The sequence below is a fragment of the Carex rostrata genome, chromosome 7, assembly GCF_964058835.1.
Source record: "Carex rostrata chromosome 7, lpCarRost1.2, whole genome shotgun sequence".
In the NCBI taxonomy this organism is placed as follows: Eukaryota; Viridiplantae; Streptophyta; class Magnoliopsida; order Poales; family Cyperaceae; genus Carex; species Carex rostrata.
This window is the reverse complement of record NC_135924.1, coordinates 13,421,390-13,537,681: the sequence shown is the minus strand read 5'-3', so window position 1 is coordinate 13,537,681 and position 116,292 is coordinate 13,421,390. Positions and strand designations below refer to the sequence as shown.

The window sequence follows — 116,292 nt, the reverse complement described above, 5'->3', positions numbered from 1 at the left end:
CAAAATATTTCTATTTCCTTTTCTATTTTTCTTCTCTCTTTCTCTTTTATTTTTCTTTTCCTTTCTTTCTCTGTTTTTATTTTTTAACCGAGTCATATGAAGATGGAAACAAATTAAAAGGGTGTTAAGGAGATGAATGCCTTAGTGCCACGTTGGTTTTTATATTTTTCTTTTAAGTTTTATGTTTTAACATTTAAACCTTGTAATTTTTTTAATATTACAAAGAAGTACAAAATAATTAAAAATGCATATTTTTATTTTTCTTTTCCTTTCTTTCTCTGTTTTTATTTTTTAACCGAGTCATATGAAGATGGAAACAAATTAAAAGGGTGTTAAGGAGATGAATGCCTTAGTGCCACGTTGGTTTTTATATTTTTCTTTTAAGTTTTATGTTTTAACATTTAAACCTTGTAATTTTTTTAATATTACAAATAAGTACAAAATAATTAAAAATGCATATCAGGTGTTACACTGGTACTGGCCACTTTTTAATTCTCATTAATCACTGTGTTTAACAATACCTACTGCTTCCTCGCGAGTAATAAGGATTTTAATAGTTATTTAGTTATAATATTTCCTTTTTGGTCAACATGGAAATTGATCCAGCAATTAATATTTCCTTTACCGAATTAACATTGGTCAATAATTACCATTGATTTGTACACTTATATGTATTCATATCAATCAATTTGACGATTGACGCTCCTCATCGTATTCAGCCTTCTCGTTGTCGCAATGGTTAGTGCTGAATTTTTTTTAGCTCCCATTTCATATATAAAAAAAAAACGAAGTTGGCACAATTTTTAGAAAAAAAATTCAGTTTTATCAGGAATGCAGCTATTAGCTGCGTCGCACCTCTGGATAGGCATTCGGGCAAAATAATTGCATCCCTGGTTATTTAATTCTGAGATCTCTGTTTTGTTGCAAGTTATTTATGTTGGACTACTTATGTGAATTAAAGTTGCAAAATTATTGATTAAACAAAAATAAAAAATTCGGTTGATTTGGTAATGCTATTACACAAAAAGAAATATTTATTGACATTTTGAAGAACTCCTTTCCCAATAGACGAAATACGCTTACTAGGGGAAGAAATCATTAAACAATTGAGAATCAATCCGAAGACTTTTTTGTCTTTTTCCTTTTGAGGTTGAAAACCGCCAGTCCGGGGGATGCCACTACGGATCGTGTTTTCATGTTTCAATTGGTCTGTAATCAAGAATAAGGCTGGTCAAATGGAACGAAATCAGGAGTCAAACGTCAAGTGACAGACAAAAGAAACACATACCGCTACATAAAAAGAAACAGAAAACTCTTCTCTCAGTCTACCGACTACCGCCAACAAAAAACTTGAGATAGCATTACGTCTTTCCAGTTTCCACGCAAACAAAAAACTCACACCTTAATTTTTTTTTTTTATGAGATAGCATACGTCTTTCCACGCCTACAAAAAACTTGAATCCTGACTGAATCAGTCAGGTATTCAAAAAAAAAAAAAAAAACTTGCATAAAGAAATCAGCAGTCAGACGCCAAGTTACAGAGAAAAACACAGACGGGGAAAGAAAATGTAACACGGAATCACACACAAATCATTGTCTTTCCCGCACCAGGACGGTAACCCCACCCACCAGGACGGTAACCCTACCCAGGCTTAACCTTTCAAACAAAAGCAGGTTATAAAACCCCCTCCAAATATTGCTCATGAGTTTCTAATTAAGAGCAGCGAACGCTTGCCATTGTCAGACTAGTTCCCTACTTATTACATCTTTCTCTGCTCTCAAGCCGCAATAAAGCTTCATCGAACCCAGCTACAGCTCTCTTCGATTAGAACTCAGCAGATAGTATCATAGTACCCTATTCCTCAATGGGGCAAGTCACTGAGGAAACGATCCACCAATTCTCCGCTTCAATTGAACAAGGTACGTACGTTGTAAAACTTCTCAATGTTTCATCTTCTAGCAAGTATTTCATTTTGTCTCTTTTAATGTAACATTAAATGTTAATCATTCTTCAATAGTTAATACGGAATGAAGACCAGTTGTATATATATTTTTGTCATCCGATATTGTAGATGTGCATCAAGTTTTGTCTTGGCAACAGATGGTAGCACCACTTCAGTTGGCACGCAAACACAACGTAGAGGCCTATAATACTCAGCTGAGCTCAGACCCTCCAACCCAAGACCACGTAGGGCTCACAATAGGCTCGCTAGTCTCACATTCTGAAACCCAAGAAACCCCATCAGTAACGGATCCTAGTTCTTTGGGCCTCCAACTCAAAGTGGGCCTTCAAATCGGCCTTTCGAGTCACTCTAATAACCAAATTACTCGGATATTTGATCTTACCTTAGGCAAAAATCGATCAAACACAATTTACCGGTTGAGGTTTCTCGCTTTCTTTAACTTTGTCTTCCACGTAATAGCCTCTGTCCCCTATCTCATTGAATTCCTTCCCGGAGTCCATGTAACGGCCTATCTGGTAAGTCTTTTTTTTTTTTTTTTTTTTTTTTTTTTTTTTTTTTTTCGCCTACGGGCTTGAATCAAAAAAAAAAAAAAAAAAGTCTTTTTTTTTTTCTTTTTTTTTTTAATTTCTTTGGGTGTCCCTTCATACGTACTTTTTGTTTAATTCACCTCACTATTTCTATTATTATTATTAACAACTTTAAGATTTAATCTTGTCATTTCAATAGGTTATGTTCATAATAACTGTGGGAGCTCCAATTGTTGTCGCGGTGATTAGTGTTTTGGTCAGCTATTGGCCTGTATCTGATATAGGCTCTGACGAGCGGACCAATTGGATCACAGGATTATTGGTGGCAAATTTTTTTACGTTTGGTGGTCGTCTAGCTTTTAATTCGGTACCTACACAAATAACTGGAAACTAATACGTCAAAAGAGCTGTTAAGAGGATTTTGAATATTTATTCACAGTTTGTGTTCGTATATTTGATTGCTAGCTTGTTTCTTTGGGTCTATGTTAAATTCATGATGGTGGTACCGAGATGGGTACTAACTCCCTTTCTTCGTTCTTCTTATTCGGCTGAGATTGGTATGAAAGAAAAGGGGCGCTTTGGTATATCGGATCAGCTGAGACCAAAGGGTTTTTGGTTTATCACTGTATTGAGTTTTTTTTTTTTTTTTATTGGTTTTGTTATAGAGAGTTTGTGAATTATTCGTGCTTGCTGTAAAACTTGTATGCATCAACTGTTATAGCACATTAACTGTTGCTTTTATTCTATCATTGATTTTATTTTATATGCATCATTAAAGAGCTTAAGATTGTTTTTCCTATATCATATTTAAGGACCATCATAAAAAATTGATTTCTTAGATTATACTATTTCTAAATTAAAGAATTATCTTAGAAAATAATCAAAAATGAAAATGTCACACCCCAAACCAGGAATCCTAGAATAGAATATGATCAACCTCACCTCATGCTTAATTAATCATTAAGCACGCAAGACTAATATATACCGAATAATAAAAATAGCAATGGAAGCAAAAAATATAGTGTCAAACATCAGTCACATATCACATAAATAAACATAAATATAAGTCATACAATATGATCCGTGTCGGATCCAAAATAACATCAACTAGTGAAGGGGATACATGATCTATCGAACCCGTATATATAAAACAGGAAATACGGAACTCGTAAACCTCATCAAATCCTAACTCTAACTAATCAAGCGGTGTGGCCATCGAGGACAGCTCCTGACAACTCCTGCTGCGGATTGCCAGATGCTGTACCTAAAACCCACAAAACAACTTGTGAGTGAGCGACAAATCGCCCAGTATATGACCCAGAATTATCCCCTCAGGAATCCTCTACGGTGAAAACACTTTTATTTATAAATCGCATTCAGTTATGAAATATAAATTTAAAATATGCACAAGTGTGAACCTATATCAATATCTAATAGAATTTACAACACTTTTAATTAATGCCATGATGCAGTTAATCTATTATGCCAACATGCAAAATAAATCCAAAATCAAAGTACAATATCGGATAGAAATCAAGTCGAAATCCAGTACTCCTAGCACTATGTGCCCCAAATATAATAAATATAATACGGATCAAGTAAATCACCCCGTGCCGTGCCAATAGGATCAAAAGATGCAAATAATATAATCCAAGAAATGTTATCATAGGCGCAATGATACACGTTGCCTAGTGACATCGAGCATTGCCCACAAGTTATACAACACACTAGCCGATGGTTATATCAAAATCCAGTGTGTTATCTCGCCTAAAGATTCATCACCCAAACATATAAAATAGGAGAAACCATACAGTGCAAGTCGTAAAATTGTTAATCTCTTACCTCATGAGCAGGAGAGAACTCTACCGTCCGGCCAGACCAATAGGATCAGCATCAAAGCTCGCCGGCCTTATGCACTGCACATCATTCCACAAGGCCCGCATTGGGCCTTTGGAACTTCCGTTCTAGGCAAAGTAGCTCCTAATGTAGGGAAGGAATAAATCCCGAATCGTTCGTGCCTTAGGGCTCGCATCCGGCCCGCACGTAATGGTAAAATGAATCGAAAAAGATATATAATCAAAGTTTATACATATAATATAAATCCTAAGACCATCCGAGAATCAAGTGACGCTCAGGTCAGTGGCTGTCGGGCCGTCCTATGCCAAGTGACACCAAGACGGAACGAAGTCACTCGGTCCTGCTCAGCTCTCACTAATGCATGCATATGCACGTAATATAATAATAATATATTGTCTTCCACGAGAAAGAGACAACTAATAACTTAATATTCTAATAGTATATATATAATATTAGTTAATTACTCTACTCCTAAAATACAGTAAATTCGAGTTTTTCAAGGGTTATATAATTCTATCTACAGTGCAGAAAGTATAAACATGCTCTACAGTTTTAATGCATCTGCTTAAAATAAAGTGCATATGTCAGGTCAGATGGATCGACTGGTAAGAGTACGCCCACGAAAAGAATAATTCAGATATCCCACACCTGAATGGCTGAAGACGTGACAGCTAACCCTCAGCAAAATCAACGGGATCCGTGTATGCTCCAAACTGCGTGTCAGCTGGATCAGTCCATGATAAGCTGAAGTTGTATCTATTGAAACCTAGGGTTTGTTATGTAAATTAAGCCAAGTTTTGATTAAATTAGGTTTAATTAGGTTAGAAATGTCCAAAAGTTCAAGTTACTGCCCTAGTTATGTTTGTTCTACAGGTAATCAAGTGTTTGGAACTTAACGCAGCAAAACGGGTGAGTTAGCACGAAGATTGGAGGTTCTAACAACATGCATTGCGGCCCGGAATGGATCCTTTGAGGCCCACAACCAAGCAAGCCAGAACCAAGCAAGTCAGAGCATTTCTGCACCTTTATTGCGGCTCGCAAGGACCTTTATTGCGGTCCACAAGGACTTTTATTGCGGCCCGCAAAGACAGCATTTTCCGAACCTTTATTGCGGCCCGCAATGACCTCTCCAAAATTCTTCTGCGCAGTCTAATTAACTGCCTCCATGCATTGCGGTCCGCAATGAATGTATTGCGGCCCACAATTAGGTCGGTTCAGAGCCCGAATTTGCTATTTTTGGTTGGTTATTTCTAGGTTTTAAAGGGGGGGTATAAATAGGAACCTGTAGAACAGATTGAGTACGTTTTTTTAGGCAGAATTTCTGATTTTAAACAAGGAAAAGCAAAGGGAAAGCAAGAAGAGAGAAGGAGGAAGAAGAGAACACCATTAATCAACCGGTTTTATTATTTTCTTTCCTTTGGAACTCTTTTATTCTTTTGATTTGTGCTTTAGCCATGACTGGCTAAAGACTTTTCTAGGGTTGATTAGGATTGTACTTGAAACTTTTGTTATGATTTAGTTGATTTTATTTTATATATTATTGTTCTTTGTTATGATTTATTCTTTATTTTAATTGATTGTGAAGACTTAATCGAAATCACATGAAACCCTAGGATTTGGTATTTGCAATTGAGAAATTGAATATTAGGTCTAGACCATAAGGAATAGAGTATTTGATAGGCTAAGTACCGAGAGGTGACGCTTGTCTTATACGGGCTTCACCCAATAGTTTAGAAAATTGTGCCAAGTACCGAGAGGTGAAAGATAGTTTTCTAGATCAATTGGGACAGTAAGAACTTAATGACTTTAGATTAGGGTAGCCAAGTACCGAGATGTGACGTTTATTCTAATTTAAAGATGGTATTAATATAGAGATATCCCTTTGTACCTACAACACCCAACTGTGCCTTCATAACTAAAAGAACAAATTTAATAAACCAATTAGTCATAACACCAGTGGATAGGAACCCTAAGAAACCCTAATTTCTCATTCTTGTTAAAAACCGAATTTCGCCTTAAGACTTTAGTTTAATTTAATTTAATCGCAATCAAACCAACCAATTGAACAAACAAAAACCTCTTTACTTTCTTTTACTTTCTTTTACTAAATTAAATTGTTAGGTTAGACTTAGATATTCCGACTTGTCCCTGTGGAGACGATCCCTAAGTACTACTCGACAAGGTTGTACACTTGCAACCGAATTGAGCGTAAATTAGGATTTATTACTTGTATTGTAATAATCTACATCAGTCCACAGATCAGACTCGTACTAAATCTGTTGATCTGAAATTACATGATTATAACTAATTAAGATCTACTCTAAATTATTCTAACTATCGTCCCCAATTAATGTGTAAGTTAAATTCTTGATTTTTTCGATTTTATAAAAATTACCCCTTAAGTCAGTCTGACTAAACTAGTTAGTCAAATATTAATTATTTACTTTGATCTAAATTAATCTAATTTAATTCTAAAATAATTTATATTTTTAATAAACTACCACTGGTACCAGCACTTCGCAAGTCAGCACAACAACACAACACAGCCAAGCAACAAGCCAGGCCAGCAAAACAAAAAGACAAGGCAACAGATCAGAGGCGAAGCACACAGCCAGCAAAACACACAAGCACACATGCACATATGCACATATACCAAACAGAACAGCACACCAGAAACAAAGAAAAGGCAACAGGTCAGAGGCAATCACACAGCCAGCAAAACAGAACAAGGCAAGGCGCAAACAAGCACACACAAGCCTCAAGTCAGCACCGTTTGCTGAGAAAATAAACAACCCGAGCAAAGGTGTATTTAGCTAAACAATCCGACAAGCCAAAAATCCGATCAAATTAGACGAGGTAACTCGGAAAAATTACCCGATTAGAGCTAGCACAAGAGAGAGAGAGGAAAGAAAGACGGTCGGTTCCAAGGACACAATCTTCTAGCCTCACGGCCGTCGGAATGAAGCATCGAGTCAGTTCAGCAAGCACCAGAATAGCGTGCCAGCACCATAACAGAAGGCAAGCAAGCCAGAGCAGCAAGCAACCCAGAACAATAGAAAAGAGGGGAAAGAGAGGGGTTCTCAGCACATGAGCGAAAATCCAGAGCCCAAGACCAACAAGAGAGAGAAAATGTTACAAATACTCAAGGAGAAGAGAGAAACGCCCCAAACCGTACCATTTTCTGCCATGGACAAGTCCCGCGTCAAATTCGAATTCAATACGGACGACCTCCTCCATTCCCTTCTCCAAGAAGCAACGAAGAGAGAGAGATAGATCGAGTGGGACCGCGGGTCAGTGAGAGAGATAGGAGAAATCGTGCAACGAGCTTCAAGCTCAATTACTAGAAACAATCAGAAAGAAGAGAGCTTGAGACAAATTGAACACTAATTTGGGATAAAAGCGAGGTTATGACAAGAAACCATCGCAGCGAAATGCAAACAGCAATTCCACTATTTTATTGATCAAAATCTGCATACAGCTCCACAGAGGAGTTAGCCTTATATAGACGATGCGAATAGTAAGAAAAAGTAAACAAAAGAGTTACTGAAAAGATAAGATTTATTCTCCGTTTGTCATGTCAGCAGCGAGAGCTGATTTGGCTTAACCGACTCTATCAACTTCTGAATCCTGTCACGAACGGTTCGCTGATTCCTCGTCTCTGTTTTCTTCTCCATTTTCCTTTCGGTACTGTTCTAGTGGGGTCCAATTGACAGCCTCAACTACTTTTAGCGCCTGTTGTTCCTCTAACTCACTCTGGGACCCATCGTCAGTGTGTATCTCTTTAATAAACACCTGACCGTCTTTACTGACCCTTTTGCCCTTCAATTCATCTTCCTCCTTTGAACCACTCAACTCAACGGTAACCCCGAAATTAGCTTCCTCTCGTTGCAAATCGCGTGTGTGGGGTGCGCCAAACAGAGACAGAAGAGAGACGGGGAGGCTATGCCTTCTTGCGCGAAACAGAGAAGAAGAACAAAGAGAGGGAGGGGGTCTGGCGGACCCGAAATAGGCATCTAATTTGGTTAAATTCAAATTTTCAACTTTAATTCAAGCTTCAAGATTCGTGCAAGCTTAAAGTCTAAACTCTAAGGCCATGTTTGGTTGTGGAGTAAGAGGTGGAGTAAACCCCTTACTCCACGCTTAAGAAGCCAAACGAGGAGTAACATAGGCGGCTTAAGATAGAGTAAGATTTGAGCTAAATCGGAGTAACTTACACCACCTAGAGAGGTAGTTTAGCTTACTCCACCAAACATGATTAACTTACTCCGATTTAGCTTGGAGTAAGAAATTTAATCCGGTTTAACTTTACTCCACAACCAAACATGACGTAAAGGTTAAAACAATTGAACGGATTAGAGTATTTGGGCGGACCCGAACTCAAAATTTGATTTGGTTAATTCCAATTCTTTAATATAAAATAAGCCTTGAGATTGGTGTTAGATGAAAAATGAACGATTGACATTTTCCAAAAGAAACAAATCTATTATATATATATAATCTTGGTGGGAGTTTGCTACAGTACATCTACAGTGATAGCTACAGTAAGACTGAAAAATGGAGCCCATCTAACTACACAAGGTTGACACGTGGGGCTCGCAGAATAATTTTTAAATTTTTCTCTCTACTAAAAGGTAACAGGTGGACCCATAGCATATAATTTTTTAATTTTCCTCCCTCCATTTATTTTACCCTAGATCTCTCTGGATCTTTCCTCTTCCACCGTCTTTCCTTTTTTTTTTTTTTTTTCCTCTTTCCTTCAATCCTCTTCAATTTTCCTTTCCACTCTTAATCGCTACCTCGGAGCAGATCTGCCTACGTAAAACCTTCCCTTCTTCGCCTGAAACTTAGTCGTCCTTTTTCCCTGTCTGTTTTTCTTGAAGCTACCGGAGGCTCTTCTATTGACCCATAATTGCAGCACCAAAGGAAATGATTCTAATGGCGCAATTGACAGTGGAGCCGAACACGGGTCAGATAATTGAGAGAGCACAATAGGCTTCTCTACAACGGTGTGTTTGAGCTTTATAGGTACATTTTTCTTCTTCTTATTTATAGAATTTACTTCTTCTTTTGTTTTTATTATTTCTTTCTCTCTATTACAAAAAATTGATGATTTTTTTTTTTTTACTTTACATAGTAAATGCTCATAGCACCACCATAGCAGGAAAAATGTGCAACCTTCTGTCATATACTTTCTTTTGGGGTACATCATTGGTGACATTAATTTGCAATTGAAGTACCCAATTGAAGTATTTGATGGTTTATATTGTGCCCACAGTTTGCATACCAATTGTTGCTAATTTAATATCCCAATTGATGATAATTGATACATCATTTACAGAACAGTCATTAGAACTTGGGAAATTTGCATCTTTCTTGCTTTTGTTTTTGTTAGTGATGTAATACCTTTTTACTACATGTTACTAAATTGATTAATGTTTCATGTATTTCTTTACTTATTTTTCTAATATGAATAAATTAAATCTCTGGATTAGGTTTCTATGGAATTTACCAGAGAGGTCCCAAACACTTGGGGTTGTTTTGTTTTCAATGATCTACAAAATTGAATTGTACAATCGTGCACTGTTATCGAAAATTGAATTGTACAATCGTGCACTGTTATTGACTATTTTTTTCTGAATATCTGCAATATCTATGTTTCAAGAGAACTTCACAAATCCCTTTAATAAACCAAATTACAGCTCAGACTTCAATAAGGGGTTGGCCACCCCCATGCTTCGTCTCTGGTCACAGTTTTATATTCTTCAATTTGAGAAGTTCATTGAATTGACCAATCTGGACTGTAAGGTATATTATTAGGGTTTGTGACTTTGTAACTGATTATAATAGTTAATATGATTCTAGGGTTTAAGATTATGTAAATGTTCTGACATTTCGTTCATGGAATTAGAGCAGATAGTAAACCAAACAAAGCAATGAATTAATGAACAGCCCGTTGAGCAGATATACGCTGTAGATCTCAACATTAAGCTCATTCCCTTTGAATATCAAGATGTCATCATGAATTTGTTTTTTTCAATCTCATGTGGCATCTTTTGATACTTGAAAGTGTTTTTTTTCTATGCGAAGGTTCACTTTTGAAGATGTATCTGCACATAATCAAGCGAAAGACTGGACAAAGCATCGATGTGGTCCTGCTTTGAGTTCCATGCACTTTCACTTTTTATAAGTTTCCATTCAACAACTTGGTTTATAAAAGGGAATTGAATGCCGAACCGAGGTCCAAATTACCTTCAATTGTGATAAATTCTCCCAAATCAGTGATCGCTATCGCCATGAGGTACTGAAATCTTCTCCCAAATTTTATGATGCCTATTTAATTTTAATTATGATCATTTTTATCACCTCTTCACAACCTATTTGTTGATCTTTTGGCAATTTTTTATTAACTTACCTCTTTCAACAATTTGTACCTATCTCAATGATTTAATCAAGAGGATGTGAAAATTTGTTCATGCAATCTTTTCACTTCCAAATTTTTTCAAGCATAAGTAGATGAGTAAAAGCTGTCAATTTATGATTTCTAAATTTTGGGGATTTACAATCCAAAATGGCTTTGCTGCCATTAGTAGGCTCATATTTGTTAACATTGTCAAATAAAATATTTCCGGTGGTGTGTGCAAAAGTCAGACAAAGGGGATCAGAGAATAGTAAGGATAAAGGAAGAGAATCGTGAAGGAAGACATGATTATTGTTGATGTTTTGGTGCAATCCAGAGGTAGACTACCTGAGTGTCAGGTAATAAAATTAGTGTGTAAAAGAAAAATTTTGAGACAGTACTTTTAAGCTTTTGTTATTGTTTACATAAAGTACCTACTTTCTTAAGGAAGAAGCAATTACCAATTGGAAATTTACTATGAAGTGGCAAAGGACTATCACTTTGTCCTTATTTTACAGCAACAACCTTCAGCAAACTCCAAATTGGGTTCCTAATTGTCGCTTCATATTTAGAACGCGTTATGTTTAGGGAAGTTCATTATGATCAGTTCCATAAACATTAATTAGCACCATTGCGTTGATGTTTAGGCATTATAACTTTCGATTGAAATATTCATATCATGTTTAACAAGTTAAATGATTTATTTTGTTCATTACTGCAGAAAGTATCGGATGCACACGGGGCTGCAAAAGATGGTGCATATGTGACACATGCATTGTTCCCCAAACAATAATGGTCCTGTTTCTTAGCTACTTTTACTGGTACTTCAATCTTTTTAATTTTCTATGCTTCTTTTATTGTAGATTTGATATATGAGTCATGCCATTAAGCTTTAATATTGGTCATTCTTAGTCCCATATTTTATTCTCAATGCTGCAATTTAAAAACACAAGAGTTTTTGTTATTTTCTTCTTTAAAACTACAACTAAGTTTGTTCAAATCCAACCTACCAGCCAAATAATAAATGCTACTCAACTTGGCCTGATACTGTTGTGTTGATTCTAGGTCTAATGATATCTTATCAAAATATTGGTGAGAAGTTTGAAAGGTCTTCAAATTGGTGAGTTGACTGGTAGCTGATTAACATTATGATAAGCGAAGAACTGTAAAATTCTCATTTTGTTTAACAAAAATAAAAATTAAATTTGGTTAACAATCAGGGTGGCATTATTTTCATTAAAACCAAAATTAGGCAGGTATGAATCGACCAAGCAACCAAGGCAGTACATTTTTGTGATGTCAGATACTCATCTAGGTGGCCTCAACCTATTTGAGTCACGTTGACACCATAATTATGTTAACACTGTCAAATTAGTACAACTAATCAACAGAAGCTGAAAATAAAAATAGTCCGACAAAGTGATCGCTGGGTACACTTCAACCTGTTTTATCGGTACTTAGGCCTCACCAGAAATCTGGTATATTCCTTTCCTTTTCCAATGAAACAATTTGGATGGAGGTTTAGTGACTTTGTAAATATTGTTTCCAATTCAATTTAAGCCCCTCTGATCAGTATTTTTGAATACTAAAAGGGTTAATGGGTTTCTTTTCAGATGGGGGTCAGGTAGCCCGTTTGGTGTTTGCTCATTTCTGGGTCACTGATTCATGCCTGTTACAGTTAAAGCTATTGAATATAGAGCTCCATTTAAGGTGCTCAGCCTTGCAGGTTCAGTTGCCGATGCTCTTCAAATTTAAAGTGAAATTTTGGAAGCAAACCTTCAAAGCTGGCGGCATATGTGACATTTTATGAGGCCGGAGTCTGTTAGAATGAAGACTGTTTATTTAGATTGGGTCAGTCTTTTCATTCACTATACATTTTTTTAAATCAAACATCAGTTAAATAAAATAACATATAAATATTCTCTTTCACACCAAAAAAATCACACTACTTAGTTTAACTTATACTTGCAGCTCCGGGCAACAATCAAAGCCTCCAGCAACAACTGAGAAAAAAGATTTAAGGAAGCAGCTCTTCTCGGAACAATCATAACACAAAAAAACACGATCAAGGTAAAAAGTTCCTGCATCTAACACAAACTTCAATACCAAGATAATTTCCAAAAAAAATGGACAAATTCTCAGGTGGTTCACAGTTGATATTCGTAAAATTTCTTTATAGTAAATTATTACCTGCAGTCCACTACATTAAAAAAATTACATCTAGACACATGAGTTTTGCAAATCATAAGTTACAGAAAATCACGTACCTGTTGAAATTCACCTTCCTTGCACAATACATCCATAATAGTGCCACAAAACTCAGGTTTAGTTCACTGTCGAGGGTTAATTAACTTAGTTAGCTAATTGAGGTTCAGTTGGCTGACTGCTACCAAACAGAACATGAAATCATATAGTAACTGGTATAATGGATATAACAACTTTTGTATTGACAATTTGCTCTATAATTAGAGTTCAGGAAAGAGATTTCAAGTACATAAGCTCAGGTACCTGCAATCAATATGTCATCTTTTAAAGTTATCCATGACGACCACTGCACATGCTAACTAAATTGCATCAGCTGCTAATGTAAGCATATATAATCACTGCACATGCTAACTAATTGCGAAAACAAATTTGACTGGCAGGAATTGGATTTACTTATTTGCTTTAATAGTTTGATATGCAAGAGTGTGTATGGTGAGACTTGGGGGAAGAAATGGGAATCTGCCACAAGAACTAACTGGATGGATTCACATCCTAAATCCCCCTTGAAGAAATACGATCTGTGTGTTTGTGTGACAGGAGGTATATTATATAACTCTTAGCCTTTTCATTTTCAACATCTTTTAGTTATTTCCAATTATGTTTGCTGACCTCACAATAGTAAGTCAAGCCTTAGATACTGGTTGAATCCTATCTGAGTTTAAACCCCACTTTTTTGCTTGTCTTTCTTGGTTTTTGTGTGTGTTGTATTTCACAACCTAACAGCCATTGGTGCTGTGCCAGTCAGGGTACAATAATGGTCTGTCACTGACATGTCTCGGCATTGAATGAAATTGCAACCTGACAAGATCCTATTCCAATAGGAGTTTGGGTAATAAATTATTATTTATTTTATTTACTTTTCTTTGTTATGACTTATGACTTATGAGGTTTCAGAGGCAGTTAAGAGTAATTGAGCTCAAGAATCATCTGCAGGTTCCAATTCCTATTTTCATGGTATCTTTTATATGTGAGCTCACTGGAAGTCTGATGCTTCAACTTCTGGTATGTTATTTACTACATTATTGGTATTTCAATATTAATGATCAAATTACTTTTACCAAACTATACCTCTAACAATTTTTTAGTGCCTATGCAGACAATGGTGCTGCTTCATTTGTTGTTGACCAAAGCACAGACCACACTGAGTCACATGTTAATAGGTTGGAGAAAACACTTGGAACCATTTTGATAAACAATGTAAAAAAAAAAAAAGTGTTTAGAATTTAATGTTTACTTATCTTACATAGACAACAACTTTATACTATATTTCTGAATGTACGCTAATATTTTCAGTTGTACTGGTTTTTCTATGCCTTTGCATTATCATTTGAACCTTCAACATTGCTTTTCTTCTATATATAGTCCCTTTATATAAAATTTGTATATAGTTTTGCCTCTACTCAAATGCTACCGCCGAAGCAAAGCGAGGCTCATTGCTAGTATACATAGATGTATATGGCGTGAATTCATTCCGACGGGAAGCCAAAGGAAATATTATAAAAATTTGTTTATTAAATATTAAGTTTTGCAATTAAATTCACAAAATATTCAAAATATTTTGTAAAAATATTATAAAAATTTTAACAGGTCCCGAATCATATTATAAAAATTTGTTTATTCAAAATATTCACAATTATCGGTTCAACAGGTCCCGAACCGTCCGATTAATATATTGTTTAGATTTAACGGATTTGATAGTGCGCATTCATTTATAAAAATCAATCAATCGGACGGTTCGAACGCTTATCAGATCGGTGTTGGTCTGATAAGCATTCGACTTTTGGAGAAATCTAGATGGGAAATTATTTATTGTAATAACCAACCCCGGCCCTGACCCAGGGCAGCCAGGGCAACGGCCCCGGGCCCCAAAATCCAATGGGGCCCCAAAAAAATTGTATATGTTAAAAATCATAGAATAAAAAACCGGATCAAACTGGCTTAATCAAGCGATTCTTCACCGATTCTTGACGTTTGGAGCCGGTTTGGAGATGATTCTCATGATTTGAAGCAATTTTTTAGGAGAAGTGAAGTGTTACGACTTACCACCCACGTCCGATTTGGGGGAGAAATTTGCAATTTTGACTGGGTTAAAATGCTGATTGGAGAAGAAGGGTTCTCGGACTGTTCGGTCAAGTGCGGGGTAGAAAAACATTAGAAAGAATGACGCTGTAGGTGCGCCCAAATTATTAATATGCGACTTACATCGCAGTACTAGAGAAATCAATACATAAGAAATGGAGACAATCCATGCTATATTTGAAGAGGTCGCTAGTCAACTAAGACGAAATGAAGACAAGCTTACTATCTCGTTAATTTTTATTAAAAAAATGAAGACAATCCATGCGGTGAAGTTTGTCATTTTTATTAAAATTGGTTTGAAATTAATTTTAACTTATTGAACACTAAAAGAAAAATAATAATTTCAGCAATAATGTCTCATATTAATTAATTATTTATTTTACCTAATTTTTCTATTATTTTAGTGAAAAACAAGTTTCTGCTAATAAAATATGAGTTTCCGATCTGATTTGGCCGATTAGAGATTTGTTTGTTGAGAATGGTCTTATTAGAAATTCTAATATTAATTATTCTAAAGATAAATACAATAAGAGTTCTCCACATATTATTTTGGTAAAAAAAATAGTTCAAAAAATGTCCAAAATTTGCTCCCGCCCTGGGTCCCAAAATCTTCAGGACCGGCCCTGGTAATAACAAGGGCATTAATTAGTTGGATGGTTTGACCTCTAATCTTTATTCAAAAAAAAAAAAAAAAAAATTAGTGAACGAGTTAACTCGAGTGGAGAAGACAATACCGAGTTGATAACTGTACTCATGCTCAACTCGTTAAATGTTCGAGTTGATTCGTGCTTATTAAATGACTTGTTAAGAAATCAAGTCTATAAGCAGTTTTGAATTTTATTTTGAGTTTTTTGTTTCACAACTAGACAAATTGATAAGTGATAGCTAATTCGTCCAATAAAAAATATTAACATACTGATATGCCAGTTGTACAATTTTTTTAATAAAAAAATCACCTGTCAAAAGTTTTGAAAAGTAAACTTATTGGCACCCCTACCAGTTAAATAAAAATAAAATTTGGATGGATAAAAATTTTACGATTTTTCTCTGCATAGAAAAATGGAGGTACTATTTCTATTTTTTATCAATAAAAAGTCTCTATTAACCAGTGGGGCCCACGTCACCTGGTCAATTAATCAAACAAGTTAAAGAGTTTGTACGTCAGGCGTGGCGTCACTGTTGGGTAAAGATTTGTGCAACGCTGATTTGACTTTATGCAACGCACCAATCGTATATATTATTATTTTGTTATACTGCTCTTGCGCTGTATGAAGTTAAATTAGCTCTGTCAATATTTTACTCACTGTTCCTCTTTTTTTAAACTCCCTTTCGTCTTTCTCATTTGAGATTCTCTGCTCGCCACTTATCTATTTAAGCTTCACTTGTAAACGAAAAAGAAAACATTTAACCATGGCACTTGCTCTGACAGGATCCCTTCTTCGACCAAGATACCAGCCTCTAGTTCCGTCCCGCTCTGGCCGGAACGAACTGAGCGCTGCTCGATTCCGGCTTGTTGTCGTGGCCGGTACGGGCTCCGCTCGGGAGAGGAGGCCACAGAACGTGGAAGGGAACTTCTTCGTTGGTGAGAAGAGCAAAATCTCTCTCTCTTTTGTCTTTGTATTACGGTTTAGCTTTTTATCAAACAAGTGGTGTGCCAGTGCCATCTTATATCTGTGTTTAATTAATTGTTTGCAGATCATACATGTATCGATTGTGACACTTGTCGATGGATGGCTCCTGTATGTACTTTTCTCTCATTTTTATCAAGAAAAATGTGTGATTTTTTTCAGACATTCAAATTGATTTTATGTTTCTTATTTTTTAGGATGTATTTGCAAGGATTGATGGGATGTCGGCTGTAACTAAGCAACCAGCTTCAAAAGATGAAAATGTTAAGGGTTTGCAGGTTAATGGACTAATGAAGCGATGATTGAAATCTCTTATATATTCTAATTTCTAAAGAAGATTCTGTTTTTGAATTTTTAATTTGTCTTGTGCAGGCTTTACTTTCTTGTCCAACAAATTCAATTCGTACTGAAAAGCCAATGAAGGAGGTAGTCGAGGTGAACAAGATGTTCCCTCTGCCTATCGACGAAATTGACATTCCTGTGTGTTTGTACTTTCTACTACTTGATTCTCATTTTAGAAATTAAAGATATTTTTTCAACTTAGTTTAAATTTAATTATTTATTTTCAGGGGGTTTATCACTGTGGTTACCACTCTGAGAAATCTTATGGGGCAACATCATACTTTATTTCTCACCCTGAAGGAAACATAATGGTGGACTGGTAAGTGCTAATTAAACTTTCAAACTGTCAAAAGCAAAGAAACTAAATACATTTTAAAATATCTAATTTTGTCATTTATATTCCAGTCCGAAATACAAAGAGATATTGGCTCGCCAGATCGATATGCTTGGTGGGGTCCGCTACCTGTTCCTGACTCATAAGTATGATCAAATGAAGAAATTAATTAATTGTGATCTTTAGACAGCTTTCCTAATGACTGAAATTCAAATTAAGTATGACCAGACCAAATTTATTATGTCAGGGATGATATAGGAGAGCATGACAAGTGGGCCAGGCGGTTTAAATGTGATAGGATTATGCATGTAGGAGATGTAAGTTCTTTTTCCTTTTTCTTTATCATACATTTATAAGATGGCAATCTTTGTTCTTACTTGATCTCAGTTTGCTTCTTGGTATGGAACAATTTTCTTTGATTTTATGAAATTGATGATGAATATTTTAATTCATTTCAAGCAGGTGGACTATAGAACTGAAGATGTAGAGAGAAAGCTGCATGGAAATGGTCCATGGACCATTGGATCCGACTTTGAGCTTGTCCATACACCAGGCCATACCGAAGTAAGGCCAATTTTCATTACACAAGGAGTAAATTAGGTGTGTTTTCTACTTTTCTCAAATGATACTGCACATGGAAATACTTAAAAGTTTCGCTGTATGTTGTTCTTCAATTATTTTGTGCAGGGTTCAGTATGTTTGTATTATAGAGCAATGAAGGTTTTATTCACAGGAGACCATCTTTACAGATCAAGCGAAACCGGCAAGCTCGACATTTCTATTAGGTACAACCAACAATCGGGTAAGGAATCAGTTAATAATTCATTTGCCTGGTCTACATTTGTTGAAAGATTTAAAATGTAATTGTTTTGATCTTCTTTTTTTATCTCATTTTGTATGAATTGAGTACAGTCAGCCTACAACTGGATAGTGTGAAGAAGTTATTAGACTTTGATTTCAACTGGATTCTCCCTGGTAAGCTCACTTCTCTCGCCACAATGAATTATTCATTTCAAAGAGTGGGTATAAAAAATTAAAAGTATTTTAAAAGGTTTAAATAATAAATTAGTAATTATATACATGCAAATGGTACACTAAACATTAGGAGCTCTTTACTCTACTCAAAAATATTTTTTAATTTTTTTACAGGTCATGGCAGAAGAATAAGATTCAAAGACAATTATGAAAAGAATTCAGCTATAGAGGCTTTTTTGGCTACCAAAGAGCATTTACATGATAATTCTAATAACAGGAATAAGGAGCCTTTGTTTGCCTAGGCTGAAACAGCTCTGTGCACTTGTATAATACATGCCTACATGATAAATAGTACAATGAATACCTGAGACTGAGAGTACCTAATTGGCGGAAAGAAAGGAAGTATCTAATTGGCGTGTGCTAATTTAGAAGCTGGTACCATGTAATTTATAGAAAGGAAATGAATAAAATGAATGTCTTACTATTTCATTGTGTGTTTTGTAGTTTGTACATACACAAAAATGACTATATATATGCTAAGATAAATACCTAACAATTTGTCTAACACTCAACTACATTTGACCAGTCTCTAACAGCCTTTTGACTGTTTTGCGGGGAACTTTTGACAGCAAACTTAGCTGCTTCAGGTCGAATCTCAGTATTTTGGTAGGCTCGATCGCCTTTGCATCCAGACAAAGAACCAACACCAAATTAATAACATGTAGAGGAGAGGGTCATTGGGGGCAAATAATTTGCCAATGGGCCACAAGTGAAAAGAGCAAGATTTTGGGCCAGGTCGGCCCAGAACAGAGAGAGCTTTCTTTCAGAACTTCCATTCTACCGTGAGTTCTTCGACTGAGGCTCCCGCTGAAGCTCAGGTGATTAAAAAAATTTTGAACTAATTTTTACTGTTTATATGAAAAAAAAAAATTTGATCCGAGTAAATTTTTTTTTTCTCACATGAACAGTAACATTCACTCTTCTGTTGAACAGGGCCTAATTAATTTTTTTTCTCACGGGCATAGAGGCAACCGAATAGGCCCTAAATGAGAAAACATGGTGCAAATAGGATTCGATCAAGGCAAAGGTAAAAGCCAGATCAAAAATGACAATTGCGGTGTACGATACGGATTGAGTGAAAATATTTTTATATCCAAACCCATTATGCTAGTAAAATGAAATTATTTATACCTATATAGCCGATAAATTAACAAAGAAAAAATATTATATATATATATATAGTATTGAGGAGGGATCCGATTACACATTTTTTTGGTGACACCGAATTACACTCTCTATTTTCAAAGTTTTTAAAGACCAAATAGTCGATCCAAACCGTTCAACTTGTTGGATATGTTAAAATGCGCTTGCAAATCAAATGTTACATTTTTTGGAAATTTTTTACTATTTATTAAGTATTTAACAAAATCGCTATATTTAGACCGTTAAATTTTTGTACCCATCTTAATAAATAGTAAAAAAATTCAGAAAAATGTAAAATTTGATATGAAACACATTTTAACATATCCAACAATTTGAACGGTTTGGATCGACTATTTGGACTTTGTAAACATAGGGTGTAATTCGGTGTCACCAAAAAAAGGGTGTAATTGGATCCCTCCTCATATATATATATATATAGAGAGAGAGAGAGAGAGAGAGAGAGAGAGAGAGATGGGCTATGGTGCATTGCAATGCATGGAGGGGTTTGTGCATTGGACCATAAATCTAAAATTCAAAATCCAAATGACCGATCCAAACCGTTCATCTTGTTCTCCATATTAATATGTGCTTGGAGACCAAATTTTATATTTTTCTGAATTTTGTTTACTATTTATTAAGTATTTTACAAAATTGTTGATCCAACGGTGACTTAACAAAACAGTAAAATCAACAGCCACCGTTGGATCAACAATTTTGTAAAATACTTAATAAATAGTAAAAAAATTCAGAAAAATGTAAAATTTGGTCTCCAAGCACATATTAATATGGAGAACAAGATGAACGATTTGGATTTTGAATTTTAGATTTATGGTCCAATGCACAAACCCCTCTATGCATTGCAATGCACCATAGCCCATCTCTCTCTCTCTCTCTCTCTCTCTCTTTATATATATATATATATATATTATCGAATACGATACAGGTTAGATAAACGGATAAAAGAGTACCATTGACACTTCTATTTGTACTTACAATTAAATAATTTTTAAAATAAGAAAAACAAAGAAAAATGAATATTGCCATAGAGTGGAGCAATTAATTTGTATAGTTGTAAAGCAATGAATTAATGAATGCAACTAATTTGCCTTATGAAAAATTAAAAATGTATAACGTCATAAAAGTTTTTAAGCTTTCTCATGAAAATTTCAATAAAGGAATTGAAAAATGGATGAAAATAAATAAATTTAGAATTATAATATATATTTTGTTCATGGATAGAACTATAATATATCATATTATGTCTCATCTGAATACGAAGTGATCTTATATGTATTTTTATTCATTAATCTAATGAGAAAAAAGTTTAACCATGCTCAAACTTCGATGAGCCAACAAAAAAGAACATTATTCATGGCATCCATCACTATTCTCATTTAAGTGTAGTTTACAATTCTAGAAATAACTAAAAAAAAAAAAAGAATTGAAGCAATAAATAACTACATGACTTTTGGTATAAGCTAACCATTGTCACCCCAAACTCAAGAAGATTATAAATGGTACATATCAGCTAGCCCACTTGCACACACTCGTACCGGGACCTGACCAGTTAAACATCAAAAATCATAATCGAACAATATTCATTTTGGAAGCGGGGGGCGTTTCGATGATGATCATACTAAGTTTCGTTTCATGAGCAGCTAAACCGTGCGATCTTTGCAGTAAGATCGTGCTGGATCTCAATTTACTGCGAAATATTTTATTCATAGAAATTATAAAATTCGGATGTACAGAAATAGAAAGAGTAGCTCGTTTGGATACATTGAGTAATTTTTTTCATAAAACATAATTAAAAAAATTAATGTTACGGAACCAATATGATTACTTTTTTTTTTCAAAAATCATAAGGACCGTGGGGTTCCCACGGTCTCAATTTTTTTTTTTTTTAAAAAGACACAAATTTTTTCCAGACCGTGGAGTTCCCACGGTCTCAATTTTTTATTTATTTTTTATTTATAAAACAGAATTTTTTAAATTTTTTTTATTTTTTGTATTAAAATATTAGAAATGTTGAATATATTTCTTTGAAAATAGATGAAACACGATATAATTTGATTTATTAGAAAGACTGCAATAAATAACACGGATCAATATTTTTCAGGTCGGGTTTTTCGCTGCTGTAAGAAAAATTAATATATTTCTTTATGTGGTATTAGAAAAAAATAAAAATGCTTAGATTCTGAGTTATTGATCCCGGTTCAAAAGTCACTTCTAGGTAATTCAGAAAATATTGTGATCCTTCTAGGACATTTAATTTATAAAAAGTTATATCTATTTTGAGAATTCTTTTTGAATAACAATCATTAAATAACTTAAAAGTTTTTATTTTTTTCAAAAATAGATACAACTTTTCATAAATTAAATGTACTAGAAGGATCACAATATTTTTTGGATTACCTAGAAGTGACTTTTGAACCGGGATCAATAACTCAGAATCTAAGCATTTTTATTTTTTTTCTAATAACACATAAAGAAATATATTAATTTTTCTTACATCCGCGAAAAACCCGACCTGAAAAATATTGATCCGAGTTATTTATTGCAGTCTTTCTAATAAATCAAATTATATTGTGTTTCATCTATTTTCAAAGAAATATATTCAACATTTCTAATATTTTAATACAAAAAATAAAAAAAATATGTTTTATAAAAAAAAAAAAAATTGAGACCGTGGGAACCCCACGGTCTTTATGGTTTTTGAAAAAAAAAGTAATCATATTGTTTCCGTAACATTAATTTTGTTAATTATGGTTTATGAAAAAAATTATACATTGAGACTGATCCATAGTTTTTTTTTTTTTTTTTTTTGAACTGTGGCAGTGGGAAAAAGAAAAATTTACAAATTGGACTCAATGATTTTGATCCATAAAGGACTGATTTTCTGTGACACAAAATCCTCTTTAACCATTGATTTTCTACTAATACATAGTGTTTTGTGCCGCAGAAAATCAACTTCTTTATGAATCGGAATCATTGAGTGAGATTGATAAATTTTCTAATTGATTTTCTGCGGCACAAAACTCTCTGTACCTATAGTTTCAGAGGATTTTGCGTCACATAAAATCAACTATTATAGATCAGACTCATTGAATGAATCCGACTAATTGAGTCCGATTTATAAACAAATTTCAAAAAACTGAAAAAAAATATAAATCAGGCTTAATGAGTTGAATCTTACTGTATTCGATAATAATGAGGTACTCTTTCAATTTCTCTGCGTACAAATTTTGTAATTTACATGAATAAAAAATTTCCGATTGACTGACCTCTCCGATAAAGCTTCGTCAGCAGCGATTGAGATCATCTGCTCTTCAGTCGCGAGTCGCGACTCGCCGGTGTGAACGGAATAACAATTCTCTGAGATAATTCATATTTTGCGTGACATTTTGGAAAATCTTAACCGTTCAAATACGTTCTGCACGAATATTCAAGCTCGAATAATACCATCCCCCAGCGAAATCCCCAAATAGGCACCGTACATGTCAGTCACGCAAAAGTTGAGATACCTCAGAGGATACGCACTCGTGTGAACGTTGATCGTATCAGTGATGGATATTTGGATTCCATTTGGCTTAACAGGTGTTTGCAGATAACTATTCATCTCCAAACTTTTTCCATGTTTGAATGCAGACCGTCCGATCAAATCCGACCCGAGGTTAAATGCACAGTATTGCTGTAATAATCGTGCCAAAACCGATCGGACAGTTCAGATAAAAAAATAATAATAATAAACAAGTCCAGTGGGGCCCACGTCAGTGGTCGATTAGTCAAAAAAGTAAACTTGTCCCCAGCTAATCTTTCTCAAATACGATCCTCTCTCTGCTCGCCGCTTATATATATATATTTCAGCTTCACTTGTAAACGAAGAAGAAAACATTTAACCATGGCACTTGCTTTCACAGGATCTCTTCTTCGACCAAGATACCAGCCTCTGGTTCCGTCCCGCTCTGGCCGGAACGAGCGGAACGCTGCTCGATTCCGGCTTGTTGTCGCGGCCGGTACCGGCTCCGCTCGGGAGAGGAGACCGCAGAATGTGGAAGGGAATTTCTTCGTTGGTGAGAAGAACACAATCTCTCTTTTCTCTTTGTATTACTGTTTGGCTTTTTATCAAACAAGTGGTGTGCCATCTTATATCTGTGTTTAATTAATTGTTTGCAGATCATAAATGTATCGATTGTGACACTTGTCGATGGATGGCTCCTGTATGTACTTTTCTCTCATTTTTATCAAGAGAATTGTTTCTAGAAATTCAAATTGATACGTGTTTCTTATTTTTAGGACTTCTTTGCAAGGATTGATAAAATGTCAGCTGTAACAAAGCAACCGGCTTCAAAGGATGAAAATATCAAGGCTTTGCAGGTTAATTGTCTCCTTTAGTTGGACTAAAGAAGAGATGATTGAAATCTCTTACTTTAATTGTAATTTCTAAAGCAAATTCTTTTTTTTTTCTAATTTGTTTTGTGCAGGCTTTACTTTCTTGTCCAACAAATTCAATTCATACTGAAAAGAAGATGAAAGAGGTAGCCGAGGTGAACAAGACATTTCCTCTGCCTATCGACGAAAGTGACATTCCTGTGTGTTTCTACTACTTGATTTTAATTTTTAAAAAATAAAAATATTTTTTCACCTAAGTTTAAATTTTAATTATTTATTTTCAGGGAGTTTATCACTGTGGTTACCACTCTGAGAAATCTTATGGGGCTGCACCATACTTTATTTCTCATCCTGAAGGAAACATAATGGTGGACGTGTATGTGCTAATTAAAATTTCAAATTGTCAAAAGCAAACGAACAAAATGCAATTTCATTTAATTTTTTCATTTATATTCCAGTCCGAAATACACAGAGATCTTGGCTCGCGAGATCGACATACTTGGTGGGGTCCGCTACCTGTTCCTGACTCATAAGTATGATCAAATAAGGAAAATTAATTGTGATTTTTAGACAGCTTTCCTAATTACTGAAATTCAAATTAAGTATGACCAGACCAAATTTTTTATGTCAGGGATGATATAGCAGAGCATGACAAGTGGGCCAGGCGGTTTAAATGTGAGAGGATTATGCATATAGGAGATGTAAGTACTTGTACCATTCCTTTATCGTACTACCATAAGATGGCAACTTTTGTTCTTACTTGATCTTATTTCGCTTCTTGGTATTGGCACTGCTACTATCATAAGATGGAACAATTTTCTCTGATTTTATGAAATAGATGATGAATTTTTGATTCAATTGAAACAGGTGGAATATAGAACTGAAGATGTAGAGAGAAAGCTGCATGGAGATGGTCCATGGACCATTGGTTCCGACTTTGAGCTTGTCCATACACCAGGCCATACCGAAGTAAGACCAGTTTTTATAACACAAGGAGGAAATTAAGTGTGTTTCCTCAAAAGATACAGCACATGCAAATACTTATTTTCACTGTATGTTTTTCTTGAATTATTCTGTGCAGGGTTCAGTGTGTTTGTATTATAAACCAATGAAGGTTTTAATCACAGGAGACCATCTCTGTCTATCAGGAGAAACCGGTGATCTCGACATGGGTCTTATTTACAACCAACAATCGGGTAAGAGATCAGTAAATAATTCATTTTGCATGAAATGTTTTGATCTTTGTTTTTTTAACTCATTTTGCATGAATTGAGTACAGTTAGCCTGCAACTGGATAGCGTGAGGAAGTTATTAGACCTGAATTTTAACTGGATTCTCCCTGGTAAGTTTGCTTCCCTATCACAATTCTTATTTCAAAAAGTGAGTATAAAAATTAGAAGTATTTAAAAATGTTTTAAGAACAAATTAGTAATTTATTTAAGAACTTTGTAGATGTCGAGGCGAATTATATGCAAATGGTACAAGCTATTTACACTACCCTTTAATTTTTTTTTTTCCTTTACAGGTCATGGCAGAAGAATAAGATTCAAAGACAATGATGAAAAGAATTCAGCTATAGAGGCTTTTTTGGCGACCCAAGAGCATTTACATGGTAATTCTAATACCAGAAACAAGGAGCCTTTGTTTGCCTAAGCTGAAACATGCCTACATGATAAATAGCGATGTTCAAATCCTGCCGGAATAAATTCTCTTTAGAGATGTAGGCATTAGCAGAAATATATTAGTAGTGCAAGCCTGCAGACGTGTGTGTGTGTGTGTGTGTGTGTGTGTGTGTGTGTTTTTCCTTTCTTTTCTTGTAGTTGTGTACAAATGGGAATGTCACTTCTTATGTTACTAAACTGGAAGTATGAGTGGAGATTGTAGTACAATCACCCGAGAATAATATGAAATTTAGCAATGTTTATTACTTCAGTGAAGGTACTAAACTTATGTGGTAATAATAATATTGATGTTAGCAGCACCATGGCATGAACTTTTATTTATCAACCTTGGAATATTGATTATATCTCGCCATATGTATTGTAGAAAGATTAGACAAAGAATACAATTTACAATGCAAACTGACGTAATAGGGTCAGCATTGTGTGCATTGTCCAAACAAAGGAGCATTGTGCCACAAATTAGGGACCTTAGGCCTGGAGTGGAGCTGCCTTCGTTTCTAGATTGAAGCATGGATTCGAACCAGATGGAGTTCATATAGAGTTCAGTCTGTGTATTCTTTTTTATTTTGAAAAGTCTAAATCAAATCAAATCAAATATAAAAACCAATGTAATTCAAGAATTCAACCAAACCGATTCATTTAAATTGAAAAATCAAACCATTTAATCCAAACTTTTTCGGTTTGGTTGAAAACCAAATAAACCGAACCCAACAAACATCCCCTATCACCAAGTCAGTCAGGCCTCTCTTTAATATTTGTGAGACTATTTCATACATAGATCCGTATCCTCCCAGGTACCTGACTCAAATTAAAACTGACGGGCCTAATTAATCATAGCCGGATCGAACTCAATTCGGTTCCTATGGAGACTGTAGGTGTAGGGGTTTGTTTGAGATTCGTGTCAGACTAAAATTACTGTATGATTGTAATTGTCGTCAGTCTTCGTACATGAGGGGATGTGAATTCTTCGTACATGAGGGACAGCCCCAAAACATTTCAGGTTATCCGCCACATCATCGAGCCTCAATATGTACTCCTGTTCAGTCAAGGCTGGAACAAATGAGAAAGCAGGGTGCAGATAGGATTCAATTAAGGAACAACCCTAAATTGTAATATTTTTTTATTGAAAGATCGGACAAGTAAAATAAGATATTAGAAAAAGAAAAGAAAAAAAAAAAGAGCCTGAAATTAACCCAAATATCGAACAGAGATTTTTTCGGAAAAACATTGAATCCAGCAAATATTGTAATGTAAGAGGTTTTAATAAGAAGATTGTCCTCTTTATTGTTGTTGATTCTTTAAGATTCAACTAATATAGGTTTTGATTTAGATATCATTTTCAAAATGTTTTTCAAAATAAGAATAATGAATATTGACATGGAGTATTAGTTTGTATAAACCTAAAGCAATGAATTAATGAATACAACATTGTACAACAAAGTAAATAATCAGATATAATTTGAAAAAATACATAACAATTTGATCACCGTCAATGACTAATTGATCAATTAATCAGTTTAAATGTACATTTTTTTAAAACACTATTACGGACCCAATTAAAACTAAAAAGATTGTAGGGGTACATGTCGTTAGCCCACTTGTACGTACAACCAGCAGCTAAACTCGTATAGTCGTATGGCAGCGGATGAGATTTGAGAGCCATCTGCTGTTCATTCTTCAGAGTTCAGTCGCTTCACTTGCTCTCTTTTACGGTGTGAACGTTGATCGGATCAGTACTTGATATTTGGATTCCATTTGATCACCGATTCTTCCGGGTTCAGACCCCAACAATAACTCAAGTTTGGATAGAACTATATCATATTAATATGTGTCTCATCTGAATATGAATATATATCTATTATATGACTTCTTCTTTTTTTGGTAATTAATCAATCTTTGCTGTAAGATCGTGCTGGATCTCGATTTGACTGACCTCTCCGATAAAGCTTCGTCAGCAGCGATCGATTGAGATCATCTGCTCTTCAGTCGCGACTCGCTTCACTTGCTCTCTTTTACGGTGTGAACGGAATTTTCTTATTCTCTAAGATAATCCTTATTTTGTGTTACTTTTTGGAAAATCTCAACCGTTCAAATACGTTCTGCACGAATATCAAAGCTCAAGTAATGCTGGCCCCTGCGCTATCCCCAAATAGGCACCGTACATGTCGGTCACGCAAAACTTGAGATACCTCAGAGGATACGCACTCGTGTGAACGGTTGATCGTATCAGTGATGGATATTTGGATTCCATTTGGCTTAACAGGTGTTTGCAGATAACTATTCATCTCCAAACTTTTTCCATGTTTGAATCCAGACCGTCCGATCAAATCCGACCCGAGGTTAAATGCACAGTATCGCTATAATAATCGTGTCAAAACCGATCGAACAGTTCAGATCTAAATTCAAAATTTAGTTTACTTTATAGGTTCTGATTTCAATTTCCTCGGCCTACAGTCCAGTGGGGCCCACGTCAGTGGTCGATTAGTCAAAAAAAGTAAACTTGGCGTTACTAATCCTCTCTCTGCTCGCCGCTTATATATATCTCAGGCTCTCAGCTTCACTTGTAAACGAAAAGGAAAACATTTAACCATGGCACTTGCTCTCACAGGATCTCTTCTTCGACCAAGATACCAGCCTCTCGTTCCGTCCCGCTCTGGCCGGAACGAACGGAACGCTTCTCGATTCCGGCTTGTTGTCGCGGCCGGTACCGGCTCCGCTCGGGAGAGGAGACCGCAGAATGTGGAAGGGAATTTCTTCGTTGGTGAGAAGAGCAAAATCTCTCTTTTCTCTTTGTATTACGGTTTGGCATTTTATCAAACAAGTGGTGTGCCATCTTTCTTATATCTGTGTTTTTAATTAATTGTTTGCAGATCATACATGTATAGATTGTGACACTTGTCGATGGATGGCTCCTGTATGTACTTTTCTCTCATTTTTATCAAGAGAATTGTTTCTAGAAATTCAAATTGATACGTGTTTCTTATTTTTAGGACTTCTTTGCAAGGATTGATAAAATGTCAGCTGTAACAAAGCAACCGGCTTCAAAGGATGAAAATATCAAGGCTTTGCAGGTTAATTGTCTCCTTTAGTTGGACTAAAGAAGAGATGATTGAAATCTCTTACTTTAATTGTAATTTCTAAAGCAAATTCTGTGTGTTTTTTTTATTTTTTATTTTTTAAATTTTTAAATTTTTAATTTGTTTTGTACAGGCTTTACTTTCTTGTCCAACAAATTCAATTCATACTGAAAAGAAGATGAAGGAGGTAGTCGAGGTGAACAAGACGTTTCCTCTGCCCATCGACGAAAGTGACATTCCTGTGTGTTTCTACTACTTGATTTTCATTTTTAAAAAATAAAAATATTTTTTCACCTTAGTTTAAATTTTAATTATTTATTTTCAGGGAGTTTATCACTGTGGTTACCACTCTGAGAAATCTTATGGGGCTGCACCATACTTTATTTCTCACCCCGAAGGAAACATAATGGTGGACGTGTAAGTGCTAATTAAAATTTCAAACTGTCAAAAGCAAACAAACAAAATGCAGTTTCATTTAATTTTTTCTTTTATGTTCCAGTCCGAAATACACAGAGATCTTGGCTCGCGAGATCGACAAACTTGGTGGGATCCGCTACCTGTTCCTGACTCATAAGTATGATTAAATAAGGAAATTAATTGTTACTTTTAGACAGCTTTCCTAATTACTGAAATTTAAATTAAGTATGACCAGACCAAATTTATTATGTCAGGGATGATATAGCAGAGCATGACAAGTGGGCCAAGCGGTTTAAATGTGAGAGGATTATGCATATAGGAGATGTAAGTACTTGTACCGTTCCTTTATCGTACTACCATAAGATGGCAACTTTTGTTCTTACTTGATCTTAATTCACTTTTTGGTATTGGCACTGTTACTACCTGCCTTATTAATACAATCCATACAACTTGGTATGGAACAATTTTCTCTAATTTTATGAAATAGATGATGAATTTTTGATTCAATTGAAACAGGTGGAATATAGAACTGAAGATGTAGAGAGAAAGCTGCATGGAGATGGTCCATGGACCATTGGTTCCGACTTTGAGCTTGTCCATACACCAGGTCATACCGATGTAAGACCAATTTTTATAACACAAGGAGGAAATTAAGTGTGTTTTCTCAAAAGATACAGCACATGCAAATACTTAAGTTTCACTGTATGTTGTTCTTGAATTATTTTGTGCAGGGTTCAGTGTGTTTGTATTATAGACCAATGAAGGTTTTATTCACAGGAGACCATCTCTGTCTATCAGGAGAAACCGGTGATCTTGACATGGTTCTTATTTACAACAAGCAATCAGGTAAGAGATCAGTAAATAATTTATCTGACTAGCCTACATTTGTTGAAAGTATTAAAACGCTATTGTTTTGATCTTTGTTTTTTAACTCATTTTGCATGAATTGAGTACAGATATCCTGCAACTAGATAGCGTGAGGAAGTTATTAGACCTGAATTTCAACTGGATTCTCCCTGGTAAGTTTGCTTCCTTATCACAATGTGCTATGCATATCAAAGAGTGAGTATATAAATTATAAGTATTTTAAAAGGTTTTAAGAACAATTTAGTAATTTATTTGAGAACTATGTAGATGTCGAGGCCAATTACACCAAAATGGTACAGTGTAAACATTACGAGCTCTTTACTCTACTAAAAAAATCTTTTTTAATATTTTTACAGGTCATGGCAGAAGAATAAGATTCAAAGACAATGATGAAAAGAATTCAGCTATAGAGGCTTATTTGGCGACCCAAGAGCATATACATGATAATTCTAATACCAGGAATAAGGAGCCTTTGCTTGCCTAAGCTGAAACAGCTCTGCGCACTTGTATAGACATGCCTACATGATAATAGCGATGTTCAAATCCTGCCGGAATAAATTTTTACAAGTTTTTTTTTTTCTTTTTCCGAGTTGTGTACAATTGGTAATGTCACTTCTGATGTTACAAAAATGGAAGTAGTTATGTGTGGAGATTGTAGTACAATTACCCGAGAATAATATGAAAATTAGCAATGTTTATTACTTCAGTGAAGGTACTAAACTTATGTGGTAATAATAACATTGATATTTGCAGCCCCATAGCATTAATTTTAATTTATCAACCTTGGAATATTGATTATATCTCGGATATTTGCATCCAAAAAACACAGAAGCATGCCAACAAGTCGCCATATGTATTGCAGAAAGATTAGACAAAGAATACAATTTACAATGCAAACTGACATAATAGTGTCAGAATTTTGTGCATTGTCCAAACAAAGGAGCATTGTGCCACAAATTAGGCACCTTAGGCCTGGAGACTGCCTTTGTTTATAGATTGAAGCACTTTGTATTATATCTTCTGATGGCATTTTGCTGACATCTAATTTCATGATATTGATTTATTTGTATATCCATTCTCTTGATCGCCCGCCCGATTCATCCATGTCTATGAAAATGCTTACAGCCTGTCAGAGCAGCAAATCTTAAAGAGGTCAGGACTATAACATTTTTTTCTGGCAAGTAATGAGTAATGTGTAACCTAGGTACCAGTAATTATATAATTCTATGGTGTGCCATTCCACAGCCATTTGAATCATAATTTTTTTTTATATCTTTAATGACACATGAAAAGAAACACACTCAAATAATAATCTTCACTGGCTCAATGCTCTTGATATTTACATTTACCAGACTGAAATAAGTCAAATTAAGAAAAATATATATACATTTAAGTCAGTGAAGGACATATTTTTCCTTCAGTAAGAAAACCCACACTTGTAAACAAAAAACCAAAAACAAAAAAAAGGATTACCAAGTATTTGCTTATTTATTTTATTTATTTTTAAGAGGATGTGTTATAATAATTATTTAGTGAGAAATAAATCATAAAATTAGTTAAAAAAAATTGAGAAATTACTTTTCCGATTCGAGGCCTCTCTTTCGTTTTTGCGAGACTACTTTGTACATGAGAGACAGCACCCCAACATTTCAGATTATTTGCCACATCATCGAGCCTCAATATGTACTCCTCTTCACTCAATGGAAATGATCTCTGCAACAAATGAGAAAGCATGGTGCAGTTAGGATTCAATTCAGGCAAATTTAAAGCTAGGCCAAAAATGGTAAGGTGTAATTTATCTTGTGGTCCAACAAAACAGAAAATATCCAAGAAAAAATGAAGCAATAAAAAATTAAGGGACTTTTGGGCAAAACTGACCATTGTCATCCAAATATCAAACATTGTAATAGTACATATCAGTTAACCCACTAGACACTGGACAAGTATCCTCTCCAATATTGTAAAAGATTCCCTTCAGTTTACGGTTTGAGATTAACTTTCAGGTGCTTTGGGATTCGGGCTATCGCAGAGAGCAGTATTTTTGGGCTTTGTGATTCGTGCCAAGTTAAAAAGAACGGTCCAGTTCTAAAAGATTCCCTATTACGGTACTGGGGAGGATCTGAATCCCTAGACACTAGCATAGTAACAAGACTCGCGATTTATTCGCGTTTAATTCCTTTTTTTTTTACTTTTCTGAACCGAACTCCGAATAAAACGCAAAAAACATATAATACGTTTTATTCGCGAATAAAACGCGAATCACGATTTATTCGCGAGAAAAACGCCCAAAAAAAAAATTTTGAATTTTTTTTTTTTGGAGATTTTTTTTTTTTTTTTGCTTCCTTATTGTACCGAATCATTACGGAATTATACCCGAATTTTTCGTTTGTCACTATGGACACTAGACACTAGTACCAAAAATATCCAAGACTGTCAAATAGCATTATATTTTTTTATGGGTCTGTATTACTCTCAGTGCAGAACAACCAATTTAGAGAGAATGAAAATATTTAACCCAACATAAATGAAAATTTACGAAGCATAAAAAATTACTTGTTCTCTGTACTTCCACATCACATTCATTGCTAGTAGGTTTCTTCCCATGAACTCCTGTTACCAATAGATACAAGGAATTACATGCCTAAAGCTCAAATTCAAATAGTTGAAGAAAAAATTTCAGCTTCAAGTTCCTTTCTTGAGAAATAAAGGGCAAATAGAAAATTGCAAACCAAATACTGCTGATCTACTAGTGCTGACTGGTACTGGTCTGACTAGCATCATACAAATTCCCGAAAATGAGCAATTTAAGTCAAGTAATTGCTCAATAAATCAATAATGTCATTGAACTTATATGAGACCAATTTGGTACCAATTACAAAGGAAATTTTTGCAGATAATCCTTGATATATCCCCAATTTTGTCAAAATATGGACAATTTGGAATTCAGAATGTTAATCCCTGGTTTGCCTAAATTTTTGGCCTATGAAAATGAAAGAAAGGTAAAACAAATATTAACCACCTTTCTTATAAGCTGAACATCATATGACCTTCCATATTTTTCCCTTATAAGATTAGCCAGATCTAAGCCGCTAAATTTTAAATCATCAGCTCCAACCATTCTCTCCAAGTCTTCTCGAGATATCCCATAATTAACCTAAAAGTGCAAACTACTAAAAGCTATTTCTATTTGCTTATTCAATTGAAATATCAGAAGCTATATATTGTCAATTAGCTATAATCAGAGAGATCGGTAGATATTTAATTTGAGAACATTTTTACCAGTATAACTAGCAACTAAATGAAAGCTAGGAAATTTTGCCCGCAATTGTGGCCATTATCCCTGATTTTGCCTAAATTTGGTTCCTTAATTTTCTAATTTAACTCTAATGTATAGAATTAGTCATCAATTTACCCACAGTAGTTGCACCAAAAAGTCATAAATTGGTACATTTTTACATCCATTTTTTTTCTCGACAATATACACCGACAATTCACTAATTCAACAAAACTAGCATGAAAAATGGAACCCTTTTACCTCTTCTTTGTCGGTTTTTTCCTGATCTTCATCTTCACCATCACTGGATCCTTCACCAGTAGATCCATTGCTTACTGCTCTTAGAAGGGGAACATCATACGGAGACTTCTGTTGAAGACTGACAAGTTTCCTCCCATTAGCAAAAGATGATCTAGGTAGACACAACAATCTCAGCTTATTTGATTGGCCTCCATAGGATCTTTTTTGTACTCGAATCGGTCGGCTAGTTGGATGACTCGGCAAAACACTTGTCATGCTCTCAGATTAAATAACAATTTCAGTTCTGTATTTGCAAAAAAAAAAAAAAAAAAAAAAATCCAGAAATCCATATAAAATAGGAGAAATGGAAGTGATAATAAATCTATGGACAGAAGTAAAAGCGCTAAATAAATCAACAGCAGAGGTGAAATCTCAACCTCTTGACAATAGCATAGAAATTGGAACGAAAACCTTCTTGCAATGACCCCCCTGGAAAGGGAGAATACCTTGTATTTTCAACAGTGAATGGAGACGAGCTTTGTTTTCTTTTAATTTTTTTGTGTGGTGGTAGAAATAAAATAGAGAGAAGGAGAGTTGTGGCTAGGAAGGAAAGTGTAAGAGACGAAACTAAATAAGAAAAAACAAGCCTAATTTATGGCGCCAAAAGCTTCAGTTGCGCACGGAGACTCGTTTGGTTGTTACTTCACTTGGTATCATAGTAATAAACGAATTATTTAGCGAGGTTAAAAATTTGTTATTCGAAAATAATTGAGATATAATTCAGTCAAAGTTCAGTCAACTGAATAATTTGACGTTCGGTTCGGCATCACAAAAAAAATGAATTATTCGAATTTAATTCACGAATCTTGTGACTGTTTGATACAATGGTACTAGCCTACTAGGTGTCAAATAAATAAATATTTCAGTGTACAATTAAACGTAAATAATAAGTTTATGCTCGTTTATCTAGATTAATAATTAATTACATTCGAGACCCCAAGAACCCCGTTATTTTTAGAAAAATAAATTCAACCTCATTAAATTTAAGGTTGATTGAGTCGGGTAAGATAAAGTAAATGATGAGCCCGACCCAACCGAGGTGGGAGTGGAACCAAACCGAACCTATGATTTCATTAGACCGGGTCGGGGCGGGCCAGCCTATCGGTCTGTTTTCCAATAATTGTCATTTTCCGGCCCTTGTTGAAAGAAAGCTTTTTATTTTCCCAAACAGAGAGTTTGATATTTTTTTTACTGTTGTGACGTGTGGGGTTCTTGAATTGAACAGTCAAAACAATCAAAATATCTGGGCCTTGTTCCCCGTGGTATTGTACAAGTCCAGTCTGTATAGTTCCTTGTTGTATTGTACAAGTCCAGTCTGTATAGCGTAGAGGGGATCAACTACAGAGTGAAGTAATTCTTGATCTGAACTTGGACAAAATTTTATCAATCCAATAATGTAACGAGGGAATAAGAATAATGTTTTTCCTTGTTACTTTTTATTTTTTATTTTTGTCATTTTATAATTCCAATTTCTTTGATTGGAAGTTTGAAGTACTGTTCATCTTCCAATAAAAAGTGAGCTTTCTGTGGGTGTTCGGTAGGGGCAGATTAAGCCTCCTTAGAGCTCCTTAGCATCCTAAGGAGTCTTAAGCTTGCCGAACAAGTGTTCCTTTATAAAGCTTAAAACTATTTTCTTAGTGCTCCTTTTGCCCTACTTTTTTAAGCTTGTCCAAGATTTCAAGCTTTGATTCTACATGGCTTAAGCACTTTTTCAAGCTTAAGGTATTCTTAAGAAAGTGATTCTTCAACTTTATTACCGAACACCCTCTCCTTAGTGCAGCTTAAATTTTAAGCTGGTGATCCTTGCCGAACACCCTCAGAGACAGCCTGTTCTATTTGTGCAATTGATTTCACCTTAATTGGCATTTAATTTGTCTTGTAATCCTTCTCCACATCCAATGAATAAAATAAAGTTTTAATTACATACAACATTTTATAATCCTACTGGATTTTGATGCTTGAATTATAAGAAACAGCTCCAGTTAGCCATGTGGAATTTTGAAAATTCAAGATTTCATCCTAAAGTTAGCACCATAGCAATTTCAATACTCTCCCAAATTAACAGTTTCAACTAACACTCCAAGGATGCAAAATCGAATATGTGACAAAATTAATCTAACTAATATGTGACACACAAGCAGCTTAAGAGCTTAGAACTTGCATTGAACTCTTCCAGCACAAAAATCATACTGAAATATTTGTGAGAAAGAAATCTGGTCAATTATTATCAGATTAAGAATCTCTTAGATCTATGCAGTTGGAGGGAAGAGTTTGGCATCCTGTGTCGTGTCAGTAATACCAGGAGGTAGCCAGTGCCACATGGCCATTTGTGGGTACGGGCCAAAATGGGTTGCGGGCTTGATACCCGGGGAGTGACCATTGATAGGGGTAAATGGAGGAGCTGAATGGGCAATTGTTGGATGAAATGCCATTGGATGAGGCATAAACCCTGTAGGAGGTGCTGTTGTCAGTACTTTCACTTGCTGTTCTAACATCTCCTTGTCGGCTTTTAGCCTCATCTTTTCATCTCTTAGTTCATTCTTTTCCACCTAGACATATGATTTCCATGTCAAATAAGGCAAAAGAAGCAACTGAATCTGAAAAGAGACAATTGGTGTACTAGTACTGAGCAAGTACTAGATACAATCAGGTTTGTGAATTCACCCAATATATTGATGAGGTATTGCAAATATGATAAAATCAGGTGCTATTTACACATTCTGTTAGAATAGACTGATTGGTCCCAGTGTTCACAGAAAAGAATGAACGATTAATTCTGGAAACAACAAATGGTACTGTACTGGTACCATCTTGTGTGGTAATTACCTTGAGATCTTTAATTGCCTCTTCAAGCTTTTCATTAGACTCTTTCATTTCTTGGGCTTCATTTCTGAGCTGCACCACTATACGTGCCGCATCACTGAGAAGTGTTGCTTTATCTGATTTAGGTGGTCGAGTCGGATCAAGGACAGTACTGAGCTCCACAAACCTACAATTGAATCAATTTGTGTGGTTTAGTTCATATATTCAATGGACTGAATGCCCTGGTCATACCTAAATGTCTCATGCATAGAAAATAAAAAATAAAGATGCAAACATCCTCCTCTTTCAGGTTATGCAGAATAATTTTTGGAATGCACACATATGATTCTGTGATAAAAAAGTGAGATTACCGCTCATTTAACTTGTCTCGTCTCATTTTCTCTCGACAAGCCTTAGATTTGGTTCCTGGGCCAGACTCATCCCTTGTCCTGAAAAATTAAATTACTAAATTCAAAAGTAATTACATGAAGAGTCCCCACTATAATTTTAACAAGATAAAGAAAAAACTGTTGTACAACTTTGAAGCTCGTAATAATCTTTGTAAATAACTATTTCTTATTAATATATTTGTTGGCTCTAAGCCAACCTTCCAAAAAAAAAAAAAAACTCATAACAATTGCTATTTGTAACAAGAATAACTCAGATAGCAGTCTGTTTCAGAGGAAAAAGGTAGAGAATCTCTTCAAACCTGAATTTGTCACAGAAAAGTTGTAGTTGGATCATTTTTTCCAAAAGAAAATCCTAATTGCAACTTTATTCTTAAATGACTAAGTTCCTTTTTTTCTGGCACCTAACAGGCATTTCTCAGGGGCAAATCTGAATCAAGTCAAGCCTAATGCAAACACTCCTCAACTTTCAAGTTTCAACTCAAGAAATCTGTACAATTCATGAAAAAAAAATCCAAAAAAATACAACTAAAAGCACCAAGTAAAGCATCGACTGCCTTTTCTTCTTCAATGTTCTTCATCTTTCTAAGATCTCATTTGTTCAAAATATTTTACTAAAATTATAGAAGTCTACTTTGACGGTTTGACCTACTACTTCAAAAAAAAAAAATTAAGAAAATGAAATTTACCTTTTCCTAGAGCAAGCTTGCTCCACACCACAAACTTCATTATAAGCCTCTTCAAATTCCACTCTGAAAATGAAAGGAAAAAATTTTACCCGAAATTCAACCTTTTTTTTCCAACAAACAAAATAATCGCACTATAACAAGAAGCAAAAAGTCCGATTGCAATACCCGATTGGACCTGTTCCACAAAATCCCTCAAGAGCACACCGCAAGTCGCCATCCAATCCTCCTTCATCGATCCAGTACTCATCCATCGCATTTTGTTCCATATCCAGATTTAGGGTTTTGATCTGACCAGATTTCGGGTAATGGCTAATTCCTTCGACTCCGAATTTGATATCAATCACTAAAACACTGAATCAAATCAATGGAGAAAAAGAGAAGTTGCACTTCGTTATCAGATCAGATAGAGAGCGATTTGGCAAGGGAAGGAGGTGGTGAGAGAATCTTTCTACCGAAGCGACAGCCAATGATAAAGAGAATACGCGCGGGATCGGAGATGTATGAGAGAGAGAAGGTACGGTTTCAAATAGGCTCGGACAAGTTATCTGAACCGTTGGATTGATAAGATTAACGGTGGAGATGAGCTTTTACAAGATTAGTTGTGATATGTAGGTCCGGTTGCGGCTATCGATGGAGGCACGGAAACCAATGACGTCGTCATCATGTGGTGGTGATTATATATGTACCATCTGTTTTCTACTATTTTCTACTAAATATTGATATTACTTTTTTGAGAAAAAATAATATCAATATTTTATACTAAATATTGATATTATGATATAGCAATGCCTAGCTATTTTTTCATCTCAAATAAATTTTAGCTCCAAGAATAGAGTGTGGCATAAAACTCGAACTTATGTATGTATGTGAGCATGTTTATTATAAGAATGATTATTGAGAAACCTTCTTGTTTTTTTTTTAATTTCTATTCAGTAGTTCATATTTATTTTGGTTAATGATTAATTGATTACTATTAACTAATTATGATGTTAACTCCAATTGATTGCACTACAAAAAAATAAGTTAATTTGAGTAGTTTCATGTGTCTCAAAATGAAGTTAAATCCTGGAAGCAATATTGTGTCTTAAAAAAAATGTTTTTTTTTTTCTATATTGGTATGTTGTATATAGAAAAGATTTATATGGAAAACATAATTTTCTTATTATAAGTCAATAAAAACATTGTTAGAATTATTATTTTTGAAGTAAAGAAATGGTTCAACTCTCTATTTTAATTTAGGTATATTATGTTTAGTTTTGGCAAAGTGAAAAGCAAGAGGTTTTTTTTTTTCACAAAATAGAGGTCCACGTGAAGTCAAACTCTTATTATCGCATAGTGAAAAGTGTGAACAAAACATATCAGATTAACTTTCAAACTGTTGAAAATAAACTACTCGAAAAGTGATATATTTGCATACAAAATTTATAAATTTTCAAAAAGATGACATCATCCATTTTGTGCCTCCATTTTTATAACTAAAACAACTTGAATTTTAAAACTTAAATATCAAAATAAAATTGTTAGATATAATTATTATAATTTTCTCTATAAACATGTAAAGAACATGGCATTTTGATTTTCTTTGTATTAGTATCAAGAGCTTATCAAAAATAAACCGAAGTGGATAAATTATGAACGTTGATTATTTAACTTATTAATTCATATAAAATCATAATACAGTCAAATACAACTGCTTTATTTTGATATATAAATTTTAGACTTTTTGTGATTAGAAAATTTTAAAAATGTAAGCATAATGGAGGAACAATAAATGGAAAAGCATTTAAACCCTTCTCTTTTCAAATTAATTCAGTACAAAGTAAAAAGGATAAAAAAAAAAAGTTTATAAGTTAATTTTAATGCATTCATTTTCATCATTATTTTGATCGCTTAACTTTATACTAAATTAATTTAAAATTTTATAAATTTTATATGCAAATGTATCACTTTTGAGTCGGATAAAAATTTTGTGTTAAGCTCACCAAGAAACTTAGTAAGCTCAAGAACACCCTAACTCTACTTATAATAAATAATGAAGTAATTAATACATCTACACTTATCTTTAAAGGCCTCAATCACGGAATGTGATCTATGGCTCCACAAAAAGTTTGTAGCTCGTGAATCGATTCGAGTTTGATTCGACAAAAGTTCGCAATTAATTTGATTCGAAATTAGTTCATTCTAAAATAAATCAAACCAATTCGGTTCGAATCTTATTCAAATCAAACTCAAACTAGATATAATTCGTTCAAAATTGATTCACAAACTATTTAGGTTCGAATCTCAAATAATGCAACTAATGGATTCAACCATCAATCTAAAATAATGCAGGAACCGAACTTATATCAGAGCTCAAAATTGTTAATATAATGGTAACTTATAATATAAAAATGTTTCAGCAGCGTAACAAATTAACAATGGAATAAGTTCCATCTGACTAGATCCATGCCGTGATTTTCATCAATCCAACAACATAAAAAGATAAGGGAATCTTGAGCTGGCCGGCTTGGTCCATAATCCATCAGTGTGAATTTGTAAAAGGTAAAAGGAAAACGTATGAATTTTGTTCCGCGAGAAGAAAACTAATGCATTAATTACCAAGATAACTAGGGTTGCCAAAAAAATTTGTAGTTCGTAATTCGATTGACTTTGATTCGAAAAATTTGTAGTTCGTAATTAATTCAATTCGAAATTAATTCATTCTGAAACAAATCAAACCAGTTCGGTTCGAATCTTATTTAAACTCAAACTCAAACTTGAGTAAGTTCGATTCGGTTGGAACATTAAATTTCACTAGTGTTGGTTAAGAACATTAAATTTCAGGTACATTATATGATATTTATAATATTATAGTTTTTATAACAGGTAAATTTCTAGGCAAAATGGATATATATAGTATCTTGAGTAGAACTAGGATGTTCTTAAGTTTATCAAGTCCCTTGGTTAACTCAAGTCTAAAACCTGTCAAATTATATGCAAATGACGAATCCAAGCGTTGAAACCTACCTTACGAGTGACGTGTCTACATGTAAAAAAAAAAAAATTTGCATAGAGTTAATCGGTCAAAAAAGTTCAAAAAATGAATGCATTAAATTAATTTATTAACCTTCTAATTTTGACCGCTTGACTTTATATATACTAAATTAATTCGAATAATTAAAATTTCACATGTACACACATCACTCGTAAGATAGGCGAGTTTCAACATTTCAAATTCATCATTTAAAACCGATTTGACGAATTTTAGACTTAAATTTATCAAAAAACTTGATGAACTTAAGAACACCCTAGTTCTACTCTAGTATCTTATAATATTTGAGTAGCAAATGCAAAATTTCTCTCCTTCTCAGTGTATAAATTCAATCTTTGATGATTGTTCTGGAATGTTCTACTAACAAAAATAAAATAGTTCATAGGATTCCTTCCCCCCCCCCCTATTATATTCTATAATCTATTGATGAATTGAAACCCGAATTTTTTATTAATAGAAATAAAAAAATATATATATCAAAATTCGAGAGTACTGTTGAGTTTTTTCGAAAAATAGGTAGGATGGGTCGTGTTAACCCGTCCCGGTTACTCCCTCATTAATCAAATTCGCACAAAAAAAAACCCGGACGGGTTTACAGGACCCGTCCCGAACTTAAAAAAAAAAAAAAAAAAAATCGGACGGGTTTACAAGACCCGTCCCAAACTTAAAAAAAAGTTTATGGTTTACATGATGTAGATGGTAAAATAAAAGTTTATGGTTACCTTAGGTGACCTAGACAAGCTCCTACGAGGGTCTCTCCCAGCCCCTTTACCATCTGCATAAACATAAATTATTGATTTTCATAAATAGAAAAGTATTTTCTCTAACTCAAGATATTTACTTTGCATATTATTATTTTTTTTTTTAAGTTCGGGACGGGTCTTGTAAACCCGTCCGGTTTTTTTTTTTTTTTTTTTTTAAGTTCGGGATGGGTCCTGTAAATCCGTCCGGGTTTTTTTTTTTTTTTTTTTTTTTTTTTGCGCGAATTTGATTAAGGAGGGAGTAACCGGGACGGGTTAATTAGACCCGTCCGGTGGAACGGATTAACACAACCCATCCTATCTATTTTTCGAAAAAACTCAACAGTACTCTCGAATTTCGATATTTTTTTTATTTTATTTCTATTAATAAAAAAATTCGGGAATTGAAACACTGTCCTTGGATACCTCGTACAATGATTCCAATCATTAATAAAACATAATTTAAAAAAAATCTGTACTGTAGATTGGAGAATCAAAGCTTTTGGAGCTTGTTGAAATTTTATATCCTTTGCCAGTTTATTCTACAAATATTTTTTATATGTATTTTTTTATGATATTTTTTGTTCTAATAAGAAATACTTCTTAATTAAAACCAATAAAATTGATGAAATTGTTTTTATAATATACACAAAAATAGAGAACTACTTTTGTTGTGGGCCTCTGTTGCTTTTTTAGTTTAAATTGATAGTAAAATATCAGTAAAATTCATAAAGGCGAATAGAAGTTATAATAATAAAATTCATGAGAATTAGAGTAGAACTAGGGTGTTCTTAAGTTCACCGCTTCTTGGTGAACTCAAGTCTAAAACCTGTTAAATCAGCTTCAAATGATGAATCTGAACAGTTGAAACCCGCCTATCTTACGAGTGATACGTCTACATGTAAAAATTTTAAACATTCGAATTAATTTAGTATAAAGTCAAGCAGTCAAAAAACATTTGAATTAATTGACCAATTGACTTTATACTAAATTAATTTGAATGTTTAAAATTTTCACTTGTAGATGCATCACTCGTAAGGTAGGCAGGTTTCAACAGTTCAGATTCATCATTTGAAACCAATTTGACATATTTTAGATTTGAGTTCACCAAAAAGCTTGGTCAACTTAAGAACACCCAAGTTAATTATATCCATTTCTCACCTAAAAGTTAACGCATTAATAGAAATTAATAGTTGGATAATAATTATCCAGAATTGATATTAATTGTTTCAATATCATCATGAAAAAAAAAATACTTCCTCAAATTAAAATTGCAAAACGCTGCTCTAAAAATTAAAAATTAAAAATAAATAAAGAGGAGGACGTGGAGGTTTGACCTTTATAATATTTTCAACTGAACGAGCATCATTGAATTTTTTTTATATGGAGGGATAGGTGAAGACAAAAATGTATTTGCTCTACCGATCCTGTGAATCAATGGAGCCATTTTATGATTCCTTCATACAACTTAATCACAAAAAACAATAACAAATAGCTCCACGGATCGGTGGAGACAAAAATATTTTTGTCTCCACCGATCCACAGCTGTTTTTTATAAAAACAATTCAATAGTGCTTGTTGAGTTGAAAACATTAAATTAAGTTTAATTAAAAAAAATCCTGACTTTTGAGCAATCAAATAATTAAAAAGCTTAAAAAGAAAATGCAATTGCATGACTCCACTGTTTTATCCTGGTACAGTGACGCAGTAAAATTGCGTAGGATATATGTTTGCTCGTTGACACCCATAATTGCATCCTGGTTTTTTCTTTTTCATTTTTCTATGAAAGGTATTGGGTTTGTTGAGTGGCGACCTCGTGTGATGAGGTCAGCCACCAAAAGAATTGAGCAAAAGAGGAATCATTGTGGGGACACTTTTTGGTGATCCTTTGTGGCTGAGAATTTTACAGTACACCATTTTTGGATGAATGTTAGCAACACATTTTGGACAGGATCCAAAGCTCTTTTTTGGAGAGATCTTTAGTGATGGCTGTATTTCAATTGATTTTTGGAACTTTTCAATCACTATTATTTCAATTATTTCCAACTCTTTGTATTTTTTTTTTTATCAATGTAAATTATAATCAATTTATTTGATGCATGTGAGTTGATATAATGCATGTATAACTTGTAGGGCTGTAAATGAGCCGAGTTTGAGCGAGTTACTTCTAACTCGAACTCAGCTCATTTAATAAACGATCGAGCCAACTCGAGTTGAAATGATAATAACGAGTTGTAGAGCCAACTCGAACTCAGCTCCTTATCAACTCGAGTTGGCTCACAACTCGTTTAACAAGTGATAGTATTACAACACAAGTTCAAATTAACTCAGCTCGTTATCAACTCGAGTTGGCCCACAACTCGTTTAACCAGTAATAGTATTGCAACACAAGTTCAAATATATCTTGCACGAATCTCAAAGCATAAATAACAATCTAAAGATTCAGGCTTGATTATTTTGGGATTTATTATGACCAATAATACTATGTAACTTTATGTAACTCGAGTTATAAATGAGCGAGTTGGGGCCAACTCGAACTCAGCTCATTTATTAAACGAGTTGGCCAACTCGAGTTGTAAATGAGCTGAGTTAAACAAGCTGTAAATGAGCGAGTTATGAGTTTTAACTTTTTTGCCCAGTCCTAATAACTTGAGAATAGTTTATTCTTTTTATAATGAAGATGTCATATAAAAATATTTAAATTTGTATAATGTATAAAAAATTTAGTAAATTTTATTAATTATATTCAATAAATAATTGTCTTTTACTATACAAAAAAAATTGGGAATAATTCAGAGAGGTGGTGAAAAAGGATAATGCTAATATAATATGGATGCTATTCTCAGGCACTATTTTTTTCATATTTTTTTATATTTAAAATTAAATTAAATTAAAATGCTTGATTCTCATCTTTATCACAGAAAAAATACAAATATTTTTTAAAAATAATTATAATGATTTAATAGTAAAAAGATTCGTGAAATTGTACGTTTGCATCACCTTTTCAAATGAATAGATGTATTAAATAGATTTCTGAATTCTCACAAACTTAATGATTTTAAAGATAAAAATCAAATTACACCTGTATTAATATTATTCACAGAACTTGATTACTTTATTAAAATTTCGTAATTTTAATATATTTTTGTGCGTTATAACAAACTGAATTATTTTTCAGTTATTCTCATATTATATATTTGAATTACAAATTCTAGATCTGGTCAAATTATTTTTTGAATTATAAATTTATCTCATGTAATACCACAAGAGATAAAATACTTCCAGCTGAATCAATATATTTTCGGAACCTTATTTAAAATATAAAAAATCCCCTTGAAAATTTGGTACAAACTTGAGTTGAACAGTCCGAATTTGATAAGAATTAGGTTGTGCTCCAATTAGAGGTACGCGGAGAGAGGAAGGAAGAAATATTGTGCAGAGGAGAGTCTCATCTCAGACCGCAGCTGTCCAGTAATTTATCCTGCTTCAGAAGAGGTGAACGACAGAAAACGTGGAGGTGAAGGTTTACTGTTCGAAAGGTAAAACGGAGTCGCAAGGTGTTGATTTTTGAGAAATTTATCACCATCAAATCGGAATGTAAAAACACTGTTCTGAGGTAAGACTACTTCCAATCTGTTCCTTCCCTTTTCTTTAATGAAAAATTTACCTCTCAGTTCTTTACTCTTAATGAGGAATTTACCCTTCGAATCTGGGAAAAGTATCATCTGCGGAGTTTTTCCGTGCGGTGCTGTGCGGCGCTTTTGATCTGATCCATTCATTTCGAATCGGACGGACCAGATCAGATCTTGCCTGAATTTAAAAAAAAAACTCAAAATTTGGTGAACCCTTAATCCAGTCCGTCCGATCCGAAACGAACGGACCAGATTAAAAGCGCCGCACAGCACCGCACGGAAAAACTCCGCAGAGGATAGCGTTTCTCGAATCTGGAGCACAGCCTGAGATACCTACCTTACCTCATTGGAATTGCCTTTGAGCAACTCAAAGGTCACATGAAGTTTCACTCAAAGAGTCCTATTTATCGGAGCCATTGAAAGTGCAAGCATTTTACAAGTACAGTATTTAGTAGTAGTGACTAGCGCCAAAAGGGGTGAAAGTGAAAGCCACGCTAAGGAAATTAAAGGAGCACTTTCTCAAAACAAATGGAAGGAAACATCTCCACGAAAAGTAAAATGTGTGAAAAAAATCTCATATCCTATTCTTATACTAGACCACTAGGAGTTGAAATTCCCCTAATCACTCAGGAGACATATAGATTTACTTTCAAAGGATTGGAATAAAATTTGTTCTGCTCAAAAGTTCACCAGATGTTTTCTTTTCTTTTTTTCTTTTTTGCTAATGACAGGGTAAACCCACAAAAATTGGAGTGCATATCCTCTGAGATATCTCAGTGCGTGCGTTGCCTATTCGAGAATCTGTATCACCTCAGGCACCTGATGAGGTGCAAGTTAGAAATCCAAACCATTCTTTAACATGGCACGGATCTCAAAGCATACTCCCTTCGGTCTCAATGGACACCGGATTGAATTTGATCCGGTTGAGATTAATCTGGGCTGTTCATTTTGTTAAATTTTAACTCAGGTATCTAAGGGGACACGAGCTCCTATTCGGTGGATAGTGCCAGTATTATTTATGCTTTGAGATTCGTGCAAAACGTATTTGAATAGTTGATATTTTATAGAAAAACATGCACACACTGAGATATCTTAGAGGATGCCAATTCCAATAACTGAAGTTCGAATCCTCTCCATTACCTCATGGTTTTAGTTTGAATCTGAACCGTTCGATTAGAATTCGGATCTGCCAAACTCCGTAATGCACAAAACTCTTTAAGATTCATGTCAGTACTAGAGGTGCTATCGGGTCGGGTCGGGTCCGGGTACTATTATATTTGGACCCGGACCCTAAAAGTGTTCGAGTCCAAATTTCGATCCATATACTTATTTGTTTCAAATCGGGTCGGGTCCGGATCCGGATACCTATCTACCCGTAGATATTTCGGGTCCAGTCTTTCGGTTCCGGGTAGATAGATACCCGTAACTTGTTTGTGGATTATCGGGTCCGGTTCGGATACGGGGCGGTTCCGGATCCAGAGCGGGTATAGGTCACAACTCCAAAGTATTCGAGAAATTATTTACATTTAAATATAATTATAATTTCTTAAACATCTCATATAATAAATCATTACAATATAAATTAAAAACTACTGCAAAATAAAAATTATACCATTAATCATGTTTATAAATAATAAAATATATCATGCTACATAGCAAAATAAAAATAATAACTCTAAATTATTAGTTGGTTGTTGGTTGTTTGGAGTACTCATGGTGTAACAAAAAATATTGAATTCAGTTTTTTGTTAATAGCTTTTGAATTCAGGAGAATGGAAGAGATATAATTTTTAGAAAGTAAAATATTAGAGATGATGATTTTTTTTTCTATAATTCAAAAAAAATATATGAATTGAATGTAATAGAAGAAAAAAAGGTATAAAATAAGCTGGTTATGGAAGAATAAATTTGACAATCATGTGTCATGTGTCAAGTGTCACATGTGTATAATATAGAACAAAAATTAAAGGGCGTAATTAAAGGGCTAGTTAAGGATGTAATTAAAGGGTAGTGTAAAACAGTAGCATAAATTTGGTTAAGTTTTATCAAATTATAGCTCAGCTGAAATATATTATCTAACACAAAAACTTGATGCAGAGTTATTAATATATATTTTATCGGGTATTTATACGGGTATCGGTTTGGGTCCAGTTATGGGTCGGATAATTAAATGATACCCATATCCTACCCATTACAGTATCGGTTCCTGTTCGGATCCAGATCGGATATTAAATTATTAATTTTGTATCCATACCCATAATTTAATTGGTTATATTTTTTAAACCATACCCTATCCAAATTAATTGGATCCGGATAATCGGGTAAAAGTAGCACCTCTAGTCAGTACCTTACATATTGAATTCCAAAAACTTTTAAATAACCAAAAGGACTACATATTGGATTTTTTTTTTTGAATGATATATTGGGATTTTCTTTTGCAGGAAGGGGGTATATGACAGAAATCGGATTAAATTTGACCGTTTGATCCATATTGAGATTTACATGAAAAATTAAAATTATAAATCTTCTCATGAATCTAAATTGTACACACGAATCTCAACATATTGAACAGCTCGGATTGGATATCATACCAAATTTGATCTGATGTCCATCGAATCCCTTTGCTTCCTATTATTTGTTTGCATATAACAATCATGGGGCTATTCATCAGTCATACCTAATAATACCATTAAAAAAATTTAGATCATTATATAATTTTTTTTAACCAGTTGCAACTTTATTTTCCCTTTTTTCCACACTGTAATAATGGAAAAGATATTTCCTTCGTAATACTATCCTAACCCTCAAAACATCAGATAAATTGCTCAAAACCATTTTTTAATCAGAGAAAGAAAAACCATATTATTCACACCACTGATCAAAGCTGCTTCTCTTTCCTTTTCATGCTACTGTAACCATCAACCATGACAACATATAGATGGCATAGCCATGGATGCTGATTCTTCCTAATCAGATCATTTCATTTCATTTCAATGTGCATGTGATTTAGAAAGATGAATAAAATTATTATTATTTTATACATGGAATAAATATTAAGCGATAACTTGTTAATTTGTGGTTGGGATTTCTGACAATGAAAAGGACAGGGAAAACAAGGTTTTTGGTTCCACAGTAAAATAAAAATTTCCATTAAGTTTATCTTGTTTTGATCTTATTTGTTTAACCTTGATTTTATAATGACGTAATAACTAATCTACTAGTTTAATTTCTAATTTGATTTTCATGATTGAATAATTTTCTGAGTTCTATTAATAACCTCTTGTTCTATCATCATTTTTATCGTCTCTTTGTAATCTAATTTCTAACGATTTAGGGTCTGTTTCAGAACAGAGGGGGAAAACCCTCATTAAATGAAAGGCAGGGAACAGCGATGGGGGTGGCCAACCCTCCGCACAATAAATTTACACTCCAAATCGGATGGTACAGATCTCGCCAAAACAAAGCTTAGCGCATTCCTCTCTTCTCCTCCACACAGTAGCACATACCCTCCGTTTCCTCTTCAATTCTCTCCTTCTGGAGCATGTGCGGATCCTCAGTCAGATACAATCTGGCGATGTCGTAACCTCCGCATAGTGTTTTCCTGTTCCCTTTCTTCCGCGTACCCTCTTCTAGAACTTAGCCTTATAAGAGTTTGATCGAGAAAAGAGAATCTTATAGTACCTTTTCGTTTTTTTTTTTTATTGTTAACAATTGTATTGATAAAATATGAAAATGTATTTACAACAGACGAAATTTAGTCCTCATCCTAGCACTATACAAAGGTATCCCTCTTGATACCTAACAACGTACAAGCAAAATTAAATTAGCTAGCAAAAATCGCATATATAGTACCTTTTGGTTACCAGTAGTAATACTGCTACCGTGCTACGGGGTACCACTAAAGAGAATTTGAGATTATAGTAAAAAGTAAATTACATTGAAAATAGTAGTTTCCAAGAAAGATCAGTTTTAATTATAGTTACTTAATTATTGATCTATATGCCTAAATCTTCAAATTCAAACATTTTTTTCCTCTGTACACTAATGATGTGCTCCACAGAGGGATAGAAGATTTTCATTAAAGGGAAGGAAGAGGAAAGCTCGAAAACGACGGGATGTCCACATCGTTTACTTGCTCCATAAGAGGAGAAATGGAGAGGGAGCGGAGGGAACGAGATACTATTCGGAGGGGAGAAGAGAGGTGCAGCATGTATTTTTGAAGAAATATGTCATCCCCGATTCAGGGTGTAGGATTTGTTAGCTTTTGAGAGCTCTCGACTTATCTATTTGACTAGATTTGCAAAACATATATAATTGCATTTTACAGTTTTCCTTTTGAGTATATGTGCAGGTTCATGATAAGTGAAGGACTAGTAATTACACATCAAGGATGAATTAATACACTGCAATATAATATCATGGATGTGGTAATTAAGGCACAAGACACTGGATAACAAAAGCATTAACTCAAGATTAATGATAACGTATATGTAAGATTGGTAAAATAAGCTTGAGATTGACCTAAGTGAGGCCTACCGTTGTCACGGTCCAGTGACCGTGATAACAGAATAAATAAATCATGTACAAATCCTGTGACACATAAAATAATTTTAGCGTCACCGAACACTAATCTTTCCAGAGGATTTCCGTGGTGGGAACCATTCTATCGTTATCAACAGTGACCACCGTTACACTCCAAACCACTCCGATTGACCTACCGTTGTGACGATCCCCTGTACCGTTACAACAGTCAGCACCACTTATTTCATTTTTATCAACTCTCTATAAATAGAAACTATACCAAGATTTGGAGTATCAATTTAGCCACCTCCAACTTCAATTTTTCGTATTTACATATCTAAAGAAAGCCGTTGTTGCTTGTGCACTCCAACTTCAATATATACAATCAATCTCAAGCTTATTCAATCAATAAATCAACTTCTAGAGTGATCCTGCATGATCGAATCATTTACTACTTCGAGCTTTATACTCATCTTGAAATCCTTGCGACTCGGATTGTCTTGTTAGGGTCGTGTGACTTCCCAGAAGAATTATAAAGGCTCACCAGTTCCACCTTGTACTCCTTTCTAATTGGGTGAAGAAAAGTGCGCCATCTAGAAGGTCGCGAGCCCTGGAGACGTAGGCGTTAGTGCCGAACTCCGTAAACAACTCTTGTGTCAAGTGTATCTAAACTCTACTATTTACTTTACATTTAGTTTATGACAAAGTTATTCTAGTTTTCGCCAAGAATAACTTATAGACACACTAGAATATTATTACTTAGACCAAAAATATAAAAATGCCTATTCACCCCCCCCCCCCCCCCCTCTAGGTACCTTTGGGACCAACAGGATTTACTGTTCGGAGGGGAAAGCCCTCGTTTCTCTTCCTCTCCATCCCTTCCTCTTCCTCTACAGACGGTGGTTCTAGAGCATACCCTAAAGAAAAAGAGAGAGAGAACACTGGCACAAGACAACATTGGTTGTATATAGCCCGAAACAGCTTCCATTTTTCCTTTGTATATTAATAAAATTGTGGAGTTGTGGTCATACAAGACGGGACTGCATTAGAAATAATGATATACGTGACAGACTTAGAGTAGCACCGATCAAAGAGAAGATCATCCAACATCGTTTGAGATGGTTTGAACATCTCCAACGGAGACCGCTTGAAGCACCGGTGCATACTGGAATTATAAGGCGTATCATAAACGAAAGAAGAGGTAGAGGTCAACCACGATTGACATGGGACGAAGTAGTAAAAAGGGACTTGAAGGAGTAGAATGTATTTAAGGAGTGGGCCTCGGATAGGAGTGCGCGGAAGCTAGCAATTCACGTATCAGAACCATGACCTAGTAGTAGTTAGGGATTATTTAGGGATAGTATTGTAGGTCTTAGATCATAAGATTAAGAATTTGGAATCAAGAATGTAAACTTAGGATTTTGACCACTACGATTAATAGGTTAGGTAAAATATAGTTAATATTAGTATTAGTATTATTACTATCACTATTACTTTCACTTTTATTTTATTATTTTTATTTTTATTACTACGTTATTACTACTTATCTTTATTTTATGATTGTGATTGGATTTCATTTCTAGCCTATCCCGACTTGTTTGGAACTAAAGACTTGGTTGTTGTTGTTGTTGTTATTATATTAATAAAATTGTGATTCTAGTACAAACACCATAAAAAAAAATCACAAATTATTGGAAAATTGGCATCTAGCTAACACAAACATGAATAAGTAACATAGATATTTAAATTTGCATCGATCTCGTGTATTGAAATTACAACACATTTATAATTAAAACAGTTATATTCAATTGAAAACAGAGGGATTAGTGGTGGCACTGCTAACTTGGACTTCAAGCACCTCCAGCTTGCGCTCTAGGACATCGAGCTTCTCATTTAAGGACGCTAATTTGCTCTTGGTCGTTGCCTCTACATAATACAAATTTTTTAAGAAATTATCAGGAGAAAATTAAAGGATATCAGTACTAAGCACAAGAAGTTGCATCTCTATCAAAAGAATAACAGTATGACACTACCAATTAGTTTCTGTAACACCAGATCTAACATATCTTGAGAATCATAGAAAGGAATGGAATGAGATACTAGAAAAGCAGAGAGGATTTAACGGATAATCTTAAAAAAATTCGTGAAAAGCAATGACAAGATTATATTTATCTTGAAAAGCAATGGCATGATTATCTTAGAAAATAACAAGATTCAGATAAAGATGAACTAGACTCATATATAGATAAAGATTAAAAAAATTATAGATAAAAATTCTAAATATTTTTCTAGATAAAATTTTATCTAAATAGATCAGAATGCAAAAAAAAAAATTATAAAATTATTATATTCTGGAATTTGGTGTCACAGCCTTAACTAAAGCTATTTCGCTAATAGAGCCCCCAAGGAGCAAAAGAGATCCAGCTGGTACCAGACCAAAACAACTCAAGATGCTAAAAACCGATTAGTAATATCTGGATTGTTATCTTGACTCTCACAAGGGAATTCCAACTCAGATTTTAATGCACTGGACAAAGTTTTACCAGTATAAGTTCAATTCCAGTGAATCCCACCCAGTATAATCTGAATTCATATCACCTAAGGTAATAGAATATTTCTGTTTAGATCAGAATCTGCACGGATATTAACTCATGCATTCCACCTCAGGCCATATTGGCCTGGATTCTGATCAGACGGTCCGGATCTAAACAAAAATATTATGTTACCTCCAAGGATATGACTTGTACAATCTCAGTTTGCTATTTTAGATTTCCAGTTTATCCTAATTAAGGAAAACTAGGAGCTTACTCGATGCTCAATTCAGATGATACATGATCTATTTTAGATTGCAGTTATCAGGATTTGATCCCTCTGCATTTGGCAACATAAGATCAGATTGATATCAGAAAACAACTCCAAATTTGAATCCTAGACTCCTTGCAACATCTTTAACATCAAATTGGAAATGAGATTGTAATTTAACTGAGGAAATGCAAGTAATAATAACCTATCATAATTTCTAGTTCCGACCATTGCAATCCTATGGAGAATCACAGATCTATTCGGATTTCAATCCTAACAAGGATCGAAAAATTACCATTCCAATCCAATGCAGTGAAGGTTGATTGCTAAACTCACGAGTCACAACTAGATCTATTGAGACAAACATAGTGGAAGGAAAGAAGGAAGGAAGGAAGGAATGGAGGTTAGCGGAGGCGTACCGAACTGGAGAAGGAATTCGAAGAGGCGGCGAACATTGAGAGAGATGTTGGAGATGAACTCGCGGTTCTCCCAATCGGCTTGTACGGCGATCCCCACGTTTACTGGATTCGAGATTCCTCCTGCTCTCGCCATTTCCCTTTCTCTTCTTCCTTTCCCTTTCCCTTTCCCTTTCCCTTTCCTCGACTAACCCCGACTTCTCAAAACCTCAGTAGCCAGACTTGACAAATCTCAACCGTTCATCTGCGTCAAGATGGATTAAGCACGAATCTTGAGTACGGACATAAGGTCTGGTAACCTACTTGAGAGTATGGGGTCCACTTCGAGTTGGATTGTGGACATGAAGGCCGTCCGATTGTAAAGGGAGTCCATTCGGCTCAGGCCTAAAACATAAGGTCTTTAATATTAGTGCGGATTTAATTCGCACGAATCTTAAAGCTGATCGGACGGTCCATATGTATTTTGAGTTGATGCAGAGGATACGAATTCTAGACTGTGAGGGGGGAGAAAAGGGTAAAATAACTTTTCAAAAAAGGGAAGAAAAAGAAAAATAGATAAAAGTGGAAAAAATAAATGAAAAAGTAGAACTCAATTCATCTAACTATTTAATATTTATTTTTAAATGTACAATTTTATGTGAAGGACACTATTTTTGTCATTAAATTAAAATTTGATTCTTATTTTGACAAAATGAACTGAGATTCTGTGCTCAAAATTAATTCCTCTCTTCCATTGAAAATTCACAAGTATCAGTTTGGTACTTAAACCTAAATCTAGTTAGCAAATATACAATTAGTAGGATCATATTTCTAGTAGAACGCACTTATTTGTTATTGAAATATGATTCATTTCTGTTTCCAAATAGATCATATTACTGGACTAGCAACAATTAGGGATGATTTTCTTTTTGTACACCCCAACTTGAATGAGAACTGAATGAATTCCGTAATTTTTAAAAATATCATTTTATTAAAATTAATAAACCAAAACGTCAAATTGGACTGGAATTGTTAAATTTCGCATGGCCGCTGCGAGGGGAAGCGGCCAGCTAGAACCGGGCCGCTGCGAGGGGAAGCGGGCGCTTATTTGGGCCGCTTTGGGGCAGCGGCCACACTGATTTCGCTGGGCCCAGAAGCGGCCCAAATAAGCGCCCGCTTCCTCTTGCAGCGGCCCGGTTCCAGTTGCCCGCTTCCCTTGGTAGCGGCCATGCGAATTATATAAATTCCGACCCAAATTAGTGTTTTGGTTTATCAATTTTAATAAAATGATATTTTTTAAAATTTCGGGAATGAATCATTTATGGTCTCTTATTGCGAATTTAAGTAGAAGGAATGAGCATCAATTTACTCATATTTTTTATTTATTTATTTTATATTTATGTATGATTTTTTATATAATTTAAAGTAAAATGTCATGATACTGTAAAATTGATCTTTATTTTTTACAAGAAAAAATTATATAATTGATCTTCATAGTTTAAAAGTCTGTCTTCATCCCTACCTATTGCATAAAATGGCTATGACACTTAGAGAAGAAATTAATCATGCCGTTACCAATCATGTCACGTCACGACACGTGTGTTGATCACGTAATGTGACTCGCATGTTGTGTGACGTGACTGTCCTCCACCATCTTAGTCACGTCACGTCACACAAATTGACCTAATTACATCACGTTACCAATTATTTCAACATTATTTCTTAATTATAATTTATTTTGTAATATTTTTTTATTTTTTGGTATATTTTGTTATTATTGTTTTTGAACTAACTTAAAACTTGAAAACAATAAATAAACATGATCAGTCACGTCATGTAGTGTGACCACACGTGACTTGACTATCCTCCGCTATTTTAGTCATACCACGTTAAAATTTTTTTTTATCACATACTGTGACATGACATGACTAAGTCAATCAAACTGATTTTTTTTTTTTTTTGAGTAAACAACTGATTTTTAAGTTGACCTAAAATTTAAAAAATGGTCGGTCTAACTTGAAAGAATAATCTATAATTTTAATTTCTGTTGGCAAATAAATATTTAATTTTCTACATGTTTCACCTGTAATAATCTGATTAATTTTTGTTTATTTCCACGTCTTACGTTAAATAAAAGTTCAGAAATTTTTCGTTACAAAATCTGTCATTTAAAACCTAATAAAAACATCGAATCAATCAAACTCTAGTGAGAAATAAAATCAGAGCTCAACTTAATTGATCTTAACTCCAATTTAATTTGATTGAAATGAAATCAATAAAACTTGAGTGGGAAATTAGTCGAGTTATCAAATTCAGACTAATTCAAGTTTGAATCGAATTCGAGCTCTTGATATGAGCTTAATTTATTAATTGAAAATTGTGTTTGCTTTTGTATTCTCTTATAAAAAATTGAAGTATTAGAAGTCACAATTGCCCCTTTTTTTATTAATTTATCTTTCACTAATATAGACTGCCTACCGTACATCTTGTGCATTGCGTTTTGGTCCGTTGGATTTGCTTCAAAATTCGTGCAGATCAGATTGATCTCATTTCAAAAATTTCGCTGGATTGAAGTAATGGAGATGACCATTTAACTGGATGTGTCCAGTTTAATAAAATCTCTCTGTGACTCTATCTCACGCGAATTCGCATTCTCTGAGATATCTCATATTTTGCATGACTTTTTGGAAAATCTCAACCGTTTCAATACGTTCTGAGCGAATCTCAAAGCTCAAATAATAGTGGTCCCCTATGTCACCCCCGAATAGGAACCGGACACGTCGGTGACGCAAAAAATGAGATATCTCAGAGGATACGAACTCATCTCACGCGACCCCTTTCCTCTCTCTATCTCATTCTCACGCGAATCCCATGGCAGCGAAACCCTAAACCCCTCTTCTCGGCGACCCCTTCCCTCTCGTCACCAGACCTAACCTAAACAGCCCTCCTGATTCTCTTCTCTCACGTGACCCATCTCCATCTCCAGCGACTCCATCGACATCACCACCTTGTTTCAGGTAACTAAGACCAAATTTAAACTTATACAAGAGGATTTTTGGACTAAAACTTTTATGGAGTATTTTACTGAAACCAAATTCTTCTCATTTTTGGACTAAAACAAAGAATTACCTGTACTTCGCAAGAAATCGCAGTACAAAGTCTTAGTTACCTGAAACAAGGTGGCGCTGTCGATTTCTTGCAAAGCATCTGTAATTTTCCCTTTCTTCCCCATTGATTTTGCTCAGATCTATCAGTCGAGACTTGATTCTTGAGTGAAACAGCGAACCACCGATTGTTGTTAAAAAAATTTTAATTCAAGCAGTGAATCAGTGAAAAAAGAGAGGAATAAGTCATGGTTACTAGTTTGTACACTTGTGAATAGGATTATAGGTGTATAGATCTGTTGGTTGTTTAATTAGATCAGCTGTTGGATTGTATCGATCTGTGACTTGCTGTGTAGATTTCTTAAAAAATATTGTCTTTTCAAGAAGCCTGTCTATATTATATGTGTCCTCTATGGTATTTCAATTTTGATTCTCTGAATGTTGAAATATAGAACTTGTTTACCTCAAAGCCTGATATAGATAATAAATTGTGGAATGATTGTGCCTGGAAAATAAACTGTGACCATACTTAGAGCACATACACTCTTTAATTGCATTTTTTTTTGTTTCAGATAGAGAGAGACCAAAGGAGCAAAATCAGTACACTAATCTGAGTTGGAAGAGGAATATTATTGCTATTGAAAAATGCAGGTTAGTATTTTCTTTGTTTTCTCAGAATCTTTATTATTCAACTCTATCCAGTTTTGATTAATTATCTCCAAAATTTTGCTAATCAATCTGACAGAATCTCGATTAATTTTGTATGCGAATTTTGTACTAAACTCCAGATATAGATAATGTGCTAATTGTTTCTGATTACCCAATTGACAGAATCTTAATTAATTTGTATACAAGTTATACCATAGAAATTCTCTTTCCTTCGTTGTTTTACCCTGTTGATGTGGATTGTTACTAATCAGTATGGTTTTGTATATATTTGTGTTGATTTGTGGGATTCTGAACTTGCAGTCTTGTGACTGTTTTTCTTATATTCATCAGGAAGGTGATAGTAAATACTTGGTATAATTAAGAACAGTAAGAGTGGTATTTAAGGAAGTACTGTTCAGCTTATTATTATTTTTCTAGTTGTTTTATGCAGTGTATTGTTTTTCATTGAATTGATTTTGCACAAGTCTGTAAATATTCAATCTTTGGCATAGATACTATGAAAACTCTGGTACTGGCCAAATCAGCGAATCCAAACTAGAAATTCCCAAATATACCAGGTCCATTACCGGTCGTTTTACCTTTTATGCCTATTTTGTCCAGTACCAGTCCTTTTGCCTGTTTAGTCTGATTGTATCTCGTGTTCACTTGTAAACTGTCTAGGCCAGCGACAGGTTTAACATAAACTCACAGCTTGAGCATCTCCAAGCCAAATATGTCGGGACTGGCCATGCTGACCAGGGTCGATTGTAAGCATCCTTTCCTTCATCTACTTCTAAATTTTCAATTTCTTACAGCATTTACTAGGGTTTCTTTCCTTTTTCTTTTTCTTTCTTTCTGCGAACAGCCCAATATTTATTCTTACTTGCCCTCAGAACCCAAGTTCTTTTAATGTTTGGATATCCAAAGACACTTCAAGATAATTGTAGCAAAACCCCAGCAGTTACATTACTGTGATGATAAACTGTATATTTTTTTATGGATTTTGACAACTTTACCCCCCCCAATCTCTAGCGAGCTCTAAGCCCAAATTGAAGTAGAATAAAATAAAGCAATTTTGATAAAGTTTCTGTGAACTAATTATGGATTAGGCTAAATAAATAGCAAGAAAAAAAAACCAGAGTTATTGCATGTCATTTGCAAACATGTGACACACTTGCTGTTCTTGCCAGCACAGTAAATATTGGGTATAATTTCTTAATTTGCACAACAACACCTCTTTTTTTAACAAAAATAAATGGCATTACTCACTTATATGCAGTGAATGGGCGGTTAACATTAACCGGGATTGCTATGCATCGTACATAGGTCATCATCCAATGCTGGCTTATTTTGCTATTGCTGAAAATGAATCCATTGGAAGAGAACGGTACAACTATATGCAGGTATGCTTCTCTCAGCCATTTTTCTCATTTCTTTTGTGTTTGGTAGGTACCCAACAGTTCATTTAATTTGCGATTGACACAAATTATTTGTTCTATTGCTACTAATTTTCTGAGTTTGTTCCTGGTGGCCTTCTAGTTTTGTGAACATTTGTGTTTATTCTTCTGAGTTTGCCTATGACAGCTTGTGGGATTCGGTTCTTTTGATCATAACATTGTAGAGTTATTTTTACGAGGACAATTGAACTAAGGTATCTATTAAAGTGGTTAGAAAGTATAGTCGATTGAGAGTAGGGAAATAAGAAAATGGACCGAATATTACGTGATGCGCATTTTTAATATATTTGCTTTTTATGTGTCATTTTTTATGAATTGCAGAAAATGCTACTCCCCTGCGGGCCCCCTCCGGAGAGAGATGAAGATTGAAGTTTCCTTGTAATAATCCTTCAGCAGCAGCATCTGTGAACTGTGCTCACAGGAGCAAAATCAGTATCAGTGAATGTATTATGTTAAAAATTGTATTTTGTTGCTTTTTTTCTCTTTTCTTTTTAGTGGAATTTCATGCTTCCTTAGCTTTCTGTTTTCGTTTAATACTGGGGTCATGTACACAGACTTGAATGTTTTTTGCTTACCGTATGGGCGTTTCAAAATTACATGAAAAAAAATGTCACGGTGATTTGTGCTCAAGTGCTAGAGAGATTTCAAAAAGAGTGAGGCTATGGTACTATGCATAGCGTATGTTGGTCCGTGCTATGGATTCAAATTTAGGATTTGGAAATTCTATCTGTCGATTCAAACTGTTTAACATGGTCTAAACTAAATTTTACATTTTTTTTACATGGGTAGAAAATTACTTGATCTGAATTTTGGACCCTCTAAAAACAGTGATTTCTATCCATCTAAAAAGAGGGTAAAAAAATAAAAATAAAAATTAGTTTACAAGTACATATTTATATGGAGGAGGCTATGTTGAATGGTTTGGATCTATTGTTAAGATTTTGGAATAAAAATATTGATATGTAGTGTGGACCAATCTGCAGTTGTGCACTATGCGTAGTAGTGTTATTAAAATTGGACCGGACCGGGTGGTTCAACTGGAAAAAACCGGAACCAAATTTCAGTCCGGTTTTCTTGAATAACTGTTGAATCGTGAATCGTGAATAACTGGTTTCCTGTGACTTACCCATTCTTTATCTTTTCTTATATTTTCCCCAAGTTCTGATCTCTCGCTATTTCTTTTGATAGATGTGCCGCCTACTCCTCTTCCTCTGAGTGAAAATCTCGGGCATTCGAGTTGTACTGACATTGCTCATCTGTTTCGTCCAAATTACATCTGAAGCAGGTGCTTATTCGATTAAACTTTCCTACTTGTCCTGGTCAGATCCAAAGGTGTTTGATCTAAAGAAGCATTTGCTAGATCAGACATCTGATCTAAAATCACCGAATTCTAACCTAGTGCTGTAAAGAAATTTAAAGAATTGAATGAGCATGAGGTCAAAGGTTAAATTAAGGTACACAAGTCTATCTAGCCCGAAGCATTCTTCCTTGGTAAATTTAAAGAAGCACATGCTGGATCAAATTTTCTTGATAATTTCTTATGTGTCTTTGTTATTAAATTGTTTTATTCTACTTTCCAATGGCATTGGGCAAATTAATTTTTCTGTCTTGTGCACAGTTTGGTAATCAGTTGGTACTTTTATTTTATTTTAATGTCAAAATTTATAAAGAGTTAGGCTGGGGTGCTATGGATAGCATAGTGGCCTCTATGCTACGGCTCAATATTCGAGTTTTCAGAATCCAAACGGTCGATCCGAACCGTTCATCTTATTCTCCATATTAATATCTGCTTGGAGACCAAATTTTACATTTTTCTGAATTTTTTTACTATTTATTAAGTATTTTACAAAATTGTTGATCCAACGGTGGCTGCACAAAACAGTAAAACCGTTGGATTAGCGATTTTCAAAGTGGCTTAATAAATAGTAAAAAAATTCAAAAAATTAAATTTGGTCTCCAAGCAGATATTAATATAGAGAATAAGATGAACGGTTCGGATCGACCGTTTGGATTTTGAAAACTTGAATATTGAGCCGTAGCATAGAGGCCACTATGCTATCCATAGCACCCTAGCCTAACTCATTTATAAATTTATATAAAATCCAGTTTCTTACAAGTTATTAATATATATTTGCAAATTTTCAACAAAAATATAACAATACGATTATTTTTGTATAACAAGTATATATATAATTATTTTAAAAAATCATCATTTGAACCGGTTGACCCATCAGTTCGATCAATGAACCGTTGATCCGATGCTTTACCGGTTCGATGACCAGTCCGGTTCTGATAACATTGATGCATAGTGCCATAGCCTCGCTCTTTCAAAAATTTAATTTTAAAATTCACCTAAAAACTTATCTTTTTGACAAAAAAAATTACAATTAGATATTTTTTTAAAGAAAATGACGGTGATATTCGCTGTCAACTGTCAACAAAACATATCCATGTCCACTGGAGAGCTTAAACCAATAGAAATTCAGATTAGGACAAGTATACAACAAATTACATCTTACAAGCAAGTAAAGAAAATGTAAAAAAATCAGAGACGAGAACGACAAAACATAGACATCTCAGTTACCTTTCCGTCCATCCAAGATATTCAACCCAAATACTGAAATACCCAATCCAGACTCGTAAAAAATGGGCCAGCGCTGCACTACCCGTCTGCTCCTCCCTCTTATAGCCACGACAATCCTCCTCATTACCATGCTCTCTCTCTCCCGCTTCTCTCTAACCCGCTCTCTCCCCATTTCCCTTTCCCTCCACACTTCTCTCCTCTATAAAAAACCTACCCATTCTTACTATTGCCCCGCTCTCCCCCTGTCTCACCCCTTCTCCGCCTATCTTCGTCAGCTTCCCAAATTTAACGCTCCGATTTGCGCAGCTACGACGATGGCGTCCGATTCCACAGTTGATCCAACGCCGTCTTTGATCAACTCTGACAATCCGTTGCTCAAAGACTTCGATTTTCCCCCGTTTGATGTGGTCGAGCCGAATCATGTCCGACCTGGGATCAGAGAGCTCATTCGCAGACTTGTAAGTAACTCTTTCCTTTTTTTTTAATTTCCTTTTATTTGGATGGATAAATATGATGCATTGTGGTTTTAGGAGGAGGATCTGGTGGAACTTGAGAGAACAGTGGAGCCGACGTGGCCTAAGCTGGTGGAACCACTAGAGAGGATCATAGATCGGTTTCAGGTAGTATGGGGAGTTGTCAACCACCTGAAATCTGTAAAGGATTCGAGTGAGCTTCGTTCTGCTATTGAAGAAATCCAGGTAATAGGACTGAATTATTTGTCATGCTTTTGCGAAAAACAAGTTTTCTTTGTGATAAAAGTAGTAACTAGTCTATGGATGAATTGGTAAAATGATAACAGCCTGAGAAAGTTAAATTTGGACTGAGGTTGGCACAAAGCAAACCCATCTATGAAGCATTCAAGTCTATAAGGAGCTCACCCTCTTGGGAATCCCTAAGTGAAGCTCGTAAGCGGATTGTGGAAGGTAATTTTGTTGCTTTGTGATATTATTATGTTCTTAATTTATTTGGTTTAGGGAAAATGCATGTATTTTAATATTGTTTGCTACAATTGACATGTAGTAATTATTCCTCTCAGATAAAATTAAGGAGGCTGTTCTTGATGGTGTTGCCCTAGAGGATGAAAAGAGAGAGAAGTACAATGAAATCCAACAAGTATATTTATTTTTCTCAATACTTATTTTGTTTAGAGATACATTGTCTGGCTTTCATTATCTAAAAAAATTATTCTCAATATTTATAGGAGCTGGAGAAGTTATCCCAGAAATTTAGTGAGAATGTTCTAGATGCCACTAAAAAGTTTGAAAAAGTAATTGTTGACAAGAAGGAAATAGAAGGGCTGCCTGCCTCGGCACTTGGCCTAGCTGCACAGACAGCCGTATCAAAGGTATGATATCTAGGACTCTCTCTTTGCATGTGCATAGTTAATCCTACATAACCATATATGTAGATAATTAACCTATTATTCTCAAATACAAGAGTTTAAGACTCTGTGCAGAAGGTCTTTATAGCTTGGGAATCATGATCAGTACCTATAGGCGCCAAACATCATCTGTATATAGATTTTTTTATCAGAACATTTTCTTTTATTCTTGTCTCATTTTGTCTGTTTTCCTTTTCAATAGATGTGTTTACCTGTTTAGTTATTGCTTTTTTCCTTTTTCCATGTTTTTCATTCAGCTTCCTATTCATGGTTACATCTTTCCACCATCTTTAGTTCTTATTCTAAACCCCACACATGTTGGTCACTAAGTGATACTTAAACTGGCAGATTTGACTTTATTATCTCTTTATAGTTATTCTGGACGTGGACTTCAAAAATGTAATTTTCTTAGGGACATGAACATTGGTGCATTTGTTTTAGGGACATGAAAATGCAACACCTGAGAATGGGCCTTGGATTATCACCTTGGATGCACCGAGCTACATGGCTGTGATGCTACATGCGCGCAATCGCTCCTTGCGGGAAGAGGTTTATAAGGCTTACATAACACGTGCTTCCAGTGGAGATCATGACAATACCGACATCATCACTCAAATTCTAAAGTCGAGGATGCAAAAAGCTAAACTTCTTGGCTACAATAACTATGCTGAGGTATGGGAATCTACAAAGCCTAAATTTTCTATTTGTGGATTTTACTTGGAACAGCTTATGAGGAGCAGGTACTTATTTTATTGGCTTCTCTATACACTATTGATTTTTTAAAAAGGTGAGCCTAGCAACGAAAATGGCTACAATTGATAGAGTGGAAGAATTGCTTGAGAAAGTACGTGTTGCTTCATGGGACCACCATGTCAAAGGTACATTTATTATCTGGCTTTTTTCTTATTAAATATAATATATGTTATATATTGTAAGAGCTGAAGGTTCGGCCATTAATTTAATCATTAAATGGAGTATGCTTTCAATTTTTAGCACCATAGTACTTCTCTGTCCTGGGTGTATGTAGATCTGTACCTGTCTGGTACAGGACTCTAATTTTGTTTTTCTTCTGCATTTTGACAAAAAAACTGTGAATAGGATAACTTCTTCTGGTACCTGAAACATTGGGTCTGGTATCTTGATCGAACTTGTTTGAACATGCAATTTCTTATAATAGATATAACACCTGGTTATTGATAGATATGATATATGCATATGCAGATATAGAAGAGGTAAAAGCGTTTGCAAAAGAGTCAGGTGCTCCAGAGGCCAATGACATTGATCATTGGGATGTTAATTTCTGGAGCGAAAGGTTGCGCGAGGCTAGATATGATATTAACGAGGTTTGCTTTTTAAAATTCACCTTTTTGTATAAAAATGCTTCTTAGTAAATCAAAGGGTCGTTTTATCTCAAAGGTATGAAAATTAGCAAGTCCTTGGGGTAAAGCTTTTACCCATATTGAGTCTCAAATACACTGAGCATTGGTTTAAATCACTCTTTCTTGAAATAACCCAAAAGAACTTGACCGAAGTGCCATTCAAAAGTTCTTATGAACAAGTGTAAAAGCTGCATAACCAAGTGGCACATTCTGGAACAAAAACTTATGGTAGGTGACTAACATTTAGTATGATTGGTAATTGGTTTCTCTGATTACAAATCAGTGTGGTGCTTACTTAGTTTGTACTCTTGTAGGAAGAGTTACGTCCCTATTTTGCACTGCCCAAGGTTTTGGATGGCCTATTCACACTTGCAACTAAGCTCTTTGATGTTAGCATCGAAGCAGCTGATGGGCTGGCTCCTGTGAGTTGTTCTCTCCTTTTCTTTTTATTTTTTTCTTTTTTTGCTCTTGAACATTAGTTTGAAATGTGTGCATTTGATTGTTACTAACCTATCTTTTAGCCTCCTATAAAATTGTCGAGATATAGATATTTTGCTGAGGCCTTTCTTTTTTTCCAATATAATGGTTTCCAGTTCATACAAAACCTCTTCCTGTGGGCTTGCTCGTATATATTCCAGCATCAGTCCTGACTGGTATGATACCAATACAATGTAGGCCTTAGTCTTTACTCTAATACTTGTTTTCATTTTCAGGTTTGGAACCAAGATGTCAGGTTTTATTGCGTGAAGGACTCTTCCAGCCAACCAATTGCATATTTCTATTTTGATCCATATTCCAGGCCTGCTGAAAAGCGTGGTGGTGCATGGATGGATGAGGTGTTCGCTAGGAGCCGTGTGCTTGCTCCCCCTGGTGCTCCTGTCAGACTTCCCATTGCCCATATGGTCTGTAATCAGATGCCTCCAGTTGGTGACAAACCTAGTCTTATGACCTTCCGCGAGGTAACTAGAGTAAAATGACATGGTTCTCTTACTATGGACTTAAAACACACTTGCCAGTATCACCTAATGTTTGTGGACACATCTGCGAACAAAACTTAATAGTTTTAGAAGCTAGGCTCAAAATTTTGTTTGAAATGAATTTGAATGATTTGATTGGTCCCAATTTGAATCTTCTGGGAAATTTAGATAGTTTTTGACTAAATAATAGATTCTATGGCTGGATATCTTATTTTTAAATAACCCAGAAAGTAGGTATGATCTGCAACATAATAAAAGACAGTAGGTTTGAGTTGTTAGGACTACTATAAGCATAGAACATGATCTTTAACTGCAATTCTTGTAGGTGGAAACAGTATTTCATGAATTTGGTCATGCGCTTCAGCACATGCTAACAAAGCAGGATGAAGGGTTAGTAGCTGGAATTAGGGGAATTGAATGGGATGCCGTCGAATTGCCCTCTCAGTTCATGGAGAACTGGTGCTACCATAAGTAATATATCTATAATCCTTTTTAAAAATTACAGTCAAGAATAAGTTTCTGTTGGTGAATTCTATAATTAGATTGATTAGAATTAAACCCCTTTTGTTATGTCCTGATTTTGGTACTTGTTTCCCCTATATTCTAGTGGTGTACGAATATTTCATCCATTGGTATAGGCTCAATTAGACTCAAAGACAGGTCCTGTACCAGATTACACCTGTATTGTTGGGACAAGGCTTCTTAATTATTGTGTTGACCTGGTGTTTAAACAGAAAAAGAAAAGACTGGAAAATAAAATAAAATAAAAGCATAGCATGTGGGTGTCAGTCTCGTCAGTGTGGTGCAGTTTCACATACTATTAAGTTGAACATGGGATGTACTTACTAGGAAAGTAACTGACCATATATCAGGGAGACGCTATTGGGACTTGCTAAACATTATGAAACTGGTGAAGCTCTTCCAGAAGAAATATATTCAAAACTTCTCGCTGCAAAAACTTTCCGTGCCGGTTCTTTGAGCCTTCGTCAGGTTTTTCTCTCTTCCTCGCCTTCTCTGCACCCCCTCCACCATCTCCCTCCCCTACAAAGAAAAAGGGATCTAAGCTTTCTTTATCTAAAGTGATGTTTTGAAGTGGGTTGGATTTTTGAAACCTTAGAACTATAAAGTTTGGCACAATTCAGTACCCGTAATAAATTATTTCCCTTAATTTGTTGTGTTAATCTATTACTTTAGGATCAAATTAGGCTGTGGCATGAGATTGTTACTGAAATCTATGAGAGTTGTAAAAGTTTTTCACCTTTGCGAATATTTCCTGATCTTTTTTTATCTGAACCTCTTTGCAGATAAGGTTTGCATCATTGGATTTGGAACTGCACACAACATTTGATCCATATGGAGAGACGTCGATTTTTGATGTAGACCGAAAGGTTGCAGAGAGGACGTATGTTCTTCCTCCTTTTCCTGACGACAGATTCCTCTGCAGTTTCAGCCATATATTTGCAGGTTTATATAATTTGTCCTTTTTGTTAGCCTAATATTCATAACCAATTCTATGGAAATGTATTATACTTGGGGTCGGTGGATAATAGGTACTGAAGCAGTCAATTTATCCTCTTTGTGCATATTAAAGACCAAATGAGAATGGAAAAAAAACAAGAAAGGGACTACAAGAAAGAAAGAAAAAAAATATGTATAGAATGAAATAACAAAAAAGAAACAAGCTGGACTAAACAAAGAAAAATGAAATTGTACTTGAAACCTGGATTGTAGCAACGCCTGGCTTTAGAAATTTCTAGTTGAACCCAACAAAAGAGATATATATATAAAAGGGCTAGAAGGGTTTAATTAGTGTCATTTTGTATACAGGTGGCTATGCTGCTGGTTACTACAGTTACAAGGTAATGTGTACTTCATTCTGTAATATTTATGCTGTCATTATTTTTTTTTGAAAAAGATATCAATGTTGAGGATAAACATACCAGCTGAAATTTGTATGCTGTCATTATTTAATGAAGAATAGCACTAGGCCTGTGTATGCATTATATAACTACAAGTACTTGTGTTGTCCTATGACAGTGGGCTGAGGTGTTATCGGCTGATGCTTTCTCTGCATTTGAGGATGCTGGTTTAGAAGATGATAAGGTAAACTCAGCTATGCAACGGTGATATCAATATACCTTTTGTTGTTTCTATAGGTGACCTAGAGGGCGGGTGAATGGTTGTCTTGATCGAAATTCTAACCTTTTGGTTTAACTTACACCCCAATATACCCTTTTGGCTTAACCCAAGTGGTATTTGGCCATAAATTCACCTGACAAGTTTCTTAGACTGCCTAAAAGTTGGCGAAGATTTATTTTTCAATAATCTTGAACTTATATTTCTAAATAAACCAATCTCCATGCATCCATCTTTCAATACTTCTAGTACACATATGGTTGGATATTGAAATGCTCGATTTCCTAAATGAATACTATGAAAAGAAATTGTGAGACTAATATGATATTGTTTTGAGATTGTCAAATCAAGATTCACATGTAGCAAGTACTGTGACGGTGTGACCTTGGTTATATGTAATATATCAGTAAATCTGATGATTAGCTTCTCTGCAAACAGGCAATTAAAGAAACGGGCCACCGCTTCAGAGAAACAATTCTTGCTCTCGGAGGTGGCAAATCACCACTAGAGGTATGTACACTTGTAATTATTATGGGCTGCTTCCTAAATCTCTTATACCTATTTAAAATTATCTGTGAGTATGTAGAGTACACATGTAAAATATATCCCACAAAAGAATTATCCCCTAATACCCGTTAAGTTGTAGTTTTGGCATTTTTATGAAAGTTATGGGGACATTGGAGAGGATAATTTTTATTTTTTGTAATCCACAAGCCTTTTTGTATAAGATTTGAGCAAACCTTTATTATGCTTAACAGTTTGTATTCTTTTATTTACGTGTGCAACTTGTATCTCCAAAGCTAATACTTTATGCTTGCTTACCATTGTTTCTCTTGTTTAAAATTAGGTTTTTGTTGCATTCCGGGGACGTGAGCCCTCGCCAGAACCATTGCTCAGGCACAATGGGCTGCTGCCTATTCCTGCGTCCAGTTAATTTTAAAGAAGTTACTCGGTTTCTTACATCAACACTTGTGCTTTGCAATTGTTAGGAGAACCATAGGGAAGGAAAGATTGAACAAGGAGTACAGCATTTGTTTCACTATTGCTCAATTTTTAAATGCTATAATAAGATAATATGCTTTCCAAATCAACCGAACATTTGAATGTTGTTTTGCTATTTCCTTTTAGAATTGCCAGATGAAATCCGAGAGGACTACTATAAAAGAGAACAAAAATAACTAATACAAAAAGATTCAAAGAATTCAAATGGATCTGCAGATATGGCGTCTTCTACTTTAAACACCACACATGAAAACGAGGACTTTTAAAAAAATAACACAAATGTCTAACCATACTAGGGGTGTCAATGGGTACGATACGGGGAGGATGGAACCATTTTCATACCCATACCCACTAAGAATTGACCTTACCCATACCCGTTAAGAATTTGTCTTACCCTACCCTATCCATACCCGTTATGATTAACGGGTAACGAAACGGTAGTGGGCGAATAACGAAAATACCAATATAATGGTTCGGATAGCATATGGTCAATTTTGTCATTTGTTACATTTTTTCTTCTAACATTTCATTCCGTCTCATTTAATTATTAAATATATATATTCATAGTATAACCTTGAGAAAGCTGACATGTAATACAAAATTCAGACGCTAACACTTGAGCTGACATTAATGGGTTACTTATTTAGACCAAACAATACATTATTGCCAGAAAATAAGGTGAGGATATATTTTCTTTGAAACATGAAATATTTTCATTTGTATAATTGAGAAAAAAACAATAACGATGAATAAGGAAGAAAACAAGGAAATGAATTCGTTGATATATATGTCTCTAGCGTTGATACAGGCATACAACAATATGAAAAAAAGAAAAATAAATAAATTGGATATAATATTGATATATTTATATATAATATATTTCATGTAATTACCCATTACTCAACGGGTACAAAATAACCTTTACCCGTACCCATTTATCTAACGAAAACAAATCTTTACCCATACCCATACCCAATAAACTAACGAAAAAAAAAACTTACCCATACCCGTCTTATCGAATACGATACGGGTAGGGTAAACGGGTAAACGGGTGTCATTGACACCCCTAAACCATACATCTTATTTATATAATTCTCATATAAATTTTTATGTTACAATCTTACAACAATTACTAAATTTTAATTAATCAAACAAGAAATAAGACAAATAAAAGTTAAATTTCTTATCTCTTATTAATAATCCAAATACAAAGAGGATTAATATGTTAATTTTCTATTCTTTTCCATTCCATTTCATTATATTCTTCACCTCCCCTTCCTCTACTCCCTATCCAAACAAGGTGCAAGTGACATGTTAAATAACATACACGTAAATAACATTCCTTAACCGACATATTAAATGACATATATTATTTTTGATCGTTTTGACATATTTTTATTAAAAGAATCTCAAATAAAATAATATATTAAATGATAGATTACATTCCTTTAATGATATAAATAAATAGAAATAAATCATGACCAATTAGAAAGATGATACAATTTGCATGTGGAGAGTACGTGTCTAAATAAATTTAGGCTTTTACACGTAAACAAACATAAAAAAATGCATATAATTAGAATATTTGATCGAAGAGTTGATATTCAATCCAAAATTTTATTTTTTAATTAAAGTCATTGATGGATCAGGACATCTACGTGCTTAATATAAGAATAGAGATTCTTGTAGGACTTATTTTGCTCTCTAGCTATCCCTCCTCCTACCTCATATATACTATCATCAATTTCGATATTTCCTTTATCTCTTATTAGATTTTAATAAGCAAATTAAATATTTTAAATAATATATAATTCATGCAATATTTTTTTATAGACAGGAAACAAAATATTTCAATTGGACAACATTTATATCTGATATATAATTTTTAATTATGCAACAAATTGTTTGATTAAGTTTTTCAAAATAAAAAAATATACTCTTATGAGAAAGTCTAAAAAGACATTGTTGTATAAGCATATTACTCTATTTAGACACATATATTTTAGTAACAAAACAAAAGAACATATGGTTAGTAAGAGAGTATGGGCCACGCAATTCCTGGGTACCATAGAAGGATTAAAGATGAATCAGACCTTTCGATTTAGTTTTGTAAATGGAAAAACAGCAGGACGATGCATGCCATAACAATTTCATAGGCTCTGATAGGGGTGGCAAAAAAGATCGTAGCTTGTGGCTAGATCGTGACTCGCTCGCTAACAACTTGCTTGTTGCTGGATCGAGCTATTAACGAGCCAGCTCGCCACCAGCTCGGTCAAGAATTAACGAGTGTAAGTTGGGACCTAGCTTGCTCGCCAGCTTGCTCGCTAGCTTGGCTCGGCATCAATTTGTGAATTTATATGAATTTGTGTGTATTTCATATTGTCCAGCTCGATTTAGCTCGATCAAAAAAGTTTGTAGAATTCATTTTCTTTTTAAAACAAGACCTAGTAAACCAGCTCGGACTGGCTTGTCACGATTTCAAGCTGAGATTTTAGTTCGGATACCCTAGATCCAGCTCGCTTAGCTATAACTACTTGATCCATAATTAATAAGCTGAGTTAGGACCTAACTCGGACCGAACCAACTCGTTGCCACCCCAATCTCTGAAACTGTTCACTTGCATGGATTACAAGGAGAATAGTATGTTACTTGCGTTGCTTTTGTAATTTTATTTTCTTATTCTTCTACTATGCTTTCAAAAACAAAACAAAAGAACAAGTACATGGTATTTATTTTTGTTTAATACAAAAGTAGAATTGAAGCTCTTTGTTGTCACTACACCATATAAATTGATATAAAATACGAAAATAAAAATACTAACAAGCGAGAACTCAACATGTACTAAGAGGGACGAACAAGTTATCAGGTTTTAAGGTTCTCGTTTATATATTATCACCACGTATTTAAGAGGAGGAATATTTTGTTTGAAAATTTTGAAAGATACTTCAATTTTTAAAAAAGGTTCTAACAGGATGGCACTGGATAAATCCAGTACAGGAGCTACTCGACGCCAAGACAATTATCAAGACTCAGCATAGTGCTATATATTAGAATCAAATTTAAATATTTCAACAAAATAAGTATATTAAATTTGATTTCTATAAAAAAACAGCTCCACCGATTCAGACAGTTTAATATGCCATCAATAAATGTGATGGAGCAAAAAAATTCTACATCCACCGATCGATGGTGGAGCTGTTTTTCATAAAAATCAAATCTACCGTACTTGTTTCGTTAAAATATTCAAATTTGATGCTATTTAAAAAAAAAAAATCTTAATTTAGTTAGATTGATTGAAATCAGAAGCAATGGGCTGTATTATGTTTTCTGTAAATACAGAACCTTGTACATGTAATTGAGATATCAGAAAAAAAAAAAAAATATTGTTTGAATTCAATCTATTCTCTTGAGCTCAGCAAGTTCTTAACTTTTATAGTGAAAAAAATTACGACGCAGATGCTGTAAAAATAGAATCGGCCATCGCATGCTCTCTCTCTCTCTCTTCTGGAATGGGTTGTGTCCGACTCAACTTTGACTTGATAGATTTCTTTACCGTCCGATCGTATGATTATTCTAAGATCCGTGGAAGTTCGCTTTTAGATTCTTACAGATCTATTCACACGGATCTTAATGTGGATCGGACGATAGACGCAAATTGATCTCTCCCTCCCCATTTCCCTCCACACCTCACACAATCATTCCATTAAAAACCTCTCTCTCTCTCTCTCTTGCCCTGCTCTCCCCTTATCTCACCCCTTCTCCGCATATCTCCATTAGCGTCCCAAATCCACCCCGCCCGTTAGATTTGTGCAGCTACGATGGGGTCCAGTTCAACTGTTGATCCAACACCGTCTTTGATGAACTCTGACAATCCATTGCTGAAGGACTTCGATTTTCCCCCGTTTGATGTGATCGAGCCGAAGCATGTCCGACCTGGAATCAGAGAGCTAATTCGCAGACTTGTATCTAACTCTCTGTTTTTCTTTTCAATATCGTTTTATTTGGATGGATAAATATTGTCGGACGGTGTAAATATATGATTTGTTGTTTTGTTTGAAATGCATTGAGGTTCTAGGAGGAAGACCTGGTTGAACTGGAGAGAACAGTGGAGCCGACGTGGCCTAAGTTGGTGGAACCACTTGAGAGGATCATAGATCGGTTTGGGGTAGTATTGGGAGCTGTCATCCACCTGAAAATGGTAAAGGACTCGCCTGAGCTTCGTTCTGCTATTGAAGAAATCCAGGTAATAGGACTGAATTATAAGTTATATGCTGTTGCAAAAACAAGTTTTCTTTGTGATAAAAATAGTAACTAGTCGGAGGATGAATTGGTAAAATGGTAACAGCCAGAGGAAGTTAAATTTGGGCTGAGGTTGGCACAAAGCAAACCCATCTATGAAGCATTCAAGTCTATAAGGAACTCACCCTCTTGGGAATCCCTAAGTGAAGCTCGTAAGCGAATTGTGGAAGGTAATTTTGTTGCTTTATGATATTATAATTTTTTTTTAATTTATTTGGTTTAATTAATTAGAGCTAATGCATGTATTTCAATATTGTTTGCCACAATTGACGTGTAGTAATAATTCCTTTTAGATAAAATTAAGGAGGCTGTTCTAGATGGTGTTGCTCTAGTGGATGAAAAGAGAGAGAAGTTCAATGAAATCCAACAAGTATGTTTATATTTTTCTCAATGCTAATTTTGTTTGTCTGCATTGTCTTGTATAGCTTTCTATATTTAAAACTTTATTCTCAATTTTTATAGGAGCTGGAGAAGTTATGCCAGAAATTTAGTGAGAATGTTCTAGATGCCACTAAAAAGTTTGAAAAACTAATTGTTGACAAAAAGGAAATAGAGGGGCTGCCTGCCACAGCACTTGGCCTAGCTGCACAGACAGCCGTATTAAAGGTATTATATCTAGGACTTTTTTCATGTCCATATTTCTTCCTACATAAACATATGATAGTTTAGATAATTAACCTGTTATTCTCAAATGCAAGAGTTTAATCAAGACTGTGCCAAAGGTCTTTTTAGCTTGTGAATCATGATCAGGACCTATAGGTGCCAAATTTCACCTCTAAATTATGGACTTCTTTTATCATCTGCTTATTTTTCTTTTGTTCTCGTCTCCTTTTGTCTGCTTTGCCTTTTCCAACCATCTTAGTTCTTATTCTTAGCCTCACGGATAGCGGTCAGCCGGTCACTAAATGATACTTAACTAGCAGATTTGAATCCTCATGGATTGTTATTTCGTATTTCTTTATATTTATTCTGGACATGGGCTTCCAAATATATTTTTGTTAGGGACATGAACATTGGTGCATTTGTTTTAGGGACATGAAAATGCAACACCTGAGAATGGGCCTTGGATTATCACCTTAGATGCACCGAGCTACATGGCTGTGATGCTACATGCGCGCAATCGCTCCTTGCGTGAAGAAGTTTACAAGGCTTACATAACTCGTGCTTCCAGCGGAGATCATGACAATACTGACATCATCACTCAAATTCTAAAGTCGAGGTTGCAAAAAGCTAGACTTCTTGGCTACAATAACTATACTGAGGTATGGAAAGCTATAAAACCTAAATTGCTTTTTTTACTTGGGAACAGCTTATGAGGAAGCAAGCCCTTGTTTTATTCGCTTCTCTATACACTATTGCTTTTTTTAAAAAGGTGAGTCTGGCGAAGAAAATGGCTACATTTGATAGAGTGGAAGAATTACATGAGAAATTGCGTGTTGCTTCATGGGACCACCATGTCAAAGGTACCATTTATTATCTGGCTTTTTTATAATTAAACATTATATATGTTGTATTTTGTAAAGCTGAAGTGTCTACTATTAGTTTAATCATTAGATGGAGTATGCTTTTAAATTTAGCGCCTTAGTGCTTTTCTGTCCTGGGTCCATCTGGATCTATACCAGTCTGGTAGAGGACCATAATTTTCTTTTCCTTTTGTATTTTGTCAAAAAAACGTGCATAGGCTACCTTCTTCTGTTATTTGAACAATTGGGTATGGTCTTCTTGATCAAACTTGTTTTAACATGCAATTTCTTATAATAGATACAACAGTTGGTTATTGATAGATATGATATGGTTCTGCATATGCAGATATAGAAGAGATAAAAGCATTGGCAAAAGAGTCAGGTGCTCCAGTGGCCAATGACATGGATCACTGGGACGTTAATTTCTGGAGTGAAAGGTTGCGTGAGGCTAGATATGATATTAATGAGGTTTTCTTTTCAAAATTTACCTATTTGTATAAAATGTTTCTCAGTAAATCAAGGGATTGTTTTCTCTCAAAGGTACAAAACTCCAATACATCATGAGAATTGGTTTAAATCACTCGTTCTTGAATTACCAGAAAGAACTTGACCAAAATACCATTCAAAAGTTGGAAGAAAAAGTGTAAAAGCTGCATACCAAATGGCATATTGTGGAACAGGAACTTATGTTACTGACCAACTTCCAGTATGATCATGTTTGGTAATTTTTGCTCTGATTACAAATGCGTGAGGTGCTTACTCAAGTTTGTACTCTTGTAGGAAGAGTTACGTCCCTATTTTTCACTACCCAAGGTTTTGGATGGCCTATTCAACCTTGCAAATAAGCTCTTTGATGTTAGTATCGAAGCGGCTGATGGGTTGGCTCCTGTGAGTTGTTCTCTCCTTTCCTCTTTTTTTTTTTTTTTGCTCTTGAACTTTAGTTCAAATGTGCGCATTTGGTTTTTACTTGCCTCTCTTTTTTTTTTTTTTTCTGAGGCCTCTTTTTTTTTTCCAATATAATGGTTTCCAGATAATTCATCCAAAATCTCTTACTGTTGGCATGCTCATATCTTCCAGCATCAGTCCTGACTGGTATGATACTAAAGAGAAAGAGAGAGAGATTTGAAGAATTGAATCTTTATTCATTTTCTTGAATTGTAATGTACAATGCTGTTGAGTATATATAGACAACACTTTCCTATTACATCATCAGTCTAACTATGGTTTAGAAACCTTAATCACAGTTCTAACCACTAACTAACTATCCAACAGCTTTGTAACAAACTAACATCGCCTAACTGCCTAACTAATTCGAGAGGGAAGAATTAGTGAGAGACATAGCTCTGATACCATCATCACTCATCAGTCTAACTATGATTTAGAAACCTTAATCACAGTTCTAACCACTAACTATCCAACAGCAGCTTGCTGTGTGTAGTCTCTATTATCTCCTTTAGATACCAATACAATGTAGTCCTTAGTCTTTACTCTAATACTTGTTTTATTTTCAGGTCTGGAACCAAGATGTCAGATTTTATTGCGTAAAGGACTCTTCAGGCCATCCAATTGCATATTTCTATTTTGATCCGTATTCCAGGCCTGCTGAAAAACAGGGTGGGGCATGGATGGATGGGGTGTTTGGTAGGAGCCGCGTGCTTGCTCCCCCTGGTGCTCCTGTCAGACTGCCTATTGCCCATATGGTCTGTAATCAGATGCCTCCAGTTGGTGACAAACCTAGTCTTATGACCTTCCGCGAGGTAACTAGAGTAATCTGACATGGTTCTTCAGTCTGGAGTAATACTAGGTATTTATGGACTTAAACACATTTGACAATAATACCTAATGTTTGTGAACATATCTGCGAACAAAATCTAATATAGTTTAAGTGGTCTGATGACGAAAACTTTGTTAAATCATGACAATGTTGGCCGTTGTTCATTCATTATCCAAATTGAAATAAAATGAACCAACTGCTTTTAGAAGCTAGGTTCCAAATTTTATTTGAAATGAATTTGAATGATTTCATTGGCCTAATATGAATATTTTGGGAAAATTAGATATTGTTCGACTAAATAATAGAGTCAATGGCTGGATATTTTTTTTTTAAATAACCCAAAAATTTGGTATGATCTGCAACATGATAACAGAGTGGGGTTTGAGTTGTTAGGACTAATATATAATTTATTTTCATCATTACATGATCTTTAACTGCCATTCTTGTAGGTGCAAACAGTATTTCATGAATTTGGTCATGTACTTCAGCACATGCTAACAAAGCAGGATGAAGGTTTAATTGCTGGACTTAGGGGAATTGAAGGGGATGCCACCGAATTGCCTTCTCAGTTCATGGAGAACTGGTGCTACCATAAGTAATATATCTATATTCCTTTTTCACTAATGCAGTCAAAGATTAAGCTTCTGTTGGTGAAACCTCTAATCTAATCAGATTGTTTAGAATTAAACCCCCTTTGCTCCTTGTTTTGTTACTTGTTTCTCCTGTATTCTAGTAGTGTACAAATATTTGAGTACAACTAGGGCGTTCTTAAGCTCCCCAATTCTTTGGTGAGCTTAACTCCAAAACCTATCAGATGACGAATCCAAACTGTTGAAACCGATCTACTTCACCAGCGATGCGTTTACATGTCAAATTCATAAATTTTCGAATTAATTTAGTATAAAGTCAAGGGGTAAAAAAAGAAAAAGGTTTATAAGTTAATTTTATGACATTTATTTTTCATTGTTTTTTGTCCGCTTGACTTTATACTAAATTAATTTGAACTTTTATATTTTTGACATGTAAATGCATCCTTTGCGAAGTAGATCAGTTTCAAAGGTTTGGATTTGTCGTTTGAAGTCAATCCAATAGGTTTTGTAGTTAAGCTTACCAAAGGGCTTGGTGAGCTTAAGAAATCCCTAGAGTTCGACTCCAGATTTTACCCATTGGTATAGGCTCGATTAGACTCAAAGTCAGGTCCTGTACCAGCTTACACCTGTAAATTGTTGGGACTTGGGACAAGGTATTGTGTTGACCTGTGTTTTTAAAAGAAAAGAATAGCATGTGGTCATCAGTCTCGTCGGTGTGGTACAGTTCTCACATACTAATAGTATCGGTTCGTAATTAACTTGACTTGAGGTTATATAAGTTGAACATGGGATGCACTTACTGAGAAAAGTAACCGATCATATATCAGGGGGACGCTATTGGAACTTGCTAAACATTATGAAACTGGGGAACCTCTTCCAGAAGAAATATATTCAAAACTGCTGGCTGCAAAAACTTTCCGTGCCGGTTCTTTGTGCCTTCGTCAGGTTCTTCTCTCTTCCTCTTTCCCCTTATTTTATTGTGTTCATCTAACACTTTAGGACTAAATTAGGCTGTGACATGGGATTGTAGCGGAAATTTGTGGGAGTTGTAAAAGTTTTTCACCTTTGCGAATATTTCCTGATCTTTTCTTCTGAAATTTCTCTTTGCAGATAAGGTATGCATCAGTGGATTTGGAACTGCACACAACATTTGACCCGTATGGAGAGACATCAATTTTTGATGTAGACCGAAAGGTTATAGAGAGAACATGTGTTCTTCCTCCTTTTCCTGACGACAGATTCCTCTGCAGTTTCAGCCATATATTTGCAGGTTTATATAATTCTTCCTATTTGTTAGCTTAGCCAAAATCTCATATTGTAACACTACCACAGGCAATGCCAGTGGTATGTTTGGCTCATACCGCTGGCAATGACAGCAGTACAACCATTTCTGATTTTTTAAGTATAATTTTTGTTATTTTGCGCTGGGAGAGAATGACAGTGAATCCAAAGTTTTTTTTTTTAAAAAAAAATAGATGGGGTCTATTAGAATTTAGATGTACCAAGACTGCAACAAATAACTGAGATCCCAAGTTTGAACCGGGATCAATGGCTCGGATCCAAACATTTTTCAGATTTTTTTGTGGCCAACATTTTCATCATATTGTTGCTTGGTGTGTTGCTGGAAAAAAAAAATATATTTGCATCCGAGCCATTGATCCCAGTCCAAACTTTGGATCCAGGTCATTTGCTGCAGTCCTAGTACATATAAATTCTAAGATACCCCATCCATTTCAAAAATCAGAAAAACTTTGAATTCGCTTTCATTCTCTCTCAGCGCAAATTTTAAAATAATACTTACAAAAATCAGAAAAGGTTGTACCGCTGTCATTGCCAGCGGTATGGGCCAAAATCCTACCTCTGGGATGTTATAATATGAGATTTTGGAAATCTGATGTTATGTTTGGATTTTGATTTTTTTTATGGTATAGATAAAAAAATGGGGTTTAATTAGTTGAACCCAACAAACGTGCTAGAAGGGTTTAATTAGTGTCGTTTTGTATATATGCAGATGGCTATGCTGCTGGTTACTACACTTACATGGTAATGTGTTCTTTATTCTGTAATATTTATGCTGTTATTGTTTCTTTTGAAAAAGATATCAGTGACGAGAGTAAAGATACTAACTTAAATTGTAAGCAATTATGTTCTATCTTTTACTTGTAGCTGAAATTTTTATGCTGTTATTATTTCATGAAGAATAACATTAAACCTTTGTATGCATTTTATTCCTATGACAGTGGTCTGAGGTGTTATCGGCTGATGCTTTCTCTGCATTTGAGGAGGCTGGTTTAGAAGATTATAAGGTAAAGAGAAGCTTTACACACTTGCCATATTGTGATTTCGAGGCTAAACTCACAAGATATGGCTATTAAAAGCTCAAGAACTAAAGTGATCCTATATCTTTTTAAACGTTGGAAATGATACATATTTATTGCAAAGCTGAGGGGACAGTCAGCCTAGCAAAATCATAAATCGTTATAACTATTAGTATAAAAACAGGGTCAACAGTTCACAAACGGTTTGCTAATATAGTTCTAACAGTTTATGTAAATCCTAAATTTAGCTGTTGGATTTGTCAGTAAAAGATTGGTTGTGTTTGAAATTTGACCTTTTAAAATAATAAATTGATGTGTTTTGATTATCATAAAATAAACCTTTCGTGGGACTAATACAATATTATTTTGAAACCAACAAATCAAGATTCGTTTAGAACAACAAATTTCTTTTTATCTCTAATTAATTTTGATATGCTTTCTTCCCTGATACAATTGCTGTTTATTAGTATTATGACCTTGGTTAAATGTTAATATATCAATATAACTGATGATTAAGCTCTCTGCCAACAGGCAGTTCAAGAAACGGGTCACCGCTTCAGAGAAACAATTCTTGCTCTCGGAGGCAGTAAATCAGCACTAGAGGTACATTTACTCATAATTGTAATGGGTTGCTTCCTGCATCTCTATACCTATTTAAAATTATGTTTTAATTCCGAACTGAGTATTTAGATTACACACGTATGATATATCCCACAAAAGAATTAAATGGTAGTTTTGGCATTTTTTATGGAAGTAACGGTGACATGGGAGGATATATAGTTTTGATTTTACTAACCCGCAAGCATTTTTGTGTAAGAATTGAGCGAACCTTAGTTATTCTTAAAATTAAGTTAGAATTTTATATTCCTTATTGTTTCTTTTGTTTAAAAATTAGGTTTTTGTTGCATTCCGGGGACGTGAGCCCTCGCCAGAACCGTTGCTCAGACACAATGGGCTGCTGCCTATTCCTGCGTCCAGTTAATTTTGAAGAATAAGTTGCTCTGTTTCTTACATCTTAAATTTTTGCTTTGCAACTCTTAGGAGAACCATAGGGAAGGAAAGATTGAACAATATGATTCCCGTTTTTTTTTTTAATATATTTTATAGAGTTTATTCATATAACATCATTTTGGTAATTAATTATTATAAATAACTCAAATAAAATTAAAAATTTGAAAGTAAATTTATAAACATGTTATTTGACATATAAATAGCCTCACAATCATATTTCGTAAAATTTATATGTTGTTTGATTATGCATAAAATAAATTAATTATAAAATTGTTTGATTATGCATAAGAAAAAAATAATTTTTTAACTTTTCAAGTTTCAATTCACTTGATGTAATGTGAAATATATTTCAATTTTTTTTCATTTTTTTTAAATATGATACGTGGATAATATAAACTATGTCTGAAAAATTGAATGTTAAACTTAAACTTTATTTTTTTAATATTATTATAATTGTTAAAATAAAATTTGTTAAGTGATTTTTTTTTGTTAGTAGACGAATTCGAAACAACTTTGCCATGACAAATTATTAGCAGGTCTGGAAAATGATTTCTAGCCTTCTTAATTATTCGATACTATGTAGACCCGATCCATTTACCACTGCTAAACGGATTCACTACCGTCTCACGCGGATCTCATTTGGCGCCTATATATGAGCAAATTTAATGTCTCCATTATTAATCTGAGTTTCTTCTATACAGTTCCTGGTGGTATTGAAGAAATCTGAGCAAATTTAATGTCTCCATTATTAATCTGAGTTTCTTCTATACAGTTCCTGGTGGTATTGAAGAAATCTGCATTGGTCACTGGTCTCTGGCAACCAAACATTCCTATATATATATTATATATAGCTTAGTTGAAGTGTCCTGTTAATTTCAATGGTACAGAAAGAAACTATATATATATCCCTAATGGTGATGTCACTATTAATCCTGATCAATTAATTGACAATTAGTTTACGCATATGCACTTTGAACGAACAGAGAAATTAAGAACAAAAAGAAGCCAAATTAAGGGGACAAAAATGGTTACTTCAGACCTGGATCATAACAACACCTGACTGGTATGGAATTCCTTAGTTGAACCAATGAATGGTAGCTTCAGCATCTTATGAAAATTATGCATATTTAGCCAGGATACTTTTTATGTTTTATAATGGCGAACATGTCTATGGTGTTTGTGGTGTTGTTATAGCTTGTTACTTTGTTGATTACTTGCATGTTTTGATTATGCTAAGTTGTAGTAGCTAGGTTTATATGTTATGTTTTGTTTTGTTGATGTATCGATCTCGTTCAATTGGTACTAGTTGGATATTGTATGATTTTCTGTATATTTACCTTTATTTTCAAGCTCTCAACTGAGAAGAACCATAAATTAAGAGGAGGTCATGGAGAAATTTAACTGTAATTATAGCTTATATTTTTGCAATGCATGCTCAATATGGAAAAGATATAGCTAATTAATGTGCTTTCAAAGGAAAGGAACAAGTCTATCTCCTGATGCATGTATTAATATGGCTAGCTAACACCTTGTCAAAGTTGGTCAAAAGATCATTTTCTGTTTTAATTAATTTCTTTTACCTTCTTAATTTTCTTGTCTTTTCATTTATTCTAGAAGGCATCTTGAAATGTTCTTATTTTCATAATTTGCATTTTGAGTGATTAAAGAAGAATTTTGGATTAATTAATTAGACGTGGATTCGATCAGCATTTAGCATGATTAATTCTATAGTGGTTGCGAGTGTATATATATATATATCATGCAATTAATCATGCATGCATCAACGGAGAAAATGTGGATCTCATATGGCATTTGCTCCCTCTCACATAGCATATAATATATTATATATATTTCTCAGATTCCTTTTTCTTTTCTTATTGCCTCGTTTCTTTGTTGGCATTTTAAACCAGAGAATTGTTATCCTTCTGCCATTTATTGTACCATGCTACTGCTGCAGATCAGGGCCGTTGACCTCATCAAACGGCTCTGATTAATGACATGTAATTATTAAGATAAAGAGGATTCTTTATTATATTTTTTTTTTCTTTCACATAGTATATTACAGAGGTTGAATTAATTGACTTGAGTTGATCAAGCACTTGCTATATAAAGTGAATTTAATATACAAATCAATGTACTTTGAGGTACTAATTAATTCTACAAGTTATAGAAAATTGTCAAATTGTTTTCTTTCTCTAATACCTTTGAAAAATCAACTATAATAGTGCAAAATTAGAAATCTCCTTTAAGGTTGAAAATAGGAACAATAGACTGTCTAAAAATAAATTTCTGCTTGGGGCATTATTAATTGCTTGAGAAAAATACACGAATAAAAGAAGTATAGATGCAAATAATTATACATATTTATATATCTAATGTCTGATACGGCCACATAGTCTGGAAACATCTGACGGGCGCACGGGTTTGATCAAGAAATCCTCGGCGCCCTCCTCCAAACACCTGGTGATCCTATTGGGGACATTTTCGGAGGACATTATCACCACCGGAATTTCTCTTAGTTGTCTTGATTCCTGCATCATACATAAAACCATGCAAAACATGTCAGCAGAGAAAAATGAGGAAAAATTAAGCTAACATTTTTATTAAATTCTGATTTGGAACTTAATTACCTTGACCTTCCTCAACAGCTCATATCCATTCATCTCTGGCATGCAATAATCTGTTATGATCATATCAACACTAGGTTCCTGTTACACAAAGAAATCACATTTTCCATTAGAAATGCAAATAAACATTTTCCATTAATTATATTATGTGATCAAATTTGTAACCTACCATCTCTAGAATTTCCAATGCTCTTTCGGCACTATCGACAGCCGTCACTGCAACATATATGCGCAAACACAAAAGCTTTAATTTCAGTTTAAATTCAAATAAATGGATGACAGAAATAGCTAGCTAGGTGAATTGGTTCTTAGTATTTGATGAGAAACAAATCTCACCTCTGTATTTTGATTTGCGAAGAATCCGCGCAATTACTGCACGATCGACCGAGCTGTCATCGACTGCAAGAACATGCATCTCACTATCACCAGAACCCATTTAACTATTTGTTATCAAAATCTTGTTTGCAAATGCTTTCAAGGAAAATGAAGGGTAGGAGCTAGAGAGAGAGAGAGAGAGAGAGAGAGAGATGATGTAAAGGAAATATGATATAGGATGAAGGCTCTATCTCCAATGGTTTTATATATAGAGTCAATGATGAAATAATTAAATAAAATCTTTGAAAATCCTAGGAAACCATTAATTTCAAATATCTTTGCTATATATATATATGATCAAATTAATACATCGTTTTTGACTGGGATTATATACAAGTTGATCTCACTAGTCACCTCTTTTTCAATGCCAATATTTTATTTGGCTTATGAGATTCGGAAATCTGCAACAGCAAAGACGTAATATAAAATGTTCTTTTGTCACCCATATATATATATATATACACACTTTGAAAAAGAAAAATAGATATGTGTACATGTATTCTTTCCTTTGTTTTCAAAAACATATATATATATATATATGCTGCCCTCATTTAGAAGCTGCCTGCATATGGTTAAGCTCTTAGAAGATAAATGAATCCAAACCGTTGAAATCCAAATACTTCGTGAGTGATGCATGTACATACAAAAATTTTAAAGTTTCGAATTCATTTAGTATATAGTTAAGCGGTCGAAAGAATGATGAAAAACTAATACATAAAACAATTAAAAACTAACTTATAAAGTGTTCTTTTTTTAATTGCCTTCACTTTTATTCTTCTGTCATGCCTCTATTTTTTAATTGTTAATAACTTAAAATCTAAAACTCAAATATCAAAATAAAATCATTAAATTTTATCTATATTATCTTTTCTACATACACATAAAAATTGATAACTTTTCAATTATGTTTTTATATGAATCATTAAGTTAAAAAAAACTAACGTCCAAAATTTTATCAATATCAATGTATTTTTGCAAGTTTTTGATACCAATCAAAATAAAGTCAAAATTTCATAATTTTTCATATGTGCATAGAGAATATGATATGGATCAAATCTAACGGTTTAATTAGTTTGATATTTGAGTTGTAAATATTAAGTTATAAACATTTAAAAATGAAGGCATTTTATCCCTTTTCTTATTTACTTTATAGAGTTTGAATCATACGCTAAATCTAGATCGAATGAAATTAAGAAAAAGTCAAAGGGAAATAACTTAGTGAAGAAATAATAAGTGTCATAAAATATATAAACCATATTTTTTGCATGATAAGTGATAGAAAGGAAGTTATAAACGATTCTAAAATAAAGTTATGAATAAAATTAGTCTGAACCAAAGGTTTAAATACTGTTTATTATTGCGTCACAGCGGAATTAATGGCTAAAAAAACAGCGCAATGCGCATATAGCGCCACTATAGCATCGATAGTGCCATAACTTTTATGATCCGAAAACACTATAGCGCTGCTGCTACAGTGCGCTACTTAAAACCTTGGTCTGAACAGAAATAAAAGCCTTTTTCAGGGTTGAAGTGCAAAATAAAATGATCCTGATAAGAAATCCTTTGTGATCTTTTAATTTCTTGCCTCTTACGTTGGATCTGGCACAACTAAAAAGCATGACTCAAGGTCAACCCTTGGGACTTTGCTATTTTTATTTTTTATATGGTGAGAATGTCAACTATACTTCTTTTATATTATGGAGGATTTTTTTTTTTGGGTCAAATTGAAAAAAGGACATTTTTAATGTGCTCCTGTCTATCTTCAATGATTTGCTTTTGCTTTAATTCCTCTTAATTTAAAGCTAAATCTTGAGGCAATCTATATATGAGACTTTTATAATTTCAAAAAATAGCGAGGAAATAAGATGAAGTAGAGAAACTTTTGTTGATTTGGTATAATGTTAGAAATTGCACGTTCAAATTTTAAATTGAAATTAGGAAAAAAAAATAGAAAATTTAGATTGGAAGATTGAAACGTAAAATGTATAATGTTATAATGTGTGTTAGTTAGAATTTGAATTCAAGTCTTCACAATTACAAAGTAGAATTAATTCTATCTTCAATATGATTTACTTTTGATTTAATTCATCTTCAAATTTGAAGCTAAAAACTTGAGGCAATCTCTGAAACTTTTATGATTTCAAAAACAATGAAGTAATAAGATAAAAGTAGAGAATCAATTTTTGATTTAGTGATAAAAGATAATATTAGAAGTCACATGTTTAAATTTAGAATGAACATGGGTGAAACTGAAAAAAATAGATTGGTAGGTTGAAACGTAAAATGCATAATATGTGTTAGTTGAAGTTTGAACCTAAATTTCTATGACTACAAAGTGAATTCTAAACCATAAGTTAATTAATTACAAGCACATATTTAGTATTTTTATTAGGAAGGATGACCTATGTAAATTTTTTTAAGACAATAAAAATTCAATTTAAATTTTAATATGCATATTTAAAGTTTTTAAAATTATAGGGGTGACTAAGCACTCTCAAATTGCATTAAGATCTGTCTATACAGATAGAGATTTCTTATGAATATTATTTAAATAGCTTGATTATAATTCTATGAAAATTTGAAGCCATAAAAACATGATGTTAATTTATTCCCTTATCGATCCATATGATGTGCAATTCAACCCGCTACACAGAAATCAACACTATTTGATTTAATGAAACTTGACAGGAAATTAATTCAAATAGATCTGATCCGTCTGATATCTTAAACTTTGCCAGGATCTCAATCTGATCAGACAGCTGTGAAATAAGAAAGTTGACACTGTTCTAGAGTTCCACCAACCTATTAATTAAATAAGATTAGACGTAGAAAAATTACGAATTCACATGCTCTTCTCTAAACATCTATATGCCACAAAAATTACAAATTCACACCACCTTTTTTTTTTTTTTCTTTTTTTTTTTTTTGGTAGAAAGACCATAGGCGATTATATTGATTGAAATAGATACAAACTAGCTGTTATACAAGATTAGACAACAAGTATCTGTAAAAACATACAGTTGTAAACAAACAAACAAAAAAATGAACAGGAGTATGCGCATCCTTGGAGACACAACAGTTATATTTTCTGAATTATATTACACATAACGGTTATATTTATCTAGCTAGTATTTCTATTTGAAGATTTATGTTTATCTATTTATCTAACAAGTTGAAGATTTATGTTTAAAAAATTAACAACATTTATTTTGGTTGGATTGTTCACTCTAATTGATTATCTTACCTAAAAATTACAATTTTTTTTACATCAATTTCTAAAACTATGTATAAAAAAAAAAAAAAAATATGGTGTTCCTAAGTCCACTAAGTCTTTCTACAAACTTAATTCTAAAATCCATCGAATTAGCTTCAAACGACGAATTTAAACCATTGAAATTCATCTACCTTACGAGTGACGTGTCTACAAGTGAAAATTTAAACTTTCAAATTAATTTGTATAAAATTAAGTGATAAAAAATATTCAAAAAATAAATACATTAAAATGAATTTATAAACCTTTCAATTTTAAGGCATAACAATGATATGACTATTTTTCTATTTAAATCCAACTTATTTTATTAAAAAATATATATAATATTCTAGAAGTCTGAACATAGAGCTACATGTGATATATTGGGTTAGATTGTTGCACGAACAAATCTAACATGTTGCAATATATTGCGCATGCAAACAAAACTTTGTGTAAAATATTTTTGGCATTAACAATGAAAAGAAAAACATTTATATGTAGCATTTTGCTTTTATATGAGGCTTTGTAACTTGTAAAAGTATGTGGAATTGGAAAAATATCCTTTTAGGTACTCTAAAAGATTCTCTTCACTTTACGATTTGATATTAACTCCCAGCCGCTTCGAGATTCGGACTAGCATAGGAGCGGTATTATTGGATTTGAGATTTGTGCCAAGTTAAAAAAGAACAGTCCAGATCCACTAATTATAAAAGATTTTCTATTACAATAAAATTAGGTGATAAGTCTAAATTGTTGAGTCTTTATCCTCTGCGGTAACATAAAATTTGAACTAGAAATCTAAACAATTTGATCATAATTTGAACTTTTTAAAAAAAAATTACGGAATCCTTTTAATATTCGTATTAATTCAAAAAATTTAGATTGCCTGAGTGGTTGATATTTTTTAGTTACCACATTCATATCTTGAAATTCGTACTTTACCATTACTTTTTCAAAAATTAAAATGTTAACATATATATACGCAGATTAGTTCTGCGCATGACTAAATTAAGAACCATGCACAAAATCAATCTACGTACGAATTTCCAATTCAATCTGTGTCCTGAGTGAACAATTAAATATGAACCAAACATGAACAATGAACAATGAATAAATAGAAAGAATGACTGGAAATGTCACTTAATGTCCACCTACAAATTAAGATGAAAAATGGTTCCCATGCCACTTTAATTCCTTTGTTTTTTTTTTTTAAATTTTTCCTTTTCTTTTGTGAACGTTATTGCAAATATTATCACTACTTTTAAATGGTCTAAAATTTTTAGATCAAGTGATTTTCTATTTATCTAAAAAAATATAAATTTTGATTTACAAATACATTTTCATATGGGAACATTCATATCAATTTTTTGAATTTTAATAACAAAGATATTAATCTATAGTGAGGACCAATCTGCCATAGCCTCATTCTTTATGTTTTTTTTATATATTCTTAACATTCTTCTTCTTTCTTTTTAAAAAGAAAAAGAAAAAGAAAATACATATTGCAAGCATATATTGAGATAATCAGATAACATCGGCTATCTAATTAAAGCCTTAATGGATCTGGTCAAACAGAGAATATCTGAAGTTATCAGCAAAATCTTTTTGAAAAAAGTAGTAAAATCTCACAAAGAATAAAATATGATGAACTATGATTAATTATATTATAAAATACTACTACCTCAACATGGCTGCCGACTTCAATTGAAGTATAAACAAAAATGCCATTGAATTTATTATTGAGTATGGCTAATATAACATTAGTGTCATTTCAGTCTATATAACACCAACTCCAAAATCTATCAAATTGAATTCAAATGGTGAATCCAAACCGATATACTTCATTAGTTGTGCGTTTACATGTAAAATTTATAAGTTTTTGAGTTTATTTGGTATCAAGTCAAGCGGTCAAATGTGTGAGTTTTTAAGTTAATTTAATATATTCATTTTTCAATTTTTTTGCCGCTTGATTTGATACTAAAATAACTCAAAAATATAAAAAGTTTGCATGTAAACGCATCACTCATAAAGTAAATTGGTTTGAATGGTTTGGATTCGTCATTTAAACTTGATTTGATAGGTTTTGGAGTTAGTGTTATATAGACTTAAATGACACTGATGTTATATTAGTCATACTCTTTTATTATTATATATGATACTATAATTTTATTATAAAATACTACTACCTCAACATGACCGCCGACTTTCAATTCAAGTAAAAAATAATGTTGTTGAATTAATTACTGTAATACTACAATTCTTGTTTAAACAAAAAGACAAATGATATGGCTATGGCTATTGTTGTTTACCAAAAAAAAAGACAAATGGTGTTGTTCATTTATGACAAATCTGTAAACTCATTCATTAACAGGAACACCAAAGAGGTCTAAAAAAATAGAATTTTGTTTAGAAACAATAAATAAAGAAATACATTTTACCAAACCAACTTGATTGCTTTGTTTTTTATAAAAACTATAAGAACGGAGATGTCATTTCGGTCTCAGCTGTTTTCACAGATTTCGAGAAAAAAATACGTTGAAAAATTGTGAAAAATACCTCGGACCGAATTGCCATTTCGGTTCGGGACTGAAATGACATTTCAGTTCTTATGGTTTTTGTAAGAAAAAAAAAATAATCATGTTGGTTTCATAAAAATCTTTTTTTTTTTAATTGTGGTTTATAAAAAAAAAATCAAAAAAATACGCCAATTGGAGTTGATAAAAAAAAAAAAGTGCCATTTTTTAAACAAAAACATTAGAAGTCCTTAACAAGTCCTAACAGATTTAAACTGAATTTGTAAAAGATGAGGCTAGTATCAAATAAATAAGTGTCATTGTTAATTATAATGGGTGTAGTTTTTCAATGAGTGTCAATTATTTACTTGTTGGGAATTATATAAGTATCAATTTAATAATAATTATCATTTTATCAATGTGGAGGTTAAGGCAAAGAATTTTCAGTACAAAATATGAGGTAAAACTAAATATATATAACAATTTTTTTCATAAAAATAATTAAAAATTCAATACACAACACATCAAATTTTGAAGAAAAAATTATATTGATCCCTCATTTATCTATTTGAAGAAAAACAATTATATATTTTTTTAAAGAAAATAGCCAATTATGTATAAATCTAAGCTAGACAAAATGAGCAAAAATTTTGCTCACCAAGTCTAAAAAACGATCGATCATGTAAAGCTACGAAGTATTGAAACTTTTTGTGGGAACTAAAAATAAATAATTATTACTATAAACAAATTATCAAAACAACACTAATTATAAAAAAAAAAAATTATGTGACATGTGGCACCACCAGATCATGGATGAGTCAGAAATGAAATTATCTTGAACCATAATTAGCATCCTTTATTTTCTAATGAAAAAAAAAGCAGCGTTGCATTGCTTAGATGTTTACCTATCCTTTTTCAAATAATTTATTTTATTGGTGTTTGCTTTTGGGTAAAATTATAATAGTGGCACATATTTTTGAAGGAATTTCAATTTTTTTTTTTTTTTTTTTGATAAAAGTGGGTAACCCCCACCTGTTTCTTATTGAAACAAAGACAGTTCTTTTACAATAATCAATGGAATGACAATTCCATTGTACAAAAAAGAATAGGAGTAGAGTTCTTACAACAAAACATAAGCAACTAGATAACAGCAAAATAAAAGACATTAGACGGCTAAGTAATACAAAACAAAGAACTAAGTGTCATTAGAGCAAGTAGAGCAGGAAGCCCTCGTAAAGCTAGCATATGATGAAGTGCTAGGAGAATGAGAAGAAGAGGATGCAGGGGAGACGGGGTCTGAAATAGAGGACAACATATTAGTATCTCCAACGAGCTCAACTCTGCCCCTCAGGTAGGCAGACAGACCCGTCTCCTCTGATCCAAGTCCGGGAGTATCCTCTGAAAGGTATCCCTTTCCTGGGGTATCAAAATCTGATTGGGTTGCCAGATCGCCGACCTGAGCCAAGGGAGAGACATCCATAGGCAAAATCAAGGTTAGTTTAAAAAAAGTATCGTCATTTTTTACTTTGCACCAATAAGAAGTAAGTGAAATAATAGAGGCTCCTATGCTGGTTAGTGAGGGAATGGAAGAATCAGTAAAGCATAACTTATTTCTTGCTAACCATATTACCCAAAGGGTAGCTGCCCTAATTAATTCAATTAAAAGGGTATCTTTTAGGGGTATACATGCATCTAAATATCAAAGATCCTCTAAAACAGTGCAATCAAATTGAAAACCCATTGTGTTGAGCAATCAACGACCAAATGGCAGTGATAAAAAGACATGTAACAAATAGGTGGTCGGTTGTTTCAAAAGAACCACAGAAGGGGCAAGTCAAGTCACCTTGCCAGCCTCGTTTAGCTAAGTTAGATTTAGTAAGGATACCATCATTTCTAAGTAACCATAAGAAAATTTTGATTTTAAGGGGTATTTTTAGACTTCCAAATTGTGGTAAATTGGGTATTTGAAAACCCCCCAAATTCCAACCATGAGTAGAGGGAATGAACAGTAAAAATTCCTGAAGATGTCCATCTCCATGTGAGACGATCAGGGATATTTGGTATTCTATGAAAATGAATAGAAATTTGCATATCATGCCATTCAGAAAGTGCAGAGCCAGTTAATTGCCTATTGAATTGTAAAGATATAGAAGAATTAGAGAAAGCATCAGAAACGGTGATTGTAGGATTAACAACAATTTTAAAAAGATTAGGGTAAAGACAATAAAGGACACAGTCTCCATGCCATCTATCGATCCAAAAGGCTGTATCATGACCATCATTTACTTCCCTATTGAGATGAAGGAATTTCAATTAAAAAAACAGAGATTAGACCAAACGGTACATTATACTTTGTGCTTTTGGGTAAGATTTCACGTTGGAGAGAATATCTTTGACAATTAAAAAAGTGATCTTTGTATGTACGAGCCTCTCACATGCTTACTAAACATTATTTCTAAATAGTTGAGTTGTGTTAAAAAAAAAAAAAAAAAAAAAGATAATTTGGGTCTGCTACTTGTCAAATCTGTCAGAATCAATTTTTTTTTCTATCTTTTTAGTTTAACAAATATGACATTTGACTAACATATATTAAGAATTTGTAAATATACATTATCTCTAAATTTACGGTCAAGCCACTCAATTATTTTGAGTAAAGTTGAGGATCAAACCATCCAATTATTTCTAATATTTACTAAAAATTTATATCTGAATTTTGAACTTACAACCTCTTACACAGATGACATTGTTTTTATTATAAGACCAAATGTTGATTCTCAAAAGTTATAAATTTTAAGTTCATATATTATTAATAAGTTTGCTGGTCTACAATAATTAATTAATCTAATTTAACATTTAGCTACTTATGAGTATTTTTTTTAATGAATTATCCTAACTGAAAATGTTGAATTTTTTTTTATAAACCATAATTAGAAAAAAGATTTGTGTGAAACCAACATGATTACTTTTTTTTTTACAGAAATCATAAAAACCGAAATGTCATTTCGGTCTCTTTTTTTGGGACCGAATTGTCATTTCGGTCCAAAAAAAAAAAAAATTCGGGACCGAAATGGCATTTCCGTTCTTATAGTTTTTGTAGAAAAAAAATTATTATGTTGGTTTCATAAAAATTGTTTTTTTAATTATTGTTTATAAAAAAATTCGAAAATGTTCATGGATATACTTGAAGTGTGCGTCTAGCACTTTCCATTTCAAAATTGTAAAATTACATCAAGATGTTGACTTTGCCATTGGAGTTTTTATTGGTGGAATGGGAAATTTTATAGCAAGTCAAACTAGGATGTACAAGGTATAGTTTAGATCTAATACGGCGTTAACAATGCGGCGCTCTATGTTGTGAGATGAACCTATAAGATTATGTTTGGTTGCAAAACAAAAATAGCTAGAATAGCTATTGTTTGTTTTATTATAATAGTCAAATTTCAGAACTCTTAGGAATAGCTTATTTTAATAAGACAATTTATATTCACTATTCTAGCTATTCTAATTCAATCAAACATGGAATAAGGTATTTTGAATAGCCTAACTCCAAGTATTAGCCCTTGATCAAAATAGGATTGTAAACAAGCTGAGCTGAGCCGAGTTAGGTCAAGTTTAATTTGATTCATGCCAAATCGAGCTAAGCTTGACTTTAGTCGAGACAGTTCATTAACATCTTCTTCATGCTATAAGTCACATACAAACTATAGATTTTAAATTATTTATATTTTGAGTTGCATATTAGTAACACAAGTTGGTAAAAAAAAAAATTTTTTTTAATAAGCTTTATAATATTATGATTGGTACAAAGAAAAATAACAAAAGGATCATAAAAACAAACTCCATCTTCTTCTTGCAACAAGTGAGAAACAAATCAAGTTAAAATGAGCCGAGCTTAGTCAAGTTTGAACTCATTCATAATATGTCGATCAGAATTGAACGAACCTAGAAGTTTTTTCCAAACTAATTTTGATCGAGTAATGAGCTACGAATTCTTTCATCAATTTTAGATCAACAAAATGCACTCATTAAAAGTTTGGAAAGAAGAAGAAAATATTTAACATGGGAAAATTTAAAGAAAAAATAATTATGGGTTCTTCGTTCTTAGTAACATAGTAACAAGACTCGCAATTTATTCGCGTTTAATTCATTTTTTTTATATTTCCGAACTAAACTCCGAATAAAACACAAAAAAAAGTATAATACGTTTTATACGCGAATAAAACACAAGTCACGTATTATTCGTGAGAAAAACGCAAAAAAACGTCATTTTTTTTTGCTGGGATTTCATTGGGGATTTTTTTTTTTTGGCTTACTTATTGTACTGACTCATTCCCGAATTATACCCGAATCACAAATTTTTGACCTTGCCGAACCGAACCAAATAATTCATTTGTCACTATGCTTAGTAACAAAAAGAACTTTGAATTACACAGAAGTAAACAAGACCAAGTGCCACAAGATATCCGAATGATATATTGGGTGGTTGAAGCCTTGAAGGTAAAACCCTATTTTATGAATAGAATGGATTTCTTAGGGGATTTGCATGACAGGCTGACAGCTGGAGCAAAATATGACAATGGTGTCAAGAGAATAATAATATATATCAGTTGACTTAATTAGTAAAATTTAGTAATGTACAACTAAGCTGTTTGCAAGAAATGAAGCAATCAATTTCTATTCCTGTTTTGGCTTCCCTCTTCCCAACATTTTTTATTATCATATCATGTTGTCTTATAAAATCTAAGTTATCTCTAATTAGCCTTCCAGAATTAGAATTTATATATATATATATATATATATATATATATATATATATATATATATATGTACAACCTTGTTAGAGCTGGCAATTATTGACCCAAATCCTAAACCAACGGGTTGACAAATCAAGTTCATGTATCAGCCTACAAGTAATTGTAAGGTGGTATCTGACCTTTCTAACAAAAAAAATAAAATAAAAAATCAAGAAGAAGATATGAGACCAAACTCATGTGCTTATTAATTTATTATCGGTTGTTACGTCAAAGGTAATTATATATATATATATATATAGCTATTATCGGTTGTTTGACCTTTTTTTCATTTAAAAAGTAAAGATACACACAATCATTTTGGTTAATTTGGAGAATCATTTTAAGCCAATTTAAACATTAGATATAAAAGTTTATGATAGTGATTGTTCATTTTGATTTAGATGAATATATATCTAGGTTCATTCAGACAATTACAATAAAAAAATCAATTAATGAGTTGGAAATTTTAAAATAACTGTTACAATTCAATCAACATTGCATTTTGACTGTCAAATTGTATTTTCACAACCGTCAAAAAAGATCTTAAACTAAAATAAATCAATACATTTTTATTCTTATTCAAATTGCAATTTCTTGAAATTTCTTGGAACCCCTCCCTACCAAGTGTACTTGTTACCATCTATAGAGTGGCGGAAGGCAATGTTGTGAAAACGGTGCTAAGTCTCTCTTATCAATTTGAAATATGTAATTAAATTTGTTATATTTTGTAAATTTTATATGTATTAATATCTTTTAGCCTCCTTATAAAAGATTTTTCAGCATTCCATTTTAAATTTTCTAATTCTGTCTCTACATCTACATCCAATACGTCTCCGCCATCTCCATCTTTGGCATCTTCGTGCATAATGTCAACCTCATTGATTAGGGGGGGAGTTCGTATCCTCTCAATTATTGCAGAGGATTACCCTCACTTTACGGTTTGAGATTAAATCTCAACCGGTTTGGGATTCAGATCACCATAGGGGACAGTATTATTGGGCTTTGAGATTTGTGTCAAGTTAAAAAGAACAGTTGAGATCTAGTAATTATAAAACATTCCCTTATCAGGTATTGGAGAGGATGTGAATTCAGGGGGGTGGGGGGTAGTTGCAATAATTACTGAGAAAGAGTGGCAGCCTCTGCCAAGATTTTTTTTTTTTTTTTTAAAAATTACTAAGAAAGAGGTAAATTTTGATCTCATAGAAAAGAAGAAAATATTTCAGATAATTAATTGTCACACAAATGTTATTAATTGTTTCAGATAATTAATTGTCAATTTCTGAACAATCAGTTGTAATGTCTCGAATCATCTTTTGTTATTTTTGGATATAATTAAAATAATTAGTTGTAGTGTTTTATATGATCACTTAATTATTTATATATGTCATAGATAATTACTTATCATGTCTTGAATTATCATTTCTGGTGTCCTAAATGAAATAATATTTTTGTTCTGTACATCAAAATTACTTTATTGTAAAATTACTTATCACAAATTACATAGAATTTTGGCTTAAATTTTATTCAAATATATTATTTTTATGTTTATTTAGCATGAGAAATTAGTCACTACAGTATTCTTTATGTTTTATTGTAAGAAACATAATTTGGGGCTATTTTATTTCAATTGGAGGAAGAATCAAAGCAATCCGGATATCGATGAACTAACGGGATGCTAATGTTATATTGGAAATCAGTTGTACATAAATGAAATCTTTAGAAATCTTAGGTTTATTTGCTAATTAATATATTGGAATGCATATAGATCAAGTAGGAGGTTATCATCTTCTATGCTATGTATGTTTGTATCTTTCTCTTATCTCTTTGTTGTAATCATGTCATTTTTTGGCTAAATTTTGAGTCTTAAGACTTGACAGTAACCTTGTTACCTATTAAGTTTTAATGTAATTTTATTTGGTATTTGTAATTGCTTTTGCTTGTTTGATTGTTTTTGCGCTTTATATTCATTCTTACTTTATTTCGTTTGTTAGACTTAGTCTGCCATGGTGATAGCCACATCTGGAAGTTAGAAACAATTAAGCTAACCGAGTTAGGATAAGGAGAATAAAAATATTAGATTAGTGGTGGAAACATTAACCCGAGATACCGTTAGTTGAACTAACAAAAGTATACATGAAAGTCTCAGCATTCGCAGATGAATATTGCATTGTCATGTCTCACCACGTAGACACCCAATAAAATCAAAAGGTGGGGCGAAAAACCTAATTAAGTGAAGTCTGAAATATTTGGGCTAATCACAGAACTCCTTACATCTATTAAGACAAGCCTTAGCCGGATCTCTTGATTAGTAGGATGACTATGTCAATGCGTAAGAGGTAGTCACTAAATTAAATTAGAAACCTTTAAACAACATCTGAAAATCAAATACCGAATGAGACCTTATTGAAATGGATTGAATAGCAATGATAAGTCAAAACCATACGAATTCACCTTATCATCTTATTTACTAAATACTTTTTATTTTTTGTCAAATCTGAAGATCAAAATAATAACTTTAAATTCTAAATTTTGTATAATCTTTTGAAAGGTTGAGATCTGATCGCTTCAAATTTAACATGAAACTCTGCATTGTTTTTCTTTCCTAGAGTAAACATAAACCACATTCATGGAATTTTTAAATTTGATATTACAAATATTTAACAACTTCTTAACAGCTAGCACCGTGGTTATAATCATCAAACTATTCAGTGTTCTACCTTTCTAGCAAGTAGTTCTAGCTTTGCCATGAAAGAAAAAGAAATTTTCAATTGATTGAAAACAACTGCACAAGCACACATAAGACCATTAAAAGTTCCAATTACTGACAATTTAACCCAAAATGAGGAAGAAGAAAAAAAAGACAAGCCAACAAACAAATTTTCAACTTATGAAATCTCAAAACCAAGAAATACATCGCTAGTCCCTGTAAAATCTAGTAGTTGTAGTCGCCGAACCATCTTACAAAAAGTATCAAAATATTTACCATTCCTTGCTATTGCCTTAAAATACTTACAGATCACAACATCAAGGAACTATGAACTATAAGACAAGTGTTAAAAAAAAAAAAACACACTAACACACGTATCCCGCAAAAGTTAAAAAAAAAGTAACAAAATCTTGTGATCAAACAGAATCAGCCAACACATCTCTTTTCTTATCTTATACTTTATTTCTTTTTCTTTTTTATACTGTGGTTTCACTCTAGTCCAAACTTCGAAGCTCAAAGCCTAGAGCAAAATGCAAACAAAATAAAATATGCACAACTCAAAGCTGGATCTGCATGACCTGGTAATAATGGGTCTGTTTCATTGGAACCCATTTTCATTTCCACGATCACTTTCTATGCCTAAGACCCACTGCCCGTGGCGGTTCAAAGTCTGCAATGGGCCCCCACTGCGGAGTAGGACTAGTAACAATCCCCGTAAAAGGTATGGATTGAGGATCCAAACCTGGATCAATAAATAGAGGAGCTGCCGAAGCCTTAGCAACTGGTTCGGGTTTTATTCCCTATAAAGAGACATGTAGAAATTTGTATTTGCCTGTTAGTAATTCAGCACTGGTTTAAGCAAGATTTAGAGTCCCCTTTGTGAACAGCACTAATTTTTTGTCTGGTTTTGGATTGGTTCAAATTATTTCTATGTAAATTTTGGTTGAGAGTTTTTGGATTTGGCTCATGTCAGCTTTTGGTTATAGACATAATAACGGGCTCAGCCAGATACAGGGATCGACTTGTTTGGGTTTTTTAGACATTGTCATTCAATAAATCCTGGCCAAGTTGGATTTTGGTAGGTCAGACATGTAGGTTGAAATTTGAGAAGTAATATTTCTAGGTAAGCCATAAACCCTCCAGGTAGATACTTTGCCATATATCCTCTACAAGTGATTGGTCCTGTACCAATAAGAGAACCATTTGTCCTTTTTTCATTTATTTGCAAAAAAATCTGACACAAATCCAGCTTGACAGTATGAGAATTCTGTATGAGGCAATTAGATAGGTACCAGTTGCAAATACAAAACAGCAGCGGTACAAGAGAGAAAATATACCCCATACATTTCTATTCTCTATTATTTTAAAAATAAAAGTACCCTGCTATATCTGACAGTATTTGGAGCAAGAAGCAGCAATTGAGGGTAGTCTGGGTATAATTCTGATCATATTTTGAGTTTCTTCAGGGGTACGCTAAAATTGCTCCAAAAAACGACATGTTCATCATTTACCTGTTTTTTCACGCTACCCTCCTTGTCTGGTATTTCCTCAACTCTTTCATCTTCTCGTCTCTTCTTGTCCTGTATTACATTATCTGCACAAATATAACATATAATATGAAAGAAATAAGTATGGTTAATTTCACACAGCCCTAGTTTGTATAAGATCAGGAAAATGTTCAAACATTTAAAAATGTATATACATAATCTCAGCATGCAAAAGGCCTTTTTAACCAAACCATGATTTCTTCCTAGGATAATATATGCATCTCCTTATAAAATTATCACAAGGTATTTAAACCTAAAGAACTATTAAGAATATCAGTGCCACACATGACATACACATATTGAATTAACTAAGAAATTTGCAAGGAATAACCTTCACCTGCTTTCATGCCACCAACTCCTTTTCTTGAAATTTGTGGTGCAGATCCCTTATCCCGATCATACGCAAGCGAGCCAACAGGGTTTGGGTCATCATGACCTGTGTAATCCTCTTGCTGCATTTCTTCCAATTCTTCCACTGCATCCCTCGCTTCAGTGGGAGGCATCTCTTCATCTATAAGCTGAGTTTCCTCAAGTGGGTGTGTACCAGTTGTCGTCACAGGCTCAGATCGTTGCCAATTCGACCACTGCTCCTCATCCCCATTTACAGCTGAGCTTCCCATAAAATCATTATCTGTGTCCATGCTGTCATCATACACAGATGAGAAAAGCTCGTTTTGTTCTTCTGCATTTCTTGAGTTTTGCTCCGGATCTGTAGCTGAACTTCCTGCAGCTACACCTCCAGCTGTATCTCTAGTTTCCAGATCTTGAGTTGCTTCTTCCTCATTGACATCTGCAAGTGATCCATAGTCAGAATCAATTTCACTCTCTGAATATGATGAGTTGAAATCTGTATCTGGGTGTGTTACATTCATCTCATGTACATCCATCTGTTGTGATTCGCCTTGTAAATTCTCACCCATCCCTGGGTGTATCTCTGAAACTGTAACTGTATTTCTTGCAACTGAATCAGAACCAGCCGATCTCCAACTACTGGAATCACTTTCATAATTACCACCAGTACTGTAATCTATACCAGATTCATTTTCACTTTGTAAGTGTGATGCGGTCAATGACTCTTTACCTGTAACTCCAGTTGCATTAACTGAGCCATGGGGGCCATCGGCATCAAGACTCTCATTATCTGAACTGCCTGGCACATCATTATCATATATTTCCTCTTGACCAATTTCAGTTAAATCTTGAAATCTACCAGAAGATCCTGTAATTGTACTTGACCCAGGTGTGCTCCAGCTGACGGAGTCATTTGGAGATCTGACACTGCCATCAGGATTTATGGTATCAGCCAGTGGTTCTGGAACCTCAAGTGGAGTTACAGTAGATGGCCCACCTACAGAAGGTGATTCTTGTACAATCATCACTGGAGGGTCCGTTTGATTATCCTCATTTCCTTTCTGGTTTGGGCTTAATTCTTCTATGGAAAAACCTGACATTTCAGGGACTGTAACTGAAGTTGCTGCAGCAGGATCAGGGATACTCATTGACAATTCTTGACTACCTAAGGAAGGAGAATATTGTACAAACATAACTGGAGGGTTCATTTCACGATCATCTATAAATTGGTGGTTAGAGCTTACTTCTTCTATGGAAAGACCGCTTCCCATTTCTTGAACCATAAGGGGAGTTATGAAAGAAGAATCTCCCATGACTGGAGCTCCTGCTGAAGGTGATTCTCGTATGATCATCACCGGAGGTTCCATCTCTGGATCTGTCGTTTCTTGGTTTGGGGTCATTTCTACTATGGAAAGACCACTTGGCATTTCTGGAACTGTAACTGGAGTTACAGTACCTGAATTCTGGCTACTCAGTAATTCTACTTGGCCACTTGCCAAAGAAGGCTCTTGTACAAACACAACTGGGGTAATCACGTCATGATCCTCTATTTGCTGGTCATTGGGACTTATTTCTTCTATGGAAAGACCTCTTGCCATTTCTGGAACCATGAGTGAGGTTACTGCAGCTGGTGATTCTGGTATAATCAGCACTGGAGGTTCCATTTCGGCAGCAGTTCTTTCTTCGTTTAAAGTCATTTCTTCTATGGATAGACCGCTTGGCAATTTCCGGAGAGTAACTGGTGTAAAGGCACTTGGTAATTCTTCCCCGCCACCTAAAGAAGGTGATTCTCTTATTATCATAATTGGATGGTCCATCTCTGGATCAGTTGTTTCGTGGTTTGGAGTAATTTCCTCTATGAAAATACCTCTAGGCATTTCTTGCATGGAGAATGGATTATAAGGCTGAGATTGGGGGGCACCCTCGCCAGATGTAGAAGCTGAGTCACTACCCTTTTGCTCTTTATTCGGTCCATTTAACGCATTGCAGTGTGGACATTTATATGATATAAACTGTAGCTCATCTCTCCCGGCAAATCCTGATAACCATAGTATAAAACATATTATGAAGTTGGTATTGTAAAAGAGCAGGACTTTTCTAGCACACATAAACACACAGAAAACCAATTCTGAATTCTGACTGAAGCATCCTAACATCAGTACATTAAAAAGGTAACTTTAAAATAATCCAATTAAACAGTTTTCTTAAAACCAATTCTGACTGAAGCATCCTAACATCAGTACATTAAAAAGGTAACTTTAAAATAATCCAATTAAACAGTATTCTTCAAATCTAATTCTCTGTGAGATATGAATAATACTTACATAGCAGTGATAGTGTAATACTTACCATTATGCATACGGCAATTGCTACATATAATCAAGCTCCTCAGTTTCTTTTTGCCATTTTCATCATTGACAGTTGATTTGCATGCATCAAGATCTGTGCTTGTATCCGGATGAAGTTGTCTGCTTTTACCCCGTAATAAATTATAATTTACAGTTTTATCTCTGGTATTAGACGTTTCCGGAAGATTTGATCCCAAAGAAGATGCCGTTGAAGAACTCTCACCATGGCCCTTCTGTTTATTAAAGAGAATTTGTGTTAAGAAAATAAACAGCTAGGAGCAGACCTGATTAGCACATTTACCTAGCAATACCAGCAAGGTACGATGAGGATCTTTTTAAAGCAGGAATTTTTCATGTACAGGCTCAACTAAGAGTTGATAAAAAGCAAAAAAACAAAGAATTAAATCGACAATTAGAACAAAAAATAACGGGACAGCATAAACAACCACGTGAAAATTGGCAATTAGCAACAATACCATCCGTTCTGAATGATGATGTATTAACATCTAATTAGTTTTTTTGCTTGATGTATATTATTAATACTCTCTTGAATATAATCCATTTAGGCGATAAATAATGGATTATATAAAGGGAAGAAAATGGGGATTAATTTGGAATGTGATTCCCAACATGGCATGATTCATGATATCAATAAAAATAGAATCATGGTGCATCTAATTAAAGTAAGTAACAGTTTTATTAATTTACTAATAATAAATAATTCTACCAATAAAATCACGTGTATCTTAATATGTTAAAGGGGCATATAAGAACAAAACTAAATCACAATAGCCAAATCTGGTGGTTCAAGACATACCAGGGTAAGGTACCGGTACTCAACAAGAAATTGGAAGCAACAATATCAAGTATAGTTGGCTGTAAACCCTAAGTACAACTAAAATGAAAACCCTAGATGGTAGCAGTGCCTAACAAAGTGTGCTGGTGATTAGCAGTTATCTATTATACAAGAAAAATTAAAAACCTGAATATGTCGTTTAGCCATGTAGTACTTAGCCCTCTCCTTCAGCTCTTGTATCTTTGCTTCGCGCTCCTTTCTAAGCCTTTCCAGCAATCTGCTGTCTCTAAGATTCACTGCAAATGAATCGCATCTCCATTATTAGATTTGTGCACTATATGATTATTTTTTCAATAGCAAAAATGAGGATCCAGCCTCCAAAATTAGGTTCCATTTAATCACCTACCAATATGACTTTCTGGCTACACTGGGGTTAAATGTAAAACCAATATTAAGTCTAAAATTGGGAATTTTGAGAGTAATTTCCCGTCAACTTGTAGACCAGTGTTAATTACCTAATACAGAAATAGTATAACAAAGAAGAAGTACAAATGAAACAGAAAATAGAAGTTAGAAGAATTACGCATGCTTGTGAAGCGAGAGAAGAGTGAATAGAAAAAGGAAGCTAAGGCAGGTACAAGAAACATAGGTAAGATCCGAATAGCTCTCCCTTTCCAGCTCAAATTCCTGGATCGAATCCTCAGATATGCATAAATTCCCGCCACAAACTACAAATTTAACTATTTCGTCAGAATCAAAGTTAAAATTGAATTGAAACATCACAATCAGGAGGATGGGGGTGACCTCAAGGTTTACAGAGAGAAAAATCATGCTCCGATTCACTTGTTCAGCAGTTCTTTCGCGAATAACCATCCTCGATTCAAGCGATTCTTCTTCCTTGTCGATCACCTCGATTCGCACCTCCAGATCGTCTCCTCCTCCTATCTTCTTATGAAGCATGCGTGAGAAATAACCACTACTCTCCTCCTCCTCTTCCCCTCTATCGCTACTTGTACAGTCATCCTCATCCTCTTGTTCTTCTTCTTCTTCATCGTCCCCTTCTCTCTCTTCTACTTGTTCTGGTATTCGATCGTCCGCCATTTTTGCTGATTGTGAGAGCTTCTTCTTTGAAATTTGGTCGTGCCTTGTCTGATTGTGTCTCTCTGCTGTTCTTTTGGGGTTGAATTAATGAAGTCTCCCGCGTATTATATACCTTTGTTTGGTTTCGTCGGACTCTTTACTAAACAACAAATAATATGTAAAAACTAATATTCTCTTCTTAGAAAAAAAAATTTGCATCCTCTAAAATATCTCATATTTTGCGTGACTTTTTGGAAAATATGAACCGTTCAAATACGTTCTACACGAATCTCGAAGCTCGAAAAATACTGGGCCCCTGCGCTACCCCGAATAGACACCGGACACGTCGGTCACGTAAAAGTTAAGATATCTCAGAGGATGCACGCAACACGCGAGTTCGTATCCTCTGCATTAACTCAATAATGAAACTTTTGAGTTAATAAATCTGAACCGTCCAATTTGCTTTAAAAAAGAGCAGACTAGATCCGCACTAATATTAAAGAGATCCTGTGATAAAATCAGACAGTTGGGTTGGTTTCGCTTAAAATCAGACGGTTGAAATTTATTAGCTCAAAAGATTCCCTTTTGAGTTCATGCAGAGGATACGTATTCGGCAGCACGCCGGGGTTTATTCATTAATTATTATTTTATTTGGAGTTGATATTCCCAATGGAGATTAAATTGTCTGTTACGTGTAATCCAGCGTAAAATGTAACGAGTCGGGTTGAAGAATGTCAGACGACCGGTACACGAACTTTATTTCTGATCCAGCCACATATAAATTATATTGTCAGATAAGATAGCGTCTCCTATTTCGGATATACCCTTAAAACTTCGAATTATTGTTAAAATCTGCTTGTATTAAAATTGTCTATCATTTTCTTAACTTTTTTTTTAGGAGGGTTTCAATATTCTCATTTTATATTTTTGTTTTCAAAACCGAAATTGTTGATTAGGTAAAATTTTATAATTTTTGGAAAAAAAATACTTTTCTTATAGATAGGTAAAAAATTATTGTTTTTGAACGGTTCAGAAATAGTGATTTTGTACTTATCATAAAAAATATTAAATAAATCTAAAAATTATAAAAGTTCATCCCCAAGCATATTTTAATATAAATATCATGTTGAGAGGTTCGAATTAAAAGTTTGAAATTTAAAAACAAAGATATAAAATATGAGACATTAGAACCGTCCTTTTTTTAGTTTGTAAAAGATTTATATAATTGCAACTTTTAATTGCAAGAGTATGAAGCACTTGCGAATTTAACAATCTTGATAAATTAATAATTTGTTTGAAAGTGTTAGATAAATTTTTGCATTTATTTAATTAATTATGCTAGTGAATCATTATCATTTCCATACATTTGTTTTTTTTTACATTTTGGTTGAACTATGAAAAACATCTTTCAAACAAATTATTAATTTACGAGGTGTCGTAAAAAACGTCCGTTTTGGCCGATTAATCAGTCGATTAGTTGTGGTGGTGACCCGTTAAGAAATTCTCTGACTAATCAGCTGATTTTTTTTTTCCGATTATTCTTAATTAATTACTTGGCAGTACTATGTCCGTCCAATGAGCACATACCGTTATTTACAACACTGATTAGAACTCATAGCAACATTGAGCATATAAATAAAATGGTTCCTTATTAGTTATTACCAACTATCATTTTCATTGAAAAAATCTTAAAGAGTAAAATATTTTTTTAAGAGTAAAATATTAACGCTCGATCTATCTAGTAGCAACAACTGTTTCTAGTTCTTTCCGACTTTTTCTATAAAATAATTATTGTAAGCTAGAATCATCGTTTGAATATCTTTTCTTCATAAGAACACGAAATCATTTTTTTTATTTTTTATTAATTTGACCAAGAACATGAAGTAAGGAGACAAGGATCCCTGATTTCATCATGTTTTACTGTTTTCATTTAGGGCCCCACATGTCAGGAGTGTATACCCATAAAATAGCAAGTTCAATGAATAAAATTACCAAAATTGCAACTAAATTGCACCTTCACACAAAGCCAAAAGCTGTTTTTATTTACCTATGTTATCGTTAGAGTTTATTAAGGTAGAATTTGGAAACATCAAATATTCAAGTACATGCGAAGGAGAGTGCTTAATTAATGTTAAATTAGCAGCAAATATTATTAATTAAAGAATCCCGATCAGAAGGAGGTCAATTTATTAACAATTTAAAGTTCAGGTGCCAACCTATCGATAATCTGCAAGAAACGACTACCACGTCTAACCAAGGCAAGGAATTTGTGTGTATATTTGACCTAGAATTAAATAGACACGTCCTTCCAAGTTCAAATTTAAAAAATAAATGCATCAGGATGCAATTAAGGCCAGCTAATGAGCCGGTTTAAGCCCAAACTTGGCCCAGTTCGAACTAGACACTGGGTAAAGATTTTAACAGATTAGTTTAGGCTTCATGCGCTGCATGAATTATATGCAGCACTGTTTTGATTCTATACTTTGTGCGCTGCATGAAGTCAAAACTTCTCTGTTAAAATCATTGCGGAAAGTGTCTCTCTCACACTATTTTTCATCAATTTTACAAACAAAGAAATACACCAAGATGCATCCTTAAAATTATGCAATGCTAGATGTTTCCTTGTCTCTCCTTGGCACCCCTTTAAAATACTAATTTACATCTTCATTGAGGCAAATGATCCTGCATTTTTTTCTTTTCTTTTTTGAAGTCTAATCAATCTTTTTATACTGAAACTCTGCAAAACAGCTTTCCTTTTAAAAACGGAGATGCCCATAAATTTCAGACAATATCAATATCGTGCCTCAGTTTTGATTGGTATTATAAAGTTTTGAACATTTAAGGTTCTAGAAGATGGAATTGATCAAAATATTTGAGGAGACACCTTCGGATCTTTTTTTTTTTTTTCCTTTTAAGAAATGCTCCTAGGCACACAGTTCCTGGCCTTGAATAGTTCTTTTACTTTACACGATTCAGACAACAAATACATAGCATAATCTAATTGGCAAGATAGTTACCTCTATAGCACGAGCCTTTTTTTATATAACCTTCACACACTTGACAAGAAACAAAATGCTACATTGAGGTTGATAATCCTTAATTTACATAAAATTCCTACATAAGTACATTATGTATTAAAGACACTTGCCAGTTGCCAGGATCATGGGTCCCGCATGCCGGATCCAAAGTTTAGTTCAAAAAGGAGAAAACAGAGGGGAGAAACAGCAAGGTAAGAATGGAGATTGGCAAATGAATTATTCCTTTGGCTGTTTTGATCCAACATCAAGAAAAGAAATGCTCCAAGCTAGCAGAAGTAAAAATATTTGGACCTATTTGCCCCTCTTCCATTTCTGAGATATACAGTTGTCGTCCAATAAACCGCTGATAACAATTCAGAATCCAGTAAAAACATTTAGAGATTACTCCGACAAAATATCAATGAAAAAGTGGAGAGAGAGAACACATACCGATAGCTGCGATATTACATCAAGATTTGTGTCAATGTGTAAATCTGATTCCAATTGTCGAACAAAAGATGTTCTCCCAATTTCAGTGCTGCAAAACAGAACCTGAAAAATGTGCAAATAGTATTACAGTCTCTGCCTTCAGAACAAAAAGGTACTCATCTGGCCAAGTCTAATATGGTACTGTTTTAGCCTAACCTAAGTTTTCCTTTATGAAATTCTCATCATCTTTAGTTTGAGCTTATATTGATTCTATGATCAAATTACTCCAAATTCAAGACTTCATTGCTTTTCCCTCAGTCAATACTGGACTGGTATAAAGTTCTTAGATAGTACCTCATTCGGTAGTACTCAAGTCAGATACAAATAAACACAATATATCAAAATAAGAAAAAAAAAACATGAAAAGAAGGAACAAAGTCTGATTCCAGGAATCTTTGACAAAAACACAGCCACTGGATTCAACCAACAGAAAAATTAAAAGTGCAGAAATGTAGTACAAACAAAATTTCTATAATTTACCTTCTCCTTCATCAAACTACCAGGCCTAAAAATACCAGCAGCCTCTAGAGCAGAGAGAACTCGCTCCTGCAAAGGTTATTTCATTAGATAACAGCCAGCAATGATAAAAGTAAAGAAGGATCTCATTATGGTTTCTGAGGTAAGGCCTGAACTATTTTGATACCTTCTAATGCATAAACTGAATTTTATAAACATAAAAAGTAAAAACATATAAAGAAAATAAGATTAAGAGAAATTGAAGAATTGAGGTTACTAAGTCCAAGAACAATGATAAATGAGGTTACTAAGTTCTAGAACAATGGTAAATGAGCTTACTAAGTTCAAGAACGATGGTAAATGTGGTTCCTAAGGTCAAGAACAATGGTAAATGTGGGTACTAAGTTTACGAACAATAATAAATGAGGTTACTAAGTACAAGAACAATGGTAATGAGGTTACTAAGTCCAAGAACAGTGGTAAATGAGGTTACTAAGTTCTTGAACAATGGTAAATGTCTAAGTTGAGCATTGTTTGGATGGAATACCCAATACATGGCTACAAAACAAGAACCAACAATATACATATTGAAATCCAGTCTTTACATATGCTTTCTATGAAGTATATAGATAATTAAAGAAAAGGCTAAAGTTCAAGCCAAACCTCAGTCTCATCATCAAGCACTGTTTCCATCAAATACAGGTCACAATGTTTTGCCAATTCAGATAGTACTTTCACTGCTGATTCCCTTACGGTAATGTGCTTCTGACAAAACAATATATGAAATTTGTTAGTTCAGCTAAAACTTAAGGCCGTACTTAAAAAACTATGAGTATTTTTTGAAAAAGGGTAACCTGCAACTCCTCAGAGCTCTTTTCTTCTAGAATTACACTGAGCAATTGACAAGTAACCTGCCATGGTAAGAATTAACAAAGCGGAAAATAAGCAAATAAGTCTTCCTTCACTAAGCTAAGTTCAGACCAGATACTAGATTAGTTAGGACCTGATTACTAACTTGGAATGTGTTACAATAACACAATTTAAATTTCAACTTTTAATTTGAACCTTTGCTTTTGTTCCTAGTCCTGTAGATACTTTGCTTGAATGGTTAGTCAATCTTAAATCTATCCAAGTAAACTTTTGCATTTGTAACCAGAAAGAATAAAATAATCACATTACTTTCCTTAGAATTACCTTGCGGCAGCCCCCGAGCTTCCTCCTCATGTTATCCCCTTGTGCAAGCTTCAACACCATCAGAAAACCCAGAAATTAAAACCCTAAAAGAGTAAATCCTTATCAATTCAGAAACAATTACGTAATTCATACCTGCCTAGGGGACCGTACTACACCTAAATCAGATTCATCAGACCCTGCCACGTGTCCTCCTCCAGACCGACCATTTGACGCTGGGTTCGTCGTCCTCTTTGGTCTTGGTCTCGGCTGAGAGGGTCTGAAAACCTTCCATGCGAATACAACGGCAATGGCGAATCCAGCAACTGCGCCGATTGACCCTGCACTCTGACAACAATTCAAGATACACCATTGTTCGTTAGGTGAGAAAGATTGGGAAAGCTGGGGAAGTAGATTGAGAGAAGAAGAACCAACCTTGTGGTTTAATAGTAGTGTGATAAGATCGGAGAGCTTGCGATTGAGGTGGCGTGCCACACGACTGACCAGGGTTCCGGCGTGGTCCGACATCCGGTCGAATAACTAAAGAGAGAGAAAGAGAGAAAGAAAGAGGAGAGGGTTTATTTGACCGGCGATTACCTGTAATAAGAGTCGGACTGAGATAGGAGTGCGTATCCTCTGAGATATCTCATATTTTGCGTGACCGACGTGTCCGGTGCCTATTCGGGGGTGACGTAGGGGACCAGTATTATTTGAGCTTTGAGATTCGTGCTGAACGTATTGTAACGGTTGAGATTTTCCAAAAAGTCACGCAAAATATGAGATATCTCAGGGAATGAGAGTTCAAATAGGAGTGATCCGATGGGCATTGGACCTACTTTTAGGTTCAATTAGCTTTATCATCGTAGGATTAGCATTAAGATCTGCGCGCAAGGAAATTGATACATACGCACACGTATTTTAATACAAGCACGCGAATCTTGATGAAATCAGATGGTCACTACACCCATCGAACCAAAGTAAGTCCGATGGGCATCGAACATACTCCGAGCACGAGTCGGACTAGCTTGTCTCGTCATTGAATAACTTTGTTGAATGCAACGGGTCAATATATTAACAGATAATTGTTTGCTTTAAGCAGTGCAGGAACAATCTTCGGTGCTGTTTTCACTCTATCGTCCATGCGCTGCATGAAGTCAAACTTACTCTGTTAATAACATTACCAATGCAGCTGGTTGTTGCTTTGTTGGTATTATAAATAAAGTACAAGAAAACAAGATTGAATAGTTTTCCTCATCATTATTTTAGATGTAGTTAAAAGAGTATTGACTTAAAATTGAGATGTAGTTAAAAGAGTATTGATTTAATAACCTTATAGCATTTTTGTTTGTAGTAATGAGCATCAAATAGATTGTCATAGTTTACTAGTGAATTTTTAATACAGTGCATTAAAAAATAATATTTATCTGTAATGAAAAAGGTATGTGAATGTGATGCCAAATTTCAAGAGCTTTTTGACTTACTAAGTTGAGTCATAAAAATACAATGTTGTTCTTATCTTGTTTTGTTTTGGAGAGAGCATAAATTTAATAGGAATCTGCAAAGAACGTGCTAAAGGTAATTGTTTCGTTGCCCCTATTTATCTATTCAAGACAAAAACATGCATGATTAATGTTGTTTTTTGTGATTAGTCTCATCCAGGAGACCGAATCGCCTGCCCTAGGGGCAGAAAATTCCTGCCCCCAAAGTCACTATGGGTGGATTCAAATTTAAAAACAGTAACAGTAATTAAATCCTTTAACAGTAACCGGTCCCACCCCCGCAGTGACTCTGGGGGCAGGAGATTCGGTTTCCTCATCCAGAGGTTGCTCCATTAGGTCCTGTTCAACCGCGTTATTGTTCCCGTGGAGAAAAAAAAAATTATGTCCGACCCTAAATTGTTTTTATTTTTTATTTATATATTCTTTTCACGAAAACAAAACAAAAATATAATTAATGTCCGACCCTAAATTGTTTTTTTTCCTCAAAATATGCGTTTATTTCTATATTTTTTTCACATTTCTACTTCAAAAAAAAGGTCCATACAAATTAAAACAAGAGCTGTAATTTACAAACAGAACATAAACGCTAGGAATAAAAATAAAAAAAAATAAAAAAGTGAAAATCATACAATAGAAAATACAAGTCATTACTCCAAAAAATTTAGTTTAGCAACAAAAAATTGAGTAGAACTCCTGATGGATACTCTATTGTTATTCTAACAATAAAATTAAAAGCTTTAAAAAATTAGAAAATTAGAAAATTCATTTATTATATTTGCCTACAAAACTTCAATATAAATAAAACTTGTGTACACAGTTAATGAGATAAACACTTTGAAGTAGAGAGAAACAGTTTGAAAATTTTAAGTGATTAAAATTTTGAATTACCTTTGTTTAGAACTTAAAATAGCCGGTATCAAAGAGAGGAAATAGGACCTCAAGTTTATTTGGAAGCAACAATATTTTTTGATGATCCGTAAATTTTTTTTTTTTAAAAGGTTGAAAGTCAAGTAATTTTTTTGGCCGATCCACAATTTTTTTTTATATAAAAAATAGAGATTAAGTCATCTAATTTTTAATATTCAGGAGGGATTCTTTATCTGCATTGCATTTCAAATCAGTGGTCTTCACACAAAAAGTATTGTCTTTACGGCTAGACTTACATATTACATTGTACATAATAAATGAGTTGTCAATTAAAGAAGAACACCGATTAATCGACCAATTAGTTGTAAAACTGTCACGGATTTTATCGATTAATCGGCTGATTATTTCTGATTATGATCAATTATTCTCGATTATTCCTGATTAATCGCTTGGCGGTGCCTTGTCTGTCTAATAACCGTATATTGTTATTTACAACACTAGTTTATATAGCTGCATGAGTCAAGATATTGTTGTGATATCCGAACACATATTCATCACTAAAAAAATGTTTGTATGAGTTTGTTCTTAATAATCGGACTCCTATTTTAATTTGAAACCAAAAAGAGAACACTCAATGCATTAGAATTAAAAATAATTCCTCTCATTTTTGCACCTTATCTGGATGGAGAGTAGAGGAAGGGTGAAGAGAAACTCGTTTAATCTTGTATTATTGTAATTTATAGAATTAATTTTTTTTTTCAATTTGAAATGTAACGGATGAAAATAAATTTTGTTGCAAATATTTTTTTAAAAAAATAACACAAATGTCTAATCCTATATCTTACCAATATAATTCTCATACAAATTTTTTGTTACAAACCTACAACAACCATTAAATTTCTCATTAACCTTCTAAATTTTAATCAACCAAACGAAAAATAAAACGAAAAAAAATTAAATTTATCTTATCTCATTAATCATCCAAATACGAAAAAAACTAAATATGTTAATCTTTCTTTGATATGCTCAATATTGCATTCCCTTCCCTAAGGAAGGATTTATGGGTCCGGATCTCCTAAAGTAACTCAACTTTTGAATTTTGGATCGAGATCATCCGATTCGAATCTGGCACTCAAGATCACCTTAGAATTCAAATTCGTTGCTTAGAATGTGTGCGCTGCACTTCAAATGAATTATCACAGATTCAAATCAGACGATCTCGATCTAAAACTCAACTTTTGAATTACTTCACTGGATCTGAATTCGAATTTCCGGATCCGTAGTCCGTAAGGTTACTCAAATTTTGATTTGAATCTAAATTGTCCAATTAGATCGGACCAAGTTGGATGCACGGAGTCCTTTTAATATTCGTGCCAGTAGATCGGACGGTTCAGATCCAATTCAAAATTTGAGTTACTTTCGGAGACCCGAATTCGGATTGGGTATCCCGTATCCTGCCGGGATAATCTCAGACACGTTAAGCAGCCGCCATAAATTTATATTAATTACAGGGGTACAAAGGAAAAAAATCCCTAAAAGCAAAAAAATCAAAACCCTAGCCGAGTCCTCTTCCTCCCGGTTCCTTTCGCCTTCGTTTCTTCAACCATTCATCTCTTCTAGGGTTTCACTACCCCTTGCAATCTCAGCTTCCCTTACCAATGGCGACAGAAATGGCGGGTCCGTCGGCGCAGAGAGGTGGCCGTCAGGGTGGTCGATCCGCTCTAGACGACGAGGGCCTCGTTTTCGAAACAACGGCGGGTGTGGAGGTGGTGACCACCTTCGACGGCATGGGTATAAAAGATGACTTGCTTAGAGGGATTTACGCGTACGGATTCGAGAAACCCTCGGCTATTCAACAGAGAGCCGTGATTCCTATCATTTCCGGTCGGGATGTGATTGCTCAGGCCCAGTCGGGGACGGGAAAGACGTCTATGATCGCTCTCACTGTTTGTCAGATTCTTGATACCACCAACCGAGAGTATGATTTCGTTTCTCTTTGTTCTTTCCCTTTTATTCGTGCTCCCTTCCAGAAAGAATTGTTTTGCAATGTGGTGTCGGGTCAATCAACCTATGGTTTTGTTTAATAGTCCATTGAGCCCTCAATTTAGCAATTAAACAGAAGCAGCAACATTCAGTAGAATGAATTTTAACTGGGATAAGCTCCTACCTGACAATCTTAAGCAAATGTGTTCTGACTGGTCCATGGCAAGGGTTATTGTATCAGACGGTATGGCCTGGTGTCAAGCTAGAAATAATTACCATTGCTTCTCTAGATGTCATCACAATTCATTCTATCAGTAATCTACCATAATTTTTACCATTTAGGGACCTATAGTAAAATTTTACAGAGACTGTAGTAGAAGCACTGCTATACTTGACCAAAATTAAAGTTTCTTTTGTTATTTATTTTGTTAATAGGGTGCAGGCACTAGTGTTGTCACCAACCAGAGAATTGGCTGCTCAAACTGAAAAAGTAATACGGACTATAGGTGATTTTATCAATGTACAAGCTCATTCGTGCATTGGTGGAAAGAGCTTGGGAGAAGATATAAGGAAGCTTGAGAATGGGGTCCATGTTGTATCAGGTACACCTGGACGTGTCTGTGACATGATTAAGAGACGCGCTTTGCGCACCCGGGCCATCAAGCTTCTAATTCTGGTCAGCTTCTTTCTGCCCTCTTGATCCCTTCCCTCTTTGCTGTTTGCAAAGTCATTTTTATTTGTTAAAGAAATAATAAAATGAAGTTTGAGAGTAAAGATTAGGACCCTTTTCTTAGAAATATCTGTAGAATGAGTTTAAACGATTAGATTCCATTAAGAAGATCTTGCAAGTATTAATTGGTTCTTATATTGGTCTGAAAATTGTGTCATATGTTGGTAACATTCTGCACATCTACCTTTTTGGTGACAAGTCAGTTCTCTTCTGTTGAGATCCTAAAATTTTCACATCAACACTGAGAAAATTCAAATCTTTTATTTTGATGTAGTTGGTATATGTGTCAATTCATGTAATTATGTTTATTTCTGAAGGTGCTACTTGATGTATCCTTGAATCGGTAAATATATGGTCAGTGCAAATGACTTCAGGACAGCATATAGTCTCGTCAGACAAAAATATAAATTATGTTGTTCTCTCAATTTGACATGTTACTTTCCTCAGATTGACTCATTTTTTTCTTTTTATCATTTCAATAGGACGAGGCTGATGAGATGTTGAGCAGGGGATTTAAGGATCAGATATATGATGTATACCGGTATCTCCCTCCGGATCTACAGGTATGTTTCCTTTGGAATTGTCTTCTTATGGGTCTTAATATTTCTCTTTTTTGAATTTGTATCAACTGAAGTAATAAAATTTGGATCTGCATATATCATACAGTTTTATCAAGTGAGGATTAGTTTGTTGTAGTTAACTCATGTTTTAATAGCTCTAATGGTTACTGCAAAATTGCAAATTGAGTACCAAACTGCATTTTAGCATAGTTTGTTTCTTTATTTTAAATTTTAGTAAAATTAGAGCAGTCGTTGTAGTGTTTTTAGGATTTCCAAGTCTTTCATACATTTGAACAACAATATAATTGTACTATATAATTTGCTGTTAATGCAGGTTTGTCTGATATCTGCTACGCTACCACACGAAATACTGGAGATAACCAGCAAGTTCATGACTGATCCTGTTAGGATCCTCGTAAAGCGTGATGAGTTGACCCTGGAGGTAAATGATTCTTGGTTATCTTTATTATTGTGTTATCAAGATTTACTGCTTTGTTCTCATCATTTCCCTCTTTTACTTTTACGAATGTAGGGAATTAAACAATTCTTTGTTTCTGTTGAGAGAGAGGAGTGGAAGTTTGATACATTGTGCGACTTGTACGACACACTCACCATAACTCAGGCTGTTATCTTCTGCAATACAAAGAGGAAGGTAACGATACATGTACATTTGACTGTCCATGCAGAAAATAAAACTTACTATTAACCAAGCTTATAAAAGGGGTGCAAGCTCGAGTATTTAAATGGAAAACATTAGTAACTGCATTCAATGTGGGTGTATGGCAATATGGCATTGAATTAGTACCGTATGATATAATCTAGTTGGTTTTCTAATGAGCCATCTCTTATCCCATATATTATCTATTTCAAAATAATAAATTTATAAATTTTGAATAGGTTGATTGGCTGACAGAAAAGATGCGCAGCAATAACTTCACAGTTTCATCTATGCATGGTGACATGCCTCAGAAGGAAAGAGATGCCATCATGTCCGAGTTCAGATCTGGTCACACTCGTGTTTTGATCACCACGGACGTGTGGGCCCGTGGCATTGATGTTCAGCAGGTAAGTCCTTGGTGCTACTTTTCAATTGCAACAATAGAGTGATTGTGGATTAGAACACCTGAAATAAGACAAACCTAATCTATGTAATATGTGTTAATATTAAGAGACCACCAGTCTAGTTGTGTAATGGTTGAAATGGTATTCTGCAATAGTTAGGAACTAAAAATAAATTTACAGCTGATACATTATATTTTTTGGGAATAAAATATTGATTATAAAACATATTGGCAACCAAGACAATCAACGCTTATGAAAATACCAGTAATAAATTGTAGATATGTTCTCTATGATATAGATATGCTGTGTATTGGAGATGGTGCAATTTGAAAACAGATTGGATGTGAAATGAATTTCAAATTGCATCCAACTTCTACACGGCTTTTTTGAATGATGAGTGCATCTAAATATTTAGTTTTAGATTTTTTTGACCGGATATTACGGTTGTGTTCAAAGTTTGGTTATCATACATCAGTTCTCAATTTTCTGATTGATATCTTAATTACTTTTTTGCTACTTTTATTATTGAATATATATATTTCATCTGGAATTTTCTCTCCTTTTCTTAAATATGACAGGTTTCTCTTGTTATAAACTATGACCTTCCGAACAACAGAGAACTCTACATTCACCGCATTGGTCGTTCTGGTCGTTTTGGACGAAAGGTACTTTTTTTTTATGTAGATTATGTTTGTGAAGAGACCTCTACATTTTACTGATCTTTTAAGAAATGCCGGGTCTTTGTGCAATCCTTCCAAAGCAATACATAAATACCAACAATGCCATTCTGAGAGGCCTATTTACAGTATTTAACAAATATTAGTTTCTTTGGAAGAAATTCTTTTGGGCCTTCTTTTCATTATTTTACAATACTTGAGGCCTTCAGAAGAAACTCTTTGACAATGTGTCTTTTGGGGTTATTGTAGGGTGTGGCAATAAATTTTGTGCGGAAGGATGATATCAGGATTTTGAGAGACATCGAGCAGTATTACAGTACCCAAATCGACGAAATGCCTATGAATGTTGCTGACCTTATTTAAAAGGGGATGCTGTATTTTGAACTACAATGTGTTTGCCGAATGAGTTCTTTGGGTGTTGGTACTTGACCAGTTTGTTACTTTTAGTTTCTCTATTGTAAAGTCTCGCTGGATTGGTTTTTTTGACTGGCCTATTTCATCTGTGAGATTGAGATTGAATGCTGTTGTATTATTTACCTTTTAGTGATGTATGGATTTTGTAACAGTTATACTAACAAGACATTTTACTGGTTTGATTAGGTAAGCACATGAATATAATCCTTTTCTATTTGTATGGTACAATTTTATAACCAATTATTGCTTAGGCTCAGGCTTAGAATTTGCCGCGCACAATTTTTTTCTAATCGGGTGTGGTCTTATTTAGTCAGTAGTCTTGTCCATTGATTGATGTGACAGTGTATCTCTCCTATTAGAGGCTTTATACAACCATTTAGGCTCTGATTAGCTTCTTAGACTCATAATTGGATCTCTGTTTAAGTTACCATGCTTTATTGTTTCCTTCTTTGTAAAATATAATTTGAAAACGTAGGACAAGATCAAGTCAGATTTTGACATGATAATTTGTCGTTGTCTTTCTGCATTGGCCATGTGATCAGATCATGTCATTGGTAGATTTCCCTTTCATTTTCTTTTTTCTCTTAACTCGTCTTACCTTTAAAAAGAAAAGAAAACATCATAATAATAGTACCGTATGAACGGTAGGTTCACCTAAAACCATGGCAAATCAATTGGAAAGAAAAACATATTTTAGAAATGATTCCCACGAGATTCTGATTCCTTTCTTTATCCCTGGTTTATAAACAGATTTGAGTAATTTGGTGTATTAGCCTTTTTTTATTTTAATTTTAAACCAATTCCAAATGTGTCTTAAATAACAATACTAAATATTACAATATATGATGCAAGCAAAGGAATTGGGGACAGTATTTGGTTTGATGCCTAGTTGAAGCCGTCTGGTTGCATTAAGTGCGCATAAATCTTTATAGAGATCAGACAGCTGAGATGAAACATTAGACTGTCCCACTCTTGAGAGAATTGGTGGTAAGATATTTTGAAAGTGATAATAACCGTTAAATTAAATTGAATTGCCATGCATTATGCATTATGCTTATGCATCGAGCAAATGAAGCAGCTTTATTCTCTCTTTCTGAGATTGTACACTTGTTGGAACATAAAAGGGTGGCTATCACATCACATCAATATATCGATCCATCCCATCTTGCCACATGTCGAAACCATGAGAGAATAGAGATATCTCATCATCTCACGCATGTCCGTGTCCCAATCAATGAACGACACTCTGCCTTTTCAGAACCAGATCCCATCTCATCCACCAAGAACTTAATCTCCGCAAACATTTCTTTTCTTCACCAAATATTCAACATGGTCTATAGTCTATACCTTTGGTCGGATAAAATTCAAACAAACATCAATTTCAGGAATACACTACCAGAATAACCCGACCAAAATGCTATTCAATAATATAAATATTTTTATCATTTTTTGTCCTTTGATTTACTCTTTTTCGACTTAATTTGTGCAGTCCCGGAATTGGTATTGTTAGAAATTTTAATTTCTTAAACTGTTTTATCATTAATATTTTGAAATTATGAGATTTTGGTACTGACAAAATTAATTGGACCCTTTCGGCCGAGTATGTTATTAGTCTTTACAATGATTGGTTTTATTTTATGAGACTATATTTGTTGACACTTAATTAGATTGAGATTGATTGTTCAACCAATACAAATATATAATGCATTGAGGCGTTGTTTGTACGTTAGTCTGACATTATAAAACCGTTGCTCTCACCAAATTCATTCAATAATTGGATGAAAATGACTCGGTCATTTAATCTAATAATATTTTCTCTTTTTGGATTATTAATGTGAATGTTCATAACTCTTAATATTCATTCTTCACTACTCCCACTACTATTAGAATTATTTTTTCATTTATTATTGTAATAATAATTAATTTAGATGGTTTTTCATTCACAATTTGTGACTTATAAATAGAGCATTTGTAATCTTGTATTGTACACACATGAGAAATATATGAATAAGATATTGCCATCTTTTATCTCTATCTTGTTTATTCTTGTTTATCTTTATTTTATAACATCGGTCATTTAATCTAATAATAATTTCTCTTTTTGGCCACGACGGAGCTAGCGGAACAATACGGTTACAGCACGGAATAACACGGCACGTGTGTCGGTTACGTGCCGTAATTCGCGTGTTCCTTTCTGTGACCATTCACATGCCGTGATTATCTTTAGAAAATTTGACACATCACGACACGACACGCGAA

The 116,292-nt window shown here is 34.0% G+C and overlaps 11 protein-coding genes and 2 long non-coding RNA genes across 31 annotated transcripts; 7 read left to right on the top strand and 6 right to left on the bottom strand.

Annotated features, from left to right (window-relative positions):
- Positions 1-2,266: 2,266 nt before the first annotated feature.
- LOC144556438 (uncharacterized) lies at positions 2,267-3,237 on the top strand. Its single transcript, XR_013512446.1, has 2 exons — positions 2,267-2,479; positions 2,691-3,237. It is a non-coding gene; the product is annotated as an uncharacterized LOC144556438 (long non-coding RNA).
- Positions 3,238-9,053: 5,816 nt separating this feature from the next.
- Positions 9,054-14,320, top strand: LOC144557656 (uncharacterized). 4 transcript variants are annotated; one of them, XR_013512739.1, is made up of 11 exons: positions 9,054-9,373; positions 10,436-10,646; positions 10,993-11,104; positions 11,467-11,566; positions 11,811-11,865; positions 12,359-12,596; positions 12,717-12,887; positions 13,215-13,331; positions 13,420-13,839; positions 13,944-14,012; positions 14,096-14,320. It is a non-coding gene; the product is annotated as an uncharacterized LOC144557656 (long non-coding RNA). The 4 variants fall into 4 exon arrangements; XR_013512737.1 differs by having other exon boundaries at positions 12,717-12,815; positions 13,215-13,249; positions 13,391-14,012; XR_013512738.1 differs by having other exon boundaries at positions 12,717-12,815; positions 13,420-14,012.
- Positions 14,321-16,398: 2,078 nt separating this feature from the next.
- LOC144556423 (metallo-beta-lactamase family protein) lies at positions 16,399-30,712 on the top strand. 11 transcript variants are annotated; one of them, XR_013512385.1, is made up of 13 exons: positions 16,431-16,671; positions 16,785-16,828; positions 16,915-16,995; positions 17,090-17,197; positions 17,287-17,378; positions 17,465-17,539; positions 17,641-17,710; positions 17,856-17,957; positions 18,081-18,195; positions 18,306-18,368; positions 18,543-18,719; positions 25,644-25,726; positions 30,575-30,712. XR_013512385.1 is itself a non-coding variant. In XM_078304775.1 (11 exons), the coding sequence occupies exons 1-11, from the start codon at positions 16,500-16,502 to the stop codon at positions 30,488-30,490; spliced, it is 1,050 nt and encodes a 349-aa protein (XP_078160901.1). In that variant the 5' UTR covers positions 16,400-16,499; the 3' UTR covers positions 30,491-30,712. The 11 variants fall into 11 exon arrangements, 6 of the variants coding, with proteins under 6 accessions (XP_078160903.1, XP_078160901.1, XP_078160899.1 ...); XR_013512386.1 differs by having other exon boundaries at positions 25,644-25,730; XR_013512387.1 differs by having other exon boundaries at positions 25,644-25,740; positions 30,597-30,712.
- A 128-nt stretch (positions 30,713-30,840) lies between these two features.
- LOC144556426 (uncharacterized) lies at positions 30,841-34,222 on the bottom strand. 3 transcript variants are annotated; one of them, XM_078304782.1, is made up of 6 exons: positions 33,992-34,222; positions 33,542-33,824; positions 33,026-33,160; positions 32,560-32,616; positions 31,585-31,719; positions 30,841-31,132 (listed from the first exon to the last, which is right to left on the bottom strand). In XM_078304782.1, the coding sequence occupies exons 2-6, from the start codon at positions 33,794-33,796 to the stop codon at positions 31,067-31,069; spliced, it is 648 nt and encodes a 215-aa protein (XP_078160908.1). In that variant the 5' UTR covers positions 33,797-33,824; positions 33,992-34,222; the 3' UTR covers positions 30,841-31,066. The 3 variants fall into 3 exon arrangements, with proteins under 3 accessions (XP_078160908.1, XP_078160907.1, XP_078160909.1); XM_078304781.1 differs by having other exon boundaries at positions 33,958-34,167; XM_078304783.1 differs by lacking the exon at positions 32,560-32,616 and having other exon boundaries at positions 33,958-34,176.
- Positions 34,223-35,722: 1,500 nt separating this feature from the next.
- On the bottom strand, positions 35,723-38,149 carry LOC144556425 (transcription factor ILR3-like). Its single transcript, XM_078304779.1, has 5 exons — positions 37,644-38,149; positions 37,479-37,541; positions 36,754-36,831; positions 36,407-36,569; positions 35,723-36,129 (listed from the first exon to the last, which is right to left on the bottom strand). Exons 1-5 carry the CDS (start codon positions 37,742-37,744, stop codon positions 35,830-35,832), a joined length of 705 nt encoding a protein of 234 aa, XP_078160905.1. The 5' UTR covers positions 37,745-38,149; the 3' UTR covers positions 35,723-35,829.
- A 12,910-nt stretch (positions 38,150-51,059) lies between these two features.
- BRK1 (BRICK1) lies at positions 51,060-52,814 on the bottom strand. The gene is made up of 2 exons (XM_078305988.1): positions 52,624-52,814; positions 51,060-51,328 (listed from the first exon to the last, which is right to left on the bottom strand). The coding sequence occupies exons 1-2, from the start codon at positions 52,754-52,756 to the stop codon at positions 51,207-51,209; spliced, it is 255 nt and encodes an 84-aa protein (XP_078162114.1). The 5' UTR covers positions 52,757-52,814; the 3' UTR covers positions 51,060-51,206.
- A 2,636-nt stretch (positions 52,815-55,450) lies between these two features.
- Positions 55,451-58,318, top strand: LOC144557397 (uncharacterized protein At4g14342). Its single transcript, XM_078305966.1, has 5 exons — positions 55,451-55,616; positions 56,276-56,354; positions 57,033-57,118; positions 57,631-57,754; positions 58,130-58,318. The coding sequence occupies exons 2-5, from the start codon at positions 56,349-56,351 to the stop codon at positions 58,175-58,177; spliced, it is 264 nt and encodes an 87-aa protein (XP_078162092.1). The 5' UTR covers positions 55,451-55,616; positions 56,276-56,348; the 3' UTR covers positions 58,178-58,318.
- A 2,089-nt stretch (positions 58,319-60,407) lies between these two features.
- On the top strand, positions 60,408-67,372 carry LOC144557395 (putative cytosolic oligopeptidase A). Its single transcript, XM_078305964.1, has 17 exons — positions 60,408-60,850; positions 60,923-61,090; positions 61,192-61,315; positions 61,429-61,505; positions 61,594-61,737; positions 62,215-62,445; positions 62,561-62,651; positions 62,995-63,116; positions 63,467-63,574; positions 63,866-64,111; positions 64,455-64,600; positions 65,002-65,119; positions 65,434-65,593; positions 65,957-65,988; positions 66,167-66,232; positions 66,704-66,775; positions 67,113-67,372. The coding sequence occupies exons 1-17, from the start codon at positions 60,455-60,457 to the stop codon at positions 67,197-67,199; spliced, it is 2,388 nt and encodes a 795-aa protein (XP_078162090.1). The 5' UTR covers positions 60,408-60,454; the 3' UTR covers positions 67,200-67,372.
- Positions 67,373-70,929: 3,557 nt separating this feature from the next.
- LOC144557396 (putative cytosolic oligopeptidase A) lies at positions 70,930-78,696 on the top strand. Its single transcript, XM_078305965.1, has 17 exons — positions 70,930-71,229; positions 71,343-71,510; positions 71,613-71,736; positions 71,860-71,936; positions 72,029-72,172; positions 72,598-72,828; positions 72,939-73,029; positions 73,376-73,497; positions 73,810-73,917; positions 74,541-74,786; positions 75,253-75,398; positions 76,221-76,338; positions 76,504-76,663; positions 77,405-77,436; positions 77,634-77,699; positions 78,243-78,314; positions 78,607-78,696. Exons 1-17 carry the CDS (start codon positions 71,086-71,088, stop codon positions 78,691-78,693), a joined length of 2,136 nt encoding a protein of 711 aa, XP_078162091.1. The 5' UTR covers positions 70,930-71,085; the 3' UTR covers positions 78,694-78,696.
- Positions 78,697-81,094: 2,398 nt separating this feature from the next.
- LOC144556604 (two-component response regulator ORR6-like) lies at positions 81,095-81,785 on the bottom strand. The gene is made up of 4 exons (XM_078304983.1): positions 81,686-81,785; positions 81,519-81,565; positions 81,353-81,430; positions 81,095-81,253 (listed from the first exon to the last, which is right to left on the bottom strand). Exons 1-4 carry the CDS (start codon positions 81,783-81,785, stop codon positions 81,095-81,097), a joined length of 384 nt encoding a protein of 127 aa, XP_078161109.1.
- A 13,366-nt stretch (positions 81,786-95,151) lies between these two features.
- On the bottom strand, positions 95,152-101,298 carry LOC144556687 (uncharacterized). 4 transcript variants are annotated; one of them, XM_078305077.1, is made up of 8 exons: positions 100,834-101,298; positions 100,613-100,757; positions 100,216-100,325; positions 99,235-99,466; positions 97,616-98,923; positions 96,866-97,324; positions 96,499-96,581; positions 95,152-95,787 (listed from the first exon to the last, which is right to left on the bottom strand). In XM_078305077.1, the coding sequence occupies exons 1-8, from the start codon at positions 101,128-101,130 to the stop codon at positions 95,614-95,616; spliced, it is 2,808 nt and encodes a 935-aa protein (XP_078161203.1). In that variant the 5' UTR covers positions 101,131-101,298; the 3' UTR covers positions 95,152-95,613. The 4 variants fall into 4 exon arrangements, with proteins under 4 accessions (XP_078161203.1, XP_078161204.1, XP_078161201.1 ...); XM_078305078.1 differs by having other exon boundaries at positions 96,872-97,324; XM_078305075.1 differs by having other exon boundaries at positions 96,866-98,923.
- Positions 101,299-104,173: 2,875 nt separating this feature from the next.
- On the bottom strand, positions 104,174-106,857 carry LOC144557009 (peroxisome biogenesis protein 22-like). The gene is made up of 8 exons (XM_078305549.1): positions 106,677-106,857; positions 106,398-106,589; positions 106,266-106,313; positions 105,926-105,982; positions 105,735-105,836; positions 105,096-105,161; positions 104,577-104,678; positions 104,174-104,490 (listed from the first exon to the last, which is right to left on the bottom strand). Exons 1-8 carry the CDS (start codon positions 106,767-106,769, stop codon positions 104,392-104,394), a joined length of 759 nt encoding a protein of 252 aa, XP_078161675.1. The 5' UTR covers positions 106,770-106,857; the 3' UTR covers positions 104,174-104,391.
- A 3,233-nt stretch (positions 106,858-110,090) lies between these two features.
- On the top strand, positions 110,091-114,221 carry EIF4A-III (eukaryotic initiation factor 4A-III). The gene is made up of 8 exons (XM_078304822.1): positions 110,091-110,585; positions 111,026-111,266; positions 111,803-111,883; positions 112,215-112,322; positions 112,413-112,532; positions 112,778-112,945; positions 113,521-113,607; positions 113,869-114,221. Exons 1-8 carry the CDS (start codon positions 110,266-110,268, stop codon positions 113,980-113,982), a joined length of 1,239 nt encoding a protein of 412 aa, XP_078160948.1. The 5' UTR covers positions 110,091-110,265; the 3' UTR covers positions 113,983-114,221.
- Positions 114,222-116,292: the final 2,071 nt, after the last annotated feature.

Coding starts and splice junctions, on each gene's coding strand:
- LOC144556423 (XM_078304775.1), top strand. CDS start 16,500: ATGGCACTTGCTCTGACAGGATCCCTTCTTCGACCAAGATACCAGCCT. Junction 28,964..29,047: donor TCGACGAAAGTGACATTCCT/GTGTGTTTCTAC, acceptor ATTTATTTTCAG/GGAGTTTATCACTGTGGTTA. Junction 29,758..29,870: donor ATACACCAGGTCATACCGAT/GTAAGACCAATT, acceptor TATTTTGTGCAG/GGTTCAGTGTGTTTGTATTA.
- LOC144556426 (XM_078304782.1), bottom strand. CDS start 33,796: ATGACAAGTGTTTTGCCGAGTCATCCAACTAGCCGACCGATTCGAGTA. Junction 32,617..33,025: donor ATGTTCAGCTTATAAGAAAG/GTGGTTAATATT, acceptor TATTGGTAACAG/GAGTTCATGGGAAGAAACCT. Junction 31,133..31,584: donor AGAGGCCTCGAATCGGAAAA/GTAATTTCTCAA, acceptor CTGCTCTGACAG/GCTGTAAGCATTTTCATAGA.
- LOC144556425 (XM_078304779.1), bottom strand. CDS start 37,744: ATGGAACAAAATGCGATGGATGAGTACTGGATCGATGAAGGAGGATTG. Junction 36,570..36,753: donor CGAGACAAGTTAAATGAGCG/GTAATCTCACTT, acceptor ATTCAATTGTAG/GTTTGTGGAGCTCAGTACTG. Junction 36,130..36,406: donor AGGCAATTAAAGATCTCAAG/GTAATTACCACA, acceptor TCATATGTCTAG/GTGGAAAAGAATGAACTAAG.
- BRK1 (XM_078305988.1), bottom strand. CDS start 52,756: ATGGCGAGAGCAGGAGGAATCTCGAATCCAGTAAACGTGGGGATCGCC. Junction 51,329..52,623: donor CGAATTCCTTCTCCAGTTCG/GTACGCCTCCGC, acceptor TGTATTATGTAG/AGGCAACGACCAAGAGCAAA.
- LOC144557397 (XM_078305966.1), top strand. Junction 57,119..57,630: donor CATGCTGACCAGGGTCGATT/GTAAGCATCCTT, acceptor ACTTATATGCAG/TGAATGGGCGGTTAACATTA. Junction 57,755..58,129: donor AACGGTACAACTATATGCAG/GTATGCTTCTCT, acceptor TATGAATTGCAG/AAAATGCTACTCCCCTGCGG.
- LOC144557395 (XM_078305964.1), top strand. CDS start 60,455: ATGGGCCAGCGCTGCACTACCCGTCTGCTCCTCCCTCTTATAGCCACG. Junction 62,446..62,560: donor GCTACAATAACTATGCTGAG/GTATGGGAATCT, acceptor TTTTTTAAAAAG/GTGAGCCTAGCAACGAAAAT. Junction 62,652..62,994: donor ATGGGACCACCATGTCAAAG/GTACATTTATTA, acceptor ATGCATATGCAG/ATATAGAAGAGGTAAAAGCG.
- LOC144557396 (XM_078305965.1), top strand. CDS start 71,086: ATGGGGTCCAGTTCAACTGTTGATCCAACACCGTCTTTGATGAACTCT. Junction 71,230..71,342: donor GAGAGCTAATTCGCAGACTT/GTATCTAACTCT, acceptor TTGAGGTTCTAG/GAGGAAGACCTGGTTGAACT. Junction 72,173..72,597: donor CACAGACAGCCGTATTAAAG/GTATTATATCTA, acceptor CATTTGTTTTAG/GGACATGAAAATGCAACACC.
- LOC144556604 (XM_078304983.1), bottom strand. CDS start 81,785: ATGGGTTCTGGTGATAGTGAGATGCATGTTCTTGCAGTCGATGACAGC. Junction 81,566..81,685: donor TCGCAAATCAAAATACAGAG/GTGAGATTTGTT, acceptor TATATGTTGCAG/TGACGGCTGTCGATAGTGCC. Junction 81,254..81,352: donor AGCTGTTGAGGAAGGTCAAG/GTAATTAAGTTC, acceptor TGTATGATGCAG/GAATCAAGACAACTAAGAGA.
- LOC144556687 (XM_078305075.1), bottom strand. CDS start 101,130: ATGGCGGACGATCGAATACCAGAACAAGTAGAAGAGAGAGAAGGGGAC. Junction 99,467..100,215: donor TGGCTAAACGACATATTCAG/GTTTTTAATTTT, acceptor TTTAATAAACAG/AAGGGCCATGGTGAGAGTTC. Junction 96,582..96,865: donor TGGCATGAAAGCAGGTGAAG/GTTATTCCTTGC, acceptor ATATTTGTGCAG/ATAATGTAATACAGGACAAG.
- LOC144557009 (XM_078305549.1), bottom strand. CDS start 106,769: ATGTCGGACCACGCCGGAACCCTGGTCAGTCGTGTGGCACGCCACCTC. Junction 106,314..106,397: donor TAGTACGGTCCCCTAGGCAG/GTATGAATTACG, acceptor ATGGTGTTGAAG/CTTGCACAAGGGGATAACAT. Junction 104,491..104,576: donor ATGTAATATCGCAGCTATCG/GTATGTGTTCTC, acceptor AATTGTTATCAG/CGGTTTATTGGACGACAACT.
- EIF4A-III (XM_078304822.1), top strand. CDS start 110,266: ATGGCGACAGAAATGGCGGGTCCGTCGGCGCAGAGAGGTGGCCGTCAG. Junction 111,267..111,802: donor CCATCAAGCTTCTAATTCTG/GTCAGCTTCTTT, acceptor TCATTTCAATAG/GACGAGGCTGATGAGATGTT. Junction 111,884..112,214: donor ATCTCCCTCCGGATCTACAG/GTATGTTTCCTT, acceptor CTGTTAATGCAG/GTTTGTCTGATATCTGCTAC.